At 39.6% G+C, this 144,179-nt stretch overlaps 1 protein-coding gene and 1 long non-coding RNA gene across 2 annotated transcripts; one reads left to right on the plus strand and one right to left on the minus strand.

Moving 5' to 3' along the window:
• The first annotated feature begins 15,172 nt into the window (after positions 1-15,172).
• On the plus strand, positions 15,173-71,483 carry LOC139361751 (uncharacterized). Its single transcript, XR_011619345.1, has 3 exons — positions 15,173-15,327; positions 44,324-44,416; positions 70,992-71,483. It is a non-coding gene; the product is annotated as an uncharacterized lncRNA (long non-coding RNA).
• Positions 71,484-73,567: 2,084 nt separating this feature from the next.
• Positions 73,568-74,265, minus strand: LOC139361752 (large ribosomal subunit protein eL19-like). Its single transcript, XM_071090498.1, has one exon. The coding sequence runs from the start codon at positions 74,242-74,244 to the stop codon at positions 73,981-73,983; it is 264 nt and encodes an 87-aa protein (XP_070946599.1). The 5' UTR covers positions 74,245-74,265; the 3' UTR covers positions 73,568-73,980.
• Positions 74,266-144,179: the final 69,914 nt, after the last annotated feature.

Here is a 144,179-nt window from a genome sequence, read left to right on the forward strand (position 1 = left end):
CTGGAGCAAGGCTGGATGAAATGGCCTCTTCTGGAATCTTCCAGATGCATGTCTGTCTTCCCAGCTGTTTCCTCACCTCATTTCCTCACTACGCTCCTGCTCCCTCTTTTCTCTCTCATCCCCAGCTTTGCCTTCACCTCTTTCCACAAGATTCCAGCATGTGGGGGCCTCAGTCCTTTCTCACAGTGTTTTCTCTCTAGCCTGGCCTGGGCCTCACCCTCAGATCCAGTCTCTGCCTCGAAATTTCTCCTGCCTCAGGCTCTGGGTCGCACCTTCTGGGCCAGAGGTCTGGGGAGCAGAGCGTGGGAGTGAAGAGGAACCTGCGAGCCAGAGGGAGGAAGGCAGCCCAGGAGGCCCGGTCTGCACTGCCAGGGCCTGGTAACCAGCGGAGTGTGGGAGAGATGTGTGCTCTACATCGCGGGTGGTGTCATGGAAACCTGCTGACACCGCAGTTCATACTTCTGTGCAGTGAGTTGGAGATGATGTTATTCACTAGAATGCCAGCGAGGCTGGGCCACACAGGCAGGCCTGGTCATGGCTGTTTGAATCATTAGGCCCCACAGACATGGGGGACATGAACTTTGTAACGGCCTACAAAATGTTTGTGGTCTGAAAAAATATATATAGATTACAGCAACAGAAAAGTAAATCATAAAATAAAGATAAATGCCTAATTAAATGTCTGCAAACCATAATACCGTATCATCCAGTCAGCCACAAGTCAACTCATGTAAATAATATTTAATGTGGAATGTGGGTGGATTTCCGTGTGAGTTAATATGCTTGCAATGATCTGAAACTGACACTGATGCACAGGGGCTGCTCCCTTGGAGGAAGCTGGTTGTGGGGACAGGATTACATATGTTAGAGGATTCGCATAGAGGGGAGGGCCATGGGTAGGCACCAGGGACCCTTAAAAAGGGCAGAGTGAGACAAAGGGGGCAGTATCCAAGATACCCACATGTTCCCCAAAGTGAACCCCTCCCCAAGGCCCTGCAAATCTTTTGTAAAATTCCAAACATTCCAGTTGGTTCAACTGAGTTTCTTGCAGAAGCCATCAAAGGGAGTAGGTGGGGGATTGAGGAGGGAGGTTTGCCTCTCTCAGTATCTCTACAATGGAAACTGCCTCCGTCTACTTCTGCCTGAATGTCCAGTACCTCGTAGTTCAAGCAGCCTCGCTCTCAGCGCGAGAACCTCCTAATGGGTGTTCTGCTTTCATTTCTGCTTCTGTTCAACCTTTTCTCCACAAAACAGAAACACTGACCTCTTAAAAATCAGCAGTCAGATACCTTAGGACTCCCACTTAGAAGAAGTCTCCACCTCCTTCTCCTGGTTACAAAGCCCTGTAGGATCTGGCCCCTTCCGGCTGCTCACCCCTCATAGCTACCCCTTCTCTCCTGAGTGCAGCTAATCTCAGCCACTCAGGCCTCCCTTGCCTTTGAAATGTGCCCAGCTCAGCCTGACCTCAAAGCTTTGGCCCTGGTGGTTCCCTTTGCCCGGAACCCCTCCTCCAGATCGACAGGCTGCCAAGCTGGCCATTCAGGCCTCAGCCAGCAGCCACTTCCAGGGAAGACTTCCCTAACCCCCAAGAGGAAATTCACTACGTCTCAGGACCTCACAGGATCCTGTTTCACTTTCCTCATCAAACTTTTCACTATCTGAAAATCTCTTTTCTTGCATTGAATTCCTTACTTTCGTTTGTTTACCTCTCACCCACTGGAATTTAAATTCTGCCAGAACAGGAACTTGCCTGTGTTTTGCACCATTGTGTTGTTATTACCTATAATAATACCTGAGATGTAGTAGGGGGTCAGTAAATACTTGTTGAAAGAATGAACTTAAAAAATGAATAAATGGGGCTGAACTGACATGGCCCACAGGAGTGTAGAAATCATGGAGATACTTTGAAGTCCTGAGGTTGGGGATAAACTAATTTTTACCTAATCTGCAAGTAGTCGGTCCAAGTAACATCTGGTTTACATGTGTGTTTAATTATACCCTATCTTATTTCAAAAGACTTTGTGGTCATTTTCAAAGATACATATACTGCAATAATTTATTTTTAAATAGTGAATATGGGGAGGAAATAAGCACTGAAAAAACAAGATGAAATGGGGACAAGATTAGTAATTAAACTAATATCACAAAGTTCTTTTCACCTTGCCAGAAGTGGATTACACATTGAACATTGAACTTCTTAATAACCAGTGATAGCTTATCTATACCAAAGTCCTTAAAAAAGAGAAGATAGAAAATGCAAAACTTTCCTCATAGAATTTTTACCTGTTGGCCATGAAACATAACAACTATGCATAACATGAGAAGTGTTCTCAATTAATGCTACTCATCTTAGGTGTAGCACTAAATTTGGTTTGCCATCAATTAATATTTATCGAACATGTGCACTCAAAGAGTTTACACATTCCAACAAACTTGTGTGTCTTCTTCACATCCTGCTCAAGTCAGCTGGCAGGATTCAGACCAATTCAAAACATTTCCAAGGAGCGCAACCCACAGGAAGTAGAGTTGGCAGCTTCCCTGAGTGACACGCGTCTGACTTAGCTTACTTCTAATCAGCAGAAAATTCTTACTTGAGTTTAACATACAGGCTCCTTAATATTACTGAGGCCCATTTTCTTCATGCTGCCTTCTCAGCCCTCTTCTCTAGAATAAAGCCCGTCCATTGGTTTAATTTTTTCCAAAATTTATGTTTCCCCAAACTTTGGTCATCTTTCTTTCTGTCTTTGGAGTTTTTCGTGTTCTCTCTTTCACACACACGCACACACACACACACACACACATTTTTGAAAGATAGTCTAATAGCACAGTGTTGAAAGCATGGGCCATGAAATATTGACCAAGTTGCTTCACATTTTTGTGCCTCAATTCTTTGTTGCAATTGGGGGTGATAATTTCGCCTACCCCCCAGGGTGGCTGTGAGGATTAAATGCATTTGTATATGTAAAGTGCTTAGAATATAGCTTGGTACGTGGCAAGCACTATGTGAGCATTAGTGATTATTATGATTACACGCCATTCCCCTTTAAAATGGCCCTCCCCGCTACTTTCCAGAAACTGTGCCCCTTGGCAGAAACTGTGTTTATTATTGCTGTCTCCAATCTCCACATCTCTGAACTTGCCTGGAATTTCCTTCCACCCTTCGTTGTTTGAAGAACTCCTACTCATCCTTCCCAACTAATCTTAGATGTCTCCCCCTGCAGAAAGCCTTTCTTAATTGACACTGCCTCCCCTGGGCTCTCCTAGCAGCCGGTGCATACTTCTCGATCATAGGACTCAGAATACTGTGAGGTGTTATCTATTTACTTGTCTGTCTCCACAAAGGACTGTTGGGACAAGAGCCAGAACATATCGGTTGCTATATAGTGTTGCTCAGTCCAATGCTGGTTGAACTAAAATGAGTACAGAACTGATTCCGTGGGGGAAAAAAAGCAACCAACAAAATGACAGCATCACATTCTCATATATTTCATACTTAAACAATCCAGTATCATGCTTGCTTTTCTGGTTGGGACTAAAAGAAACTACTTATTTTTATTCTTTGTCATTTAAATAAATTGAGATTTAACTCATCATTGCAGGAGATGAAGCCCTATTTCTCTTGCAAAATAAAAACCATTTCAGGAAAGTGGTATAAAGTGTTGGACAGAACCCTTTACTGGTCACTGGATTTGAGCCCCACTACTGCCCCTCCTAGTTGTGAGATTTGGTGCAAATTAGTGAATCTTCCTGGACTTCAGTGTCCTCATCTGTAATATGGGTGTTGTGGTACCTGCCTTGTCTCCCTCTCACATTTCTTGTGAAGATCAGATGTGTTGGTAGATGTGAACGTGCTTTTACAATAGTAGATCACACCTCTGGTGATGTGAAATAATATATTATTTGGAAAGAAATCTTGGAGTTAGACATCTATTCCAATAAGGGGTAGAGAACTATTCTAGCTGTAAGGTTAACTGTAGATATTAGTCCTTTTGAATCAAGATTCAACTGTAAAGAAATTTATATTCATTAGATGTTAAGAGATGTCCCAATATATTTCACATAAATGGCACTGTTTTGAGAGGCAGGGTGTTGCCGTGTCTCTGCAGGCTTGTTCTATGTTCCTAGGGAAGAGGGTAACTGTGTAACTTCATCAAGGGGATGTGGGGGCAGGGCTGGATAGTAGGGGCAAATGCCAGGGTGCACACTCCAAACACAGGGCCGTGCCAATTATGACTATTTTTACATGGCCACTGAACTCTGAAAACTTACCATATAACATTTTGTCAGCTAGAAGATGTCTACATGCTAGTCCTTTAATTTTTCTTTGCTGCTTTCTAATTTTACTGTGATGATAACAAAATGAAACCACAGCACTTCCATCAGAAATCAGAGCATGTCCGTGAATAACTAGCAGACTGCATACAGTTTTCCCAGTGAATTCTCAAAGCCAAACGTGGGTTGGCTTTTGTATATAAATTGCCAGTGCGCCTTTTCCATTCCGGTGGGAGCTCTCTGAAGGGAACGTTACAGCTGTGATGAATAACAGTCCCTCTAAAGAAGCTGGCATGAAGCACGCATTTCATCCCACTGAGTGGAGCACCGCGCCTGCCGCCAAATGTTGCTGGGTCTCCCACAATTAAATAAATATATACATATGTCGCTTGGCTTTGTTTCCAAGTCTTAGGCTCTATAGAAACTAAGCACTTTATTACTATTAATAATACTATGGTTATAATAGATGCAGAGCCAAGGAATGGTACTTTGTCCTTAGTGGTTTTGATGAAAGTTCCCATTGTTCATTACTTATTTCTTACAACAAACTTTAACCCTTTGTTTACCACTGTAATAAATGACAGTATTTTTCCAATATAAATTATCTCTATATAGGCAATATTTTGATCAATTAATCTATAAAAATGATAACATCTACCTCAGAGACCAGGATAATCATAGTTAACATTTATTATGTGTCAAGCATTTTTCTAATTATTGTTATACCCATTTTGCAGAGAGGAAAGTGAGGTTTAGGGAGATTAAATGACTTCTCTAACATGGCATAGCTGGAATTTGAACCCAGGCCGCTATGTTCTAATGCTTCTCCATGTAAGTAAAACCCCAAACCACGTACAATGAATTCTATTTGCCTTTTACTGCCAAATAGTGACAGAATCACACTATTCCTGTGTATAGAAAGGTTTTTTTTTTCTTTTTAGAGAGAACACTTGTTAGTGGCTCTAATAACGATTGTCAAGATACTTTGTTTTTGAAATGCCACTTTAAAAAACCCAAGATATTATTTAGAGAGAAACAAGAGACTATGGAGTAAATATCTAGTTTTCTGTTTCATTAAAAAATTGTAATATCTGTAAATCTTGAAGATAACATCACCTGCCTTTTGGACAATTCCTATCCATTTTAATTTGTCTTCTAACTCCACTCTGCCTACCCTCCCACTCACCTGAAGGCTGTTATGGAAACCTCCATTCAATGGCCTGGCTCCCTGCCACCTCACCCCCAGCTGCAGTGAGCCTATGGGATTGGATCCAAATTCCTCATGTCAAAGCCCTCATTAATGTCGTTTCATCTTACTTATCCATTCTTATTTCCTTCAATTTGTCCACATATACCCTAGCTTTCAATCTAGAGCAACTCCTTTCTGCCTTTCGGATATGTCCTTCTTACTCCTTCTGATTCCACACCTTTGATCATGCAGTCCCCACTCTGTGAAGTACTCAACCCCAACATATGAAGACCCTTCAAGACCCGTTTCTGCTTGAAGCCAACTATTTTAGTACACTCCCATCTTGCTTTCCCCTAACTTTCTTCCTATTTCAAATATAGCTATTAACAGTTAGTTGAGTTATCAATTATTCCTTAAGGAATTGCTAAACAGGTGACATTTGAGACCCCTAAATATATTGTCACCTCCTTAAGGACAGGGCCCACCTTATGCGTTCTCTTATATCCTCCAGAATCTCCAGCACAATGCGGAGGAAACATTAGGTACTCAATATATACTCACTGAGTAATGAAGATTGGAAACAGTCAAACTTGCATTTAAAAATCTTAGGTTTTTAATTTATAGCACATTTATTAATTTTATAATTTTACTTAAGTAATGCTCTAAAACAATCTGAATGTACAACAGTAAGTGTTATTTAAGGAATAATACATTCATATAATGGAAATAATATGTAGCTATTTAAAAAAGTGTTCTTTCAGAAATATAATGACGTCAAATGCTTTGCGATACAATGGTAAATTTTTAAAACGTTACAAAAGCATGTTCAGAATGTTCTCAATTTGGGAATGAAAACTCCGATATTAACAGAATATTTAAAAGTATTAGCCATAAAGGAAAAGACTAATAATTCACACTTTGAAAAAAGCGTATACCTTTAACAGAATATGGGGCAAGCCTGACAGAGGACCCATATCCAGAAGATATACAAGAATTCTTACAAATCAATAAGAAAAAGGAGACAGCAACATTTGAAAGATGGGCAAAAGGCTTGAACAGGCAAAAAGAAGATGTCCAAGTGGTCAATAAACAAATGAAAATGTGCCTAGCACCATTAGTTATCAGAAAAATGCAAATAAAAAACCATAATGAGATGCCAGTACACACCAACTGGATGGTGAGGATAAAAACAGAACAAAAAACAAAAAACTGACAATATCAAGTGTTGGCAAGGATAGGGAGCAACTTTCTGGGACTTCCTATCACCATTCTTTTATGAAGAATCCCTTGTTTCTTCCACTCAGTGACTTTGTATTTCTTAGTTTATTTTCTATTTTTGCTGGTATCTGTATTCTTTGATGTTTTCCTAAGAAAGGATGGATAAGAGTTAAATTTTTGAGTACTCTTAGAATTTTTATGGTATTTATCCATTATCTTCTATTTTGTTTTTCTGTTGCCCAGGCTGGGGTGCAGTGGCACGATCTCAGCTCACTGCAACATCCACCTCCCAGGTTCAAGTGATTCTCTTGCCTTAGACTCCTGAGTAGCTGGGACTACAGGTTTGTTGCACCTTGCCCAGCTAATTTTTATATTTTTAGTAGAGATGGGGTTTCACCATGTTGGCTAGGCTGGTCTTAAACCGACTTCAAGTGATCCACCCACCTCAGCCTCCCAAACTGCTGGGATTACAGGCGTGAGCCACCATTGTGCTGGGGCCCCCATTGTCTTCTACTATCTAGTGTTGCTGCTGAGAAAGCTGAAGTCTATTTTGAAATAATCACCAAAAGCTTTATGATCTTTTCTTGTCCCTGGTGTTCTAGAATTTTTAAATGATCAACCTTAGTTTGGGTCTTTTTTCTTTTTCTCACCATGATGGACTTTCCAGGATCCATCCCTTTCCATCCAAAACTCACATCCTTAAGTTCTGAAAAATATCTACAATTTCCTCCATCTCAGCCCCACACATCCCTCATTTTCCCTTTCTGGATTACAGGTGACTGTTGGACCTCCTGGGTTATTACTTTTCTTTCTCTCTTTTATTTCATTTCTTTGCTACTTTTTGTTCTACTTATAGTAGATTTTCTTGACTTTATCATTCTGCCTTGACTTTTTCATCTCATTTTTAGTGATAATAATCACTGAGCTTTTATTTTGGCTATCATAGTTTAAATTTCTATGAGCTTTTCCTTATTATTGGAAAGTATCTTTTTTCCTAGGCTTGACTTGGTTAGTGAATACAAACAACTTCTCTTTTCTCCCATAGGATATAAATTATAATTGTTTCTATACTTTCTTCTTCTCACTTCATTATGTCATTCATATACATTCCCATAGTCTGCATACTTGTTCCGGTGTCACTTTCTTGTATATTGGAGGATTTTTCTATTGTTGGTGATCCTTGGCCTCTGTTCATATTTTAGAGGGAGGAATTAAAATATGCAAAAATATATATACTGCACGTATCACCCAGTGGGCCTCTCTGTTGAATTATCAAGAAGAAAAAAATGGCAAATTTTATTTTTTAAAATGTCATGCAATGATTTTCAAGTAAAAAAGTAACCTGTTCAATACCAAAGATTCATGAATAATAAAAATTTTGGTCATGAAAAGAATGAGTGGGTAGATACAGAAGTAAATTATTGAATTCTAGAATCTAGTTTAACTGTACACCATAGAGAAAAAGTTGAAGTGGTAGATCCTCAGTAAAGCAGCTCCATGGTTTATAAAAAAGTATAAAAGCTCTCTTCGTTCTAAGCAGGTAAACAGAGCTCTTTTTAAAGTGACTGTGGAGAAAATGAATCTGACAGAATATTTAAAACTCATTGGTGCCTCTTGGAAAACCTTGAAAAATATTATAATTTGAAGACAAATTTGTGGGTATAGTGTACACTTCCTCACAGTTTCCTTCTTTTCTTTGTTTTAACAATCTTATAAAAATTTGCATTTAAAAGCACCTTGGCTGCTGAAGAGTTCTGTGGGTTGTTGGGTTATTTTCCTTTCACCTCATGGTTTTACTTCACCTGGTAATTAAAACTGTAGAAAGCCAAAAAGAGGCAAATAAGAATAATATTCCTCAGGTTGCTTTTCCTGTCGTTAGCAGAAAGTCATCAAAGGATAATGTTTTTTAAAGTTTTTCAGAAGATATTGAATTCATTGAGATATTCAAGAGAAATGAAACTTGTAAACACCATCAAAGTCTCATGAATTCACTTTTACATATTTGCCATTAACTCATTTTGTCACAGCAGCCTCATTAATTCATCATCTTTGCTTTGTGCTCCTTTTCCTTTTCTCTTATAACTTATACATAAGCACAGCTTTAGTCATTGTTTGCTGGCTCTCCTGTCTGATACATTTGTGGGAAGGAAGTCACAAATAGTGACTGCTGGCTTCACACAGGTGCTTGCAGAAGGGATCATTGATTAATGAGAGTCTCATCTTGAAGGGGATTACTTGGCTGGGTTTTTTACCACTTGATTCTCTGCCCAATGAGGTAATGGCAGAAAATATTCACTTGCCTAACGATGATTTCTTGTGTATTATATCAGAAAGTAGCTGAGGATTGTAACTTAACTTGTAAGATATAATTTGAGATTTTTAAATGGAGAAAGTGCAGCCAGAAGACAAATTGACATGGCATAGGGAATTAAGTACAGCTGAGGACAAAGTCATCCTGGCTAATATGGTGCAGTGGTGCTTGCTCTTAGCTGCATATCACATTAGAATCATTTGGGGAGCTTCTAAACAAGCACCCATAGGTGGGTTCTATTCCAGACCAATGGAAACTGGATCCCTGGGAGGGGGCCTGAGAATTAGCATATTGCAAAGTTCCCCAGGTGATTCTGATGCACTATGAGGGTTAAGAATTGCTGATACAGGACAAGATACATTATGCAGGAATAGGAATAATTAAGCTCCCTCTGTCTCCCCAACTCTATATAAGACACATCATGGGAGAATGTGCAAAGACATAGAAGGAATGGCTCTTACAGGGTTTTGTAATCTATATCAGAGGCAAGATAAACACAGGAGAATAGCTGAGAACAGCATAAGGCAATATCGAATCATGTGGACATTATACCCACAGCGATTCTGGGGAGGAAAGACGATGGTAGGGGAGGATGGTTTAGAGGCTTCACAGGAAAAGTGTTGACTTAGGACTTTGTGGAGAGTAGGAAGGGGGCATTCACTGCAGGTGAGACAGAAAGCAAAGGAAAGAGTGTGCTGGGGGTGTAGGGAAGAGCTAGTGGACTGTCTTGGGGCTGTGGTTTAGGTTTGGTTTATTCTAGTCTCATTACCAGCCTCCACTGAGCACTTTACATCAATCTTTACAGGAACTCCTCTGTGATGTATCATTACAGATGAAGATACTGAGATACTGGGCCTTCAAGGCATAAGTAACTTGCTCAGGGTCTAGTTCCCCTTTCAGTCAGAAAATCCAGGTGGAGGTCGTCAGTCTCACCTGGTCCCAAGGGGGAAGGTCGGAAAACTCAAATTATCTGCAGCTGTGACATCAGTGGGATGGAGCGTTTGCAGGGGCAAAGTGGAGAAGCAGCAGCAAACTGACCTGTAATGTGAGAGAATCTGAAGCCCTCATCAGGATCCCAGATGAGGATCAAGAGACTCAGATAAGCTGGGGCCACCAGACTTGGGGCAGAGGTCAGGAGTTATTCAGACCCAACACTGGAGACAGAAGTCCTGCCTACCGTCAGGCTCTTCCATGCTCCTGGAAGCAGGCTTGCATGTGAAGCAGAAAGTTCTGACATGGTCTCCTGGATGTCACAAATATCTTATAACCTTAAAAATATAGCATTCTTTTCTTGTTGTTTTCTATTATTATGTAAAAATATCATATACTATTAAGCAATGTGCACCTCAGCCTGCCTCACACATTCCTGACCCTTTGAGCTATAAAGAGACATTTTTGGCACCTGGGGTAAACAGCAGGCGATGTTCTTCTCCAAATCAATTTTATAATTCATGATAGGGCTCACAGATGGGCATTATTAACAGTGCGCACCATCTGGCAGCTTCCCACTTTAAATCATTATTCTTGCTAAATAGATGTTAAGCTTTCAAAATCATTATTTACAATTTTTGTGTCATCTAAGTTTCATGCCTTAGGTACAAGCCTTTTCCAATGTTTGGCTCCTGTTCCCCTCCTACTCCAGCCAGAGATTGGGTACAGCTCAGGCATGGGGTAAGGGCGGATGTTGCACAGATACCGGTATGAAAACAACTAAGAGTTTAATGGTTTACTTCTCAGGGTCATGAAATGACATTAAAGTTTTAATATTTATGGCATTCAAGAGGCCATGCCCCAACAGTATAAACATTTTCTGTGATATTATGAGTCCCCTAAGGTACCCAGGAGAGACAGGAGTCTGGAAGAATCAAAACAAGCAAATGGTATAGATGTAATTTGAATTCAGTCTGTGTAATACTAAAACATTTCTTTCTACCATATTATGCCTTGGCTACCTAGACACTATGTGCCCTGCAAAGAGGCATCAGCTATGGTTCTTGTCTTCCAGGAGTTTTCAGTTTAGCTGTACTGACAGGCTGAAACATGAGAAGATAAAAAACAACTCATGATTGGCATCAGACTAAAGCCAAACAAGATGAAGGCACATTAAGTGCTGAAGAAAACCAATTCTCCAGTGATTCTCTTTGAAACTTACTGTTCTAGATTATTTGAGATCGAATTTGCATTTCCACTATTTAGTTTTTATTATTTATATTTTTCAAACAGATATTCCAAACACAGGGCAAAGTATTTATTGTGTTTTTTTAGAGACAGAGTCTTGCTCTGTTATGCAGGCTGGAGTGTAGTGGTATGATCATAGCTCATGCAGGTTCAAATTCCTGGCCTCAAACAATCCTCCTGCCTCAGCCTCTAGAGTAGCCAGGACTACAGGTGTGTGCTACCATCCCAGGTTTCTTTTTTTTTTTTCTTTTTTTTTTTTTAGTGATAGGGTCTTTTTATGTTGCCCAGGCTGGTCTTGACTCTTTGCCTCAAGCAATCCTCCCATCTCGGCCTCCCAAAGTGCTGGGGTTACAGATGTGAGCCACCACACCTGCTGTCAAAGTGTTTAAATGATACAAAAGGATAGACAGCAAATAGTAAGTTTCCCACATCTATCGGTCAGGATCCTAGCAGAAAACCAAATTTACCTCCAGAAGCTTCAAATTAAGAGCCTTTACTGAAGGGACTGCTTACAGAGGTGCAGGGTTAAGGGGGAAAAACAAGAGATGTGGAGGCCCCAGAGACTGGCAACAGCCTGAGGAAGGAAAGAGTGTTAGTGGAGCCCAGTGAGAGTCGGAGCCTTGGAGGACCTAGTCGTGGACAGACACAGCTATTGTGAGACATGGCACCAAAGCAGGGAGGGAGCATGGAAGGAATCGCTTGTCTTTCTCACTCTCAGATATTTTGCTGGTGCATCCCATTGGTCAAACCCAAGAGGAAGTCAACCCCGAGGAAAAAGGGTGATGGAGGCTTTGGAGGACACTCTGAACAGGGCAGAGAGGAGGGCAGGAATGTGATCTGGGGTGGTGTGGGGTTGGGGCAGGACCCACAGAACAACCAACATAGCACTCCCCTATCCCTCAGTCCCCTGAGGCAGCAATTACAGTAGACCCTTGAATAACATGGTTTGAACTGTGTGAATCTACTTATATGTAGATGTTTTTTCACCCAAACTGAGCACATCAAAAATACAGCATTTGTGGGATTAGAAATGTGAGTGTATACAAGGCTGACTTTTGGTATAGTAGGGTTCTGCAGGGCCAACTGCGAGACTTGAAGAGTGTGAGGATTTGAGTATACATGTGGGGTCCTTGAAACAATCCCTTACATATACTAAGAGAGAACTATATTCACATTTTCTTTGTAACCATCCAGAAATAGTCAATGCATGTACAAGCTACAATGTCTATGCCAACCCATTTTCTCTACAAAATAGTAGGAAATTCTTCCCCGACTACCCGCCCCACCCTGCCCACTCTTGCTCTTTATTGCTCAACAGTCATATTTCTTGGATTTGGGCCCATTCTAGCATCCACAGAACTACCTTGTTGGATACCGGGGGTTCTGAAAGCATGGTCCCTGGATGGACAGCATCAGCATAAAGTGGGATCTTGTTAGAAAGGCAAAGAATTAGAAACTCGGTGGATGAGGCTCAGCAATTCATGCTTTAACAAGCTCTCTGGGTCCTTCTGATGCACATCCAGATCCAGAGTTCTAAACTTTGTGAATGAGGCTGGGGTCCCGCCTGATCGAGGCTGCTGGCCATTCACGTGTTGATGTACCCAAGCAATCAGTGGACAGAGGTCCACATTATCAGGCCATGTCTTTCCACTGAAGCTACTGGGTAGTAAAAACAAAAAGCATTAAGTATTGATTCCGTATCTGATATCAGTTCTCAGTGCAAACCTGGAAACAGCATGGAAAGGAAAGACTCACTCCCTTCCTCCTGGTACACATCATTTTCTCGCTGGTTTTTCATCTTGTTAGTTCTTTAGATGCAGACACTATGTTTTAATAGGTTTGGTTTGTGTGTGATGCAATACAAGCTAAATATAATCATGAAGATGCACAATCACCCCATGCTTAGGGTTGGCATCTGCTTGGAACCCACAACTATGAGACTCGCTACCCGCCCTGGTTCCTAAGGTCACTGACTCCCTCAGGAGGGCCCTGCCAGGCACTGCTCAGCCATTGTTTACTGTGGCTCAAATACCTGTAGCATATACAGCAATGGCCTACACAGAAATGGACATCTTGTCCTCACAAAGATTACAAAACAGCCTGAAGCTTGGCAGGTACCTGCTGTTTCTGTGATCCTAGGACCGTCCATGTGCCTTGGTTTCCCCATCTGTAAAATGGCAGTGACAGAAAAGGCAGGGCTTGCTCAACTCTGGGGACATATTCAGGTAGAATGATGCAATGTGACTAGCGCCCCCTGAAGGCTGAGGGTTGAATGAAAGATGAAACATGAAACCTTTTGCCTGGTGCCTGTTCTGTACCGGCCTGAACCTCCCAGCTGTGTGACAGTCAGCTGCTCAGGAAAGTGCAGGGTGAGTCAGTCGGAAGTTGAGTCCAGGCTCCTTTCTTTCTTACCACTTTGTGACTTAGGCAAGCTCATTCACCTAGAGGCATCATTTTGATGTATTGTCTGGAGCAGTTCCTGGTACATTATTGGCACGTAATAAGTATTTGTTGAAAGAATGAATGTACACTTACGGATCTCAGTTTCTTACTTTACATAATGGGGACAATGATGTACCTCATGGGAATGAATTAGGATTAGTTGAGAAAACAGTTTAAAGAGACCTGATACACATATGCAGAAAATTGAAATTGTTTCCCTTCCTTACGCCATATACAAAAATTAACTCAAGATGGATTAAAGACTTAAATTTAAAACCCCAAATCAAAAAATCAAAGTGACATGTTGCTACTGATAAAAGCCGGCTTGGATGACAGGGCTTAAGCATGTGAACACATGGGTCCTAACACTCTACTCAATTTAAGACCCTGCACAGATTCTCTGGACGTGCTGGACCACTGCAGGCCTTCCCTGCAAGGGCCATTTCCATAAGCTTATGTGTGAAGTTGCAGAGTCGGCCTCCCTCTGTAGCTGGGAGGACCAGACAGAACTGAGTATTCTCAGTCTCTTCTCCCAAATGCAGCATTCCGTTAAGTTGGCTCCCCCAGGGATGAGAGTGTGAAGGGACATAAAGATGCTCCTGGAAGAAAACGCTAAGGGAACCCTCCCTGAATGGAGTGGTTAATCAAACCCTTCGATGGAAAACTAAGGGGACATGGAAAGGATATGTCCCCTCTGCTAACATTTTTTATCTTGGACCTGTGTGCTTTATGCTTTTCTGTAACTGTTGGAATGCTTTATCAAGTGCCAGTGAAAGAGAATTTTATTTCCTTCTTTTTATTTGTTTTGATTGATCTTAGGTATGAAAAATTTTATTGGGAAAGACTGTATATATATTTGGCTACTATAGTGGGCATATTAATTGCCTATTGTGCCATAACCAATAATCCTATACTGCAGTAACTTAAAACAGTAATAAATATTATTTCACATAGTTTCTGCAAGTCAAGAATTCAGGCCAGGCACGGTGGCTCATGCCTGTAATCCCAGCACTTTGGGAGGCTGAGGCGGGTGGATCACAAGGTCAGGAGATCAAGGCCATCTTGGCCAACATGGTGAAACCCCGTCTCTACTAAAAATACAAAAATTAGCTGGGCATGGTGGTGGACATCTGTAGTCCGAGCTACTCAGGGGGCTGAGGCAGGATAATAGCTTGAACTTAGGAGGCGGAGCTTGCAGTGAGCCAAGATCGTGCCACTGCACTCCAACCTGGGGGACAGAGCGAGACTCCGTCTCAGAAAAAAAAAGAAAAATTCAAGAGTGGTTTAGCTGGGTGGTTCTGCTGAAGTCACACAAGTGGTGGAGCTGGAATTTGATCTCAGATCCGTTAAATAAAGTTGAATTTCTCAAACAGTTCAAATCAGGGCTTCCCAATGAATGCATTTTCAAATCACCTGAAGAATCTAATTCAAATGCATATTCTGTTTCAGTAGGGTTTGGGCCAGGCGAGGTTCTACATAGCTAACAATCCCCCAAATTATGCTATGCTGCTGACAAGGGACCTCACAAGGAGGTAGTACAAGCCACTGCTAGTGGCTATGCAAAGGAGTGAAACTTTCTAAGTGCAGTACCTGGCACAACGAATTGTCAAGCAAATGGTAAATCTTCTCTGCAAAGGGGAGCTGAGACTCAGTACCCACAATCCACTCTGGAGTCTCCTTATAATCCTGAAGAGGGAAGCCCAGAGGAAATTATCTGGTGAGCTTATCTCATCCTTCTAAAAACAACGATGAGGATTGTTTTGAGGAGAGCTGCAGTGGGAGGTTGAGAGTCAAAGCCACACTATTTCTGGAGGCTTCCTCCTTTTTTCCTGGGATCAGACTCTACTTTTGTGCTATCATCCACCTTTGGGGAGGTCCATGAAGGTCGTCTGCTTTTGGGGGTGCATTTGGGACCAGGCAGGAGGCTGCACTTCCCAACTTAACCAAACACAGCTTCTCAACGGGGGCTTCCAAGTTGGGGCAAGGGCTATGCATGAGGCAGTCTGTGTGTGGGTGTTGGGGAGCTGAAGGGACATCCCTAGCTGGGCCAGGGAGCTCTGGTCTCTCCTTGTTTGTCTCCTACAACTGTGGCAACAACACAAAGCCTCTCAGTATGTGCATATTGCTTTGTAGTATCTCTTAGAGAGACAAGATAATGAGTAGTTTTCTTAGCTCATCCATGAAGTTAACATATAATACATTAATTGCATTTAGGAGCATTTATTCAAGTAAGTGTAACTAGTAATTTCAAAAAAATGCCCAATAATACTGATGTTACAGCACACTTGGCATGCTTTGCTCCAGAAATGCCAAGCGTTTCCTCTGTTTGGCACTGGGGAGAATCCTGGCACTTTGCTTCAGAAACAAATCTCCTTAATTCCTGTGGACTCTGTATCAAGCTTGCATTGCTCTTTGGTTTTTCCAAGGCTAGGACCTGAGCTATTTGCTTTCTTTCATCTTCAGATTACTTCAGCCACCCATCAATGTGATTTCTGAAAGCACTGTGTGAAAATTTGAGAATTACGTTGTGTAAACCACTCTCTATTTCATGGTAGACCTCTCTTCCCTCCACCCTCACAAAGCCCAGAGCCAGGGACAAAAAGGAATGGGAAAGCGGATTTGCCTTCCCCAGGACTTCCCAGCCAGGGCACAGAAGGACAACAATGCTGCCTCCCAGCATCTCCTAATGTCTCTAGAAATGAAAATGCTCTATCCGCCTCGCACTGCAAGGAAGAGGTGTGAGGCTCTCAATCCACACAGCTGGATATCAAAATCTTAAATGTTTTAAGAAAACAAGATGAATAAGGTTAGAGAAGTGAGTCAGAAATGCCAAGTAGCAGATGTGAAAATGTGAGTAAATCACAGCCTCAGTGAACTGAAGGCTTTACAGCAGAAGGCTCCAAGACTTTTTGATTGTCACATGTATGTTTATCCATGTATCTCTGTGCTTTGGCTTGAAAGTTTACATCCCCTCCAAAATTAATGTTGAAATTTAATCCCCAAAGCAACAGTATTAAGAGGTAGGGCCTTTAGGAGGTGATTAGTCTATGAGGGTTCCTCCCTCACCAATGGCATTAGAACTTTATAAAAGTGTTAGAGGAAACTAACTAGGTTGTTTGTGCTCTTGCGCCCTTCCACTATGTGAGGACACAGTGTTTGTCTTCTCTGGAAAAGACAGCACTGAAGGCACCATCTTGGAAGTAAAGACTGGGCCCTCACCAGACACTGAACCTGCGGGCATTTGGGTTTTGAACTTCCCAGCCTCCGTAACTGTAAGTTACATTTACTCTGTTAAAAATTACCCAGTCTGTGGAATTTTGTTATAGTAGCAGGACTGAACTAAGATACCCTCATATATTAATATATACATCTTAAATCATACCTGTAATGGGGAATATAAAGAATAGCAGTTTAAGTCACCCTCAGTGGAAGTTCTACTCTTTTTTCTCTACACCCTAATGCCTTCTCTCATATTGTCTCTGCAGTGCCTTCATCCCACCGTGGAGACTCCTGTTGTATTAATAATTAGGGATGGGTAGACAGGGCTGAAACTGAGGCTGGGTTGCTACTTTCTCACCCGTATAACCTCACGGAAATGACCTTTCTGAGACTTCTATTGAAGAGTCTGTAAAAGCAGATAATGATAGTACTACTTCCAGGGTTGTGGTGAGAATTCAGTGAGATATTGCATGGAAAGCATTTAGCACAATCCTGGTCCATGATAAATGTTTGATATTTGTTAGTAATAATTATTCAATAACTTGAGGCTCCCAGTATAGAAAAATTATCAAAACTTCAGAAATAAGGCAAGACGATGAATGACTGTGTGCCTTTCAATGTCATAGTGGAGAGCTGTCCAATAGGTCTACCCCAGGTCCTGTGACACTGTAGGGTAGGAACTTTGTCTGGCACAATTGGCTATTGATTTGCATCCAGTTCCCCTAAAGTTAGATATTAACTAACTAAGTTGCATATGATTTGGTCTACTAGAGGATGTGAATCATTTTTGTTGAGTAGAACAGATACCCGTAGAGGCTACAGTTGTATTGCTTTTGTTTTTGCTTTGTTTCATATCTACCTTTGGAACTTGGTGGTTTCAACATCTTATCTCTTTCTAAGTATGTATTCATCTTGTATATCTTCTTTTGAATCAGCTTTATCATCCTACTTGTTCCCTCATTAATTAGGTAAATAATCTCTGACTTACATACATTATATACTGAATAAAAGAACTATATTTGTGTTATCATAGTTATATGATCTCCTTTATTTCAACTTCCCCATCAAGCTCTTGGCTACCAGGTGCCTCATCCTATCCTGAAATACCCCCAAGGAAGATAATTTCCAAACTTATATCCATATCCTACCTTTCTTTTAAGGCAAGTTAGCATCTTATTTTAAGTGTTTAATTCAAGAAGTATTTACTGAAAAAAGAAATATTAACTCTGATTGTTTTCAAGTGGTAGGATTTGGGATGATTTTTTTCCCCCATTTTCTATTTTACTATTGTCCACATTCTCTATATTAATGATGTACAGTACTTATAGTGAAAAGAGAAAAAAATGTAACTTCTAAATAAGTGAGGACCTACTATATGCATGTCACCAGGTAGGACCCAGGAGGGAACACAATGGTGAATAATCCACTCTTCCTGCATTGACACTACAAAAGTGTAAGCTATAAAACAGGACAGACGGCTGGGCGCGGTGGCTCAAGCCTGTAATCCCAGCACTTTGGGAGGCCGAGACGGGTGGATCACGAGGTCAGGAGATCGAGACCATCCTGGCTAACACGGTGAAACCCGGTCTCTACTAAAAAATACAAAAAAACTAGCCGGGCGAGCTGGCGGGCGCCTGTAGTCCCAACTACTCGGGAGGCTGAGGCAGGAGAATGGCGTAAACCCGGGAGGCGGAGCTTGCAGTGAGCTGAGATCCGGTCACTGCACTCCAGCCTGGGCGACAGAGCTAGACTCCGTCTCAAAAAAAAAAAAAAAAAACAGGACAGAATATAAGTACAGATTGGAAAATAACATTGTATCTGTGGGGAAAAGGCTGAGGAGAGGATGGAAGGGAAGGAATTGTCTTGGAAGGGTAGCATTTGATAATCCCATTAATAGCTACTAGCTAGTATTTAATGTACATTTGTTACATGCCAAGCACCCTCCTAAGTCCTTCACATGCACCTCATTTAACTTTCTTCTTTTTTTGTTGTTGTGTTAAAAAGATGTTGTGTAAGATTTACTATTTTAAGCATTTTTAATTGCACGGCATAATAGTGTTAAGTATATTCACATTGTTGTGAAATAGATGTCCAGAACTTTTTCATCTTTCAAATTTGACACTTTATAACCATTAAATAACAACTCCCCTTTTCATCTCCCCCGAGCCCCTGGTAACTACCATTTTACTTTGTTTCTATGAATTTGGCTACTTTAGATACCAGAGATCAGTGGAGTCCTACTGTATTTTTGTGTGTGAGTGACTGGCTTATTTCGCTTAGTACAATGTCTTCAAGGTTCATCCATGTTGTAGCATGTAACAGGATTTCCTTTCTTTTTAAGGCAGAATAATATTCCATTGTTTGTATATACCACATTTTGTTTATCCATTTATTCATCAATGAATGGAATACATGGGTTACTTTCACTTTTTGGCCTATGTGAATAATGCTGCTATGAACATGGGTGTGTAAATACCTTTTCAAGACACTGCTCTCAATTATTTTGGGTATATATCTAGAAATGAAGTTGCTGGATCATACGGTAGTTCTATTTTTACATTGTTGACAACCTCCATACTGTTTTCCATAGTGATTGTACATTTCACATTCCCACCAACAGTGCCCAAGGGATCCAATTTCTCCACAGCCTCACCAACACTTGTTATTTTCTGGTTTTTGACAGCAGCCATGCAAATGAGTGTAAAGTGATATCTCACTGTGGTTTTGATTTGCATTTTTCTGGTAATTAGTGCTGCTGAGCGTCTTTTCATATATTAGCCATTTGAGTATCATATCATATTTAGAAAACCATCTATTCAGGTCTTTTGCCCATTTTCTAAGAGTTATTTGATTATTTTGTTGTTGAGTTATAGAAGTTCTTTATAAATTCTATATATGAATTCCTTATCAGAGATATGATTTTCTAATATTTTCTACCATTCTGTAGGTTGCCTTTTCACTATGTTGATTGTGTTTGATGCACAGAAATTTTTAAGTTTGATATAGTTCTGTTTGCCTAATTTTAGCTTTTGTTGCCTACACTTCTGTTGTATCCAAGAAATCATTTTTCATATCCAAGAAATCATTGTCAAGTTCAATGTCACAAATATTTTCCCCTATGTTTTCTTCTGGTAATTTTACAATTTTAGGTCTTACATTTATGTTTTTAATCCATTTTGAGTTAATTTTCTGTACGTGGTATAAGGACCCAACTTCATTCTTTTGCATGCAGATATCCAGTTTTCCCCACACCATTTGTTGAAGAGATTTTTTTTCTTCCCCATTGAGGGGTGTTGGCAACCTTGTTGAAAATTATTTGGCCATATATATGAGAGTTTGTTTCTGAGCTACTATTCCATTCTATTGGTCCATTTGTGTTATGCCAGTACCACATTATTTTGATTTCTGAAGCTTTGTAATGTTTTGAAATCAGGAAGTGGGAGTTCTCCATCTTTGTTCTTTTTCAAAATTGTTTTGGTTATTGAGGTTCCCTTGAGATTCCATATAAATTTTAGGGCAAATTTTTCTATTTCTGCAAAAAATGCCGTTGGGACTTTGATAGGGATTCTATTGAATCTGTAGATAACGTTCAGTAGTATGACATCTTAACAATATTAAGTCCTCCTTGGTCAGGCACAGTGGCTCACCCCTGTCATCCCAGCACTTTGGGAGGCCGAAGCAGGCAGATCATAAGGTCAAGAGATTGAGACCATCCTGGCCAACATGTTGAAACCCCATCTCTACTAAAAATACAAAAATTAGCTAGGCGTGGTGGTGTGCACCTGTAGTCCCAGCTACTCGGGAGGCTGAGGCAGGCAAATTACTTGAATCTGGGAGGCAGAGGTTGCAGTGAGCCAAGATCGCACCACTGCACTCCAGTCTGCCAATAGAGCGAGACTCCATCTAAAAAAATATATATATATATATTAAGTCCTCCAATCCATGAACATAAGATATCTTTTCATTTATTTGTATCTTCCTTAATTTATTTCAGCATTGTTTTATAGTTTTCAGTGCACAAGTCTTTCATCTCCTTGGTTACGTTTATTTCTAAGTATTTTATTCTTTTTAATGTTACTGGAAATGAAATGTTCTTAATTTTTTTGGCTTATTGTTAATGTTTAGAAATGCAGCTGATTTCTGTATGTTGATTTTGTATCCTGCAACTTTGCTGAATTAGTGTACTAGTTCCAATAAGGCTTTATTTATTTATTTATTTGGTGTATATGGTATCTTTAGGACATTGTACAGATAACATTATGTCATCTGCAAACAGAGATCATTTTACTTCTTCCTTTCTCATTTGGATGCCTTTTATTTCTTTTTCTTGCCTGATTGCTCAGGCTTTAATTCTCTTCATTTTATGGACTAGGAAATTGAAGCTTTGAGAAGTTAATTAGCTTGCCTGAGGTAATCAGTTAAGCAGCAAAGTTACAATAAAAACTCATGACTTTTGAACTCTACAGCTAGGAATTTAATCAATAGTGTTGAGTAGGGCTTTACCTGGTTGAGATGGGAAGGGTGGAAGCATTTTGGGCAGATGGATTCTGACTTGTTTAATATGATCCTCTATATCTTTTAGAGATTGCCACATTCCAATCAATAAACTCAAAGATGCTGAAGCAAAACTATGTTGAGTATAATTTTCTTTTTTCGTTTGTTTGTTTTGAGACAAGGTCTCACTCTGTAACCCAGGCTGGAGTGGCATGATCTAGGCTCACTGCAGTCTGGACCTCCCGGGCTCAAGCAATCTTTTCACCTCAGCCTCCTGAGTAGCTGGGACTACATCACCACACCCAGCTAATTTTTTTTTTCTTTTCTTTTTTTTTTTTTGGGGTATAGATGAGGTCTCACTACTTTGTCCAGGCTGGTCTTGAAGTCCCGGGCTCAAGCAATGCTCCTGTCTTGGCTTCTGAAAATGCTGGGATTACAAGTGTAAGCCACCATTCCCAATCTTTTTTGTTTGTTTGTTTGTTTTTTAATGTTTTGGAAGACAATTTTTGTTCTAGGGTCAGTTCAAACAGCAGACTTAAATGGAATAAATCTGTACTGGCAATGAACATACTGTAAAAGTTGCCTTTGTGAATATACACTTGATAGTCATTTGTATTCTTACAGTGTTTTTTTTTTCTTTACACATAGATTCAAACTTTTAGAGCTGGAAGAGACCTTAGAGAGGAAACAAAAGGGGAAAAAGGACAACTTAAGTACTCCATTCCTCCATTCCTTATTCCTTTCCTTCCTTCCTTTTGTAGAAGTAATACATGCTGCTTAACTGTTTATAAAGCAACATAATTTAAAGAAGGAATTGCCTCCTCTTTGATGTCGGTTTCATCTTCACCATTCATCTTCCCATGGGTAAAACCACATTTAAAATTTGATGGGTCTCCATCTAGACTTAATTTCTATGCTTAGACATATACCACACACACACGCACACATTTGTGATATTATTTTTGTCCTTTCTTTTTTTTTTTACAAAATAATAAAAAAAAATGGTATCATACTGTACCCAGGGGTCTGCAACTTGCCTTTAATCCACTCTGAAAAAGCACAAATTCTGTGTGCTTTGAGTGAGTTTCATTTATTGAAAAGATATCCCTAGACTCAACTAACATCTTCAGACACCATTTGCCCTGTAATGACTGAAACTCCATAGCAACATATAGTATCACTAGTTACCAAAAAACCAGTATTAACACCTCACTGCTGCAGACATTTAAAGCCTTCATTTCCCAAGGTTCCCATTTTTTGTGTTGTGTGTGCATACTTAACTCCAAATGGAATCAACAGGAAAGTTGTCTTGTTTTCATTGTGACTCAGGGCCGTCCCCTGGTATAGTTTTTGGTGGAGGACTTGGGCCAAGAAAAGAGTAAACCCTTAGTGAGAACCAAATTCATTCACGCTATAAAACAAAAGTGCCTACCATTTGCCCAGGTCTTATCTCCTGATCCTCTCTTTGAAGGGGCTGTTCTTTTCAAATCATTAATTTCTAAAATGATACTCTCCCTGTTACAGCACTCACCCTATCACCAATTTACATCATTGAAAAAATCCAGTCTTAAATATTTCACAATTACAATAATACCAGGCACATTGTTAAACATTTTTATGGATTATCTAATGCAGTCATCTGAACCATGTGTATAATATGTAATGTTACACAGCATTGTATATTCTCCTTATTTTACTGGTGAGGGAACTGAGACTTATGGAGCTTTTGTATCTAACCCACATCATAAAGCTTGTGAGGAAGCCAGAGTTTGAAGCCAAACAGCCTTGTTCTTATATTTTAAGTGACCCTAAAAATGAATTCCCAGGAGCTGTATTATCATGACGGGGATGTGGATGTTTAGGTGGCTGGGATTTCCTTCTATCTGGTTTCTTCAGAAAGGCATATTCTGTTGTTTGGAAGTCAATTGGTTTTGAAACAAGAACAAACCCCTTGATAGCCATATGGAGATTTGCTATTCTGCCTACACTTTAAATTAACCTTATTGATGGGTTTCCTGCCAAGCTTAGTTTCATTTATTATGTATGTTCCTTTTGGTAGGTGGAAGGAAAAAAATGTGAGAATTATCCTCTAAATAAGGCAATATATAAGCCAGGCTTGCAAATTTTCTAAAGTTTATTTTTATTTGCCAAGTTTTCTGTACTTTTCTGGGGGTAAATGTGTTTATTAAGTAAAAAGTATGGTGATATCTTGAAATAAGGATATTTTAGTAGTATACAACCGTGAGTGGATCTATTTTCTCTTTCATTCATCATTGTCAGCTGAGACCATTCCCAGCCAGCAGCTAGGGGTGAAATGGTACCAAGATGGGTGAGCTGGTTTATTGTTTCTTTCTGAGTTAAAGAAATTTCAGCCTGAAATCCTATTCCTTTTGGATTCTAAAATGTGGCAACATATGAATGTATTAGAATAGTTGGTCGTAAGACTTACCATAGGGCTGCAAGTCAGGACCGGCTTCCCTGTATGTGATGTGGAGAATGAACACTCTGGGGTATTCTCATCTTGGGATTAAAAACTATGAATCAGAGAAGGGGAAGTAAGATAAAATGTCTTCATTTAATCTTTTCTGACATTACCTAAGGTGGCCAGATGACAATGCCATTTGTATGGAATAGCCTTGGCATTTGATGATGGGGGAAGAAGTTTAGGTCAGTGGTACTCATAAATAGCTATTTTGTAATTGTCCTATCTAAATGAAGCTGGACTTGGGGGAAAGGTGAGAAGTTCCCAAAACAATTCACAGCCCCGTGGTTGCTGTAAATTACTTGGAGCTCTGGATCTTTCTGTCTGACTGGGAAAAATAATGACCCAACTCATCAGTTACATATGTGGGTTTGTTCAGAGAATTTCTGATGGAATCTGTGATTCTAAACCCTGTCAGGTCCTACGCTTCCTTTTATAACAAATATTTGAACATCCCTTTTAGTATACTGGAATGAAATTTATATATGACACATTTAAAAATAAATATAACATCCTGTTATAACAGGAGAACAAAATAGAAAGTCATTTTTAATAAGATATGTATCTCAATTTGCAAATGTCGAGACAAGACTACCATTAAAAGATAATTTTTTTAAAAAAGATAAAATCATGACTCTCACCCAGATATAAAAATGAGCATATGTTGTATATTTTAATTAACTCAAAATGAGGAACCAGGCAAATGTTATAACCTGTTTAAGAGACTAACCAAATAATGGACACATTATAGATCAGGAATATTGAAATGAATGTACAAATGAAGGCAAAACTAACTTCTTTAATAGTGGGGTAGAGAGGTCAATTGAACATTTACCAAATAGGTCAGAATTTGCATGTCTGCAGACAAAAATTATTTTGCATTGCTGTCAGTTATCTATATTTTACAAAGTTGTAGCATAGTCTCCATGGAAATTAGAACCAGATAACCTGGAGGGGTGTCCTGTAGATGGTGCACAGTTCTCCACCGCAGCACACTCTGTATTATCGCTAATGAAATAGTCAGACATTTGCAACCACAGGTAAAAACATGCTGAATGAGGCATCTGCACAGGCAGACTGACTCCACTGGCCGGATGGTCAGCCAGAATACCTTAAACAGTGATGGCTTCAGCTAGTTTCTGAACTGGGAACCAGCTCTTAGTAAATTTCTGAACAAAGAAAGTACACTCTTTCCTCACTTTATACCATGCCTGAACTCCTAGAAAATTCAGTGCTTTTTAAGACTGTTTGAAAACACTGTATGCATAATGGGGTTGGATTTTAGTTAAGACAATTGTAAGTATGTTTTTCAGATAATTATTAATATGATAATTATAAATATACAAATATCTGGCAGGATGTCCAAAATTTGTGGGGCATGCAGCAAATCCTTTATTGTGAGGATTTTTTCTGCACATTGCAGGGACTCTACCACCTTAGTCCTACCTACCAAATGCAAGTGGTGTCCTCCCAACCACTGTGACAACCAAAAAAAACTCTGACAAGTTAATACACTCCCTAAGGATGGATAGTGCCCACAAGGAGAAGCACTGTTACTGCCGAAATATGTTTGGGACCCATAGCTTTATTCCCACTTCCTGCAAAATCATCTGCTCAGCCTCGCAGCTGTGGAGAAAGGCAGAGGGCCTTCTTGACCAGGGCTGTGCCCCAAAAAATTATTGATTAAAAAAATTGACCCATCTTTTCTGAATTCCTCTCTTCCAAGTTTAACTCTTCAACAAGGTGAAAGACAAAGGAGGCCCCTCATTGAAAGTAACTCCCAGCCTACCCACCCCCAATCTATTTTACTGGAGTTTGCTTCTGCTTTTCTCAAGAGTTCTTGCCATTAAGACCTGTGGTATAGGGGCTGATGCAGACAGAAAGTGGCACAGTCAAATGACCAAAGGCGACAGGCTGTTCACAAACTAAATGAAGTGGTGGGACCATGTGTACCTGCCATGACTTGAGGGACAGCTGCCAATCAAACTCAACCTCATGTTGCCAGATCTTCTGATTTATTTCCAAGAGAAACCGAAAATCTGAAATATTTGTATGTAATTATTCAGGTCTTAGATGTTAGGTGTTATGTGCATGTATACATATGTGTGGGTATAGATGGATAGATACATACATCATGCATACATACTGTTCTTCATATGTAGACCCATGAATAAAAGAAACAATACCTTGGGTACAAACAAGGTCCCACTTTTGAATCAGAATGAAAACTATGAGGTAAGTATTATTAGCCCCATTGCAGAGATGAAGGAATAGGAGTGTAGAGAAATTAAGTAACTTTCCTAAAATCACACAGTCAGTATCAGGACTGGAATTTTAATCACGCCTGTTTTGCTTCCTGATACCAGATTGCTGCCCAGTCTATGAAGAGAACGCGCCATCTATTACGAGACTACAGGACATTGTTCACTTCATTTTTTAATGATTCAAAGACAAAAACTTCAAGCGATGAGCAATGTTTGCTGAAAGCAGCATTTATTTAAGTAAAACTAACTTTTCTTAGAGCTTCTTGATCTGGCCTGTCAGGAGCCTACAGGGCTTTTTGGAGAAGGAAGAGTGTATGGGTTTTGATAGTGTTTGCAGTGAGCTGGGTGAGTCATTTGCTGTGTTAGCCTGCCATCCATTAAAGCTGGTGATGAGAATGAATCCCTGGGGGTTGCTTGTGAAAAATGTTAAAAGCTTTAATTGAAAGGATCTCCAACAGAGGCCACAGTAACTTTCTCATTGTGAATTCCTGTGTTGCCCCCAAATGCCCTGGGGCCCCGCCAAATGGCAGGGCCAGGTCATTCTGATGCGCTTAAGCCATAAGCCTCTGGCAGGGCTTTGATGATGCTAGGCCTGGAGTCCTGTGCCACCCCCAACAGGGAGGGACACACTGTGAGAAATGTCATCTGTCAGGGTCTGCAAATTAAACCAGCCTTATGGAAAGTGGGGAAGTTTAATGTTTAAAACGTCCTGATTGAAATGCTCACATGATGAAAAAGATGGGCTTGGTCACCTGAAAGGGCATGTGTTGTACTAAGGCAGCAGGCACTGCACCTGAAGCTTCTCATTCGCTTCATGAGGTTCATAATGAACATTTACCACTTTCCTTTCCTTTGTTTGTGCATTTGTCTATCCATTTACCGCCCCAACTCAGTTCATGGTGTGACCCAGGCTGACATTCTATTCACATCAGCAGGCATTTCTCCTTCTAGAGGGGATGTGCTACTGGGAAGCTGTCACAGGCTTCCCCAGGCTACTTAAGGGGAGAGTAGAGAAAAAGCAGTTAAGAATTCCTGTGTTAGAGCTCTCATCTAGAAGCTTTTCAAACAAGCAAACATCCTACCGCTTTAAAAAATGTTTTTATTACACCCATAATACATGCTCAATAAAGACAAAGTAGGGAGAAGAAAGACAAAAACAAAACAAAAAGTCTTGATCCCACTTGAGAAATATGTGTGTGTTCAGGGTAAGCTGCAGGAGAAGGCAGCAGTGTCAGTGAAATGTCCTCTGAATCTAAAGAGATGTTAGGTGAGGACTGGCCCCTAAATTCACTACTGTCTTCATACAGAGTCTGGCAGAAGGTGATCATGCAGTTCCCTAATCTCTCTGTGGATAAAATTTCTTTTGTTGATAGATAAGACTAGGAGAACAATTATTACTGGTATTTGGAATAATATAGTAAAAAGTTTAACAATTACCTACCAATATATACTTTAAGCTTAAAATCCAAAGCAATTTAGGAACATTCTCTATGTATATTGCAAATCATATACCATTATGTGAGCGCTTAGGATGCTTAGGAGGGGAGGCAGAGAATACAAATGTGGAAATGAAATGCAGGGCAGCACAAATTGTGTAAATGAAATCTAGACTGTTTCTGGGAACATAATTTCATGAATAAAGATGATCTAGCATCTCTGAACTATGTATTTTAAGATTAATATTTCTCAATAGTACTTGTCAAAGTGAGTGGCAGTAGAATCCATAATAAGTACTTTATTGAATTATATTTAGTTTAAATATAAATGTAAAAAGGCACCATGAATTCTCATGTCAAATTATGTCACCCGAAAGTTAATTAGTTATACTATGGTACAAAAAAAGAATTATTTTTAATTTGGCAAAATATAGGTTTGTGTTTCTAACAATTCAATCAAAGACATTATTTTTTTAATTAATACAATTTAATTTTTAAAACAGTTTTAGGTTCATAGAAAAATTGAGCAGAAAGTACAGAATGTTGCCATATCCCCCTGTCCCACAACCTCCTCCACTATCAACATCCCCTACCATAGAGATAGATTCATTACAATCAATGAACCTACACTGATGTATCATTATCACCAAAAGCTCATAGTTTACATTAGGGTTCACTCTTGGTGTTATGTTTCTATGGGTTTTGTTAAATGTATGATGATATTTATCAGTGTCTACTGCTGTAGTATCATTCAGAATTGTTTCATTGCCATAAAAATCTGCCATGCTCTGCGTTGCCCTCCCTCCTCAACCCTGGCAACCACTGATCTTTTAACTGTCCCCATAGTTTTGCCTTTTCTGGAATGTCATATAGTTGGAATTATACAGTATGTAGCCTTTCAGATTGGTTTCTTTCACTTAGTACCATGCATTTAAGTTGCCTCAACGTTTTTCATGGCTTGATAACTCTATAATTTATTTAGATCTGAATAATATTTCTTGATGAGGATATACCACAGTTGATATCCATTCACCTACTAAAAAACATTTTGGTTATTTCCAACTTTTGGCAATTATGAACAAAGCTGCTATAAACATCCATGTGCTGGTTTTTGTGTGGAGTTGCCAATTCCGTTGAGTAAATACTGAGGAGTGTGATTTGGATCTTTGGGTAAGAATATGTTTAGTTTTATAAGAAACTGCCAAACTGTCTTCCAATATGGCTGTACCATTATGCATTCCTACCAGCAATAAATGAGAGTTCCTGTTGTTCCACATCCTCACCAGCATTTGGTGTCGTCAGTGTTTTGTTTTGTATTTTGGCCATTCTAATACTTGTTTTAATTTGTAACTCTCTTATGAAATATGATGAACATCTTTATGTATGTTCACTTTCCATATATATGGAACAGACTATTTACATATATGTCTATCTTCTCTGATTAGGGGTCTGTTCAGGTTTTTGTCCACTTTTTAATAAGGTTGTTTTTTTCTATTGTTGAGTTTTAAGAGTTCTTTGTATATTTAATATAACAGTCCTTTATTATATATTTCTTATTTTCTAATATATGTGTCCAATTCAATAAATTTTCCTTTAAGCACTGCTTTTGCTGCATCTTACACATTTTGATGTTTTATTTTAATTTTCATTTAGTTCAAAATGTTTTAAAATTTCTCTTAAGATTTCTTCTTTGACCCATGTATTATTTGGAAGTGCGTTGTTTAATCCCCAAGTATTTTGGATTTCAGTCATCTTTCTGTTATTGATTTTAGTTTAAATTCCCTTTGTGATCTGAGAGTAGAAGTTGTATGATTTCTCATCTTTTAAATTTGTTATGGTGTGTTTTATGTCCCATAGAAGTACCGTCATTCCCCTCATAATGACGTTTCGGTCAACAAGGGACCACATATATGACAGTGGTCCCATCAGATTATACTGGAGCTGAAAAATCCCTATCACTTAGTGATGTTGTAATATCATAGCACAACACATTGCTTTTCTATGTTTAGGTATGTTTAGACACACAAATGCTTATCATTGTCTGACAGTTGCCTACAGTGTTCTGTACAGTAACATGCTCTATGGATTTGCAGCCCAGGAGCAATAGGCTACACCATATAATGTAGGGGTATAGTAGGCTGTACCATCTATGTTTGCGTAAGTATACTCTATGATGTTTGCACAGTGATGAAATTGCCTAACGATATATTTCTCAGAACATAATCCCGTTGTTAAGTGACGCATGACTGTAGTCTGTAGATGTCCATTATATCCCATTGATTCATGGTGATGTTGAGTTCAACTATATCCTTACTAATTTTCTACCTGCTTGATTTGTCCACTTCTGATAGATGGGTGTTAAGGTTTCCAACTACAATAGCAGACTCATCTATTTCTCTTGCATTTCTATCAGTTTTTGCCTCAGGTATTTGACATTTGGTTGTTAGACACATACACATTAAAGATCATTATGTCTTTGTGAAGTATTGATCCTTTTATCATTGTGCAGTGCCCCTTTTTATCCCTAATACCTTTCCTTGCTCTGAAGTCTGCTCCTTCTGAAGTTAATACAGCCACTCCTCCTTCTTTTGATTAGTGTTAGCATGGTTTATCTTTCTCTATTTACTTCTAATCTACATGTATCTTTATATTTTAAGTGAGTTTCTTACAGGCGACATATAGTTGGGTCCTTTTTTCTATCCACTCTAAGGATCTTTGTCTTTCAGTTAGTGTAGGTAGACCATTGACATTTAAAGTGATTATATCTACCATATTTATTACAATTTTTTATTAATTTCTCTTGTTCTTTGTTGCTATTTTTATCTTCCTCTCTTTTCTACCTCTTACGGCTTTAATTGAGCGTTGTATATAATTCTATTTTTCCCCTTCTTAGCATATACATTATACTTTTATCAAATAACATTATACCAATTCATGGATAGTGTGAATAACTATTTTTGTTTTTGAGAAAGGGTCTCGTTCTGTCACCCAGGCTGGAGTTCAGTGGTGCAATCATGGCTCACTACAACTTCCACTAACCTCCCAGACTCAATCAATTCTCCTGCCTCAGCTTCCTAAGTACCTGGGACTACAGGCATGCATCATCATGCCTGGCTAATTTTTGAATTTTAATATTTTATAATAACAAAATACTTGTAATTCTTCCGTCCTGCCTCTTGTATCACTGCTGTCTTTTTTTTTTTTTTTTTTTTTTTGAGACGGAGTCTTGCTCTGTCGCCGGGGCTGCACAGTGCAGTGGCAGCAATCTCGGTTCACTGCAAGCTCCGCTTCCTGGGTTTACGCCATTCTCCTGCCTCAGGCTCCCGAGTAGCTGGGACTACACATGCCCGCTACCACGCCTGACTAATTTTTTGTATTTTTAGTAGACATGGGGTTTCACCACGTTAGCCAGGATGGTCTCGATCTCCTGACCTCATGATCTGCCCGCCTCGGCCTCCCAAAGTGCTGAGATTACAGGCGTGAGCCACTGCGCCCGGCCCACTGCTGTCATTTTACTTATATATTGGCATATAATTGAACACATTGTTGCTGTTATTATTTTGAACTAACTGTTAGATCAATTGTGAATAAGAAAAATAGGCTGGGCAAGTTGGCTTACACCTGTAATCCCAGCATTTGGGAAGCCGAGGCAGGCGGATCACCAGGTCAAAAGGTGGAGACCATCCTGGCCAACATTGTGAAACCCTGTCTCTACTAAAAATACAAAAAAAAAAAAAAAAAAAAAAAAATTAGCCAGGCGTGGTGGCGGGTGCCTGTAGTCCCGGCTACTCAGGAGGCTGAGGCAGGAGACTCGCTTGAACTCAGGAGGTGGAGATTGCAGTGAGCCGAGATCACACCACTGAACTCCAGCCTGGGGACAGAGTGAGACTCCGTCTCAAATTAAAAAAAAAAGGAAGAAGAAGAAAAAAAAAGAGTAAGAAAAATAAAATGTTTATTTTACTTTCACTTATTTCTTCTCTGAAGTTCTTCTTTTCTTCAGGTAGATCCCAGTTTCTGACTTACATTATTTTCCTTCTCTCTGAAGAACTTATTTTTAACATTTCTTGTAAGACATGTCTACTGATAACAGATTCCCTTAGTTTTTGTTTCTCTGAGAAAGCCTTTATTTCTCTTTCACTTTTAAAAGATAATTTTGCAGGGTAAAGAATTTTGGTTTGGCAGTTTTTTCTCTCAACACTCAACAATTTATTTTATTCTTGCTTGCCTAGTTTCTGAGGAAGTGTTGGATGTAATTCTTATTTTTGCTTCTCAGTAGGTAAGGTGCAGCTGATCCTTGAACAATATGTGTTTGAATTGCAGGGGTCCACTTATAGATAAATTTTTTTCACTAAATATATTGGACAATTTTTTGGAGGTTTGCAACAATTTGAAGAAACTTGCAGATGAATTCTGTAGCCTAGAAATATTTTTAAAATTAAGAAAAAGTTAGGCATGGTATGAATGCATAAAATATATGTAGATACTAGTATATTTTGTCATGTATTACTATAAAATATACATAAATATATTATAAAATATTAAAATTTATCAAAACTTACATAGACTGTACATGATGTCATTTTTAGTCAGGAGAAATGTAAGCAAACAAAAAGATGCAGTATTAAATTATAACTACATAAAATTAATTGTAGCACATACTATACTACTGTAATAATTTCATTGCCATTTCCTATTGCTGTCATGGTGAGCACAAGTGTTGCGTGTGTCCACTTAAAACATCATGTGATGCTAATCATCTCTACGTGAGCAGTTCACCTTTCCAGTAAATTGTGTATTACAGTAAAAAAGTGATCTTTTGTGGTTGTCACATATTTTTCATTTTGTTGAGTGCATACTGTAAATCTTGAATAATACCATGGGACTCGTATGAAGTGCCACTAGTGATACTGGAAGTGTCCCCAAGAAGCACAGAGAGGTCATGACATTACAAAAAAGTTGAATCACTTGGTATAAGATTGAGGTCTGCAGCTCTGTTTGCCCACTGCTTCAGACAGATAATTCATCTTATAAACAGATAACATAAACTTATGGTATTAATAAATACAGTATAATAATGTACTATAAATATATATTAAATGTGTTTTCTCTATCTTAATAAAATTTTATTGATAAAATTTTATTTTCTCTAGCTTATTTGTAAGAATACAGTATATAATATATACCATATACAAAATACATGTTAATCAACTGTTTATGTTATCAGTAAGGCTTCCAGTCAACAGTAGGCTATTTCAAATCCATGTTCATTAACCCAGAAATCGTACCAAAAACAATGTCATCAATATTATACCTGTTCCTATCATCTATAGGAGAAATAAACTCTCCTTTCTTTGAAAATAAAAATCTAATCTGCTGAAAATTAAATGATAGGTTTTGTGCTATAGTGGTAGTATCAAGGGGTGAAACATACATTGACAAGATGGGTTAATATACCTGTCCCCCCACATTGTAATTATTTGCTGATTGCTTGACTTTGCTGTGAGACTGTCAGCTCCTGAAGAACAGAGACAAGGCTTGTTTGAGAACTCTTTGGCACATAATAGGCATTTCAAAATATACGTGTTGAATGTACCATTGGTTCATCAGATGTGTTAAGTGTGAACCAACCTCACTTATTTAAGTTATTAAGCACCTACTTGGGATAAGGCTGCAGGTTGAATACTTTGGATTTATAAAGATGAGTAAAGTTTGTTCTCTGCCTTCAAAGGCAATCGTTATAGCAGGATGTCCTTGTCAAATTCCAATCCCCTTAACCACTCCCTTCCCTTCACAGGTGGGAAGTCCCCTAGAGGCTATCGCTTCTAGCATTTTTTGACCTGAAGGCATTCTTTAGCTTTAGAGCAGCTCAGTGCCTTATAGGCAGATTGTAAGTGCCAGAGATTTAGTCTCCAGAACAACTCACCACCGATGAAGGTGGCAAATTCCTTGCTCTTCAGTAGGACACTGAGCATGTTCCACTCAGACTCTCAGAGCATTCCCAATGGTGCTGAGCCCTCTTTGCTCAGAGCAGTAATCTGCACATTAAAGCACTCTTTTTTTGGCTTTTTCTCCATTCTTAGTCTCACTTCCTACTCCCTCACAGTGTTTCCTGGGATCTTCTCCTGAATAAATTCTCATACCCAAATCCTTTACTCAGGGTATGCTTTTAGGAGCATCATTAGAACTGAGCAGGATAAGACAGGCTATGAGAATGCAGGGGAGGAGGGATTAATTCTAGCTGGAGAAGACTTGGCATTATTTGAATTGGGTTTGGGTGGGAGCAGTAAGTGCAAAGGAGAGATGCTTCAGGCACAGAGGAGCTGAAGCACACAGAGTGCTCAAGGAAATGTAAGCAATTGGGTCTGGCAGGAGTGTGGGTAGAGGGGCATCTCAGACTCTCCTGGAAGGTACTCCAAAGCCCTGTGCATCCCAGCAAGGAGCCAGGTTTCTCCTGCTCCTTTCATCCTAAACTTCAGCTCAAGTTACTCACCCTACTCATATTGGCACTCTGAAACGTCCACATAGTCATCTTTTGGTAGGAAAATCTAAATACAGAAAAGGACACGGCTACTACACGTAATCTGTGAGAGCAGCCGTAAGTAGTCACTGATCAACCCACTATCTTTTTTAAGCATGGTTCTTTCTTTCTGTCTCTAGATTTTAATTCATATTTTCTGAGTTCCCATGACAAACTCCGCATTAATATTTTGCTATTTCTAAGAGCTTATAGTCTAAATGTAGTCTCCACAACTCAATCTAGACAAGAAACTTCCCTACCTTCTGTTAGAGACTAATCTTTAATTTTTTAAAAAAGGAATAGTGTGTCAGGGGATCAAAGAAAATGACCCAAGTTCGCTCTACATTGGAGTCCACTCCATTACCCACAAGCAAGTACAATGCATATGTACAGTCTTGCCCATTCTCTCTCCCCTTGTCCTGAAAATGATTTCCCTCTCATGAACTGTTCTGACAAGTCATTTCATCTCCAGTACTGACTCAGTTATACACTTTCACCATGATCAACAACTGCTAAATTGGTTGTAAACCCCAGAATGGAAGCTGAAAAACCAAAAACTAGAGGTGTGGAAGGAGGACAGGAGTCGAATAATTTGGTCATTTTCCCAGCAGAGGAAAGCTGGTTTAGGAAAGACAAAATGAGTACTTCTGGAATAGGTATACAATATTGGAAAATAACAGAGAAATTAAAGAAGTTATTAAAGCTCACAAGAGGATTTGGTGAGAGAACACTACTCATTTCAGCTCAGCATGAGCCAGTTTGCATTATTATGTTTTGCTCTATACTTAGTCGTGGAGAAAGCCACAAATTACAATGGTTAAATAAAGCTTTAGAAAATGGAAAATAGCAACATTGCAAGTACAGAACGCTACTGGGGTAGAGCACCCTCCGAACTGGGGTGGCTGTAGTGAACTTCTAAAATCCCTCCCTCGCTCTCCCACCCCCAGGAATTTCAGCCACGTCCTTTATAAATCCCCATTACTGTAATATTGTTTGTATAATAAATACAGCTTTGTTTAGTTTTTAAACTGGGAGTTTCTACCAAAGGCTGGGAGAGAAAGAAAGCTGCTGGGTTACCTGCAGGTTGAGTATTCTGAGAAGAGATTAATTTGAGTCATACCTGGATCCAGAAGGGAATGATGATGATAACATTTATTGAGCTCTTTGTATGTCTGAGACATGCTCTATAGATGTATTATGTGTTAACTAACCTAGCCTCATAACAACCTTATGAGATAGTACTGTTCCTATCCCATTTTATATATAAGGAGACTGGCGCACACAAAGGCTAAGTAATTGGCCCAAGGTCACATGGCTGGTGAGTGGCAGAACCAGGATTTAGTCTGGCTCCAGAGCCTGTCTTCTTAATGACCATGCTGTAATGCCTCAGAGATATAAATATTTGTGTCCTCCAAATTCACATGTTGAAGCTCTATCCTTCAATGTGATAGTATTTGAAGACGTAGCCTTTGGTAGATAGGTTTAGATGAGGCCACAAAGGCAGATTCCCCATGATAGGATTAGTGCCCTTAAAAAAAGGGGAAGAAACCAGAGCACACTCCCCACCCCCACCATGTGAGGACAACCATGCAAACAGGGAAGAGGGCCCTCACCAGGAACTGAATCTGTCTGCACCTTGATCTTAGACTTCCAGCCACCAGAACTGTGAGAAATAAATATCTGTTGTATCAACTACCCACTCTATGGTATTTTGTTGCTGTAGCCTGAGCAGATTGAGACAGACCACTAAGCTGTTATTATACAATTAAGCTTTTACCCAGGAATTCTAGGAAGAGGCGTTTTTAGCTCAGATACAGGAATTTATTTCAGGTGCTTCTCTGCTACTTTGCTTCCTGCAAGGATGGGGCTGAGTCACAGAGCCCACTTGGCCCAGTTGTGATGGAGAATAGATTCAAGACCAGGAGCCAGACTTCCATGGGAAGCTGAGTAAACTGAAGCTTAGTAACTTTGAGATCATCGGTGGGCCACCCTATTTGGGTAGCATGTGTTCCTAAGTGAAACAGCAGTTATGAGCTAGACTTGCAGCAATCTGAATCTGGACCAGAGTGTTGAATGAGGACGAGGGATGAGCCAGTGTTACTAAGAAGACCCCTCTCACCTCATTCCTAGAGAGATGGTACACATCAAGATCTATGTTACATATAAGGAGATTTTTTTTTAAGTGGCTCAGCATGTCCCTCTCAGATTTTCAGAGTCCCAGTCCCAACTGGGTTTAACTCCAACTCAGTTTTTTTTTTAGGTTGAGTACATATTTAGTGGCACAGATGCAGCACAATTTACTCAACTCTTTCTCATTGAAAGACATCCACTTTCTTACTAAATTTTTGCCCAAAGAACAATGCTATAATATCTCAATGCACATATGTTCTTAAGTATGGATAATTTTACTTCTAGGGCATAGATTCCAAGAAGTGGGGTTTTTAGGAGAAAGAATGTTTTTAATTTGTAAGGTATTTTCAGGTTTGCTTTCTAAATAGGTTCCAGCAAATCACTCTCCATGTCTACTGTAGGGGCATATTTGCCTTTCTTCTTGAAGCATCCTTTCTAAGTTTAGGGCATTCTTCTCAAGGAGATGCCAGAGACTCACTTTACCAACATCCCTTGCAGCTTGAGTGTGGACATGTGACCTAGGTCCTGCTATTCAGACAGCACAAAACTTCCCTCTAATGAGGCAAAGACACAGGCCTGCACAGAATCCAACCTGATGCGTGGACTGGAGATACGTCCAGCTTTCAGACACAGCAGTGGCAGTCATCCCTTGTTCTGGAAACTCTGCTGCTCTAAGACAGGGATATCTTGTCAACATTGTCAACACCTCAGCAGTAAGAATTGATTGAACTTCTTTCATATGCATTCGCTTCTATCTATCCCATTGCCTCTACCTGAGTTGTGGGCTACCATGACCTCTTGCTGAGATAGCAGTAACAAACTTCCAACTGGTCTCACAGGCTCTAGAATCCATTCTCCACCTTGAAGCCTAAATGGTTTTCTAAAACTCAAATCTGATCACGCCAGCTCCCTGCTTTTAAAATCTTTCCTTTTTTTTCCCTTTGCCTCCATCCTCCTTAGGCTGACCCACAAAACCCCCCAAGAGGTGACCTTTGCTTTCCTCCCCGGGCACATCTCTTTCCTCCCTTCACATTCTACTGTCTGGTCATACTGTGTATTTTTTCAGTTCCTGGATTGTTCTATGCTCTTTCTCACCTGTGCTTTTGTGAACACTGTCCTATCCTCTACTTTTTCTCCTTCTCCTTTGCTTGCCTAACTTCTTTTTCCTGATTGTCAGCTAAGAGGTTACTTCTCTGACTATACAATACTAAATTAGGTGTCTCTTTGCTAGGTTACCAGAGTGCTCCACAGTACCCCATAGTTCTACTTATCTGTTTTCCGCTAAGCTACTTGAAGGCAGAGATGATGCCTGTTTTCTTCCTTGTTGCACACTCCATTTCTAGAGTACTGCCTCATGCATAGAAGGTAATACATAAAAATTTGATGAATTAATAAGTAGATAATACAGATACTATTGTCACCAATTTACTCACAGGGAAATTGAGGTTTTGTTAGTCCTGGATCTGGAACTAGAACACAGAACTTCTGATTCCTGATATATTTTCAACTATTCCTCATTGCCACCTTCAAATACAATTCAACACTCTCATAGGCTCAATAAACACCATTATGATGCACAAACACACTGCAAGGCAGGTTTCTCAAGCTTGGCACTATTGACATTCTGGGATGAGTAATTCTTTGCTGTGTGGGGCTGCCAGTGTGTTGGAAGATATTTGACATCATTCCTGACCTCTATCCAGTAGATGCTAATAGTACCTTCCTCATTTCAGTTGTCTTCAGACATTGCAAAATGTCCCCTGGGGGGCAAAATAACCTCCCAATAAGAATGAGTACTCTAAGGGTACCAGGCACCATTTAATACATCTCTATAACTTTGCGTTGAGAATGTAAGTCTCAGCACACACATATTCCAGGTGGAAAGATGAAAGACAAGGACATATCTAAATAATGATCTTGAGTCTTATAAACACAGGTCTTAACCTCACTGAGCCTCAGTTTTCTCATTTGCAAAACAGAGATGATAACACCCAAAATTGTGCGGAGGATTAGAGAGAATGTATATTAAGTATTCACTAAGTTTGTTGATTGAAAAAAAGCCAAACTCTGTAAAATATTTAAAGAGATTTATTCTGAGCCAAATATGAGTGACCATGACCCAGGGCACATGTCTTGGGATGGTGCCCTGGGCCATGGTCACTCATATTCGGCTCAGAATAAATTTCTTTAAATATTTTACAGAGTTTGGCTCTTTTTTGGTCAATGTTAATAGGCAGATATAACAACAACAACAAAAAAATCTAAGGCTTCCAACAGACTGAATGGACCTCCTTCTTGGCCAAGGGAGTCCCAAAGAAACCTGAAAAGCTAGTTCAGGCTATGAGGGGAAGGGAGATATGTTATAACTCCCTCCCTTTGCCGGGAGTTTAGGCACAACTAACTGACATTAACATTAAAACAGAGATCATAAGACTGACAACACAGACTCTCTGTGGCAATACAAAACCAAATTCACACCTCCCTCAGGTACAGTATCACATGGTAGATAGCAGACTCTGAAGGAAATCAAAGTATTTTACCCCAAAATATATTTCATTCACATATTTTGAAATGGTCCTCAAAGCTGTTGCTTGAGAGAGAAATTTGCATTCTGTAGAGAACCTCCTTCCCTTTCTAGGTCTTTTCCTGATCCAGGAGAGATTTGCCTGAGAGTCTGATAACTTTTAGGGTTTGAAAAGAGGCTTTACCATCTACTGTCTCTGAAGCCTGCTATTCAGAGGCTTCATCTACATAGCAAGAACATTGGCTTCCACAACCACCTTTCCCCCTTATCTTAACTTAAACATTTCTTTCTGCTGACTTCAACCATTTAGGCAAAGCTGAACTCTTTCAACTAATTGCCAATCAGAAAATCCTTGAATCCACCAACGACCTGTTAGCACCACCTTCCTTCACCACCTTTGAGATGCCCCACTTTTCCAGGCTGAACCAGTGTATACCTTATATGTATTGATTTGTTGATTTATGTTTTCACCTGTAACTTCTGTCTCCCTAAAATGTATAAAACCAAGCTGTAACCCAACCACCTTGGAAACATGGTCTCAAGACCTCTTGGGACTATGCCCTGGGTTATGGTCACTCAGATTTGGCTCAGAATAAACCTTTTTAAATATTTTAGAGTTCGGCTTTTGTGTGTGTGTGTGTGTCAACAAGTTACATTATCTAAACAACTCAACTGCTTTCTTCCGGCCAATAACTAGTGGGTTAACTCACCAAAACATGCATAAAGAGAAACACAACTGAAGGGAGGGGCTGGATATTGGATATTCAGGGTGAAATGTATGGGTTATATGACAGCAGGCTTTGGCATTCTAGAAGGCAAAGAAAAAAAAAAGCCCCACATTCAGTAATAAAAACAAGTATTACTGTTTGAACTGACAAGCTTATGGGCATACGACCTCTTATTTATTTTCTCCTAATTTCATGGTTTTATAAAGAAAAGAAGAGGGCAAAGTCATGCTTAAGGATCAGTTGCTATTTTTTAAATAGGATTACACAGTCAAAGTTGGGGATGGGGGATGTTTCAAGATCTGTCAAAAATGGGAGCAGGTGAACTGGCAATTGCTCACTCTCCCTCTCCATTATGAATTTTAATGCAATTTTCATTTAGTAATTGACATACTGTATTTGTGCTCAAGATGACTTCAATTTTCTTTCTTTCTTTCTTTCTTTCTTTCTTTCTTTCTTTCTTTCTTTCTTTCTTTCTTTCTTTCTTTCTTTCTTTTTCTTTCTTTATTTTTTATTTTTTTGACGGAGTCTCACTGCGTCACCCAGGCTGGAGTGCAGTGGCATGATCTGGGCTCACTGCAACCTCTACCTCCCAGTTTCAAGCAATTCTCATGCCTCAGCCTCTTGAGCAGGTGGAATTACAGGCACATGCTACTACACCTGGCTAATTTTTGTATTTTTAGTAGAAAAGGGGTTTCACCATGTTGCCCAGGTTGGTCTCGAACTCCTGGCCTCAAGTGATCTGCCCACCTTGGCCTCCCAAAGTGCTAGGACTACAAGTGTGAACCACTGCACCTGGCCCAATTACTTCAACTTTCAATAGCAAGTCTAAAAAAATTTTTTCCTTCTAAGCATCTACCATCTTTGCTGACTCGCTACATTGACGTAACAATGATGCTCCAGAAAAATGCTTCGTAGGGAATTCCACACAGTATAGCTCGCTGGTTCAAAGGATTAAACTAGAAGGACAATGGCATCTCCTAGCTAGAAGGAGCAGAATTTACCAGTACTGAATCCTCTGGCTCCACAGAGCTGCTGCTGCTTCTCCCTTTCCTTCTTTTCCTCCCTCCTTTTCTCCTTTTCTCCTCTCTCCTTTTCCTGCCTGGGACTTTAGAACTGCTTTCTCTCCTTCAACCCTAGGGAGATACTCCAACATGCAATCTTTGCCACAGAGCTAGGTCCTCTTACTTAGGTCTAAAGATATCTACCCCCGAACCCTCAATTTGAAAATGTAGGGGACAAAATATTAACCAAATACTTAAAATGTCTACTATTAATAGTAGCCCGGACCTGAAAACATCCCAGTGTTCATCACGGTAGAGTGACTAAATTTTAATAAAGTCACATAGCAGAATATTGTATAGCAATGACAAGGACCAAACTGTGATTTCATGCAAAAATATGGATAAATCCATTGTTAACTAAAGAAGGAAGATGCAAGAGTACATCTGATATTCAACAATGAAGTTAAAAAGTAGCAAAACTAATCTCTGCCATTAGAAGTCAGCCTAGAGAAAGTCAGCATAGTGACAGCCTTTGTGTCAAGGGGTGGTGTGAGGAGGGTTTCTAGGTGCTGATTATGTTGTTTCTTGCTCGGGGTGCTGGTTACAAGAATGTATTTCACTTTGAGAAAATTCACCAAGCTCTTCACTTTTGATTTGTGCATTTTTTCATATGTAGGTGTATACTTCAATCAAAAGTTCATTTAAAAAAACAAAACAAAGCTAGGCACAGTGGCTCATGCCTGTAATCCCAGCACTTTGGGAGGCCAGTGTGGGTGAATCACCTGAGGTCAGGGGTTCAAGACCAGCCTGGCCAACATGGCAAAACCCCGTCTCTACTGAAAAACTACAAAAAATTAGCCAAGCATGGTGGTGGGCACCTATAATCCCAGTGACTTGGGAAGCTGAGGCAGGAGAATTGCTTGAACCCTGGAGGCGGAGGTAGCAGTGAGCCTAGGTCATGCCACTGCACTCCAGCCTGGGCAACAGAGATACACACACACACACACACACACACACACACACACACCCCAATGAACAACAACAACAACAACAAATCAAAACCAAAATTTTCCTAAACTCTTTCATTTCTTCGAAAATTCTCCTTTTTTCACTTTAGGCTTCTCTCTCACAGGAAGATATAGTCTCATAACAAAATTGCTATAAGCTTTAATAACACTTTTCAGGAACTGGAAGAAGAGCTAAAAGATTTGAGTTTTAAGTTTCATTTGATTTTCTATTAATTTCTGTGAACTACATATTAAACACAGAATGCTACTGCTTAACTGAGTGTTTATGTTCCTCCAAAATTCCTGTGTGGAAATCCTAACTCCCAAGGTGATGGTATTAGGAGGCGGGCCCTTTGGGAGGTGATTAGGTCACAAAGGTGGGGCCCTCATGGATGGGATTAGTGCCCTTATGAAAGAGTCTGTAGTGATCCTCACCCCTTCAGCCATGAGAGGTTACAAGGAGAAGATAGCTGTCTGTGAGGAAGCAGCTCTCACCAGACACTGAAACTGCCTGTGCCTTGGCTTTACACTCCCCAGTGTCCAGAGCTATGAGAAATAAATTTCTGTTGTTTATAAGATACCTGGTTTATGGTATGTTGTTTTAAAAGCCCGAATGAGCTAACATATTGTAGGAGACCACAGGAAGGAAGTCTGGTATGTCTACTCCAATTCCTTCCTCCTCCGTGTGTAGGGGAACTGAGGCCTAGAGAAATTAAGTGGCTTTTTCAGGGGCACATGTTCTTTTTTTAAAAAAATTATACTTTAAGTTCTAGGGAACATGTGCACGATGTGCAGGTTTGTTAGATAGGTATACATGTGCCATGCTGGTTAGCTGTATCCATTAACTCATCATTTACATTAGGTATTTATCCTAATGCTATCCCTCCCCCCTCACCCCACCCCATGGCAGGCCCCAGGGTGTGATGTTCCCCACCCTGTGTCCATGTGTTCTCATTGTGCAATTCCCACCTATGAGTGAGAACATGTGGTGTTTGGCTTTCTGTCCTTGTAATAGTTTGCTCAGAATGATGGTTTCCAGCTGCATCCATGTCCCTGCAAAGGACATGAACTCATCCTTTTTTATGGTTGCATAGTATTCCATGGTGTATATGTGCCACATTTTCTTAATCTAGTCTGTCACTGATGGACATTTGGGTTGATTCCAAGTATTTACTATTGTGAATAGTGCCACAATAAACACATACATGCATGTGTCTTTATAGTAGCATGATTTATAATCCTTTGGGTATATACCCAGCAATGGGATTGCTGGGTCAAATGGTATTTCTAGTTCTAGATCCTTGAGGAATCGCCACACTGTCTTCCACAATGGTTGAACTAGTTTACACTCCCACTAGCAGTGCAAAAGTGTTCCTATTTCTCCACATCCTCTCCAGCATCTGTTGTTTCCTGACTTTTTAATGATTGCCATTCTAACTGGTGTGAGATGGTATCTCATTGCGGTTTTGATTCACGTTTCTCTGATGATCCGTGATGATGAGCCTTTTCTCATGTGTCTGTTGGCTGCATAAATGTCTTCCTTTGAGAAGTGTCTGTTCATATCCTTTGCCCACTTTTTGATGGGTTTGTTTTTTTCTTGTAAATTTGTTTAAGTTCTTTGTACATTCTGGATATTAGCCCTTTGTCAGATGGGTAGATTGCAAATATTTTCTTCCATTCTGTAGGTTGACTGTTCCCTCTGATGGTCATTTCTTTTGCGGGGGGCACATGTTCTTTAGTAATAAAATTGCCGTTAAAGAAATACATCTCAAAATGAAAGTGGCAACGGCAGTTTGTGTCCCAAAAGGTCACATGATTTTTCCTATTTAAAAATAAAAATAATGCTGGGAGGGAGAAGGGACTGGGTCAATCATTATATAAATACAGAATTTTAGCTTATTTATTCAATTTATATAAAAGACAATGCTCTCATGTGGTTATTGTGACTTCTAAAGAAATTTTCCTTCTAATCGACACTTACAAGACAGTTTCTCCTTGGGACTTGGCCCCTAAATCTCGATGGTTTGAAACAGCAAAGGTGTACAATTGTGCCATTGTCCATCAACTGCCAGCAGGAGCTTTGCTCCACTGCTTTATGTCTTCTCTCTGGGACTCAGGCTGAAGAAACTGCTCTCTAGACCATGGCAGGTTGTCACAGCAGTGGGAAAAGAGAATATGGCCATGTACACACTGGCTTTTAAGCCTGTCTGGAAGTGACACACATCACTTCCATGTACCCCTCTCTGTCAGAGCAAGTCCTATGACCACTCCTAACCTCCTGTGGGCAGAGAGGTGCAATCCTACCATGTGTGTGGAGTATTTGGGAACAGCCCTAATGACAATCTCAAGAAGGAACTGAAACTGTCCCCCGTGGAGTCCCATATTTCCTCATGAGTTTTATCATTAGTCACTGTGAGCTACACTTTTAAAAGACATCATGGAACAAAGATTATCTCTGCAGAAAGTAAAGCAGAGACATAAAAGGCAGCATTGGCGGGTGTAAATAAAGCTCTTTCAACTATAATTGAAAGGATTTTTATGAAAGGCACAAAGTGGTTTCATCTGCCTTTCTGCAAATAGCATAGTGGGCTGAATGATCAATATTCCTTTAAAGTGCCCAGGAACTGTTTCAGTCTTGACCAAAGGCAACTAAATAAATGAATCATCCTTCTGGGCTTTTATATTGAACCCTTTAAATGAAGGCAGCTTACATGGCTGCAAACAATACATGTCCCGTGTGGTCACTGTAAGCATTAAATATCAATCAGAAGAGAGTGCTTTTAAGTAGGGAAGGAAAAAAATCCATTTGTTGGGGCTATAATCTCTAATGTTAAATTAAAAAAAAAAAAAGAGTTTGGCAGGTAATAATTTGTTTTGCATGACTTTCTCCCTTTGTTTTCTCTGCACGCAGGTCTAAGCATAAAATCATCAATACTGACAAATTAAAGGGAGAACATGTCAGGCCTCACTCTTTCTGTAATGGCGTTCAAGAGCATTGTTTTTGGTAAGTAGCAAAGAAAAAAAAAATCAAATTAAGACATACATTTAAATGGACACTTGTCAAAAAGCAAGCCTGGAATAAAAGTAGCACTCGCCTGAAACATGTACACAACTTGACTAGTTAGCAAGCACCAATGCTTGCTCTCACACTTGAAATGATGCCAGGCTCAGACACTTGTTTTACCATTTGAAATAAGGTTATATAATATACCCTTCTCCCTCTGTAGTATAAATATTGTTGATACCGTATAGTCATATTATTTGTTAGCTCAAAATCCAAGTGTTTGGGCATCTTGGCATAGGATCTTACAAGAACTTATTACAGTTGTGTTAAGAAATACTAATGACTTAAATTATGAATTATCTTTCTATTTACACTTTAAGCAAAATTTCTAGGCGAAGCTTTTTTTTCAGTATGGAATATAAAAGTAAAATTCAGAGATGATTCTGGAATATTAAAGTGTCAATGTTAATGGCTTGTAATAATGATATAAATTTTGAGGGTCATACCAAGGATATGGGCTCCTGCAATAAGGTCCAGATAGGACAAGCGGTCAGGAGCAGATGGTGGTTTAGTGACGGTAGGCAAAGGTTGTGCCAGGGGATGGCATGAGGAGTGGTGGTGGTCAGAAGGGCAAGGGGAGGAGAAAAAATGTGAGTCAAGGTCTTGGGGGCTGGAGCAGAGGTAGTCCAGATACATGAATTCACTCCAGGAGAAAAATTACTCTGACACCCTCTAAAGGACCTTTATCCTTCCAAACTAAGATTTACTTGCTTGTCATGATCCCCAGTAGGCCTTCTGTGTTAGAGTAACCATGTCTATTTATGGCACATTTAGTCCTCCTTGAACTGGATGTCAACCTCATTCCCCTAAGAGCTGTCTAGTTAGAGGCAAAGTCTTGTCTTCTGACCTGACTTGGGCCTCCAGTGGAGATCTCTATGCTTGCATTCATTACCTCAGTGTCTGGGCTTGGCACATATTGCTGCTTGATAAGCATTTGTTGAATTAAAAATGTGAGCAGGATGGGAAAATAGGGCAAATGATGGTCACACATTCTCTTCTATTCATCTACAACAAATTGTTCATTCTTCGTCCAGCACCAGAGCCATTTTAGGAACCTTCTTAGCAAATCAGGCACCTTTCAGAATTGCAGGAGTTTCATTCTATCCTTGCCGGGATTACTTCCATATTGTGAGACTTTCTTGGCATTTCACCCTTAACTCTTACAGAGAAACTCAAAGTACCTTTGTTAACATTCATTTATGCTACAAGGTAGTTGGATTAAAAATGTCAACACTCCTATGACACAAAAGGAAGACCAAAGCTACCAGTAAAATTTCACGTGGAGGAAATATGGAAGTAGATTAGCAACCCCATTAGTACTGTGGTATTGTCGCATTGATCATACTATTGAATAGTGAAGAGTGAGGTACCTTATTTTATAAATGCCATAAGCAGCATAAAATCACCCATGTACAAATATATGATCTTTCACATGCATTTGATGGTGATTATATGTTGAAACCATGATAACTCTAGATCTCAGTGACTATACTTATCTTCAAACACTTAGCTAAATCTGGAACAGATGAGCATCTGAAGTTTGAAGCTGTACACCCCTAGGTTAATATTTTTATATCAACAAGAATATAAGAAAATGTACATTAACTTTTAAAAATAGCTGTTAAATACCCTAAGCTTTAGTGCACACATTTTTTTCCAAAGCATGCATAAGACATATCATAATCTAACATTAACATCTTGCATTTTTAATTGTCCTTGTAAATTTATTATGTAAACACTACTTGGAAAACAGTATTTCCTAAATGTATTGTATTTACTAAAATAATGCCTTTGCCCCTTTGGTCTCTGAACAGCAGTGCACATCTTTAAATTCTTCTTAACTGGATTGGTAGTAGATACATAAGACAAGTTATAATTTTTGAGATTGTAACCAAAAGCAAACTCGGCTGATCACTGCTTGTAAAGCCAAATGAACAAAGACGAGATGCAGTGAAAGGAAAGTGACTTTATTCCAAAAGCTAGCTGTTGGGGAAATGGCCAGGCTCATTCCTTAAAATAAACATTTCAAACTTTAGACTGGGGAGAGGGGCTTAAAAGAAGAAGTTGGAGAGGGTGGCACGTGGGGGTGGTGCTGGGTGTGAGGCCTGTGTGCCTTGTTCTGGTGGCTGTCTTGAGTCATGGTCCACCTGGAGCATGTGCTGGTGTCATCTCAGCGGTGGCTGGGTTGTAGACTAATCACCTTGAGATCATCTCTGGAATTTCACAGCTAGCTCTCTGTGCCTGGTTTGTCACAAGATTACCCTTGAATCTTCATAACAAGCATGTAGTTAGATAAATGTGCATGGTGTAAGAGTGTATGTTGGGAGATGGAGAGATGTGAAGCAAAGTATACTTCAAGGCTATATTTTAAGACTAAGAAGAAAAAAAGAGTTTTTTGCAGTTTACTTCAAGGCTACATCTTGAGACTAGGGAGAAAAGAGAAAAAGGGGGAAAAAAGTTTGAAAAATGTGTTTTGAAGCTAAACTGCTCAATTACAAGATGGCCGCAGCAATGGGGCCAAACTAAATTCCTGTTCATTTGCATTTCACAATAATTTCTCAGAGGTCTCAACAGTGGTTCTCACTTTGGCTATATGTTAGAATAGCCTGTGAAGCTTTTAAAAAATGCTAACACACAGACCCCACGGGAAACCATCTATAGTCTTTGGAGGGTGGAACCCAGACATTTGCTTTGTTAAAACTTCCATGTGATTCTAATCCAGTCTAGGATGAGAATCCACCAGACTACAACCCACAGGAACTGAGTAGCAGATGATGTCTCTTAAACAACTAACCTTCTTTATTTAGGAGTTCAAAATATCTGTTAGCCAATGTTGAGTATAAGTGCAAGGCCTGGAGCTGCCACAGCCAATTGGAAGAGTTACTTCTAGCCCAAGAGTAAGGCCAATATTTCGGAGGCTCCAGAGCCAGATGAGATGACCAGCCTGAGCACCTCCTCCACCCTCTAGGCTATTTCATTTATTTAGGGCATTTTTAGCTGGGTTTTCTGTTGTTAGCAACCAATCACAAGGAGAAGAGCAAGCATTCAAAGACATACTAGCACCTAACAGAGACTTTCTCTTTGACATACTTAGGAGGACGGAAAGAGAACTGGAAAGGAAGTAATATCCTTATTGATTCAAGGTCATTTAATACCATGCCTTTCTATCAAATAAAATAGTTTTGTGGGCTTATATCTCCTACTTAGGAAATATTTGTCTTAGGCTGGGAGAGATGATGGTTTCACAGAAACAATGCAGCAGTAGGCTATGAGGGGCTTATGTTTGCTTCTTGGTGACTTTCCTTAACAAGAAACTCCAAAGGAATCTTTGAAAGTGAGGGCTGGGGATGGGGGGGAATAAATTATTCAAACAGTGTCTGTGCCTCTGGCATTAAGCATGAAGCTGTCTGAGCATATTCTGTATCCTTTGGAACTCAAGCTATGGCCAATGAACTAGCAGTGTCCATGGCATCACCTTAGAGCTTATTGAAATGTAGAGTCTCAGGCCCCTGACCCAGACCTACAGAATCAGAATCTGTTTATTAACAAGATGCCCCTTTAATTTGTATGCACATTAAATTTTGAGAAGGACTGTTCTAGGATGCATGTCACCAGCTGAATGCTGCTTAGACCATAAACAGCTGTTGTGTGCACAGCCTGGCCTCAGAGAGACCTGCTTCGACCCATGAATACCAGCTCTGTGTTCCTAGCCCAAGACTGTCTGCTTTGTTTCCCTTCAGTTTCCTCTACAACTGATAGGTCATCTACACAAAAGAACCAGTTTCCGAGAATTCCTTGGGGTTTACTTAATACTAGTATATCTCAGTCCATCGTGAACATCCTCATCTCGTAGTTATAGAAGTCACAGATACTGGGCCAGGTGAAAACCTTTGAGCTTCTTTACTTTGTTATTAAATTTTCTATATCCTATATTCTATATATAAAAATTCATTCATTAACTCAAACATGGATTAAACTCCTTTGTGTCCCATGTAAACCACATCTTTTCAGACATTTTATCAAAGTTATTATGATGATTAGCATTTCCCCGAGACCTTTTATAAGCAGTACTTTCTGGGCTGCCCTGAAGAAATGTTCCATCAGGAGCTCTCATGACTCTATGAAGCTTTAGAAATTCATTTTCTCTTAATATTACAGTTAATAGTCATGTAAATTACATACCACTAGCCAGCTAATGGCTAGGTGAATGCAAGCAAAATAAATAAATAAATAAATAAGTAAATAAATAAATAAATAAAGACAAAATCAGAGCTCCTTCCCACTAGCTGGGTTCTCTGTGCTTCACTTTGCACTTGTTCTTCAGGAACGATCTACATAGGACCTCAGGGACTTTGAATCTAATATCCTACATCTGTAGAATGGAGATGGCGGTTCCAAAGACTCTGAATATGAGGGAAAGTCCCCAGCACTTGCCCAGCATGCAGAGATGCTCGGTGAGGTGAGTGCCTGGCAGCGATGGAAGCAGGGATTTATGGCATATGAAGGGGAGATGAGGTCAAATCCACTTTCTCACCAAAGGGAAACATATCCTTGACTAATCGCAAAGGGAGAATTCGAGTGAAGTAATCAAGGTTTAAATGCGGATAGTTTCTGGGAAGGGGCATAGGGCCCATGGCTCTGGGGAAAAGGGCCTTTGTGTCACTTGGGCCCTTGGGATGGAGTTAGGAGTGCAAGAAGTTTATGGGGTGAGATAAGTGTCAGGGCAGGGTACCTGCAATAGATGAAAGGGGAGGGTTGAGCAGGGACTGTCTACAACTGCAATCCAGATCTGACTGTCTCTGCCCACTCCTGGGAACTCTGGAGCCAAGAAAGCCTCTTAGAGGAGTTCTTTGTTGGGCAGAAATAGCAATACCTGAGGATCCCTGCTCTGCTCAATTGTTGACTGGGCCCTGCCTGGGAAGAGTGTGGCCTCAGCTCAAAAGCTGAGGAAGAACCTGAAGAAACACATAGCTGGGGCCTGTCAGCTAATGACATTCTTGCATCGGAATGGCAAGTCACTTTCTTAAAGGGAGAGGCAAGCTATACACCTCCATGGCTGGCACAACCTGGGGAAATGAAAATCCTTCAGATAAATTTACAAGGATCCTACAGCAGAAGATACCATTCCCTGGCTTCCCAGGAGAAGCCTGGAAGGGAGCAAGCATTGTGGAAAATCCATGCACCTGAATGTCAGAGTAGTGATAGCTGTGGAGATACTGAAGCAGATGAACCGTGGCTAGCTTCACAGCATCCTATACTCCCTGGATGGGTCAAGGGAAATAGCTGAGAGCTTCTGTGCTCCCAGGAGGGGGACAGCAGTGCAGCTAAGGTCAGCAGGCTAGAGAAGTCTTGGGCAGGGCCAGGAGAAGGCAGACTGTGTAGACTGGATTGCCAATGACTGGCAGAAATGATGAAACAGGAATGGAGTGATGCCCAAGAACTGGTAGAACCAGGTACACACAGGGGAGGTTAGCAAGGCCAGTAGGTAACTTTGGACCAGATTTGCACCCATCTGAGGGCTTCACCTGGGAAAGCTGCAGAGAGGAGCAAGAATCCTAAATTGATGGAGTAATTACCAAGAACAAACAGAATTTTAAACCAGAGGGACTAATTTATCTCGAAGTGATGAGATTAAGTTTTCTGCTAATGAGGAGAAACAGGGAAGTAGGAGCTAGTTAAATTCAGTTACAGAAAGGAAAGAAATTTACAAACTGCATTTCCCAGTTATGTAGCCTATTAAATTTCATCTCTGTTACACAGAAAATGATATCTTTTGATATAATCATTTCATTTTTTGGAATCTAGTTTTATAAGTGGAAAAAAACTGTGTAAAAATATTTTTTATTTCCATATTATTTATAATTGTGAAATGAAATAAGTGCCCAGCAAGAGGGGAAGTGTTAGGTAAGTTACAGTACATCAACTTAATGACTTATTAGACTACTAACAATGATATTGTCATTAAAATGCAATAGTACATAAGCATTTTTAAAATTAAATTAGTCAGGGGAACAAGCAGAAAGAAATATTGTACACTGTTTCTCAAACCTTTTGACCACAACCAGGGTAAATGGTTGTTTTTGCATCTTGACCCAGGACACCCATACATATTTTATCACTGAAACAAAGGTTGCATGAGACAATGCTTGCCTATCCTGGGGACAGTACATTTTAGCATTTTATATGCTCTTCCAATTTGTCTTTTTCCATGCTAGTTAGACCCACCACATAGGTTTCATGACCACAGATGGGCCATGACCCCTCATGGATTGAGCATGATCCCAGTGACAGAAAAGAACAATGACAAAAGCGTAACATCTAGAAAACGTGCTTGGAGAGAATGTGCCAAAATATCAACAGGACTGGAACTCTAGGGGATTCATTCACATTTTTCCATTTGTCTCTCAGAAGCATGTATGACTTTGTATAATGGAAATACTATTACCATACTAATTTTAAATTGTTTCCAAGGCTTCTTTTTTCCAGCTAAGTAATCCCAGGTCCTTGTTGTCTGGTAAATTCACATCTACCCCCGATAAACCTCTGAGATTAGAGGCAGCAGCCAGAGCTGCAGGCAACCTGTGCTCCTGTACCACACAGTGCATCTTTAGCACCTCCTGACTCACTGTCCCCCACATGGCCACTGCTGAATTATGTGCATTTTAATGAGGAGATTGATGTCACTTTCCCTTCTTCCTCCCTCTCCAACACAGTTTTATTGAGTGCCTGTTATGTTCCAGACACCATTCTAAAAGCTAGGTGTAAAATGAGATTTTAAAAAATGTGTTTCAGTTTTTTTCTACAATGAGTATGTATTTCTTTCACAATTGGAAAATAAAAATACATGTTGTTTTAAAAGTCAATCTTAAGATGTGGCTCCTGCCTTCAAGATGCCCATAACCTAGGAAAGAGGAAGTCACCTAAACAAATATATCATTGTGAGACTTACTTTCAGTCCCTTACCCACCTCCTACTCAAGCCAGAAAGTGGCTCCTCAAAATGCCTTTTAATTGATAGGGGCCAAGACTTTGCTTTATTCTTTTGCAGGACACCATGAAAATCATCTAACACCTACTTCTGACCCAGCCCTTACTTCTCTATTTCAATCTGCTGTGTAGGAAGGGGGAAGGGGGAAAGAGAGGGGAGGGAAGGGGGAGAAGACAAAGAGGGACAAAGAGAGATGGAATGGCATCTAGTCCAGCACTAGATCTAGGACAGATAAGGTCTGTGCCTTGTCCATAGATCAAGCTTGTCCAACTTGTGGCCCACAGGCCACATGGGGCCCAGGATGGCTTTGAATGTGGCCCAACACAAATGTATCAACTTTCTTAAAACATTATGAGATCTTTTGAATGCAGCCCAACATAAATTTATAAATATTCTTAAAACATTATGAGGGTTTTTTGTGATTTTATTATTATTTTTTTAGCTCATTAGCTATTGTTAGAGTTAGTGTATTTTATGTGTGGTCCAAGACAATTCTACTTCTTTCAATGTGGCCCAGGGAAACCAAAAGATTGGACACCCCTGTCATATACATTTAACTGAGGTTAGTGTTGGGGGCATCCTTAGGTGTTCAGAGCACCTTTTAGCTCTACACCCTTCTGGGTTTGAGTGGTACAACACAAGACTGTTTGGTCCATCAGAGTTTATTTCCCTAATTTCCCAAATGTGTCATGGATGGCCTGGCCTGTGACCTCCAGGGAAGTGAGAAGCAGGCTCTATATTTGTCTGGCATCAATGCCTGCAGCCAGATCTTTCTGATTATTTTCAGGTTTTCTCACTTAGTGAATAATGTTCTGATGGTAGCTTCTTCAGTACATTAACTTCCAATTCTGGTATTTCCCCAAAGATGTTCAAACAAGTAGGCAGACAGCAAGCTGGGTAAATCACTAAAGAAAACTGCATAATACTCTTATGTCTGTGTGTCAGTGGCTACTGCTCCTGGTGAGTGATTGATTTATAACCATCGGGTTGAAGCAAGTGTCTATTTGCTTTCCAATCATGAGTGGCTTGTCAAATTTTAATATAATGCTAGGGGCTAATACAGTCAGTCAAGAGTATTTTAACTCAGCAATTCCTTGACCTCTTGAACTCATGTCACCTCTGCTATAATAAGAAAAATGTCCCCTCAGTATATTCTTTTAATAATCTCTTGAACACAGTTGTGTAGGATTCTGACACTCTTAGCCATACTGGACTTCCCAGCTTGTTTTCACTTCAGAATGTGTGTACATTACAGGACATATGGGTTTTTTGTTTTGTTTTGTTTTGTTTTGTGATATGGTTTGACTGTGTCCCCACCCAAATCTCATCTTGAATTGTACCTCCCATAATTCACATATGTCACAGGAGGGATGCTGTGGGAGGTAATTGAATCATGGTGGGGAGGAGGCTCCCAAGCTGTTCTCATGACAGTGAATAAGTGTCATGAGATCTGATGGTTTTATAGAGGGGACTTGCCCTATGCAAGTTCCCTCTTGCCTGTAGCCATGTAAGACGTGCCTTTCTCCTCCTTTGCCTTCTACCATGATTGTGAGGCCTCGTCAGCCATGTGGAACTGTGAGTCCATTAAGCCTCTTTTTCTTTATAAATTACCCAGTCTCAGGTATGTCTTTATTAGCAGTGTGAGAACTGACTAATACACAGAGTCCTGATCCATTGCCTGGGCTGAAGCACAGCGGTGCAATCACAGCTCACTGCAGCCTGAAACTCCTGGGCTCAAGCGTATCCTCCTACCTCAGCCTCCCGAGTAGTTGGGACTACAGGCACATGCCACCATGCCCAGCTAATTTGTTTAGACATGGGGGTTTTGCTTTGTTGCCCAGGCTGGCCTTGAACTCCTGGCTTCAAGCAATCCTCCCGCCGTTGTCTCCCAAAATGTTGGGATTACAGGAATGAGCCACCACACCTGGTCCATGTATTCTTCTGATACTTGCTTCTGATACTTACTGCACAGGTTAACCACAGGTGTCTCAGAGTGTTTAGGAGATATGTTCAGAATTCTGGGAAATGTGGTGCAAAACATTTCTCTCCTGTGCCTGTTTTGTTTGCACCTCATGATAAATGTTCCTTTGGCAGTTTTATAAACAGACTGCTAAAATGTCACCTTTCAGAAGTGTGACAAGCTTGCTGGAGAGGACTGCTGGGAGTCGGATGGGCCAGGCACAGTGAGTATCCGCGTGGCCTGAGCTGGTGATTTGACAACATGCAGGTCATTTGTTTGCAGAGTTGGCCCAGCTCGGAAAATTTTGAGTTACCATCCTTCGTGCAGACATAAAAATGACATGGCTGATCCTCTGAAAGCCAAACATGCTGTTTCTGTGTGAATTTTAATCTTCAAGAATGCCTCTTGGACCAATTTGTGAACAGCATGAAAGACAGTGCTTCACAGAATGTAGGAGGGTCTTAGACCTGGGAAGCCAGCTGGTCTGTAGTGGGAGCCTGCCCTCCTGCCTGCCTTCAATCAGGTCTCTCTTAGGAGAAACAAGCTCTAGCTCACTGAATAAAGCAAACACAGATAAAACTGGGTATTTACCAAAACAACCAGTCTACAGAGCAAGAATGAATTAGGCCATCTTGCTAATGCATTTGTAATCTCTAGAAACCTAATGTATTGTGAGGCAGAGGAATATGTTATTTGAATTCAAGTTCAATTAATGCAGAAATTAGTTGTAACTGGGTTCAGGCCTATCCATGCGACAGAGCACATAGAGTTCATTCTGTTTTACATCTCATCACACCATCAATGGAATTCCATGTAAATTCCAGAGATTCCCAAAAGGCTCATAAACACATCTTAGTTGCTACATGAGACATGTTGGACATCCGGAAAATAAAGTCTTAATTTGTAAAGTGAGGAAAAATACTAGATGCATTGGGAAAGGAAAATGCCCAAGACTTCATAGCTAATGGGAGTTGGTCTTTCAGGCAGAAAGCCTGTTTCCATTCACAGGCCCCAAAGGCCTCTGTCCAGCAGGCTACAGAACGTTCTCAGCTGAGCGGTGCAATTCCTGTTGCCAAACAAACTTGCTTTGCATTTGAATGGTTTGGGTAAACCAATTTGTGACCTTTTGAAGCTCACAGATTATAGTCACAACTTTTGCTTCCCTTTGAAAAGGAATGACTTAATATGGCTGAAACAATAGCCACTGACTATATTAAGCTGAAATGTAGCTGGTTCCAATTGGCATGTACTGGAAGAGTATAGCATATGCTGTATTTCAAAGACTTAGCACACACACAAAATGTCAGATAGCTCCAAGATTTTTTAGAATTGATTACATGTTGAAATGATAATGCTTTGAATATAGTGAATTAAGTATATTGTTAAAATTAATTTCACCTGTTAAAATTAATTTCATATTGTTAAAATTAATTTCTTTTTGCTCTTTTTAATGAGCCTTTTAGAAAATTTAAAGTTACACATGTGTCTTAATAATGGACAGTGCTGTGTTAGAGGTTTTATTTCAAGTTTAAGAGTCTCCAGCTTCCTTTCCTACATTCCTTCAAAAATTTTTTGGATGAATTCTAAAGTCCTTTTAGTGAGACACCAAGCTTTTTTTGTTGCCACAATTCGGGACAAACTTTAAAATTCCTGAGATTTTTTTAAATGGGCAATGACTACCCAGTAGCTTTGCACTAGAAGCCAGGCAAGAGATATTGGTCACAGGAAGAATCTCACGAAGATGTCTTAAGTATACACATTTGATATGGTTTGGCTCTGCGACCCCACCCAAACCTCATCGTGAACTGGAGTTCCCATAGTCCCCATAAGTCATGGGAAAGACCCAGTGGAAGGTAATTGAATCATGGGGGCGATTACCTCCATGCTGTTCTCATGATAGTGAGTGAGTTCTCACGAGATCTGATTGTTTTATAAGGGGCTTTTTCCCACCTTCACTCTGCACTTTTCCTTGCTGCTGCCATATGAAGAAAGACATGTTTGCTTCCCCTTCTGCCATGACTGACTGTAAGTTTCCTGAAGCCTCCCCAGTCCTGCAGAACTGTGAATCAATTAAAACCCTTTCCTCTATAAATTACCCAGTTTCACTTTTATCAGCAGTGTGAGAATGGACTAATACAACATTACATTTTCTTCACCAACTGCTTCCTATTTCTACCACCTCCCATCAGCCCAACAATGCACATAATGGAGGTTTGAGCCCCACTGAGCACTAATGTCTTATCTTATTGTCTAAGAGTCAGGTTACCTAAATTTTATATTCAAGCAAGGCTGGATTTCTATAGGACATAAAATACTATGGACAAAAGAAATGCAGGAATTAGTAAAGCCACCCTGAACCTGGAGGTCATGGGAAGGACAGGAACCCTGTCATACCAATATCCAGTCACTCACTGCCATTTCTCTCTAAGGAGATTGTGTTAGCTTCTAAGAAAGATCAGATGCCAAAATTTCTGCCCAAATGTCAGTCCTTTTTACATATCAGGTATACAGTCATTCTTTGGTATCTGCTGGGGAATGGTTCTAGGACCTCCTTCCCCCCACCCCATGACATCCCCTCCCTGTACCAAAATCTGTGGATACTCAAGTTCCTTATATAAAATGGTGTAGTATTTACATATAACCTATGCCTAGCTTCATGCATACTTTAAGTCATCTCTAGATTACTTATAATACCTAATATAATGCAAATATTGCATATAACAGTTGTTATACTATATGGGTTTTTTTATTTTTTTCTGTTGTATTATCTTAAATTTTTTTTCCAAATATTTTCAGTCTGTGGTTGGCCATATTGGCAACTGGTTGAATCTGTGGATGCAGAACCCGAAGATATATGAAGAGTTGACTCTAGTTACCATTAATATTATGTTTCTGTGGCACAGATTTTCTGCAACTTTAGTCATGTCATCCCTTACATGTAGCCAGCCACGCTGAAATGCAGACGACTGATCTTGGATTCTTTCTAGAGATCAAGTTTTTTCTCTCTTCTTTCACTATTGTTTGACTGATATATGTAATCAAAATATCATAAAAATTTTGAGTTGACATTTTAAAATAATAGCACCACCATCCTAAGTTGAATTTTAATTCTCTGTTTATTTTGCCAAGATGAGTTAGTAAGTTACTCAATTATAATCATATTATTTTTGCTCTTAATTAGGCCCCCTGCTTGCTTGCTTGCTTTTTGAGATTGGTTTTAATGGAAAGAAGAAAATTAGATTGGGGTAAGTCTGCACAAAAGAGGGGATAAAGACGGTGGGAGACAATGGAAGAACATGCTTTAGAAAAGATCCTAGCACTGTAGGAACACTTGGAGCAGATTCATTCTTTCAGTGGATCCACATATATTTTATGTGTGGTTGCTAGTTGCTAAAGATTTAATGATGAACAAGGCATACATAGCAGGAGAGTTGGTGAGCATGTCATCTACAGTTGTGGTCTCACATCTTCACTCATATTCTCTTCTCAGGCCACTCCTTTCAAGCTTCTCTGGATACCATTGCTCTGTAACGCTGCTTGGTCAAGGTCACCAATAATCTCTGTGTTGGCAGATGCAATGGCCACCTCTCTGTTTATATCCTATTTCACTCTTACAGTATATGGTTGAACTCCTTCAAACACTTTTCTTTCTAGGCCTCCAAGATACTGCACTCACCGGATTTTCTGCCTCTCTCACCAACAGTGCCTTCTCGGTCTCCTTTGCTGATATCTCCTTCTTTGCTTGATGTTTATATGCTGGGCCTGCACTTTCTTCCCGCCACTATCTGTACAGATTGTCTGGGTAATCACATTTGATCCTGTGACTCTATTTAAATAGAGTCTATGTCCTTTCTTTCCGGAACTCCAAATTCATTATATCCAACTTTCTATTCAGCATCTCCAATTAAAATATCTAAAAGGCATCTTAAAATCAACATGACCAAAAAAAATTTGGTGGTTCTTTCCAAACCTATTTTATTCTTAGCTTTCTTCATTTTGACGAATGCCAGATACATCTAACCCAGTTGCTGAAGTCAAAAATGGAGAAGTGAGGACTTCTTGTTTCAAGATTGCTGAGTAAAGCAAAGCCCTTTCTGCCTTTCTTCTTTCAAAAACTGCCCCCTAAATTACTAGAATAGAACAAAACAAAGGAATGCGGACCTCCATTTTAAATAAAACCAAAAGTCCTTGGTGACTTTGAACCATCAAGTATAAAGATAGAAAGCAAATGAAGAGGTGGGAAGAGGCTTAGCAGAGTGGATGCAAGTCAAACCTAAGCACCTGTAGAGAGACAGACCAAGGAAGAGCAAGCTGGGTGACCACATGGGACCCTGAAGAAGCTCCAGAATGGGAGGCATACATTATCACTAAGGGCAGAAGTAGAGCACAGGGTTATAAACATTGCAATTGAAGATCTGTATAAGCAGTAGTTGGACCTCCCCCTACTATCTCAACTAGACTATCCCTCTGGTAACCTCACAGTAGACAAAAGTTAGAGTCCCTGGAGAGATTGAGCTAGAAGGGTACTGTATTTAGGAACCAAGGCACAGAATTAGAAGAAAATTGAGTGAGTCTGCTAACTGAATAGTACAACCACAGAAACTCCCAATCACCAGCTGCAGGAAGTCAAAGGAAACTCGTAGACCATACCCAGGCAGGAGATCGGAGGATCCTTTCTGGAGAAACTGAACTGCCACAGAGAAATTACCCAGAAACTGACAAATGAAGGTCTCTGTGAGAAAGCAAGATGACCACGCAGTTGCCCTACACTAAAGCTCACACACCAACAAGTTCCACCCAAACACACATTATGGCTTAAGCTGAATTATGATATCCAAGGATGATCAGCCTTTAAGAAAAGCCTCTGGTATAGAAGAGAGAGATCAAAATTAAACAGAAAGCCAAAACTTAGAGGAAAAAGAGATGATGCAAAAAAGCCCCAAGACTTTAGATGCAGAAAGAGAGAATTTTAAAATAGTAAAGAGAAAATTATATTAATATATAAAATTCTAATAATAATAATATAGGAAGTATTTTCAGGACTGAAAGAGCTAAGTTTCCAGATTGAAAGGGTCTCAGAAATGCACAAAAAATATGTATCAAGGCACATCATCATAAAATTTAAGATCTCCAAAGCTAAATCAAGGAGTTCAAAATCTTTCAGAGAAAAAACATGTCACATAAGTGTTAGAGATCAGAATGGCAGTAAATTTCTCAACCTCAACATTTAAAATAAAATACAATTAAAACAATGAGTTCATGTGGAGAAAAGAGAACCCTTCTACACTGTTAATGTAAATTAGTACCGCCATTATGGAAAACTTTATGGAGGGTCCTCAAAAAACTAAATATACAATTACCGTACGATCCAGCAATTCCACTTAATGCATGAAATGATATTTACCCAAAATATTTGAAATCAGTTTGTCAAAGAGATGTCTGTATTCTCATGTTCATTACAGCACTATTCATAATAGCCAAGTTATGGAATCAATCTGTGTCCATCAACAGATAAATGAATAAAGAAAATATGGTTTATATATACAATGGAACATTATTGAGCCTTTAAAAAGAAGGGAATTCTCTCATTTGTGACAACATGGATGAACTGGACAACATTATCCTGAGTGAAATAAGCCAGGCACAGAAAGATCTCAGTTATATGTGGAATCTAAAACAGAAACAGTCAAACTCATAGAAGCAGAGGGTAGCATGATGGTTACAGAGGCTAGAGAGTGGGAGAAATAAAGGGATCATGGTCAAATGATACAAAATTTCAGACAGAAGGAATGAGGTTTTATTTTGTGACCTGTTGCACAACATGGTGAATATAGTTAATAGTGTATTGTACATTTCAAAATTGCTGAGAGTAAATTTCAAGTGTTCTCAACAGGTAAAATAATAAGTGAGGTAACGGATATGTTGATTAGCTAGACTTAATTGTTCCACATTGTATTCATAAATCATAATATTAGTTTGTAACCCATAATATATACAATTATAAATTGTCAATTTATAATAAAATAAAAATGTTGTATTTAGAAATGTTTTACAGAGCTAGTAGAGGTATGAGAAGACCTAGCTAGTGAGTCAAAAAAAGAGGCAATTAATAACTTCAGCTAAAATAAACATTTGAAAATTGTACATGTGAACTATAATCGAGATTACCTATATCTAGTATGTAGGGAAAAAAGAATGAGTCCAAGAAAGATAGTATCCCAGTTACAGAAATGTCTAAAATCATTATACCTGATTCCAAGATAGTAAAAGTAATATAAGGTTAGATCCCTCTACTGTGTTCTTTTCCACATTTACTTTCCTTCATGTTTATAAGTTTTAGGTATGAGTAACTAGGCATAATGTGGTATCACTTGCTAAGACAGACAGCATGAAAAAGAAGCAAATATAGAGGACTGGAAAGCACTGATTTGTGTCTTAATTTTGGATATGTTGCATTTGAGGTGGTTGTTAGACATTGGCCAGGCAGGGGTATATTGGCTGTATGGGTCTGGAGCTCAGAAGGAAGGACTAGACTGGGGACATCTAAATAGGAAGCCTTGTAAAGGCATCAGTGACAGCGATGAAGTTACCTAGAGAGGAAATGTAGTGTGAGAAGAGGGTCTGGAGACAATTCTTGAGGAATGATGAAACATTAGGGAGAGAGAAGGGGAAAGCATCTGGCAAAGGAGATTGGAAATGAGAGGACAGATATGTAGAAAGAAAAGTCAGAGTGTGTAGCTCATGGAAACCAGGAGAAGCCTTCCTGACCCATAAGCCACTTCCTAATATGAATTTAGATTCCTCTATTATCCTTCTTTTCATGTTGTACTTTCCCTCATGTACTAAGATGAAATGAATATTTACGTAGTTGATTGATTCATTTGTTCATTGAACAGTGCCAGAACTGTTCTAGGATGCAGATACAGCAGGTACAAGTCAGACAAGGCCTTTGTTTTCATGAAGTTTATCTTCTAGTTGGGGTTAACAGTTGGGGGTATTAAAGAAGGAAGTGGAGGAAGGACATGGTTAGTGTGTCAAATTCTTCTAATAAGTCAATGACAATGAGCACCGAAGAATGTCTACTAAATTAAACCACACTGATATTATTGGACACATTAGTGTGGTAGAGACAGAAATCAGATCAGAAAGTCCTAAGGAACAAATGATGAACCAGTTGAGAAAGGAAATATAGACAAATCTCATGGGGAGATTGAGCCAGATAGGTGAGAAGAGAATAGTGATGGAGGAGATACAGGGAAAAATCCAGTTTAAGATCAGAATTGTCAGAACGTGTTTAACAGATGATGAGAAGGACCCAGTTGCTAGAATGAGGTTGAAAAGGTAGGAGAAAATAAGGGCAGATAACAAGTAGCATAAGGTTTCTTAGAAGATGGTTGGAGAGAGGGACCAGAGCACAAATGGGGACCTTTGCCTTTAATGGCAGAAAGGACACTTTATCCATCATAGCAGGGTGGCAGGGATTTGCAGAGAATGATGAATTTTAAGTAACAATTACAGGAAGAGTGCTTTAAGATCTAAAACATATGCATTCTTTATTCCCTACCATTGACTGGGGGCATTCATTTATTAAGAGGAGCAATAGAGGAAGAAGGTGAGGGACAATAGATGAGAGGGGCTTGTGAGGTCAAAAAAGAGTTGAAACCAGAGCATCCAAGCAAAAACACTGAAAAGAGAGAAGGCTGAGGACCAAAGAAAGAATACTTGAATTCATGAATTTAAAGATCTGTGGGCAGGAATGGGTGAGATGGAGTATAAGGGAAGGTCATCGGGAACGAAGAAACTCAGAATGTTCATGACCAATGAATCAGATGGCCATCCAGTGTGATTCTGATGTTGCCTAGGAGGATGGCAGGAGATGGAGTAGAGAAAAAGGCGGGCCTGCAGTCCTCACAGCCTTTCCCCGATTGGCCTCTGTCAGGTCCTGGGGTCTGGGTCCAGCCCATGCTGAAGTCCGAGGGGAGTGGGTGGATGAGCAGAAAGAACACTCGGTGGGGGCATAGGCAGGTGAATGTGGTTTTATTCAGCAGTAGCTATCTCAGCAGCTTATTCACATTGTCCACCTTTATCTCAGCTGTTTGCTCTGACACTGTGGCTCCTACAGCCCCCGACGCCTGCAGCTGCATGGCCAGCTCTCCCTTGCCTTCAGGGTCAGCAGCTTCGCTGTCTCTTTTTGGGCACCAGTGCACTGAGCTATGTGGCTTCCTTCTGTCTGTCTGCAAGACAGACAACTTTGGCTCCCTCTCTCTTTCTCTGGGCACCAGCACACCCACCATGTTAAGCCGTGTTGAACCTAGCTGAGCCCCAAGAGTCCCTGTACAGCGTTAGCAGGGCAATTATACCTTTGTGACTTAGAGCAAAGTATGAGCTTACACAAATAGATTATATAACAAGCGGAGGTGTGTGCTTGCTTGCCAAACTCACTGAGTCATGCATGCCTGGATATTCGCCTTGGCCTATTCCTTGACCAAAGCACATCCATGTACCTTACAACCTCGCTCATGGGACCCACCAAGGGGACTAAAAGTGGGAGAGGATGGATTCATCAACAAAAATCTGGCCCTATAGTCAGAAGAAAGGGTATGCTGGGAGGCAAACCCCAAAAGTTGACCGTGGTCCCAGTAGGTGCACTATTTGGGACCAGCCTGCCTAAGATCAGCCCTGGAATTGGGGCCAGGGATTTCTGTTGTTCCCTTCCACCTTTAAGCTCCACACTTTATAGATAACATGGCACTTCACAGTTTACTTTAAAGCCAGAGGCCTGGGTGTTGTGTCAATAGTGGCATCTGTCGTCAGACAAAAACCACATGTCCCAAGCAGTGTTTGGGGCAGGTCAGGCTTATGTTCCCTTAAGCTGCAGGTGGAGGAACACTGCCCTTTTATTTAGAGAAGTACTTCTCAAAAGTGCTTTAGCATATGCCAGCATCACCTAGAGGGCTTGTTAAAATGCAGATTGCTAGGTCCCAGCCCCAGAATTTCTGATTCAGAGGGGCTGGTGTCCGGTCAGAGAATTTGCATTTCTAACAAGTTTCTAGGTGATGGCAATGCTGCTGGTCTGGGGACTGCACTTTGAGGACCACTGATTTAGGCCACTTGTTCTCAATTCTGGCAACACAATGGAATCATCTGGGGAGTTTTAAAACCCACTTGGTCTGGGGTAAAGCCTGAATATCAGGAATCTTCAAAGCTTTCCTGGTGATTGTAAAATACAATGAGAGTTGGGAGACTCTGATTTACAGTATGAGCCCTGCTTGAGAAAAGCACATGGGACAATTTATTTCTTTCTCCCTTCAAGCGGCAGTGGATATTTACTTAATCTGTTTGGACGTTCAGTTTCCAAGATATAGTTCATTATGTATGTTACATCTACTATATCTCTGATATATTCCCTTATTTGACTTTGTGGCCTTTTTCCCCAGATCATCATAGACTGTGCTTTCCAATCCAGAGGGAAATTGTGGCATTTGTTTATCTGAAATGACCCATTTAGATGGATTTGCAATTTAAAGGGAGATTTGGAAATGTGGCATATTTCATTTCATTAATGGAAGTGCCATGGCTCATTAAGCCCCACCAGTAAGTTTCTACTTGAAAAACTTTATAACTTCCTGGTCAGCCTTGGGGGCCTTTGCATACTCAAAAAACACATTTCAGTTTGTAGGAGTTAATAATTTGGAATTCACAGTACTTGATTCTAGGTTGTCTGTATTAACAAGCTGGTAGCAACCAGGACTAAAGGGCTAGACAGTGCCTTTTGCACTCAGGAAGTCATCGTTTATTTCTTATTTCTTGGTTGATTTATACTTAGCTAATTATTGCTCTACTCTTGGCCAGTTATAGTTTCTTCTCTAGGATCCATGATTCTGAAAGTTTGTAGTTGTGGCCAAGTTATAATGAATTCCTTTCGGCATTCCTATAACCAAATTACATTAATCAAGCTTAAAGAACCCTCCCCAGATTCTGCAACATTAATAAAACAAAACAACAATAACAACAAAACACATTGTGACATAATCAAACCTATTCGTGGTACTGTTAAAGGGTATGAATACTGGAGTCTGAATACCAGGACACAATTCCTATATAAAACACTTTACTTTTCAGGCAAATTACATAATTTCTCTGAGTTTTAATTTCTTCACCTGTAAACTGGGCATTTTAAATCACCTGGTTTTACTACCTCACAGGTCGTATCAAAAAACACGAAGTGTGTGTTTTCTTTCTGCAAACTGTTAAATAAAATACAAATGTTATTTCTACCATAGTGCTTGCAGAAAGTAAAATTCCAGAAAATAGACTTTTAGGGATAATTGAGGCTTCAGCACAAATATTTTTTATTTCAATTAGAATGGAAATAAACATACTTTTCTTCTGTGTTCAACAATCCTGGGACCAGACCAAATAACTTACCTACTTGCTCCAGGAAATTCTTCTTCCCAGAGACTGACTGAGAACCAATTAAACGACTGACTTACCAAGAGTAACAGCTTGTTCATCAATACTCACTTCTATACCCTCTCCTCACTGTGCCCAGCAACCCAAAGATATTGTATTATAAACTCTGCCCAATCCTAGTTTCCTGCCTTGCAAGACTTGCCATAAAAGTCATCCATCCCAGGTACTAAAATACTATAAATATCCTCTCCCGGCTTTCCCCTTTTGAGACACAACCAAGATTTTGCCAAGGTGGTGTTTTCTCTTTCCACAATAGGATGAAAAGCTTAGCCTTGCTTGATCAACAGGTTTTTCTGGTAGTTTTTTGGGAAATACACATAATCCCATGAAAAATCTTCCCTAAATGTAGTATTCCAACTTTCTTTCTTCCACAGCAGGATGGCCTAGTAGAACACACTATTCAGTGCCCTGTGTGATCATTTAAAATATGAATATTTTATCCAAATATGTAGTCCTCTAAAGTTCCAATACTCTCAATGTGAATGGTTGAGTCCTAGTTGAGAGTGGAATGAAGTAGTCCCCAAAGCTGCTGCCTCAGAATTTGGGGCCCAATAATAGGGCAATTCAACTTCCATGGGAGTTTCTGGTGCCTAGTCAAGAGCTGAGGTCTTCTGGATTAATGTTTGTTAATTACAGCATAGTTGAGGTTTTCAGACTTCAGTGTATGTAAAATCATTGGAGAAGTTTATTTGCAATGTAGATTTCAGAATCCCATTCCCAGAGAGTCTAATTCATAGACATAGAATATAGGGCCCCAGATCCATATCTTAAGTCTATAGTCTTTTACAGACCATATTTTGAGAAATATTGAATGATTATAGGGGAAATAAGACCCTTGTGGATGCAGGAAACTGGTTATGATGAAAATCTTTAGATAATATCTAGTAATGAGGCACAATTTCCTGAAATAATACTGTTTATTCTGGGCTTTAGTTTCCTCATTTGCAAAACAGAATTGCTAAGATTTATTAACCGCAGAGTCAAAGTATATTTAGGTTCATGAGCTGCCCGATTCTCCTTGCTTGATGCCCTGCAAATAAAAACGCTCCTTTCTCCTGCTGCAAACCTCAGTGTGGATGTTTGGTCTTACTGCTCCAGACAAGTGGACACCAGTTTGGTGCAGTGACACATGGGGCCAGGGAACAGGCTCCTGCTATGCCATTGCTCTGTCATCCTCAGCATGTGGCTTCCACGTTATAGTTTAAGACTCATGCAGCCACCACTTCTGCATTCCAGGCAGCAGGAAGAAGAAGGGAGAGCAGAAGACAGGAATCTTCTCCATAAGGCACTTCCCAGAAGTTGCACATGTCCCTTCTACTCACATCTCATTGGCAGAATTAAGTCACGTGATTATACCTGACTAAAACAGAGGCTGGGAAATGCAGTCCTTGTTCAGAGCAGCCAAGTGTCTGGCTAACATTCAGCAAAGGAAAGCGTATCTATTATTAAGGAGGGGGAGAGAACAAATTATTGGTTTCTGCTACATGGATGTTGTATAAAGGGCCTTAACTATCATGTTGGAATAGTTTGTATTTAATTCATAAAGGAATATGGAGACAATAAATTGTTTTGAGGCAAAAATGTGACATTATTTTAGGAATATAATCCATCTTCCAGTGATCTGTAGGAGGGACTGAAAAAAGGAAAACTTGAAGCAGGAAGGGCAAATCTGTGATAGCAACAGGTAAAGCAAGAGGTAATGTGGACGGAATTTAGCAGCAGCAGTAAGAATAGAAAGGAGACACTCAACTGAAAAAATGGAACCAAAAAATTTGGTAACTGAATTTACTGTGTGGATGAACAATGAAATGAGAATGTCAAGCTTCAATCATGACTGCCCAGAATGGAAGAGCACAAGCTCAAATGTCTACAGAGACCCTGTAGATAAGTAACTGGGCAAAAATGGGCTAGCATATCGCACAATAGGAAGGCAGGGGGCATTCCTGGGGCCTAGCAATAGAAAAGCTGCTCAGGGCTCTGGAGACACCACTGCTCGGACTTTGAATACCACTAGGATGTCTAGGGGCAGGGAGATAGGAGTCTCAAAAGAGACTCCTACAGCAGAGGAAATAAAACATTTATCAATATCTCCCATTGAAAAATCTCAACCTACCCTATTAAATGAGTATAAAATACTTAGGTAACCACTTCCACCCTAAGCCTCCAAGATGGATAAGGATTATAAAATAGCATTTCTACATGCTCTCTAACAATATCTAAGAGCTGACATTTATGTAATGTTTTGTTGTTTTTATTTTTTTAAATTCATTTATTTACTCATTCTCTTAAATGGGATTCCCATTTTACATGTGAGAAAACTGAGAAACAGTCATGTTAACTAACAGTCATATTGCTGGAAGAGGTAAAGCTGAGATCCTAATCTGGGCCTTTCTGCCTCATCATCCCAAGGTCTCCCACCTCAGTTACATGAATGAGCAGAAAGTGATCACTTCTGGATTGTGTGGATGTGCATGCATGCTGTCAATTTTGTTGATCGCAAAGAGCTAAGAATGCCCTGAGTAATCTGGAAAACACAACTGTTATCTCACTTCCAGAAAAACTGCTTCCGTGTGGATTGGTAGTCAGTGTTCCTGAAATATGAGAGTTTTCTCTTTACTTGGGACATTGAGACCTAGTGATGTTTCGGGCTTTCTGAAATTTCTTGAACGTATTCTCTTGGTTGGTGTGGCAACTGCTTCTGTTGCTGCTTCTGACGTACGCAGGCCTTTCATGTTGCTCACTGAACTTACTGAGACTTCTGGGTTGGCTCATGATCCAGATGCATTCCTTCAACTCTTCCCACCTGAACTCATAAACACACAAACGCTGCTTTGAGCCTCCTTCAGAGAATAAAACCTCTGTTAACCTGGAATAAAATATATCTAGTAAATAAATAATAATGTATTGCAGTTGTGGATGACATAAGGAATTTTGAAACAGCCCAAACATCTCATCACAAGGTTTTATGTGCCCTACTTTTGTATCATCATAAGCTTATAATGAAAGAGCTACTCAATGAAACATTATTTATTTATTTATTCATTAAAAAATGGTAAAGGAGCAGTCAAGAAATTGAATGTGGTTGTGGTTTTTATCATATTAGAAAAAAAAGAAAATGACTGGAAGGAAATATACCAACATGCTAACATTGGTTACATAGCCTGTAGCACATTTAAACAGAAAGAAGTCTTGTCAAAGGAACATTTTGTGAGAACTGCAAATCAATAGAACACCAGCATCTGAACTGTTAGATTTAGTTCAGCTATTGATCAATAATAATAACAAGAGGGGTTCTTTACTTAAGACTTCACGAAGTGAATAGAAATTTGAAGAGAATGACTAAACCCATGCTTTAAAGCAAGAATTATATGCAGTCTTACAAGAGAGTTGAAAGCATGATGAAGAATCAAGTCCTGGAGTCAGACTACTAATTGCATGGCTTTGGGAAAGTTACTTAACCCATTTGTGCTTCTATTTCCTTTTTTTTTTTTTTCCTTAAATGGTGTTGTTGAGGATGAAATAAAACTACCTGGCAAACAATAAGTACTCGATAAAAGTTACTAGAAGCATTCTGACATTGATTCTCTTTCTTTTCTTGCTAAGAAAATGTTGATAAGCATTAGTCATATGTAACAAAAGAATGACTGTGTCCAGTGTTTGGAAACATATTTGGTACCTCCGTCTGCTTGCTTAGGCAAAGCTCCCTGAGTGATGTAGCCCTCAGTTCTTGTCTTTGATCTGGGAGCTCTGTAGTCTCTCCTTTGGGTGGAAAATTAACCCCATATATGGGATCCAAAATGAAGTTAATTTCCACAAGTGGGAGGAAAAACAGACGCCATGACATTTCCTATGTAATGCCGTCATGTGTTCTCCTCCACTCTGCAGCACACCGGGGTGGCACAGCTCCAATACGCAGCCTGCGTTATGTTAAAGGCTTGACTAGAGGGTAGGATGGAAGGGCCACACATAAGCTGCAGGAGGGGGAAGGTATCAGGAGGAAAGGGACAGAATAGGACGATGGATTAACAGTCATGCTCTGCTCTAAATTCACTTTGTGATGTTGGGCAAGTGGACTCACTCTGATATGACCCTTGGTTCCTCCCTGGGCAAAATGAGGGGGCAGAACTGAGTAAATTCCTTCCAACACTAACATCTATGATTCTATATTCCCCTCCCAGTGACCACTTCCTCCGAAAGTACAGCTGACTCACATGACCCCAGGCAGCTTAAGATATGCTCCAAGCCCTTTCTCATCAGTAGAGCCTGACTAGTATCAGACTGAATTTAAGGCTGTTTAGCAACTGTCCTGCCTGCAGTTGGGGGTGGAGGAGGTGAGCTCCCCATCTGCGTAGGCTGGGGGCTCTGCATTTATCCACTGTGATCATTGCCATGGTCTATTGCTGCCTCGTCTTTAAAAACTGTTTACTCTGCCTTTCTCTCTCTCCCAGCATTCTTCTGAATTGGGCTGGATGATTTCTTCTTTTCCTTTTCAGAAGTTCAGTTTACCTTCAGCTTTAGCTTGGAGCATTGGTGATGAAAGAAAAGAGATCATATTTCCTCTAGTCAGAGCTGTATTTTCAGGGCACAGCTGCCTGGACCCACTAGAAATATAACAAGAGTACATATGAGGTCATGGGCAAATCCCATCCAGTTCCCTCCTGATAGGAGAAGAACCCAATGAGAGTTTAGTCTCTGGAAAGTCAAGCTTAGCCAGGCTTGTGGGCTGGATGCTGGGTGCTGGTGTCATAGTGGATCAGTTGAAGGGAGGGTGTTTTTCTAGATTCTGGATGGAGCTCCAATCTTTTCTCTAATTCTAAATTCTCATGACTGCTTAAGGGCTAGGAGAGGCCTTGATCTTTGATTCACGGAACGTTGAAACCAGAATGTCTCCAAGAGCTGTTGTGTTGTGACACTGAAGCACTGTTTATTGATTCCCTGAAAAGCCCTAACAAATATAACTAGTGCAGAATGCACTTTGGAAGGCCATCTAGTTGAATTAGGAATCTTGTAATTCCATGTTCATGTCACCTGTGCGTGTGACCAATATACACACATGTACAGATTTGCGCATGAAGCAGGTGACTGGGGAACGAATGACCTGTTTGCCAAAGCATTTGGAATATTCACTCCAAGACAGCAAAAAGCAATAAATTCAGGTCTTTGAGCTGGTAATAATATCTATATGTACACAGTATTCATTATGTTATTTAATGTTCACTATGATCTTATCAGATTGGGGCTGCTATTCTCCACACTTAATGCACGGGGAAAAAAGGCTTAGAAAATTTAAGTAAAATTTAACAAACTCACAAAGCTGCTCATTGTAAAAACAGAATTTAAACCAAAATAGTCCATCTGTGGAGCTGTGCATCTATCAAAAAAACTATACTGCTCCCCTTCATATGGTCTCTGTCCCAATGACATGGTGAATACTTTTCATTTTGCAATGAATTTCATTTAGTGTAGGTTAAGAACCAGGATTTTGGAGCTTTGCTACTGCCTAGGTTCAAATCCCAGTTCTGTCATCTGTTGTTAGAATCTTGGCCAAGTTGATTAATCTCTGTGCCTTACTTTCCTCATCTATAAAATGGGGATAATAATAGTGTCACTCTCATAAAGTTGTGAGGATTAAATGAGATAACATAAGCAAAGGTCTTAGAACATAGTAATGCTAGCCATTATTATCTTGTTAGCTATTATTAGTAGCAAACATTTGTTGATTACTTACTGTATTTCAGGTATAAGGTTCTTAGATGTAGGCAGAGGGGAGGGACAGGATATTATGGTTAATAAAAAAAAAAAAGAAGTTATAGAGAGGGAAAGATAGTTTTAAACCAATCGTGATGTAAAGTGTTATAATCCATAGTGGACACTAAGAAAGGATTGACAGGCAGAGATAAAGTTGCAAAGGGAGGTTTGGGACCAGACTTGAAAGGATACAGAAACTGCAAGTGCTAAAGGGTTGGGACTCTATCCTGTGTAGGCAATGTAGGCAACCAAGGAGCTGAGATGTTTTTAAAATAGTGGTTGGTGGCACAATCATTTAAGGGTTTTACTAACTGCTGTCTGAACTCTATTTAATCAAAGGTGAGTATTAAAAAAAGATCCAAGAGAAGGGGAATGGTCCTTACAAAAACATTTTTGCCAGATTTTTTAAAATTCTGTTTGCAAGCTGATCTGTAGATTTTATATAACATAAAAATATTCTCTGTACCAAAAAAGGACTTCAAATCATTTTATATCCTGATCCCATATGCATTGTGCAAATGACTCTCATTGACTTAATACATTTGGCACCCTCTAGCATGTATAAAACATGCTTTATAAATAGTAACATAGACCATGCTGCCAGGGCCTCCTCTTGACTCAGGCAAAGATGACAGTGTATTCTCTTAAGAATATGAGATAATGCATGAGGCAGTTCTTGCAATATGTATGCCAGAGAAGGTTTGAGTTGCGGCATAATCTCCAGGGAATGGTAATAATTCTAAAAGTCAAAGCTATGGTTGACTGGTTTTTACAGCAATAAACCCAACCTGTTCCACCAGTTCCAATCTGCATGGTTGGTTAAGTGACCAGCATGACCAGCCAGTCATTCTCTGCTATGTATGCCCAGCTCAAACACAGAGAGCCAAATGAAGTGGAAAAAAACCCATGTTAATAAAGGAAGAGCTGAGGATGTGCAAGGATTTAGCACAAAATATTCACCACAGTGTTAATTAAAATAGTAAGGATGCCCAACATTTGGTAAAGTGTTTGACTATTATAGTACACCTGTAAGACTCACTACTTCATAGTTATTGAAAAGGATGATCTATAAAAGAATATAATAACACAAGGGAGTTATACCACAGCAAATAATTTTAAAAAGAAAGCTTCTAATATTATATGCATAATAAAATCTTATTTTTGTAAAAGAAAAAAGATTCATGTTTTAATAGGTATTATCTTTAGAGGTTGAGATTGTTGGGGACTTTTGTTTTATTCTTTTGCTTATGTATACTATTTAACTTTTCTATAGTGAAGATCTATTAATTTTATATCAAAAGTTAAAAAGAAATTATCTTCCCCTCTCTTCCTGGGTGTTGCCTATAGAGGTGAAAGCCATCTCCTTCTTGACACCATGGCTACCATTAGACCCCTCGTGAAGCCCAAGATCATAAAAAATGGACCAAGAAGTTTATCCTTCACCAGTCAGACTGACATATCAAAATTAAAAGTACCCACATAGCAGGAACCCAGAGGTATTGAAAACAGGATGTGGAGAAAAATCAAAGGCAAGACCTTGACCCCCAACACTGGTTGTGGGAGCAAAAAGAAGCAAAGCATGTGCTCCCCAGTGGCTTCCAAAAATTCCTATTCCAAAATATCAAAAAGCTGGAAGTGCTGCTGATATGCGACAAATCTTACTGTGCTGAGATTGCTCAACACGTTTCTCCAAGAACAGTTAAAGCCACTGTGGAGAGAGTAGCCCGGCAGCCCACCAGATTCACTAGTCCCAGTGCCAGGCTGCACAGCAAGAAAAATTAATAGACAGCTCATGTACACATTTTATTTGCGTTAAATAAAGCTATAAATACTCTGTCATCTGGCATCCTCCCCGTTAAAAACATACAAAAAATACAAAAACCAAAACCAAGAAAATCTAAATAAAAGAATAAAATATTTGTGGGTGCTTTATACGTGTTACTCACTTAGTTCTCACACAAGTCCTATCAGATGGTGTGGTGAAAACCATCAGTGTTCTCCCAAATCCGTGTGTTTCATGGCATTTCCAGCCTCCTTTGCTGTCAGATTGGGTCATATAAAAGACTTCTGACAGATGAAATATAGACACGAGTTATGAACCCCTTCCAGCCTGGCCTTGCAATAGCCTACAGTGCTTTTTGCTCTCTCTCTCTTTCTCTTCTTCATCACACTAAAGGCAAATAACTCCAACTCGTGGCCCAATTAAAGGAGCTCAAATGTTCAAAGATAGCTGCCCAGGAAAGCTACCTATCTTCAGCCACTTTGTGCTCCTTCTCTCTTTCTGTCATGTGAGGATACAACAAAAAGTTGGCAGTCTGCACCCTGAAAGGGGGCCCGCACTTGGACCCGAGTACGCGGGCACTCATCTCACACTTACAGCCTCTGGAACTGTGAGAAATACATTTCTGTTGTTTGTAAGCTACCGCATGTAAGAATTTTTTACAGCCCCCCAAACTGTCTAAGGCAGTGCATTTACACGATTGATATTCACAGTCATTATTGATATAACTGCATCAACATCTAACGTATTTGTGATGTTTTCTATTTGTTGCCCTTGATTTTTGCTTTTATTTTTGTCTTTCACACTTTTGCTGCCTTTTGTGGTTTTAATGAGCACTTTATCTCTTTTATCAACATATCATTTGTAGTTTTTTTTTTTTTTTACCCTGGGCAACTGTGCTTTTAATAGTGCCTTTTATACATGGCCATTTAAATAAAGGTTCTTCACAAGTTAAATAATATAATTGCACATTATTTCTAAAAGCCTAGCTTTAAAAGTACTAGGGGATCGAAATGGATGGTGATTTTTTTTTTATTCTTATACTTTAAGTTCTAGGGAACATGTGCACAATGTGCAGGTTTGTTACATATGTATACATGTGCCATGTTGGTGTGCTGCACCCATTAACTCGTCATTTACATCAGGTATAACTCCCAATGCAATCCCTCCCCCCTCCCCCCTCCCCACAATAGGCCCCAGTGCATGATGTTCCCCTTCCTGTGTCCAAGTGATCTCATTGTTCAATTCCCACCTATGAGTGAGAACATGCGGTGTTTGGTTTTCTGTTCTTGCGATAGTTTGCTGAGAATGATGGTTTCCAGCTGCATCCATGTCCCTACAAAGGACACAAACTCATCCTTTTTAATGGCTGTATAGTATTCTGTGGTGTATATGTGCCACATTTTCTTAATCCAGTCTGTCACTGATGGACATTTGGGTTGATTCCAAGTCTTTGCTATTGTGAATAGTGCCGCTATAAACATACGTGTGCATGTGTCTTTATAGCAGCATGATTTATAATCCTTTGGGTATATACCCAGTAATGGGATGACTGGGTCAAATGGTATTTCTAGTTCTAGATCCTTGAGGAATCGCCACACTGTTTTCCACAATGGTTGAACTAGTTTACAATCCCACCAACAGTGTAAAAGTGTTCCTATTTCTCCACATCCTCTCCAGCACCTGTTGTTTCTGATTTATTAATGATTGCCATTCTAACTGGTGTGAGATGGTATCTCATTGTGGTTTTGATTTGCATTTCTCTGATGGTGAGTGACGATGAGCCTTTTTTCATGTGTCTGTTGGCTGTATGAATGTCTTCTTTTGAGAAGTGTCTGTTCATATCCTTTGCCCATTTTTTGATGGGGTTGTTTGTTTTTTTCTTGTAAATTTGTTTGAGTTCTTTGTAGGTTCTGGATATTAGCCCTTTGTCAGATGAGTAGATTGCAAAAATTTTCTCCCATTCTGTAGGTTGCCTGTTCACTCTGCTGGTAGTTTCTTTTGCTGTGCAGAAGCTCTCTAGTTTAATTAGATCCCATTTGTCAATTTTGGCTTTTGTTTCCGTTGCTTTTGGTGTTTTAGACATGAAGTCCTTGCCCATGCCTATGTCTTTTTTTTTTTCTTTTTTCTTTTTTTTTTTTTTTTTTTTGCAGATAAAGGCTTGTTTTATTTTAATGGCTGATCTATGTAGTCACGGAGGCCAGTATGTACAGACAAAGAGGGGAGCTTTTATTTCTTGGTCTCTTCCTCCTTGGACAAAGTCTTGATGATCTCCTCCTTCTTGGCCTGGAGGCGCTCTTCACAGCGCTTGCATGCTTCCTTGGTCTTAGACCTGCGGGCCTCAGCCTGGTCAGCCAGGAGCTTCTTGCGGGCCTTGTCTGCCTTCAGCTTGTGGATGTGTTCCATGAGAATACGCTTGTTTTTGAACACATTCCCCTTCACCTTCAGGTACAGGCTGTGATACATGTGGCGATCAATCTTCTTAGACTCACGGTATCTTCTAAGCAGCCGGCGCAGAATCCTCATTCTCCTCATCCACGTGACCTTCTCTGGCATTCAGGCATTGGCTGTACCCTTCCGCTTACCTATGCCCATGTGCCTGCCCTTCCGGCGGGCCAAGGTATTTTTCCGGCATTGCACCCGGGAATGGACGGTCACAGGCTTGCGGATGATCAGCCCATCTTTGATCAGCTTTCGGATCTGCTGACGGGAGTTGGCATTGGCGATTTCATTGGTCTCATTGGGGTCTAACCAGACCTTCTTCTTGCCACAGCGGAGGACACTAGAGGCGAGCCTCTTCTGAAGCCTGAGCATACTCATGGCTGCAGCCGCAGCAGCGAAAGGGGACATGCCTATGTCTTGAAAGGTATTACCTAGGTTTTCTTCTAGGGTTTTTATGGTTTTAGGTCTAACATTTAAGTCTCTAATCCATCTTGAATTAATTTTCATATAAGGAGTAAGGAAAAGATCCAGTTTCAGCCTTCTACTTACGGCTAGCCAATTTTCCCAGCACCATTTATTAAATAGGGAATCCTTTCCCCATTTCTTGTTTTTGTCAGGTTTGTCAAAGATCAGATGGCTGTAGATGTGTGGTATTATTTCTGAGGGCTCTGTTCTGTTCCATTGGTCTATATCTCTGTTTTGGTACCAGTATCATGCTGTTTTGGTTACTGTAGCCTTGTAGTGTAGTTTGGAGTCAGTTAGTGTGATGCTTCCAGCTTTGCTCTTTTGGCTTAGGATTGTCTTGGCAATGCAGGGTCTTTTTTGGTTCCATATGAACTTTAAAGCAATTTTTTCCAATTCTGTGAAGAAAGTCATTGGTAGCTTAATGGGGATGGCATTGAATCTATAAATTACCTTGGGCAGTATGGCCATTTTCACAATATTGATTCTTCCTATCCATGAGCATGGTATGTTCTTCCATTTGTTTGTGTCCTCTTTTATTCCACTGCACAGTGGTTTGTAGTTCTCCTTGAAAAGATCCTTTACGTCCCTTGTAAGTTGGATTCCTACGTACTTTATTCTCTTTGAAGCTAACGTGAATGGGAGTTCATTCATGATTTGGCTCTCTGTTTGTCTGTTACTGGTGTATAAGAATGCTTGTGATTTTTGCACATTGATTTTGTATCCTGAGACTTCACTGAAGTTGCTTATCAGCTTAAGGAGATTTTGGGCTGAGACAATGGGGTTTTCTAAATATACAATCATGTCATCTGCAAACAGGGACAAATAGTTCTTTTTTTTTTTTTTTTTACTTTTATTTATGGTTGCCCTAGAGTTTGCAGTAGACATTTATAACAAATCCAAGTGTACTTTTAAATTACACTATACTTCTGTAGTGCAAGTACCTTATAGTAACAAAATATTTGTAATTCCTCTCTCACATTCCTTTTATCATGTTGTTATTCATTTCACTTATACATAAACATGTATATATGAATACATTGTTTCTGTTATTATTTTGAACAAGCTGTTAGAACAATTAAGAATAAAAAATAAAGAGTTGAAGAAATATATAACACACTAACATTAATGAAAAGAAAACAAGAATAGCTATATATTATTTTCAGACAGAATGGACTACAGAGGAAGGAAAGTTATCAGGGATAAAGAGAGGAATTACATACTGATAAAAGGGTCGTCAATCCTCAGTGAGTATGTGCCTAACAGGAGGGAATTGAAATATGTGAGAAAAAGCTAATAGAACTGTGGAGGAGGATTATGGCAGGATGGCACTGTAGAAAGCACCAGGAACGTGTCTTCTCACCTAAACACCAAGGCACTGGCAGAATCTGGCTAATGTAATGGTTTTGGAACTCAGGAGTCTACTGAAGACTTAAAACTTTCAGGGGAAGGCTTGGATGGTAAATGCTGGTTAATTTCAGTCAATTTCTGCTCTTAGCAGAGGAGCAGTTACCCATCCCCCATGCCTCAGCTCTGGGACAAGCAGCTGTGCACATGTTCCTGGAACAGCCTGCAAACAGCTTGCAGAAGCCAGGTTGGGCTAAAAGGATTCTGTTCTCAAATATCGTGGATTGGTGCTCTTCTGATCTCAGAGATGCAGACAAAGAAGAAGCCATTGCTGTTGCATTTCCCAGCATTGTTGCAAGTCCCTTCCCCCTTGGCTGATGTGACTTCCACAGAATGTAGTATACCACATTAACAAAATGAAGAAAAAGTCACATGATCATTTCAACTGATGAAGGAAAAGCACTTGACAAAATTCAACACCCTTTCCGGATAAAAACATTCCACAATGTAGGAATAGGAGGAAAAATTATGAAACATATGTAAAATTCTCAACATATTAAAGTCATATGTGAAAAATTCACAATACACATCATACTCAATGATGAAAGACTTAAAGCTTCTCCTCTAAGATCAGGAACAAAAGAAGTATATCCACTTTTATCATTCTATTCAACAGCATACTGGAAGTTCAGCAAGAGCAATTAGGCAAGAAAAAGAAATAAAAGGCATCCAAACTGGAAAGGAAGAAGTAAAATTATCACTGACACATGTGATATAATCTTATATGTAGAAAGCCCTAAAGATTTCTTAAAAATGCTGTTAGAACTAATAACTGAGTTCAGCAAAGTAACAAACAAAACTCAATTGCATTTCTATACACTTATAATGAACAATCTGGAAAGGAAATGGACAGATCCAACAGGCAGAAAATCAGCAAGGACTAGTCCAACTCAACAACACTATCAATCAAATGGATATAAGGGCCTCTGTAGACTACATCATCCAACAACAACACAGTACACATACTTCTCAAGCTCACATGGAACATTTTCTAAGAGAGACCACATTTCGGGGCATAAAACATGATTTAACAAATATGAAAGAATATAAATTGTACAATGTCTTCTCATAACACAATAGAATTAAACTAGAAATCTGTAACAGAAACATAGGTAGAAAATACTGAAATACTTAGAGATTAAACAACATACTTCTAAATAACACATGGGTCAAAGAAGAAATCACAAGAGAAATTTTAAAATACTTTGAAGTAAATGAAAATGAAAACACAACTCATCAAGATTTGCGGGATGCAACAAAAGCAGTACTTAGAGGAAAATTTATAGCATTGAAGGCATATATTAGAAAAGAAGAAAGAACTAAAATAAATAATCTAAACTTCCACTTTAGGGAACTAGAAAAAGAAGAGCAATAGAAATCCAAAGTAAGCAGAAAAGAAATAATAAAAATTAGAGCAGAAATCAATTAAATGGAAAAGAAGAAATCAAGTGAGACAATTAACAAAACTGAAAGCTTGTTTTTTGAGAAGATGAACAAAATTGAGAAGTCTCTAGCCATATTAGCAAATAAAAAAAGAGAGATCATACAAATTACTAATACCAAAAATGAAAGAGGGAATATTATTATAGTTCCCATGGACATTAAAAGGACAATAAAGAAGTACTATGAGAACAACTCTATGCTTATAAATGTGATAACCTAGATTAAATGTACCAACTCAATGATAGACTCGAGTGGCCAAAACACACACACAAGAAGAAATAGACAATCTGAATAGGCATATATATGTGTGTGTGTGTGTGTGTGTGTATATAGATATTTATATGTATATATGTATATATACACATACAATATATGTGTGTCTATATGTATACATATATATTTAAAATTTGAATCAATAATTAATAACCTTCCAGGTCAGGTGCAGTGGCTCACACCTGTAATTCCGGTATTTTGGGAGGCCGAGGCAGGCAGATCACCTGAGGCCACGTGTTGCAGACCAACCTGGGCAATATGGTGAAAACCTGTCTATTCTAAAAATACAAAAATTAGCAGCGAGTGGTGGCACATGCCTGTAATTCCAGCTACTTGGGAGGCTGAGGCATGAGAATCGCTTGAATCCGGGATGCAGAGGTTGCAGTGAGCCAAGATGGCACCACTGTACTCCAGCCTGGGCAACAAAGACTCTGTCTCAAATAATAATAATGATTATTATTATTATTAACCTTCCAAAACAGAAAGAAACAGGTCCAGATGAGCTCACCAGTAAATTCTACCAAAAATTTAAGAATAAATTATACCAATTCTACAATATTTTGCAGAAAATAGAAGCAGAGGGACTACTTCCCACCTTATTCTATGAGGCCAGCATTATCCAATACCAAAACCAGATAAAGACATTGCAAAGAAACAAAACTGCAGACCAGTATTTCTCATGAACATAGATACAAAAATTCTCAATAATATATTAGCAAATAGAATCCAGTAGAAAGAATCATACACCACAACCAAGGAGTATTTATTCCAAGTGTGCAAGCCTGGTTCAACATTTGAAAATCAATTAATGTAATCCATCACATCAACAAACTAAAGAAGAAAAATCACACAAACATACCAATTGATGCAGGTAAAGCATTTGACAACATCCAGCACTCACTTATTTTTATAAGAGTTTTTACTCTCAGTAATCTAGAAATAGAAGAGAACTTCCTCAACTTAATATGGAATATCTACAAAATCCCACAGCAAACATCATATTTAATGCTGGGAAACAAAGATTCCTGCTAAGATCAGGAATAAGCTAAGAATACACCCTTTCACCTCTCCTTTTCAACATCATACTTGAGGTCCTAGCTAATACAATAAGACAAGAGAAGAAAATAAAAGGTATAAAGACAAGGAAGAAAGAAATAAAACTGTCTTTGTTTACAGATTATGTAATTTGCTATGTAGAAAATTTAGAGGATCAACAAAAAAATCTCCTGGAACTAAAAAATGAGTATAGCAGTTTTGCTTAATACAAGGTTAATAGACAAAAGTCAATAGTTTTTCTATATAATAACAATGAACAAGTGGAATTTGAAGCTAAAACACACTACCATTTATATTAGCACCCCCCAAAATGAAATACTTAGGTATAAATCTAATAAAATATGTGAAAAGTTTATATGAGAAAAACTGCAAAGCTTTGATGAAAGAAATCAAGGAGGAATTAAGTAAATGTAGAAATATTTCATGTTCATGGCTAGGAAAACTCAATATTGTAAAAATGTTGATGTCAGTTCTTTCCAACTTGATCCATAGATTCAGCACGATTGAAATAAAAATCCCAGCAAGTTATTTTGTGGATATTGACAAACTAATTCTAAAATTTACATTGAGAAGCAACAGATTCCAAATAGCCAATTCAATATTGAAGGAAAAAAACAAAGTCAGAGAAATGATACTGACTTTAATACTTATTGTAAAGCTACAGTGATCAAGACAACGTGGTATTAACAAAGAATAGACAACCAGATCAATGAAACAGAATGGAGAACACAAAGATAGATCCACATAAATGTAGTCAACTGATCTTTGAAAAAGGAGCGAAGACAATACAATGGAGAAAAGACAGTCTTTTCAACAAATGATGTTCAAATAATTGAACATCCACATGCAAAAAATCTAGACAAAGACCTTACACTTTTATAAAAATTAACAGAAAATGAATTATAGACCTAAATATAAAATGCAAAAATAAAAAACTCCTAGAAGGTAATGTAGGTGAAAATCTAGATGAATTGGATACGGTAATGACTTTGCAACACCAAAGGCAAAATTCATGAAATAAAGAATTAGGTAAGCTGGACATTGTTAACATTTGAAACTTCTGCTCTGTGAAAGACAATTGAAGAAAATGAGAAGATAAGCCTCAAACTAGGAGACTATACTTGCAAAAGACAGATAAAAGACTATCATCCAAAATGTAAAAGAACTCTTAAAACTCAACATCAGAACTCAAACAACCCAATTACAAAATGGGTCAAAGACCTTAACAGACATGTCACCAAAGAAGATATACAGATGCCAAATAAGCATATGGCAAAATGCTATACATCATATATCATTAGAAAAATACAAATTAAAACAATAATTAAATACCACTATGCACCTATTAGAATGGCCAAAGTCCAGACAATTGATAACACCAAATGCTGGCAAGGATGTGGAGCCACAGGAACTCTCATTCATTGCTCCTGGAAATGCAAAATGGCACAGCCACATTAGAAGACAGTTTAGCAGTTTCTTACAAAACTAAACATACTGTTACCATATGATCCAGCAATCATGCTGCTTGGTATCTACCCAAAGGAAATGAAAGTTTATATCCATTCAAGAACCTGTACATGGATATTTATAGCAGCTTTATACATAATTGCCAATGTGGAAGCAACAAAGATGTCCTTCAGTACGTGAAAGGATAAACTGTGGTACATCCAAATGATGGAATATTATTCAGTGCTAAAAGGATGTGAGCCATGAAAAAACATGAAGGAAACTTAAATGCACATTATTAAGTGAAAAGAAGTCAATCCAAAATGGTTATATACTGTATAATTCCAGCTATAAGACACTCTGGAAAAGGCAAAACTATGGAGACAGTAAAAAGATCAGTGGTTGCTAGTGGTTGGGGAGCAAGGAGAGATAAACATGTGGACCACAGAGGGTATTTAGGGCAGTGAAACTGCTCTGTATGATACTATAGTGGTAGGTATATGTCATTATACATTTGTCCAAACACATAGAATGTACTACAGCAAAAATTAATTGTATTGTAAACTATGGACTCTGGGAGCTAATGATGTGTTAATGTAGGTTTATCAATTGTAACAAAGGTACCATTCTAGTGAGATGGTGATAATTGGGAAGGCTATGCACGTTCAGGGCCAGGGTTGTTAGGAAACCTCTGTACCTTCTACTAAATTTTGCTTTGAACCTAAAGCTACTCTAAAAACAATTTATTAAAAAGAGATAAACCTTTACTATGTTAAGCCATCAAGACGTCAAGCTGTTTGTTTCAGCAGCATAGCCTATCCTTCCTTAATTGGTTTATATTATTGTTATCCCATTTTACAGGTGGTGTAACTAAGGTTCAGATTGTCTTAGTCTGTTTTGTATTGCTGTAATAGAATATCACAGACTGGGTAATTTATAAAGGAAATAACTTTATTTCTCACAATTTTGGAAGTGGAAAAGTCCACGATCACAGTACCGGCATCTGGTGAGGGCCTTCTTGCTGCATCACCCCATGGCAAAATGAAAGAGGGTGAGACAGGGCAAAAGAGAAAGAGAGAAAGCAAGAATTAACTCACTTTTATAACACTCACTCTCATGATAACAAACCCACTCCTTAGATAACGACATTAATCCATTCATGAGCACAGAGCCTTCATGACCTAATCACCTCTTAAAGGTCCCACTTCCCAACACTGTTGCATTGGAGGTTAAATTTCCAACACATGAACTTTAGGAGATAGATTCAAGCCATATCAGAGAAAAAGCAACTTTTCTAAAATTGCAGAACTTTATACAGGGTAAAATTGGAACTAATCCAATGCCTGTTACACTCTAAAGCCATAGACTCTACAACCACCTGTAGAGAGTTATACTTTATTTCCCAGGATGTGAATGCTTTCAAAATATGGTGATTTTTAGAGTGATTGTTAGCTATACCCATGGGCTGATGATGGTGTATATAAAAGCTTGAGGCACATAAAAATCATTTGAAGTGCTGATTTTTAAAATGCCAGTTTCAGGACCCCGTTCTCCTAGATTGTGATTCAGTAGTGCAGGGAAAGGAACATGAAATCTGTATTCAACAAATACTAAAGAACAAACTTGTGCCCACAGGTTTATGAGGCTGTTAGCCTCAGTGATAGACAAGCGCCATCTTTCTGGCTTTCTTGCCCATGACCTCATCTGATGTTTGGGGACATTCTCCCTTCTTTTGTATCTTACACCACCACACACCACAGAAGCTGAAAAATAACAATCACACATGTTCCCAGATCTCAGGTAAATGACATAGGCTTAGCCTCTCAGACACACCTGCCCCACACTTGGAACCAAAGTTAGTGAAGGAAAGCAGCAGACCTGAGAGAAGCCCTGTGATAATCTTGTGACTCAGTGGGCCAAGCGGCAGTACTGGCAGCATCCTTCCCAGAGAAGTCCTGGGGTGAGGTTTTAGGATCATTCTAGACATAGATCGCTCCAAACCCAGTTCTCCTGCTTTCTTGCCATTTCTGTGAGCTACTCAAAACCCTTTTGACAGTTCAGTTTAAATCCACCAAGTGGATGGTGTGCTGTTGCTTACTATTAAAAACTCTGACTATGAACTGAAATTGCAGCCATCAGTGTTTGGGTACTTCATTCACACCTTGAACACATATAACCCCCCCACCCCCAACTCTCTTTCCCAAGACTATAATGGTACTTCCTTCATCTTCTACCTTTTCCCTGGCCCTCTCAATTCTTCTGTAGACAAACCTCAGGAGACCCTCTCTGGCAAAGGCAGAATTCTCTTACGGGTGGCACTAAAATGGTTAATATTGAACGGGCAAAGGCAGAATCCACTTGAACGAGCTTGGAGAGGAAATCTGAGAATGTGCATATGTATATAAATTTTTTGTCACATATTCTAAAAGTGAATGAGGCCACCTCCCCCATTCTTCTGCTGCTTCACACTGCCTTATAGCTAGAAGTAGAATGGGTTTTGCACAGGGAAATCCAGAGTCTCCATATAGCCTTGTTGTGCTGCTTATGAGAGCAGGATGAGCAGACGATTGGAGTACCCACAGCCCAAACACTCACACTCTAGAAAAGCATAAGGTATAGAAACCCCAGGATACATTCCCGATTGCGGAAGAAATACTTTTCTTTGTTTTTCTTTGACAACTGAATTCATATTTTAGCTTTCATCCTGCCTGGTGGCAGAAACTTAATCTCAGCCAATTCAGGGTTCCCTTTTCTCCCTGAGTTTGTGGCTAGGTTCCAGGAGGCTTATGTCACAGCTTTGGGAAAGGACATCTGGCTCTTGGGAATCATCTGTGAGGCTGGCATCTGCTAAGATTCACAGCATTTTCTCTCCTGTTCAGTCCATAGGTGTGCTGTTATCCATTCCCACTTCTGACATCTGGGCCTCCCCGAGTGTGGCTCTTTTTTATTCTCTCAGCCAACTTTTTTGTCTACTTTTCCATGTATCTCCCGTCTCTACTTGTGAGCATGCGGGAATTCCATGAGGCTGCTTTAGGCCCCTCATCTGGGACACCCCATAGAACCATCTTTACTGGTCACCCCTGTGTCCTGCTAGTGCAGGATCAACCGGGGAATCTTACCACCCCCCAGATTCTGCTTGGAAAGCAAGAATAGATGCCCTCTGCACGTGGATTCCTCAAACCTAGTTGGGTTTCTGTCACTCCTCCTTCCACCCCCACAGAAGGCAGGGAAGGGGTGAGAGGGAGAGAGTGTGGGAGGTGGGAGAATGGCAGGGGGACCTCTTCAGGGGCCCAGCTTTTTATACTTCCCTCCGGTCCTCTTCTGCCATTAATCCAGGAATTATGTAGAGCTAGATTGGAGGGTGGGTAAAACTGGCTCTGAGCCATTATGTGTTCTTTGAAATCTTTTGTCCTATATCCTGTGCTCTTTCTGGACCCTGCTGTGGCTTAAGGCATTTAGACCTAAAACAGCTTCTCTCCCTCTCTGCTGTGTAGTTCCTACCCTGAGACAAAGTGCACCGAACTCCCCACAAGCTGGAGTGGGAGGAAGAGCTGCAGGAAAATCCTGGTTTGGGGTGGGCACCCAGCGGTTATCTTAAAACATTATTTCACAACAGGGATCTGATATGTAATGTACTGCTGAGGGTTTTTTTTTTTTTTTGGCTTTTTATAAATTTCCAAGAACATCATGCTCCTACCCAGTCTTCCCAGCTAACAGTGATTAAATTATAAGACAGGCATTCAGAAGGGTTAATGGAATTGATCCTTTTGATAATGTCTATTTACTAAAAGAACAGAGATTCTCTTATTTTTATGTACTCTATACATGTAACTTTTGTGTACATTTGAGATGAATTGTGATGAAATGAAGTACACCATTTTCCTCTTCTTGACTTTCACATAAATGACATCATAGAGTATGTACTCTATTGTGTCTGGGTTCTTTTGCTAAGTTTAATATTTGTGAGAGTCACATATGTCATTCCGTGTATTTTTCATTACTGTGTAGTATTTCATTGTATAAATAGGCCAGGATTTATTTACTTGTTCTTCTGTTGGTGGACATTTGAATTGTTCCCAATTTTTGGTTATTACGAAGAAAGCTGCTATGAACATTCTTGTACATGTCTTCTAGTAGACACAGGCTTCATTTCTCTTGGATATACACTTAAGAGTGGGATCACAGGGTCAAAAGATAGTTATGTATTAACATTGCTATATAATGCCAAACAACTTCCCAGGACTTGTAGGCATGTATACTGTCACCATCAATATGAGAGTTTCAGTTGCTTGATATCTTAATCAGTAGTTTGTATCATCAGTCTTTAAATTTAGCCATTCTGATGAGTATATAGTGTTATTTCATTGTGGTTTTAATTTCTATTTCCCTTATGAGTAATAATGTTAAGCACTTTCCCATAGCTTTATTAGACAGTTAGGTATTTGAATATCGTCCTTTGCCATGTGTCTCTTCATGTCTTTTGACCTGTCTTTTTTCTTCGTTTTTAGAGACAGGATCTGACTCTGTTGCCCAGGCTGGAGTGCAGTGGAACAGTCATAGCTCACTACAGCCTAAAACTCCTGGCTCGAGTGATCCTCTTGCTTCTGACTCCCGAGTAGCTAGAACTACAGGTGCTTGTGTGCCACCACACCAACTAATTTATTTGCTCATTTATTATTTAGGTGTTGGTCTTTTTTCTTATTGATTTATAGGAATTCTTCATACATTCTGGATGTAAGTCTTTTGTTGGATGCATGTATTCCAAATATTTTCTCTCAGGCTATGGTTTGCCTTTTCATTCCTTTAATGGTGTCTGACTTTTGATGAGTATAAGTTCTTAATTTTAGTGATGTCCAATTAATTAACATTTTACAGTTAGTGCTTTTTGGGTCCTATTTAATCTCTGCTAATCCAAGTTCATGAAGATATTATTCTATGTTTCTTCTAGAAGCTTTATTTTTTTCATCCTTCACATGTGATTTTTACTATCCATCTCAAAATAATATTTTGTGTCTGATGTAGAAGGCAAAGTTCTTTTTTCTATATGGATATATAATTGCTATAAAACCGTTACTGAAAAGATTCTACTTTTGCCTTTGTGTTGTTATTGCATATAAAGTAACTGTATGTATGTGGGTATATTTCTAGGCTTTCTAGTTTATTTTGTTGATGTATTTGCCTGTCTTCAGGCCAGTACCACTGTATGAATAGCAAATCTTGAAATTTGGTTGTGTAAATCCTTCAACTTCGTGTTTTTCTTCAGGGTTGTCTTGATTATTCTAGGCCATTTGCATTTCCATAAAAATATTATGAATTTCCACAAAAAACCTACTAGAATTGTGATTGAAATTTCATTGAATCTGTAGGTTAATCTGGGAAGAATTGACATCTTCACGCTATTGAATAATTCAATTTAGCAAGGTTACTCGATAAATCTATGTACATTCCACTATATTATCTGATTAAAAACAGTGTCACTTCTTCATTTCCAACCTTTATATGTATATTTTTCTTGTCTTAATGAACTAGCTAGTTCCTCCGACATAATGCTTAATACCAGTGGTGATAGTGGGCATTCTTGTCTTATTTCTAGCCTTGGGGGTAAGGAGATCAATATTTTACCGTTTATGTAATGTTAACCTTAAGAATTTTACAGGTACTCTTGATCAGATTAAGGAAGTTCCTGTCTTATCCTAGTTTACTAAGAGCTTTTATCATGTATAACTTGAATTTTGTCAAATGCTTTTTCTGCATTTATTGAAGTGATACTATGATTTTTCTCTTTTATTTTGTTAATTTGGTGAATTACTTTGATCAATTTTTGAATAATAAATAAGTTTTATAGTTTCTTAAAACTTCACTTGGTCAATGTATAATCTCCTTTCTTTATTAATAGATTCAATGTATTAATGTTATCTTATTTGGGATTGTAATGTCTTTACTTTTAAAACATAGTGGCCTATAATAGTCCTTTCTTAGAATGTACTTGGCAGTTTTTGATATTAGAATTATGCTGGCCTCATAAATGCCCCAAATTTGGAATTTTTTCCTCGTTCTTCTTGAAAAGTATATTAATTTTCCCTTAAGTATTCAGAAAAATTTATCAACAAAGCCATCCTAGCGTACAGTTTTGTTCTGTTTTCTGGGGTGGGGCAGGCTTTTAATTACCGATTCAGTTTTAAAAATCAATATAGGATTACTTATTTTTCCTATTTCCTCTTGCATCAGTTTAAATAATTTGCATTTCTTAAGGAATTTGTTCATTTCAACAATGTTGTAAAATTATTTGACATTTTGTTTTTAAAAATTAGGATCTGTAGTTATACCTCTTTTAAAGTGCCTGATATAGGTAATTTATGATTTTTTTTCTTAATTGTATAGTCAGAATTTATCAATTTTATTCATCTTTCCACTAAAACAATTTTTTGTGTTATTCCTATTTTGTTTCTGCCTCCATTTCTATTTCATCGATTTTTCTTTTTTTCTTTATTTCCAGTCTTTTTGTTTTTTGGTCTGTTTCATTTGTATTTCTTTTTCTTGTTTCTTGAGACGGAAACCCGGTCTGGGTTGTATACCATGATGGTACACAAAATAGTACAAGGACTTGATTTTATATTACCCTGAATCACATACTAAGAAACTTATTCTTTTAAATTATCTTTCAGTCCTTCTAATTAAATCAAGAAGAGTTTCCACTTGAATGTTTTAACAGTTCTCTAATTCTTGCCTATCTTGCTATTTTTCTTTTTTAAGCAGAGAGCAGGCCCAGGTTCAGAGCTTTTGTCAAGCGCCAGGATGGAGCTAAAAGTTAACAACATTGGTTTGCATGGCACTAATTTTCAAAGTTAGTTTCTGTTTATGGCAAATACTCCTGGTTTTCTACTCATGATACAAGATCTCTTTTTAAAATATATGTATCTAAGTAAAAGACAAGTCAGTTTAAAGAAAACTATTAATATGCTGAGGCAAGTACAGTGAAAGGATACTTGAATGACTACATTTGGAACATGCAATTCAGTACTATTGCAAGGTGTTTATTATTATCTTCCAAAAAGCTTCTGTTCCAGATTATAATATTCCAGTGCCTTCTCTGCCTTTGATACAGAAACCTTTGGCCCCTCAGGGAGACGAATCTTTATTTGGTTTTAAGCTCATATCTTTTTCCTTGGACATTTCTTCAGGTATAGAGCACACAACTGAAACCAGCAATGAGAGCTGTTTAAACTTTATTTTGTAGTATTTGTTTTATCTTAGGGCTTTTATTTTTTACTTTTATTTTATTTATTTATTTATTTATTTTGAGTTGGAATTTCACTCTTGTTGCCCAGGCTGGAGTACAATGGCGTGATCTTGGCTCACCGCAACCTCCACCTCCCAGGTTTAAGCAATTCTCCTGCCTCAACCTCCCGAGTAGCTGGGATTACAGGCAGATGCCACCACACCTGGCTAATTTTACATTTTTTGTAGAGACGGGGTTTCTCCATGTTGGTCAGGCTGGTTTCGAACTCCCGACCTCAGGTGATCCACCCGCCTCGGCCTCCCAAAGTGCTGGGATTACAGGCATGAGCCACTGCGCCCAGCCTATCTTAGGGCTTTTAATAACAACCCAGTCTTTCTCTTTCCTTTTTCTTTTTTTTTTGAAAAAAAAAAATACATTCTCCCTGTCTGTTCATGTCAATGGTGCTTAAACAAAAACAAAAGCAAAAACAATCCTCCTGTTTCCTTCCTTTGGGTTCTTACCTAAATACGAAACTGTACATTTTTTTTTTTTTTTGGGAAGATGGTGAGGAGAATTGGCAGTTAAGGTTTTTGTTAGACATAATAGACCCAAGTGGGATGCCCTCACCCATGCAAAAAGCCTTATTTGGTTTCCTTCTTTGAACATGTTGATGTTGAATAAATTATCTTAATAAGTATCACATAAGGCAAAAAAATGAAAAACAATTTTTTTAATCCTAAATAGATGGAGAGAAGTATGATAAAACAAATATTGTAAGATGTTAATTGTAGAATCTAGGTGGTAGATATAGGTGTGCTCACTGTCAATTTCTTTCAACTTCTATATCCGACTGAGCATTTTTTACAAGAGATTGGGGAAAAAATCTAACCCATTTTATGTTTTCCACAGGAAGCATGTAGAAAATAGGAGCTTTCAGATCTGCATGCAGTTACAGTGAAATGGTCTATCTGGGTCCCTAAACAGCATCCAGCACATCATGAAGGTTCATCAAATGCTGCTGTGTTGCATGTTTGTAAACTCACAGTCGTCTGACTCACCACCTGTGATTCTACCTGGGAGGCTGGCAAGGCAGATGTTACCACCACCATTGTTCTCTCTTTTCTTTTCTTTTAAGATTAAAACCATTTTATTTTGTCTCTAACACATTTCTCCCCAAGTTGATAGATGCAGTAGTAACCAAGAGTAAAATAGTCACGCATACAATTCATCTTCTCACAGAGAATCATGACTTTACAAACACAGACTTACAATCTATTGGTAAGGAAGAAGGCTGTTTTTAGAGAACAAGCTGCTTGTAAACCTGACTTTGTTATAAAGTACTATTCTTTTTATATAATGTCAAATTGGATGTGCTTAAATTTTATTAAACATTTTTATATCTGGGTTTTTTGTTTTGTTTTGTTTGAGACAGAGCCTTGCTCTATCACCCAGGCTGGAGTGCAATAACATGATCATGACTGACTGCCACCTAGAGAATTTCTGGGCTCAAGTGATTCTCCTGCCACAGCCTCCTAAATAACTAGGACTACGGGTGTACATCACCACACCCAGCTCATTTTGAAAAGATTTGTTTTTTAAAGACAGGGTCTTACTATGTTGCCCAGGCTGGTCTCAAATTCCTAGGCTCAAATGATCCTTCTCCTTCAGCTTCCCAAAGTCCTGGTATTACAGACATGAGCCTCTGAGCCTGGCTCATTGTTCTCTTCTTGTAACTAAAGAAACTAAGGCTCTGAACTAAGTAATGATGACCCTGGGGGAAGCACAAGGCCTCTGATTCCCTTTTTGCTAAGTGCTGCTCTGAGTTAACACAGTGAAAATATCTGATAAGGAATCTATTTAGCCAAGGTATTGGTGGTTCAAAAGTGTTAAATATGCTTCTCCCAAGGGTGTTTGTATTTTTTAAAAAGATCAGTAGAGGAATAACTAAGCCAGTGAAATAACTAAACCTTTAACTGTGTAACTTCAGTCATGGTCAATGGAGACTGTTGGGAAAGGGTGGGTAGAAGATGGGAAAGGAGAGGGCAATTGGCCAGTTGCCAATCACACCCTGTAAGGAATGAGCTTCTCCATTCACATGCAGAGCTAGCATTGTCAGAAAAATCCCCATCAGTTGAGGATATTTTTGTATTGTGGTAAATCCATTAAATTGCAAGCACAAATTATTAATTTTATTTACATTTTAAAATGTATATTTATGACAGAAAATCCACCTTTAAATTAATGGTATTGATATCCACTAGGTCTGATGCAGATTTCCAAATTTTATTTATCAGTAAATAATATAGCATCAGCTTTTTGAGAACGGATACAGAAGAGGAAATGCCCGTATTTATTAAATGAAAGAAAATTATTGTTCTTCTAAAAGCAAAGTTTGAGCAATGTTCTCGCTGGTGTGGTTTTGCAGATATTTATGGCCTCTAAGTGGGAACTGAGGTCTTATAAGCAAAACAGGAAAAGTAAATTGACCTGAGCTTCCATAACTTTTCTAACTCAGTCTTGTTGTCACAACACTACTGACAGTACGAAGAGTGCGCTCTGTTGCAACATCAGATGAAGTGTTCGTTTAATTAGAAATTAAAATTAGAGCATTAAAATTTTCAAATTTTTCTGAGGTTTCACAGCCTATTTTTAATAACCCAATATTCTAGCACACTCAAAAAAGCTGGGTGAGATTGCTTTAAATGTAGATACATCACCAAGACCTGAGAGAGCATATAATGAGGCGTAGGGTTTCCCAACAAGAAGGGGAAGCATGAACCCCCAGATAGGGCAGAGAACTACTGCTTGGATAGAAAGCAGTGGATGCAGGGCTTTCTTAAGATATACTCTGTACCCCTCTACCTCTACAAGACTTTTACCAGCTTTGAGATATAATTCACATATAAAATTCACCCACTTTAAGTGTACAATTCAGTGGTTTTTAATATTTATAGAGGTGTGCAACCATCACTACAATCTAATTTTAGAACATTCTCATCATCCTGAAAAAAAAATTTGTACATATTTGCAGTCACTCCCCATTCCACCTCCCTCGAGCCCCTGGCAACCATTAATTTCCTTTCTGTCTCTATAGATTTGCCTGTTCTGGGTATTTCACTTAAATTGAATCATATAACTCCTGGCTGTTTATGACTGGCTTCTTTCACTTAGCATAGTGTTTTCAGGATTCATCCAAGTTGTGGCATCTATCAGTAATTCATTCCTTTTTATTGTTGAAAAATATTCTCTGGTATGGATAACCCACAGTTTTATCCATTCATCAGTTTGTGGACATTTGGGCTATTCCCACTTTTGGGCTACTATGAATTAATGCGGCTATAAGCATTTGTGTACAGGTTTATTCAGAAACATATGCTTTCATTACTCCTAGGTATATACCTAGGAGTAGAACTGCTGGGTCAGATGATAGCTCTATGTTTAACATTCTGAGGAACTGGCAGGCTGTTTTCCAAAGTGGCTGCACTATTTTACATTATGATCATCTATGTATGGAAATCCAAGTAATGCTGACTTTAAGCCTCAAGATCTTCACTAGCAAGACTGGAAAAGATGGCTTGGACCCAGAAGATTGTGAGTCCAGAAATCCCCAATTGCCAACTGCTGCCATATAAGACCTGTAGATTCTCAATATTCAAAGTGTGGATCTTGAACTGATAGCATCTCTATCACCTGGAACTTTGTTAAAAATGCAGAATCTTAGGCCCCATCCAAGATCTACTGAATCGAAATAATTCTGATAAGAATTATAGTGATCTGTATGCAAATAGCTTGAGAATTACTGCCACAGAAGCTTAAAGTAGATTTTAAAACTTGCACGGCAGAAGGCCTCCCTGGGTACCTGTGCCAGATGGAGCTGATGAGTGCTGAAGATTGGCTCATAGAAAAACAGTCATGCAGGCAAATTTATCTCCAGTGTCTCCCAGCTAACCCCCTCAATTCTAATTCTTTCCTTTATATTTTGGATCCCCCTTTTGCCTTTTTCTTTTTTATAACCAGTACCTTTTTGTCTTACCCCTCTCCTATAGAACAACATGATGTGCAACACTTCACCACACCACAGGGAACAATAGCATCTGTGGTGTCCAAAATTTATATTTTTTGTGCAATTAAAAAATGAGAAGACCTAAGCCTTTTGGAGAAAACTGAATAGACTGGAATGCCTGGGGCTTTTTCCAGGTCCTGAAATGGGACCAAAGATTACCTTTATTATTTATATCCTATATCCTGCATAGTGCTGAAAATAATTGAAGAATTGAAACAACGATAGGAAATAATATGAAAAAGCCACCAGGGGTAGGTTTTGTGTACCAAATACGTCCCATATTGCTAGAAACAGGTTGCAAATTTGGCTATAGCAGCCAACAAGATCAGAAAAATACTACGAATTATGTATTCAGTGTCTGTAAGATAAAAACCAATCAGCTGCTCAAGAGTGTACAGCCATTCCTGGTGCTGAGGTTAAAGAGAATTTTTCTCTTCAGTCCTCAAATTTTCAGGTAGGAACAGACAGATCCAATCACCTGAACCCTCAGTGAGTTGACATCCTCTTAAGAAAACCAAGTACTCTAATGTGAGCATCTTGGGTCAGCACAAGGGTGAACCAAAAAGAGTATCTCAGGCAGTGCCTGGCATTAGGACCACCCTAACCCACATGTGGGTAACTGAGGCTCCATACAAATAAAAAGTGCTGTGTAAGTGACCACCAGGATATTGCTAGTCTAGTGAACTAATTTTTTTTCTGTCTTTTTTTTTTCTCAACTATTTTTCTCCTAAAAAATAAGAAAAAAAAAAAAAAGAAAGAAAAAATAAAACAAAAACCTTAAGATCCAGACAACTGGGTCAAAAGATGTGTTCTCTTTTACCTCATAGGGAAACCTGCTTTTGCTTTCTTAGTTTAAATCATCTGAGAACGTTGGGAGTGACAGGGACCTTGGAGATCATCTAGGTTATTCTCCACATGTCACCAAGCCAGAAAGCTCTGGAAATTGGCTGCCTCCATGGGACAGTCATCGCAGACTTTGCCAAGGCAAAAGTGCTGATGTCACTCATCATACTAGCAGTTGGCTGCCAAGTGATTAAGATAAAAGGGGCCAAGCTAGTGAAAGCTTGTGGAGATAAGGAAGGAGGGCACAATGTGACTTATGTGCAAGAAGAGTTTGTATAATGGAAAGAGTACCGGGCTTTTATAGACTATGTGACCTTGGGCATTAATCTCCTTGGATTTTCCTAACCTATAATAAATAATCAAAGCAGTTAACACTCACTGTGTTCTTAATACTTCACATGAACTGTTCATGTTGAAACTTCACAATAATCTGTCGGCTAGGGCCTACTATTTTCTCCATTTACAGATGAGAAAACTGAGGCACAACGAGATTAAGTTACTTGCCCAAGGCCACTCAATCAAATTCAGGCACTCTGACTTCAGAGTCTGAGCTTTGTCAACTGAGATGGTCAAAGAGATAAATGCTAAAGACCCTTTCCACCTCTGCTATTAATTTTTCCCTCCTGTTAAGTTGGGATAATAATAAAGTTGTTGCCAAGATTGTGAGATAATGCAGGTTAAGTCTTTAGCACAGTGCCTGAAGCATAAGTGCTCAATAAATGTCAGCTATTACTATTGTTCACACTTGCACTCTTGCCATTAACATTTTATGGAACAAATCACTTCTGTCATCTCAACAGCTGCCTGAGTGCACAGTTATTCCAACTGAACTGATTAATAAATTCAAACAATGAATCAATTTAATCATAAAATCAACCAAGCCTGAATTGATACTGGAGTGAATTGCCTAGTGAGTCTTAAGCGGCACTGTCTGATAGAACTTTCTGTGATAATGAAAATGCTCTATATGTGTGCTGTCTGATACAGTAGCTGCTAGCCGCGTGCGCTTCCTGAGAGGCGCATGAAATGTGACTTGAAATGTGACTAGTGTGCCTGAGGCACTGAAAATTTAACATATTTAATTTTACTTAGTTTACATTTTTATTTTAGTCACCTCATGTGGTTCCTGGCTGCCATTTGGTCAATTCAGGCAAAGCCTAGCTGGCAGCCAGGAACCCTTGGTGAGGGAATGCCAACGTGTCAGGCACAAGAAGGAGATCCAGGAACCCTCTGGCCACAACTGTTTTGTTAACAGATGTCTTAAAGAATCACGAATATTCTAATGCTGGGGTTCTCTCCCCGTGGTATGTGGGAATGTGTATTTTGGGGGAGCGGGCAGGAAAGAAGACAATTCCACTTTCCTCACCAGGATGCCCCCAGTTAATTCTCAATAGATTTTAATTTCTTATTGTTGTTAAGAATTGTTGTTGGTTTTCTCTTCTTGTGTTACTTTGCTGAGAATGATGGTTTCCAGTTTCATCCATGTCCCTGCAAAGGACATAAACTCATCCTTTTTTATGGCTGCATAATATTCCATGTATACCTATGTAACAAACCTGCACGTTGTGCACATGTACCCCAGAACTTAAAGTATGATAATTTAAAAAATCATTTTGGGGGGAAGATAGTTTATACCTATGCAATGTGACAGCACCATGACATCACATCTTTCAAATGCTCGATTTTAGTATGTGTAGAAACTAAAATGTGATTTTAAGTCACATTTTAGCTTGAATGTTTAGGAAAAATATTATCAATTGGATGATTACAGAATCTTGGATTTGGAATTTATTTCATAAATGTGTTCATTACAAATTGTCATCTTAAGGAGCCACCCATATATCCTCAGAACACAGGTATGACATTGTGCCTTGCCTTTTGGACTGACTGGCTTTGGATCAAGAGAGAAGGGGCAGTCAGAAAGGTGGTAGCAATGTTGATTCTAGCTCTCACTCTGCTCCTCCAAGGATCCTGTTTTTTGTTTTGTTTTGTTTTGTTTAAAAAAAAAAAAAAGAAAGAAAGAAAAAAAGAAAGAATTTCCTGATGATAGGAGGACATCAGTGAGCACCTTGGGGTCTAAGCATGTGACTACTGTCCTAGTACAAATTATTAGGCCCGGTATCATATTCTGGTTCTAAGTATTTTCAGCAATGAATGAAGACGCCCCCTCCTCTGCCAGCTGCCCCCACCACCACCAGCATTCGTTGGGTGAATAATTCAACAGCTGCCAAAATTTGCAGAAAACAAAATCGAAACCTAATGAGGCTTGCTTGTATTAAACCAATGTTTAAATGATAGTAATTAAGAGAGTTTTCATATAGAAAAGGCTTTGTTTAGATTGAAACGTTAAAAGCCACCACCAGAAACATGAGGGTCTCACGCATAAAGGATTCTCTTTTTGCTGCCTCAAGCTCACACCAGCCATTGTTGATCGGTGAATGCTAGCACAGTGCCCTGCCCTGTCGTTTGCTCTATGCCACCACTGCCCTGTGGAGTTCACCGCAAAGAGTGCCTTGCACCAGGGCTGTAGCCTCTCAGGCTGTCTGCAGACAGACACCAGGCCATCTGCCCTCTCGCCTTCCACCCAAACACAGCTGCTGGGCTCCATCCCAGCTTCAGCCATCTGGAGGAGGAACAAAAGCTCCCCTCTCCTCACCCTCCTCCTGGCTGCCGAGGGGTACTGGGGAATCTTGGCATATTCAACCTCAGCGAAGAAAGGAAAATGGAAGAAGCAGCAAGATCTAGCTACGAGTGGCAGGCAGTTCTTCCTCTCTGGTTGTCAGAGTCACTGATACCCTTCATTCATTCCCCAAACATGGGTTGAGCTGTTGCAAGTGTCAAGTCTTGGACCAGGCTCTGGGGACTCGAGAGTAAGACACAGCGCTTGGCCTCCAGGGGCTCACACTCTGGTGAGGGCAATGAACGTGTGCACAGCGAAGTCTACTGGAAAGGGATGCTCAACCCAGATGGAGGGAGTCAGTTGTCCCACAGGAGGTGACATCAGGCCTAACATCTGAAAACAAGTCTGCACTATGTGCCAGAAAATCAAATGGGGAAAGGCTGGCCCATGTGGCGAGGTGAGAAGTAGGAACAGGAGGTAATGAAGAGAGCCAGATTCTAGAGGGCATTGATGCCCAGCAGAAAACAAGGGGTAGGAAGTGCAAGGCTATGAGCGCAGGAGGCAGATCTGTGATTCCAGAACATTCTTCAGGTGGTACGGAAGAGAAGGGCTTTGAGGCAATAAGATAATTAATAGTGTCACAGTAATCCAGAGGGGAAACACTGGTAGCTGAAAAAAGCTATGGTAGAGAAAAAGAGATGAATTTGAAGGAGAAATCTTTACTAAAACTCTTAGCTGTAAACTCTCCAGGCCAGTTCCCAAATAATTTTGACATTCTCAGTAAGCCCTGCAAAGGACAAACTCAAAACTACTCTTCAGTATGTCTGGACCCTCTTCTCAAATAGGAAAGAGTTTGACTGCAGGGATAGCTGTTGTCTGAATGGCCCCAAGGGCCACTGGGCAGCTACAGATGGGGTAACGTGGCACTTAAGGCCGCTCTCAAAAAGGATATGTGCAAGAGGTAGCTGATGCTCTGAAATGGCCCAAATCCCAACTTAGAGCATTTGCCTATGATACTCATTCCACTTGGGTCCTCAAAGCCATCAGGAAAGACCTCCTTCCATTGTTCAGCTGATTGTGTTCAGCTCTTTGTTTTTGGCCTGACCAGGAGAAATACCAGTGCAGTGAAGAGCAGCCTCAAGGGACAAAAAGAATGTCAGCCATGACATCTTCCCTCCTCTCCTCTCCACGGGGGCAGATGCTGCCCACAGGCTCTGCATGCCAGAGGCCACTGGACTGCTAGTTTCTTTCTTCAATCAAAGGGAAAGAAGGCTGCTGTTGTTTGAATGTTTCTGTCTCCTCCAAAATTCATGTAGAAACTTAATCCCCCAAAGCCATAGTATTAAGAGGTGGAGCATTTAGGAAGAGATTAGGTCATGAGGACTCCTCAGTTGTTAATGGAATTAAGGTCTTTATGAAAGGAGGCTTCACACAGTGTTCAGTCCTTTTTGCCTTTCTATCCCTTCTGCCCTGTGAGGACACCGTGTTTATTCCCTGCAGAGGATGTGGCATTAAGACACCATCTTAGAAGCAGAGACCAGACTCTCTGCAGACATGGAACCTGCTGGCACTTGATTCTGGACTTCCAGCCTTCAAAACCATGGGAAATAAATATCTGCTGCTTATAAATTATCCAGTCTCGGGTATTTTGTTACAGCAGCAGGAACAAACTAAGGCAAACACAAAGGCCCCTTTTCTGTTCCAAAGCCCTTCATTCCTGGCCTTCTTACAGTGCCTGCAGCATGTAATTTCAAGAGCCCTCATGAAGAATCAGGAGCCAAAAACCAGGGATGGAAACTGGCTCCTCTTGCAAAGGCAAGGACCAAATGTTAGTGACAGTCTGATTTAAGATAGAAGAGGAAATGAAAGATGCCCCAGCTCCATCCCTTAGACCCATGTCATAGACTCTACACTGGCTATTGGAGATAGACTCTGGGGCCTCGCTTGAGATCTGAGTTTCTGATTATAAAAAAATGCTTTCAAAGCATTTTTTATTTTCCTCTTTACAGATTTGGCCATTTTTGAAAACATGAGATGTGAAGAACTATAGTAGGTTGTAGATCTGGCAGCTAGATTAAAACATTCTTTAAGTCACTGAAAACACAAACCATTTCATTTTTTATTTTTTAGTGATTAATCAGTTTCCATTCTGATGGATTACTTTTTAACTTTAGCCACATAAAATTTTAAAACTACAAATGCTAAAAATAACCATTGGTAGATTTTCTTTTCCTTTTCTTCAGCTTCTCAGGCCCTTGTATCATTGCTGCTTTCTTCTAGGGAAGGTTTTTGTGTTTGGTAGATTTTTCAAATAAATGTTTTTCTGTTGCTTTAATTCTTGTGTTTTAAAATAGTTTTGTTTTTGCTGTTACCCTAAATTAGGCATTATAAAAACAATAAAGATAAGCTTGTTAATTAAGCTGATTCATAATTCCTTACATAAGGAAAACACATTGGCAGTTTAGAAGACATGATAAATTAATACTATAACCTTCAAAATGATTGCTGAAGGGTCCAAGGATTACCACTTAGTGCATTCTTTGAGAAAAATGTATTCCTATATTTAAGAGAGTAAAAGAGAGTATTTTTTGAACGTTAAATCTGTTCCTAAAATTCATGCCGCTTTTTATCCTCAATACATCGGTTTCAAGGACAATAATCTTTGTAAAGTCCCTTCACTTTACTGGGCGTCAGTGTTCTCATCTGCGAGAGGAAGCAGGAGAAGTAAATGATGTATAGGATCTCAGGAGTTTTAATGTTCTGTAGTTTACTCGTACAAAATGCTGCTTCATTCTGTGTAATATAATCCACACTCTTTGCTCCTATTTCAGTTCTTACGTGCCAAATGCCTACACTCCTCAACATCCATTCAAGCCCCTTGCTGTGGGGCTCTCTGTTGCTGTGGTCCTTGGATCACATCCTTTCATTCAGAGAGCTCTCAGCATAGTTTGCTGTCTAAGAACTCACATACTTTGGGTGGACCAGCAGGACAAGTCACATGACTCCCCTTCACTTGTCTAGAAATTGCTCAGTCTAAAGATTTCTCAGCATTTCTTTCACTTCATTTATTCCAGATCCTTCAAATCCCACTTTGTTCTCATGTTCAGAATTTCAGCAGATGGTCTTCTCAAAGGAAAAATATGTTGTGGTGTTCAACTCCCCTCCCTTATCCCTCACTTACCTATCCTTGAAATATTTTCCACCTCCCACCCTCTTCTAAGATTTTATATATATTTTCCCTTTTGAAGTACATTGACCCAATTTCTTATTCTTTCCTGCTTGAAATATAAATTCATCATTTCCTGGATTAAGGACTTAAACCTAAGACCTGAAACTATAAAAATTCTAGAAGATAACATTGAAAAAACCTTTCTAGACATTGGCTTAAGCAAGGATTTTATGACCAAGAACCCAAAAGCAAATGCAGTAAGAACAAAGATAAATAGCTGGGACCTAATTAAAGAGCTTTTGCATGGCAAAAGGAACAGTCAACAGAGTAAACAGACAACCCACAGTGGGAGAAAATCTTCACAATCTATACATCTGACAAAGGACTAATATCCAGAATCTACAACAAACTCAAACAAATCAGTAAGAAAAAAAAAAAAATCCCTTAGCCCTTAGTGGGCTAAGGACATTAATAGACACTTCTCAAAAGAAGATACACAAATGGCCAACAAGCAAATGAAAAAATGCTCAACATCACAAATGATCAGGGAAATGCAAATCAAAACCACAATGCGATATTGCCTTACTGCTGCAAGAATGGCCATAATCAAAAAATCAAAAAATAGTAGATGTTGGCGTGGATGCGGTGAACAGGGAACACTTCTACACTCCTGGTGGGAATGTAAACTAGTACAGCCACTATGGAAAACAGTGTGGAGATTCCTTAAAGAACTAAAAGTAGAACTACCATTTGATCCCAAAATCCTGCTACTGGCTATCTACCTAGAGGAAAATAAGTCATTATTCGAAAAAGATACTCGGACACGCATGTTTATAACAGCACAATTCACAATTGCAAAATCATGGAACCAACCCAAATGCCCATCAATCAACAAGTGGATAAAGAAACTGTGAAATCAATGAGTGGATAAAGAATATATATATATACACATACATATGATGGAATACTATGTAGCCATTAAGAGGAATGAATTAACAGTATTTCCATTGACTTGGATGAGATTATAGACTATTATTCTAAGTGACGTAACTCAGGAATGGAAAACCAAAGATCGTATGTTCTCACTGATATGTGGGAGCTAAGCTATTAGGATACAAAGGCATAAGAATGATACAATGAATCTTGGGGACTTGAGGGGAAGAGTGGGAGGGAGGCGAGGGATAAAAGACTACAAATATGGTGCGGTGTATACTGCTCCGGTGATGGATGCACCAAAATCTCACAAACCACCACTAAAGAACTTATTCATGTAAACAAACACCACCTGTACCCCAGTAACTTATGGGGAAAAAAACCATACAGTTAGTGTCCCAGAAGTTGTAAATTATAATGTTGGATAGTAGAATAGGGCAAAATAAACAAACAAATTAATTCATCATTCCCAAGACAAACTCTGCAGGCAACACCATTCTGTACCTTGACAAATGCTGAGGTTTTAATACAATAGTCTTAATTTTCCATTAAAAGAAAAAAACAAAAAATGTTTTAGGAATTCCAAAATGTAGTTTTCTAGCAACAAAACATAGAAGCCCCAAATCAGGGTGTTTTCAAGGAAGAGGAGTTCTTTGAGATGATTCGATGAAGTATTTCCATCTTACAGATGAGAAAATAACAGTCCAGAACCGTGAGGCTCAAAGTCATGTCCCAAGTCATGGCAGAGTCAAAACCAGAAGCAGAGATGGCTGCCTGCCAGATCAGAGTCATCTCTACCTCAGTTTCTTCTACTGTCAAGTGAAGAGCTATAATGTACAAAATGTAAGGCAACTGTAAAGTGAAGTACCCAGCTCACAAGAATTTTGTGAAAAATAAATGAGCTAATATGTGTAAGTTCTTAGAACAGTGCTCAGCACAGAGTTAGTGTTCCATAAATGTTCATTCCTCTTAGCAAATGCATTGAAACTCTGTAGTATAGGAAAAGGATGTCCTATATTCTCATTGTGTGGATTTTGTCAAAACCATCGTATTTCTTTATTTTCTGACGTTCCTGTTAGAAATTTGGAGGATAGGATTTGATCCAAAATAACTGTGATATTGTTAAATAAATTCTCCAACATATAATATAATGATAATAACTTAGAAATAAAAATAAAAGTGTCCCAGTATTAAAATATGTTTGATAAGGCAGATGGCATTACCAAGGCCATAGGAAAATCTTTCATAATATGCTCTTTTTCTTCTCTGACATATTTATCAACTTTCAGTTTTATGATTTTACTCCAAAAATACATAGCAAATTTTTAAATATTTCCCTCTAGTTTCATTCCTCAGTATTTTTCTCTTTCTTCTTTTCCATCATTATTCTCACTTGAAAAACAGATTCAGGGCCTTCTAGAGATAGAATACAGCCACATATTTGAAAGTAGTAGTTTGTCTTTTCTATAACCCAGTAATGCTATTTGTTCATCAAATATGTAACTTTCTTTTTAGCTGCATGATTTGCTCCTTTATCCCTCTGATATTTTCATTCTTAAGAGGAGTAGACAGGGGATGGTGGTGAGAAATCTTCAAGGAAGAATGGCTTAAAATGAGAAGACTTCAAAATGTCTGTGTGTCAATATACTTTCGATGTAATGTTTACGGGAAATAAACAGCAAGAGCAGAGGTGAAAATAGCTAAGTAATCAGCAAAGTGGTTAAAAATGTGGTAAACATTTAGAATTCCCTTTCACACTTGTGAGAATATTTTTTAAATGTGTGGCTATTTTATATGTGCATAATTGATACAGATACCCTTAAGAACAATAGAATTCTGGATAACTTTGGGTCTTATTGAAGTAATGTGCTGTACATGTATGTTTATTTTCCAGTTGCTCATATAACCTGGGCATTTCTTCTGAACTTAGGAAAACGGAGAAAGCATTATGAATATTATTCCTCCTTTGCTAAGAGGGGGTGTTTGGAAGAGGGTAGGACAGTGTTTGAGAAAGGACGTTTAACGGCATAGACACACTGGATCAGGAGACTCCCTGCCAGTAAGGAAGAGCTGCGGGAGTTGGACGTCCACTGTGGCCAAAGCTTTGGGCCCTGACCTTTCACACCATGATCTTGTTTAGCCCTCACAGCAACCCTGCAAGGTAGTACCATGATTCGCATTTCCAGATGAGGATACTGAGGGTCAGAGAACTTAAGCAAACTATCTGAGATCATTCAGCTAGTCAATGATACTCAGTGAAATGGGAAAGGCATAAAGAAAAAGTAAGAAGTATTGCCCAGGGTTAGCTGGTGGGGTGTGGGGGCAATTGTCGTTGACTCATAGTCAAGCTTGTTTGGGGTGAGGCAAGGGGCAGCTAAGGAACCAGGAGAGAGGCTGGTGGCTAAGATGGCACAAAGGAGTGACGGCTTTCCTACTGCTGCCTTAGCTCATAGAGAGGACAGGCAATTTCAAAACCGTGAAGGAGGTAGAGGTGGGGAAAACATAAAGATATATAGCATTTTTTATGATGTCTGATGGAGTATTCTGGCTACAATGAGGGTGACCATCCACTGGTTTTCTGGGGTCACTGTCAGCAGATGAGCTAGAAGACTACAGGGATCCTTACAGTTCTCTTCTTGTGATCTCTGCTTTCTCAATGAGTCACTCATTCACTGCTAGGATGTGAGGTTGCTATTAATCTTGTACAAGCTGAGCTAAGCAACAGGAATCATTCGTTTAGACCAGATGACCACCATCTTGCTAGAGAGGCAAAAGCCTGGCAGTGAATGATGGAGAAAAATAAGAGATATAGTTCCACCCCCAAAATGGGAAGTTTCTTGGGAAATATGGAGACAGGGAATGCGTGCAGACACAAAGTCATACAAACACACGAACATGTATACACCCACAGACACACACACACACACACACACATACACACGTACTTCTAGCACGAACGTTTTAGCAGGAGCTAGGAGACACAATTTTTATTTTGGTTCTTATTCCAGGTTGGGTTCCTTAGGAAGCACTCTCTAAGATAAAGGTTGGTGTGCAAGTAGTTTATTGAGTAGTGCTCTTGCAATCAACACTGGGTGGGGGTTAGGGAGGAAAGCACAGGGAGAAGTCAAGCCATGAAGCAGGCCCACTGACTGCCTGATAGCCTCAGCCAACCCCACAGGGAGCTTGGGAGATAAAAAGGCCCATAAAGGTGTCCCTCATTCGGTCAAAATGTTGGGCCTTTATACTGTCACCTCAATCAGTTGTTGTGTATGGACTGCCCCAAGGAGCGCCTGATCCTGGGCGAGGCTACTCTCTGCAGCTGAGGCGAACCCTAAGGAGGCTGACAGTTGAACGTTGTCTGCCAACTGCCCTTGCAGTGGCAGAGCAACGATCTTCCTACTTTAAGAGAGATCTGAGGGGCCCATCACTGAGGCCACCATGTATCAAATCCTACCTAACAAGTATGTACTTGTCTCTCTGAGTTTCAACTTTATCCCCTACAAGAGGCCTGGTTGGATTGGATAATCGCTAGGATTTCATTTACCTCTAAAATTCTAAATTTTAGAAATCAAACTAAGTTTTAATAGTCTGACTTCTACTTTTTCTTTGCAAATGTAGAAAATAATCCCATATTTCATATATACATTATATATATAATTAAAATGGTATATACATGCATACATATAGCTGGAAAATCTTGTTCCTTTAGTCACACCAGGAGTTTGGCCAGAAAGCAAAAGCAAGAGGAAAAAAAAAATGGGAATGATTAGATAAGAATTCCATTCTTGGGGATCTCTAAAGAGCTACGAAGGTGGCCATACAATGTGTGTCTCTGGACTATAGAATATAAAAATAAGGTTGTTGTCTTAAGCCTTTAGATGTTCCACACTCTTCACCTAATAGTGATCATTCTCTCTCTCTCTCTCTCTCAAATTATGGTGATTAGGTCCAACTGTAGGAACATGAAGGGAGAAAAAAGTCCCCTTCTCATTTCTTCCTTTACCAGCCAGCCCACAGGATCTTCCACCTCCTCCCCAGCTAGATTTTTCCAGGCTCATGTGGGCATCTGCAGCGTGGAAACCAGATGGCAGTTTTCTTGAATCTGCTTGTTCTACTTTAAAAGCTTCTTTACAAAAAGCTCCCCAGAAGAGTATGTTGCAGGTGGGATCAGCATGAGAAAACAGCAGAATCAGGTCATCTGAGAATGTGGGATTCCCAAATACTAAGTAGATATGAAGGATAGCTTAGAGGCAAAGCTCAGTGTGGGGACTTGAAAGAGTCTCTCACTGGGCAAAACAAGCAATATGGTGAAAAGTATCCTGGAAATAGATCTCAGGTTTTTATTTGAGTTGTAGAAATGGTCACCTGTTTGCAGGTAAGAACTGATTGGCAGGGGAACATTTTGATGTCCAGTAGAGCTATTTACTGAAGACTTTGGGAACATATCTTTGTTTCATGGTGAGAATCTCGGGATAAACCGATTCAGTTACTGGTTTTTGGTTGCTAAGAGAAGTCTAGGGCAGGATGGATACTGGAGGGAAGAAGAGATATTATAGGATTCTGGGGTGAGGAACGATAAAGTGGTCCATTGGTTTTCAAATGCCAGTCTGCAGGCTGGAAACAAGCTGGCTGCTTCAGAAACTCTTGGGGTGGTAGTTAAAAATAAAGATTTCTAAAACCCAACCTCAGAAATCTTGATATAGCAATAAATTCTCCTACTTGATTCTGATACCCAGTTAGGTTTAGTAACTACAGGAGTAGTTTGAATGTAAAACTTAGAAAATTGGAATTCATCCATTATTCAAATATATGGTTATTAAGCATATTCTATGGAAAAGTGGCTCAGTTAAGTTCTGTGGGATTTATAAATATGTATAAGAAGACTGCCTCAAATCCCTTTGAACATGAACAGAGAACTAGATAGGTAGGCAGATAGGTGGCAGACAGAGATGTTCTCAAACACCAGTTTATAGCTCAGTGGAATGGAGAGAAAAGAATGCAACTACGACGCCTGAGGAAAATAAGCAGATGTCTTAAACCAAGTAAAGAAAGAAGAGACAGACAGCTTGGCAGATTTCCCAGCAATAATCCTCATTTCAGATGTCCAAAGGTTAGAGAAGACAAACATTAAATCAACCTTATAAGTTTGTAGAAAAAAATTCAATTAAAGCTTGTAGTAGTACTTAGCATAGTGTATGGTAATGTCAATAAATGATAGATATTGATCACTGTAGGAGATTTAAGAGGCTATGGCCAGTACCTTTTTCAAAAATATTTTTATCTTCCTCCCTATCACAGTGCCTATAATTCCATATCATGAATGAGTTTTGAAGTCTTTTCCAATTTCAAGTCTTTTATTAAAGAAACAATTTTGAAAGGCTCATACCTTAAGGTTTTAGTGGTTAATCTAGAAAAACAGGGGACAGTGGCCAGATGAGAGAACAGAAGTCAGAAAGGAGATGAGGTGGTGTCAGAGGCTAACTTTCTTATATCCGATGCCATTCTGTGAAGCCGCCCTCGTGAAAGTGGGGCAGCAGGCCACGGCTCTAGCATGGCCCATGTGACCATTCAGACCCCCGCCCTTCTACCTAGCGGCTTCTTCCTCGCAGTGGCTGGAAGATGGGAAAAGTGACTACGGAGAAGGTACATCTGCTTCTGTCCTTTTTTTTTTTTTGAGACCAAGTCTCCCTCTGTCGCCCAAGCTGGAGGGCAGTAGCGCGATCTCAGCTCACTGCAACCTCTGCCCCCTCGGTTCAAGCATTTCTTCCACCTCCTCGGTTCAAGCGTTTCTTCCACCTCCTGGATTCAAGCGTTTCTTCCACCTCCTCGGTTCAAGCGATTCTTCCGCCTCAGCCTCACGAGTAGCTGGGACTACAGGCATGCGCCACCACGCCTGGCTAATTTTTGTATTTTTTGTAGAGACGGGTTTTGACCGTGTTGGCCAGGCTGGTCTCAAACTCCTGGCCTCAGGTGATCCGCCCGCCTCGGCCTTCCAAAGTGCTGGGATTACAGGCGTGAGCCACTGCGTCCAGCCACATCTGCTTCATAACTATGTGGGTTTCTACAGAACTCTTCTGCTCACATTCCATTGGTAAGAATCAGTCACATCGCCCAACTAGCCGTAAGTGGGTGTATGGATAGGGGAGGCTGGGAAATGTAGCCCCTGACTGAGCGGGGGGAATCAGGATTCTCTGAGTCCTGAGGACTCCTGAGACTGCGACAGTGCATTCATGAAGAGGCGTCAGAAACAGAGAGACACAATCTTGGCCAATGAGAGAAAGACTAGAGTCCAGAAACAGGTCAATGTATAGACGTCCCCCCTACAAATAAATGAACTTTTTCAGGGAGAAGAAAGGTGTTAAGTGGGGTGCAAGTCTGGGAGAAAGGAAAGCATTTGGGGGGCTTATACGGGATGGAGAAAGGCCTCACGCTTACAACAATGAAAAATGATGCTAGAAAAGGTAAGAAGTCCGATGAGGTGAGACTAATCTCCAGATGAAAATTTGCCTTCAGGGGTGTGACAGACATAGCTATTTGACTGCCATGGTCTTCCTAGCCAGTCAGGGGCTACATTTCCCAACTTCATCAACCTTTACACATATATGGGCCAATTAATTGGTTCACCCAATGAAATGTAAGCAGAAGAGCTTTGTAAATGGCCAAGTGGGTAAGAAGCAGACGTATTTCCCACGGTCTCTTTCCCTAACTGCCCGCTACTGAGAGGATGAAGAGGAAGAGGAACCACAAGGTAGAAGGGGCCTGGGCCTCTGAATGTTCACATGGAAGGCCATACAATGTATCTTGGACTCTGATGTGAATAGAAAATAAACCTTATTAAATCTCTGAGATTCTAGGTGTATCTATTTCAGCAGCTAGTTTTACTTAACACATATAAAAGGCCAGAGGAGGCTTATGGGAAGCAAAGGAAATTCAAGAATCTACATGATGACTCTTTTCAACTCCTCCCACCTATGAATAAAGATCTTAGTCTGATAAATACAGACAGCCCACCTACGTCTTAGGCAATCGTCAAGGCAAGGTAAGGGCAAATTTCCCTGTCTCTCGCCACTTCTACACTTAGCCTTAGGCTCCAGACTTTTAGTGGTTTATTATCTACCTCAAGGTCTCCATCTGTCATCTTTTAAATCACTTTTATTCTAGCTAAAAATGTTGGAGGATAGGAAGGACACTGAGTATTTATTCTAATTATTTTGGGGGACAGAAAGGTAAAGTAACAGAATCAGATAAACTGGTGAACATCTTAGTTGTAAAGAAAAGGGGGCGCTATTATAAGAAAACACTGTTCTATCTCTGAACTTTAGGTTTTCTAAGGGAGGATGCTCTTTCGTTTGGCTAGTACATTGTTGGGTTTTAGATGGGCAAACCTCGGCTCAGAGAAGGATCTAGGAAGAGTTGAATTGAGTTATTCAGCATAAAAGCATGAAGAGAGTTGAAAAAAGGTAAAGACATGAAAAGAGAGAGGTGACAGCAAGATCCTCAGATGCCAGAGGGGTCCATGGGATGGGGCATTATGGATGGTCTCAGTGATGGGGAGGGAGACGAGACTGTTACATCCAGGAAACAGGAATGTTGAGCTTTAGACTATCTGGTCACCTCTATGTAGCTCTCCCTGTCTACCCAATTTTTTAGTGGAGGTTTTCACATCAAAGACACCTTCTATGGGAGGTTTATCAGAGGCACCTAAGGAAGGGCTACAGTTCCACAGACAAGTTGACAAACTGTGGAACGCAGACAGCATATACAGGCGGGAGAAGACCCATAAACAAAATGGATCCAGATGGAGCTTGGAATCACAGGACCATTCACTCCACAAACACTGAGCACCCAATATGTGCCTAGGACTATTCCAGGGCATGAGGACCATGCTTGGAACTAGATAGACAAAGTCCATGGGAACTCACAATCTAGTGGAGTGACAGACAATAACTGAACAGATAAATAGATGAGAAAAATAAAGCAGAGGATATGATGATGAATGGAGGCTCTACTTGAGAATGAATGGTTGCCTTGCAGAGGCAGCACTGAAGCGGAGACTATTCCCATCAGAAATTTACTATCAGCTTTGTGGGAGTGGAGGTGTAGGCTGGTCAGGAGCAGAGTGACCCCAGTACATGTGGATTACAGACCATTCATTTACTCATTCCTCCTGCTAATTCTCTTCCTTTTCCCTACGATGATGTAATGTTATTTTTTCAGTGAACAATAAAAAATGTATTGAGTTCTTCTTTGTATGCTAGGGGGAGATATTTGCTACTCAGAAGGTTATAATCAAGGTTGTCGCTGAAGTGGGAGTTCATGGATGCCACTTCCCTCCGGTCTCTAAGGAAAAGGCAGTGAACTGTAGGTTCGAAATTATTTGATCTCACGCTTGCCTAGAAGCAGAAGAATGAAGCTGACTAGAACACCCCTTAAGCCTCTTAGCTGTCCTGAGGGAAAGGAGCACGGCACCCTCCCCCACAGTAAAGACATCGCGAATTAATTCCTGGGTGGTGGACGGCGACGTCCTTGTCCTGTGGGAAGTGCAAGGGCACCCGCTCAGCGTTGTGAGAAACGGCAGGGCCCACGCTGCTGGCGAGAGTCAAGAAGGAACGAAAAGAAGGAGCTCCATCTAGCGTTGTTACGAAACAAGACCAGCGACATCCTGAACAGTTAGGTCCTCTCTGAAGGGCGAGTACCAAATGAAAAACGCACGTTATCTTCCGCCTACAAATGTTACCGAAAAAGTCAGAGCCGCTGGGCTATGGGAATTTAGCGCACAGTAGGAGCCTGGCAACATCTTTGGGAATGAATCCAGGAACGGAAAGAAGACTAAGTTATCTTAAGGTCTTGCTTATCAGTAACTACACATGAAATGTTTCCTCCTAGGACAGGAGCGCAGGCTTCTTTGTTGTTATACAATCAAGATCTGGGGACTTGACAATGCCCAGAGCGATCTGGGGAGACCCATAAATGGGATCCTGTACATTACGACTTTGGGGACATTTTGCATGTATTTGTAATTCATGGGTCTTAGGTTTCACATACATTCAACTTCAGTAAATAATGACTAAATGCTTTCCAAAGGGAAATATAACAGTTTACCCTCTCATCAAGACTAAGTGATGGTTCCCTTTGCTCCTTACCTTCTGCAAAAGTTGGTATTGTCAGCCAGTTTCATTTTTGTCATTCTGATGGGTGGGGTCAGGATTCTTCATGGTGTTTTCGTTGGCATTTTCTTAGTTACTAGTGAAGTCAAACACTTCCCATATATTTCTTGGCTACATAGATATCCTCTTTTGAGAATTACTTATTCAAGTCTGTTGGCCAATTTCCCAAGGTCTGCCTTTTTCTCAGTTATTTGTACTCATTCTTTATACATTCTGGTTAAGAGGCCTTTATTAGTTACGTATGTTGAGATATATTCCTTCAGTCAAGGCTTGTTTTTCATTTGCTTAATTGGTGTCTCTTTATGAACAGGGATTTTTAATTTTTATGAAACCCAATGTAGAACTCTTATGATTTTTGTTTTGTATCTTATTTAAAAACTATTTCCCTACCCTGAGGGAAGACATTGTCTTATATTACCTCTCAAAGCTTTATTGTTTTGCCTTTTGCATTTAGGCCTAGTGTCCTGGAATTGGCATTTTATTGGACAGAAGATTCTGGTCAAGTTTTATTTTTTCCATTTGGGTTTCCAATTGTCCCAGGTTTATTTGTTGGAAAGACACTCCTCTTCCCACTGTTCTACAGTACCACCCTTGTCATAAATCGTGTTCATTTGTGAGTGAGTTTGAGAATGATCTACTCTGTTCCATTGTTTTACCTTGCCTGAATATAAAGCTAAGTAATCTATAGATTCAATGCAGTCCCTATCCAGATTCCAATGTCATTTTTCACAGAAATAAAAAAAAATACTAAACTTCATATGGAACCACAAAAAACCTGAATAGGTTATGAGCAAAAAGAACAAAGCTGGAGGCAGCACACTCTCTGATTTCAAACCATACCAAAAAGCTATAGTAATTAAAACAGCATGGTACTGGCAAAAATCAAGACACTTAGACTAATGGAGTAGAATTGAGAGCCCAGAAATTATCTCACATATCTATGGTCAATTGATTTTTGGGAAAAGTGACAAGAATTTACAATGGAGAAAGGTTAATCTCTTCAATAAATGGTGTTTAGAAAACTGAATATGAAATTGGACCCTTATCTCACACCATATACAAAAAGTCACCCCAAATGGATTAAAGACTTAAAAGTAAGATGAGAAACTGTGAAACTCCTAGAAGAAAACATAGGGGAAAACCTACATGACATTAATCTGGCCACTGAGTTTTTAATGTAACTCCAAAAGCATAGGCAATAATAGCAAAAATAGACAAATGGGATTGCATCAAACTAAAAAGCTCTGCACAGCAAACAACCTACAGATTGAGAGAAAATACTTGCAAGTCATACATCTGATAAAAGGTGAATATCCAAAATATTTAAGAAACTTGAACAACTACACAGCAAGAAAAAAAAACAGTTACGAAATGGGGAAACAACTTATATAGATACCTCTCAAAAGAAAACATACAAAGGTCTAACAGATATATGAAAAAATGTTCAACATTACTAAATCATTAGGGAAATACAAATTAAAACCTCAGCTCTCACACCTGTCAGCATGGCTATTATAAAAAAGACAAAGAGTAAGTTTGCCAGGATGTGGAGAAAAGGGAACATTTGTACACTGTTAGTGGGAATGTAAATTAGCACAGCCATTATTGAAAACTGTATGGCGGTTTCTCAAAAAACTAAAAATGGAATTACTGTATGACCCAGCAATCTCACCTATAGGTATTTACCCAAAAGATTTGTCAAAGAGATGTCTAGACTCCCATTTATTGTAGCACTATTACTCACAATAGCCAAGTTATGGAGGCAACCTAAGTGTTCATCAACAGGTGAATGAATATAGAAAATGTAGTATATATAAATAATAGACTACTACTCAACCTTTAAGAAGAAGAAAATTGTGGAATCTAAACAATCAAATTCATAGAAGCAGAGAGTAGAATGGTGGCTGGGGGATGGGGCAAATGGGGAGATGATGATCAAATGAAACAAAATCTCAGTTCGATGGGAGGAATAAGGTTGTCAAAATATCTATTGCACAGCATGGTGAAGAGAATTAATAATAGTATATTGTACATTTTTAAATTGCTAAAAGTAAATTTCAAAAGTTCTCACCACAAAAAGTTTAAAGTATTTGAGGTGATGGATATGTTAATTAGCTTTATTTTTATTTTTCTCACATTGTATTTGTAAATCAAAACATCACTTGGTACCCCATAAATATATACAATTAGAAACTGTCAATTTGTAATAAAGTAAAAACATATCAAACTGTCCTAATTAGTAGAACCAATATGTTTTCATATCCTGGAGAGCAAGTCCTCTCATTTGTTTTTCAAGAGTATCTTGGCCATCCTCAAGCCTTTGTATTTTCATATAAAATTTAGAATCACAGGTTTGCATTCAATCTGTAGACTATAGGAGAAAACTTGCCATCTTTATAATATTAAGTATACAATATATGAACATGGCATGTCTTTCTGTTTACATAGGTTTTTAATTTTTCTCAATAATGCTTCAAGATTTTCACATAGAGGTCTTGGACATCTTTTATCAGAATTATTTCTAATTATTTCATATTTTATGCTTCTGTAAATATTTTTAATAGAATACTTTTAGAGCAATTTTACATTCATAGCAAAATTGAGTGGAAGGTACAGAGATGTCCTACATACCCCTACTCCCTGCCCCCAAACTTCCCAACTATCAACATCCCCCACCAGAATGCTATATTTTTTATAATGGATGAGCCTACATTGATATATCATTACAACCCAAAATCCATACATTAGGGTTCACTCTAGGTATTGTATATTTTAAGAGTTTTAACAATTGTATAATGACATGTATCCACAGTTATAGTATCATACAGAATATTTTCACTTACTTAGAAACCTCTGTGCTCTACCTATTCACCACTCCCTCCCCTATAATCCCTGGCAACCATTGATCTTTTTACTGTTGACATAATTTTGCTTTTTCCAGAATGTTCTACAGTTGGAATCATACAGATCAGCTTTTTTAACTTAACAATATGCATTTAAGAGTCCTTCATGTCTTTTTATGGTTTAATTCATTTCTTTTTAGCGCTGAATAATATTTCATCATCTGGATGTACCACAGTTTATCCATTAACTTAATAAAAGACATCTTGGTTGCTTCCAAATTTTAGCAATTATGAATAAAGCTGCTATAAACATTTGTGTGCAGGTTTTTGTGTAGACATAAGGTTTTAACTCCTTTGGGTAAATACCAAGGAATGCAATTGCTGGATCATATGGTAAGAGTATGTTTAGTTTTGTAAGAAACTGCCAAACTGTCTTCCAATGTGGCTATACCATTCTGAATTCCCACCAGCAATAAATGAAAATTTCTGTTGCTCCACATTCTCACCAGCATTTGGTGTTGTCAGTGTTTTGGATTTAGGCCATTCTAACTGCATGTGGTAGTATCTCATTATTTTAATTTGTATTCTCTGTGACTTATGATATTGAGTATCTTCTCATATGCTTGCTTGGCATCTGTATACCTTTGGTGAAATGTCTGTTCAAGTTTTTTGCCCATTTTTATTCAGGCTGTTTGTTTTCTTACTGTTGAATTTAAGAGTTATTCATGTATTTTGGATAACAACTTTTTCTCAGATTAGTCTTTAGCAAATGTTCTCTTCCTGTCTGTGGCTTGTCTTCTTGTCTTCTCATCTCTTGACAGTGTCTTTCTTTTGCAGAGCAGACATTTTTAATTTCAATGATATCAAGCTTATCAGTTATCTCTTTATGGATTGTGCCTTTGGTGTTATATGTAAAAACTCATTACTATGCCCAAGGTTATCTAGATATTTCCCTATGTTATCTTCTAAGAGGTTTATAGTTTTGCAGTTTACATTTAGGTCTATGATCCATTTTGAGTTAATTTTTATGAATGGTGAAAGATCTGTGTCTAGAATTTTTTTTTTTTTTTTTTGCCTGTGGATATGCAAATTGTTGCAGCCCCATTTGTTTAAAAGATTATATTTTAACCATTTTATTTTTTTTGCTTCATTATTAAAGATCAGTTGACTATTTTTAAGTGAGTCTCCTTCTGGGCTCTCTATTCTGTTACACTGATCTATTATTTCATTCTTTTACTTTTACTATACTGTCTTGATTACTGTAGCTTTATAGTAACTCAAATTGGGTAGTGTCAGTCTTCTGATTTTGTTTTTCTCCTTTACTATTGTGTTGGCTATTCTGGGTCTTTTAATATCCTTAAAATAATTTGCTAATATCCTTAAAGTAATTGCTGGGATTGTGATTAATTTGCATTGAATCAATAATTCAAGTTGGGAAGAACTGACATCTTGACAATATTGAGTCTTCCTATCCATGAACATAGAATATCTTTCCTTTTATATAGTTTTTAATTTCTTTCATCAGAGTTTTATAGTTTTCTTCATATAGATCTTGTAAATATTTTGTTAGATTTATACCTAAGTATTTCCTTTTAATAAAAGGTGCTAATGTAAATAATATTGTGTTCTGGTTTTCAAATTCCACTTGTTCATTGTTGGTATAGAGGAAAGTGATTAACTTTGGTGTATTACCTTTGTATTCTGAAACTTTGCTATAATCACTTAATAGTTTCCAGAGATTTTTATGGATTCTTTCAGATTTTCTACAGGCACAATCATGTGATCTGTAAACAGAATTTTATTTCTTCCTTTCCAATCTGTATACTTTTATTTATTTTCTTGTCTTATTGCCTTAGCTAGGATTTCTAGTATAATGTTGAGAAGCAATGGTAAGAGGAGACATTCTTGCTTGTTATTGATTATAGCAGGAAACTTCTATTTTCTCCTAAGTATAATGTTAGTTGTAGGTTTTTTGCAGATGTTCTTTATCAAATTGAGAAAGTGCCCCTCTATTTCTAGTTTGTTGAGAGTATCTACTCTAAATGGGCATTTAATTTTGTCAAATGCTTTCTTTGCATCTATTGGTATTACAATGTGATTCTCCTTCTTTAGCCTGTTCATGTGATACAGTATGTTAGTTGATTTTTGAATGTTGAACTAACCTTGTATACCTGGAATATTGTTGAATTTGTATTGATAATATTTTGATGAGGATTTTTGTGTCTGTGTTCATGAGAGATATTGATCTGTAGTTTTCATTTCTTGTAATGTCTTCGCCTGGTTTTGGTATTAGGATAATGCTGGCCCCATAGAATGAGTTAGGAGTATTTTCTCTGTTCTATCTTCTGGAAGAGATTGTAGAGAATTGTGATTTCTTTCTTTCTTAAATGCTTGGTAGAATTCACCAGTCAGCCCATGTGAACTTGGTCCTTTCTATTCTAGAAGGTTTTAATTATCTATTCAAGTTCTTTAATAGATATATGCTTATTCATATTGTCTATTTCTTTTTGTGCGAGTTTTGGCAGATTATGTCTTTCAAGGAATTGGTGTATTTTATATAGGTTATCAAATTTGCAGAATAGAAATCTTCATGGTATTCATTATCCTTTTGGTGTACAAGAGATCTGTAGTGCTGTTCCCTCTTTCATTTTTGATATTAGCAATTTTTTTTCTTTTTTTTCTTAGCCTGGCTAAAGGCTTATTGATTTTATTGTCCTTTCATATAGCAAGCCTTTGGTTTCATTGATTTCATCTTTTGACTTCCTGGTTTTAATCTAAATGATTTCAGATAGAACTTTTATTATTTATTTTCTTCTGCTTACTTTGGATTAATTATCTCTTCTTGTCCTAGTTTTCTAAGGTGGAAGCTTAGATTACTGATTTTAGAAATTTTTCTCTTCTAATACAATATACACATTAAATGCTATAAATTTCTCCCTAAGCACTTGTATTAAGCTGTGATCACATTGCTATAAATACCTAAGACTGAGTAATTTATAAAGAAAAGAGGTTTAATTGACTTGCAGTTCTGCAGACCATACAGGAAGCAGGATGCTGGCATCTGCTTGGCCTCTGGGGAGGCCTTGGAACACTTATAATCATGGTGGAAGATAAAGGGGAAGCAGCCATGTCACATAGCCAAAGCAGGAGGAAGAGAGAGAGCAGTGGGGGAGATGCTAAACACTTCAACCAGATATAATGAGAACTCTCCCACTATCTATTGCAAGGACAGTACCAAGAGGGATGATGCTAAACCATTTATGAGAAATCTTCCCCTATGATCCAATCACCTCCCACCAGACCCCACCTCCAACATTGGGGAAAACAGTTGAATGTGAGATTTGAGTGGAGACACAGATCCAAACCATATCAGCACTGCTTTTGTTGCATCTCACACGTTTTAAAGTTGTGTTTTCATTTTCATTTAGCTCAAAATATTTTAAAATTTCTTTTAAGATTTAATCTTTGATCCATGTGTTATTTGGAAGCATGTTGTTTAATCTCCAAATACCTTGGAGTCTAACATTCTGTTATTGATTTTTCATTTAATTCCATTGTGGTATGAGAGTAGACATCACATGATTTCTATTCTTTTGACTATATTAAAGAGTGTTTTATGACCCACAAATGTGGTCTATCTTGGTAAATATTCCATGTGAGATTAAGAAGCAAGTATAATCTGCTATTGTTTGATTAAGCAGTATATAGATGCCCATTTTATCCAGTTGATTGACAGTGTTGTTGAGTTCAACTATGTCCTCACTGATTTTCTGCCTGTTGGATCTGTTCATTTCTGATGGAGGAGTGTTAGAGTCTCTAACTATAATAGGAAATTCATCTATTTCCCCTTGCAGTTCTATTATTCTTTTACCTTGTGTATTTGACATTTTATTGTTAGGCATATACACATTAAGGATTTTTATGTATCCTCTTCGGAGACTTGACCCTTTCATCATTATGTAATACACCTTTTTATCCCTAATAACTTTCCTTGCTCTGAAGTCTGCTCTATCTTAAATTAATATAGCCACTTCCACTTTCTTTTAATTAGTGTTAGCATGATATATCTTTCTTCATCCATGTATTTCTAATATATTTGTGTTTCTATATTTAAAGTAGATTTATTATAGACAACATATAGTTGGGTCTTGTTTTTGGATCCACTCTGAAAATTTCTTTTAATTGGTGCACTTAGACCATTGACATTCAAAGCAGTTGCTAATATCATTAAGTTAATATCTATCATATTTGTTACTGCTTTCTATTTGTGGCCCTTATTATTTGTTCTTGTTTTTTTCTTCTGCTCTTTGCATCCATTTTATGGTTTTAATTAATACATATATTATATATAATATTTACATTTAGTATTTATATAAGTATTATGTTATAAAGATATGAATGTTTTAAATAATATATATTATGTTATTCTTTTTTCTTTCTTAGCAAATCAAATGTACCTCTTTTAAAAACTTTTTTAGTGATTACAATATACATTTACAACTAATTAAAGTCTACTTTCTAATAACACTGTATCACTTCACAGTTAATGCAAGTAAATTATAATAACAATATATTCATAATTCCTTCTTCCTGTTCTTTGCATCATTTCTGTCATTCATTTCACTTGTATATAAGCATACACACACACACACAGAATACATTGTTGCTGTTATTATTTTGAACAAGAATATTATTTTGATCAATTTAACATTTTACAAATAAAGGTTTATATTTTACCTTCATTCATTCCTTCTCTGATGCTCTTCCTTCCTTTATGTAGATCCATGTTCCTGACCTATATCATTTTTTTTCTCTCTGAAGAACTTTCTTTAACATTCATAGGTCTACTAACAACAAATTCCCTCAATTTTAGTTTGTCTGAGAAAGTTTCTATTTTTCCTTCACTTTTGAAGAATAACTTCACAAGGTACAGAATTATAGGTTGACATGTTTTTCCCCTCAGCACTTTAAATATTCCACTTCACTCCCTTCTTGCTTGCATGGTTTCTGAGTAGAAGTCAAATGTAATTCTTATTGTTGCTCCTCTATAAGTAAGGCATTTTTTTCTTCTTGCTTCTTTCAAGATTTCTTCTTAATCTTTGATTTTCTGCAGTTTGAATATGATATGCCCAGGTATAGGGTTTTTTGTTTGCTTGTTTGTTTGTTGTTTTGTTTTGAATGGAAGAAGGGGATTGGTATTTATCTTGCTTGGTTGTTTCTGAGCTTCTTGGATCTGTGATTTTATGTCTAACACTAATTTGAAAAAATCCTCAGTCAATATTGTTTCAAATATTGGTTTTTTTCTTTCTCTATTTCCTCTCTTTCTGGTATTCTTGTTATTCATAAGATACATGTTTTGTTGTTTTTTCCACAATTCTTGGATACTCTGGGTTTTTGTTTTTGTTTTTGTTTTGACTTTTTCTTTCTCTTTGCTTTTTGTTTGGAAGTTTCTATTGAGATATTCTTAAGCTCAGAGATTCTTTCCTCAGCTGTCTTCAGTCTATTAATAAGCCCGTCAAAGATATTCTTGTGTGTGTGTGTGAGACAGGGTCTCTCTCTGTCACCCAGGCTGGAGTGCAGTGGTGTAATAATAGCTCACTGCAGCCTCAACCTCCCCAAGCTCAGGTGATCCTGCCACCTCAGCCTCCCGAGCAGCCTGGGCCACAGGCGTGTACCACCACACCTGACTAATTTTTGTATATTTTTGTAGAGAATTAGATTTCATCATGTTGCCCAGGCTGGTCTCAAATTCCTGGGCTCAAGCAATCTACCCACTTCAACCTCCAAAAGTGCTGGGATTATAGGCATGAGCCACCACACCCAGCCCCATGAAAGATATTCTTTATTTTTGTTAGTGTTTTATTCTCCAGCATTTTTTTATTCTTAGAAATTTCATCTCTCTGTTTACATTATTCATCTTTTTGTGCGTGTTGTCTACTTCCCTGTTAGAGCCTCTAGCATATTAATCACAGTTGTTTTAAATTCCTGGTCTGATAATTCCAACACCATCTGAGTCTGTTTTTTATCCTTGCCCTGTCTCTTCACACTGTGGGTGCTCCCCTGCCCCCCAGTATGCCTTGTAATTTTTTTCTTGATGAATAGATATCATATCCTAGGTAAAAGGAACCTGGGGTTGGTTTCCATGGAAGTTTCTGCTTGTGGGTTTTTGCTCTGGTAAATTGTAATTTTCTGTATTTACCTAATTGTCTCTACAACTTTGAGGTCAGTGGCTTGCCCTGTGACCTCACTTCTCCAACAGATATAAAAAGAGTTACTGACTTTTCAGTTTGTTCAATTTTTTAGCTGTTGTTAGGACAAGTGACTATTCCCAAGCTACTAGGTGCCAATCTGGAAATTGGAAGTACAATTATTGTAAAAGGCAATTTAATAATTTTTTTCACTCAAAAATGTATTCATTTATAGTTCTTGTAATTGACAGACATACATGGTTTTATCTCCGTTACTGCTTGTACCATTTTTCCCTCATATAATCCTTCTTTTTACTTCACTCAGATTGATTGTGTATTCTCAGTAATTTACCTGTTTTTTGCCATTCTTTTGATTTTGTTGTTGTTGTTGTTGTTGTTTGGGCTAGGTGCCTGTATATGTATTCCTGTGTATTTACTCTGCTTGGAATTCATTTGGATCCTTGATTCTGTAAATTAATATCTTTCATTAGTCTTGGATAATGCTCATTCATTATCTTTCCAAATATTACTTTACCTATTTTCTCTTTTTCTCTTTCTAGCTCTAATTTATGTAAATGTGTGAAGCCATTCTTGCATTGCTATAAAGAAATACCTGAGGTTGGGTAACTTATAAAGAAAAGAGGGTTAATTGGCTCATAGTTCTGCAGGCTATACCAGCATGGCTCCAATATCTGCCTCTGGTGAAGGCCTCAGGAATCTTACAATTATGGCAGAAAGTGAAGGGGAGCAAGCATGTCACATGGTGAGAGCAGGAGCAAGAGAGAGGAGAAAGGTGCCATACACTCTCAAACAATCAGCTCTCCTGTGAACTCAGAGTGAGAACTCACTTATCACCAAGGGGATGGTGCTAAATCATTCACGAAGGAACCTCCCCCATAATCCAATCACCTCCCACCAGGTCCCGTCTCCAACATCGGGGATGACATTTGAACATGAGATTTGGAGAAAACAAACATCCAACAATGTCAGTAAATTAGATCTTCTCTCTGTCTTATGTTTCTTATATTCATTTCTCTTTGCTCCATCCTTTTGTATCTCTGTACTTCATTTTGTATATTCTTACCTGTTTCCAGTACACTAATTTTTCTTCAGTTGTGAATAATTGGCTTGATTTTATTTATTTTATCATATTTTATTTTTATGTTTTGCAGTCTCTTATTATTATTATATATAATATATATTATTATTTTATTTTTTATTTTTATTTTTATATTTTATTTTTATTTTTTGCAGGGTCTCCCTATGTTTCCCAGGCTGGTCTCAAACTCCTGGCCTTAAGGGATCTTCCTACCTTGGCCTCCAAAAGTGCTGGGAATAAAGGCATGAGTCACTGTACCCAGCCCATTTTTGTATTTTTATAGCTTTAAAATTTCTATTTTTTTGTTTAGCTGGCTATACATTTTTTAATTTTGCAATTCTCTAACCATATTTTCATTTTATCTTTCATCTTCTTGAACATAGGAAGCATATTTATTTATTTATTTATTTATTTATTTATTTATTTATTTTTGAGACGGAGTCTCGCTGTGTCTCCCAGGCTGGAGTGCTGTGGCGTGATCTCGGCTCACTGCAAGCTCCGCCTCCCGGGTTCACGCCATTCTCCCGCCTCAGCCTCCCAAGTAGCTGAGACTACAGGCGCCCGCCACCACGCCCGGCTAGTTTTTTGTATTTTTAGTAGAGACAGGGTTTCACCGTGTTAGCCAGGATAGTCTCTATCTCCTGACCTCGTGATCCACCCGCCTCGGCCTCCCAAAGTGCTGGGATTACAGGCTTGAGCCACCGCGCCCGGCCTATTTTCTTTATTTTTTTTTTGAAACTGGGTCTCACTCTGTTGCCCAGGCTGGAGTGCAGTGGTGTGATCACAGCTCACTGCAGCCTTGACCTCCCAGGCTCAAGCAATCCTCTCACCTCAGGCTCCCTAGTAGCTGAGACTACAGGTGCATACTAACACAATGGGCTAATTTTTATTTATTTATTTATTTATTTATTTATTTATTTATTTATTTATTTTGAGATGGAGTCTGTCTGGCTCTGTCTCCCAGGCTGAAGTGCAGTGGTACAATCTCGGCTCACTGCAAGCTCCGCCTCCTGGGTTCACGCCATTCTACTGCCTCAGCCTCCCAAGTAGCTGGGACTACAGGCACCCGCCACCACACCAGGCTAATTTTTGGTATTTTTTAGTAGAGACGAGGTTTCACCGTGTTAGCCAGAATGGTCTCGATCTCCTGACCCCGTGATCCGCCCGTCTCAGCCTCCCAAAGTGCTGGGATTACAGGCGTGAGCCACCGTGTCTGGCCTTTTTTTTTTTTTTTTTTTTTTGTGACAGGATTTCATTATGTCACCCAGGTTGATCTTGATGTCAAACTCCTATGTCAAGTGATCCTCCCACCTAGACCTCACAAAGTGCTGGGATACAGATGTTAGCCACCATATGCCATCAGTATATTTAATGTCAGTATCTGATAACTCCAATATCTGGAGCTTCCACAAGTCTCTTTCCATTGCCGTTAATTTTACTGATTATTGTTTATGTTGTTCTACCTTCTTGTATGCCCACTTTTCTTTCTTTGTGTGCCAGACATTGCATTTGGAAAATTATTTATTAAAATTATTTGAGACCAAAGTGATATTATATTTTTTTCAGAGAGCATTTTGGCTTGCTCTGCCAAGCATCTGAGATCCTAGCAACACTGAACTATTTGTGTGAAGCCTGCAAGAGGTCTATGAGTGATACTTTATTTCAGGCTCACTCTTAGTTCCAAGGTATAGTCTTTTTGGTCCCAAATCAAAATGTGAATATTCACACAGGCCCTGTCTTGACAAACCGTTTACTCCAACTTTTAGCCCCTTGCTCCTCAAAGTTAACAAAAGTACTGCTCCACCTCTAGGCCTACATCTTTTAAATCAATAAAAATCCCAAGGCAAACACTTCTCCTTTCTGAATTTTCATTTTCTTTCCATTGTTGAGCTAATAGGCTCTCTGATGTAATAAGGATAAATGCCCTAAAACAAATAATATACTTTGGGTATAGCATATTAAATAAAAACATGATTAATTTTTCCTCACCACTAATACAAAGTTTGATGCACTTGGAAATTACCACACTCCAATATAGTGGGATTCCAAGAAGACCATTTCTGGTCTAATGAGACTGACCCTTATCTGGACGGGTTTTAAGGTCTCAGGGTCTACCAGTAGATCTGAATACACTCCCTTCCATGATCTACCCAGTATCACCCAATTTATATAATAGAACAAAAGTATTCAGGGTATTTTTCTCTTACATAGAAAGCATTTAGTTGGAGGTGTGCCTAAAGAAAACCTAGTTATACAATATGGTCTGCTCTCGCTTGAATGGTCTCATCTTTCCCGCCTACTGATTAACTCGCAGCTGACGTAATGTTTATTTGAATGAGCAAAATACAGCTTACTATCAACAATTTTATTTGATACAGGAACCATTAATCTTTTATTAGATGTAGATGTAGATTTCCATGTGTTCTTTTGGTATTTATAACTAATGCATATGGGAGAACAAAAACAACAAATCAGGCAAGGGAGAGTTGGCTTTAAGTATATATATTTTGGGTGTTATGCATATAAAGGAAAATCAGAATCTGAAGACCCCAAACTCATTATGCTAAAGAGAAAGTTAAGCCTGGAGACTGAGTCATGTAACATTGCCATCTTTTTCTGAATGCATAGCTGTTATTTTACAACCTTGTGTCAAAGCATTATACATTAGCCAGACCCCCACAGAAAGGCAAAATGCCGTAGGCCTAGACTGCCCTTACAAATTGTTATCTGCTGGCTTCAAAACCTTTCAAGATGTAATCCTACCATAAAACAAGGACATGTCAGTTGTATGGATCTGCAATCTAAATCTAGCTCCTAAAATTAAAGTCTATTAGATTTCACACTGATAATGCTTATCTTCTCAGGTACAAAACAAAGACAAGATGAATCATTCTTCTATCTCCCCACCTCTTCCTACATGCCTTTTCCCCTTTAAGAAAATGTGTAAACACTAAGCCTCCTGAAAACCTCTTCAGAGAAACAAAAGCCACAGAGGTCTTCTGTGTCTTGTGTTTCTCCCAGGCACACCCTTAAGCTCTGGCTCAATAAATCTCAATTGACTAAGACTCGTTTCAGTCACTCATTTTGGTTAGTACGCATAAGGTTTAGGAAATACAAATGCTCCTCAGTTTACGACTGGGTTACATCCAGATAAATCCATCATAAGTCAAGGAGCATACTGAATGTGAATCATTTTTGGACTATCATAAAGTCAGAAAGTCGTCAGTTGAAACATCATTCGCTATAAAAGAGTAAATTTGTATTATGTGCACTGATGAAAATGTAGGATTCTGTATCTACTTGCTAATAACACTTTTTAAGGGAAAGCTGCATGCCAGGTAGCCCCATGGATTATGTTCCTATTTAGTGTACTCTCTGGATTTAAATTCATATTGATAAGAATGAATATGAAAGAGAAAGCATATACAATTTAAATTTTTAAAGCTCTGTGTTTTGAAATATACAAAACAACTCCTGGAACTAGCAAGTGAGTTGGACAAGTCACAGGATACAAGATCAAAATGCAAGAGTCATTTGTATTTCTGTATGCTTTAATGAATACCTAGAAATCAAAATTTAAAATACAATACCATTTATAATCACTGAAAAAATACTTAGATATAAATCTAATAAAATATGTACTAGACTTGCATGCTAAAAATGCAAAATGCTAGTGAAAGCAATTAAAAATTTAAGAATGGAAGGATGTACTATGTTCATGGATTGAAAGATCAACAAAGTAAAAATGTCAATTCTTTCTAAATTGAACTATAGTTTTTAAAAAACTACATTTTGGACTACCTATTCTTCACAACTTGATATCAGAGACCCTGAATTGAAATGAAGTATCTACACAGCTGTCTGGCAAAGGAGGGAGGAAAATCAAGAATTTGGCCTAGCACAAGAAGTATTGTGTGCAACCATTCCCGACAGTGGTATTTTCTTCAAGGTATTTGGCGGGGGTTGTCAGTCAGACAAACTTAAAGAGGAGGTGTCTGCAAGTAAAGAGCAGGAGGGGTGGCCCTAGGGCAATAAGAAAGTTTGAGGATAACAAAGAAGAGATTTGGAAGTGAAGAATATACTCAAAAGGCAAAGTAGGGAGAAAGTGGGGAGCGGGGTACTATACATCAAAAAATTAAAGGATCCAAAAAGGCAGTACTCAATAAAATTATAGGGCATTTTAACTTCTTACCCACCAGACAGACATAGCTAGTCTCTGCTGTGGTTTTCATAAATCTCTGAATAGCATTTGTTGAGGTGAAAAATAGCTCCATTGAATCCAGAAATATTTGATAATGGGTATTTATTTACCACATAAATCTTAACAGAAAAAATATCCTGTTTCAACCATGTAATTGCTGCCTAATTGTCTTGTCTTTTGTTACCAAGAAAACAGAATACAAATTGTTTGTTTTTAAATTTCTATGGTGTTCTAACAATATTTGCATTACCCACAAAGAAATATTTGGATAAAGACAAAAGTGGAAAAATCTTGGGTTTTGGCAACAGACAGGACTGTATTAGAATTACAGCCTCATCACTCACCAAAGTAAAGACTACCTCCCTGAACCTCAGTCTCTTCAGATGGAGACAGTAAGACCTTCCAGTACTACTGTGGGGATTAAAAACTATATATGGAGAAGCTTTTAGCACAGTGTTGGATATACTGTTTGCATGTAGTCATTGATAAATATTATTACATCATTATTATTTGGTGAATCTTCCATGTAATATAACACTATTTATTATAAAATGTCATTTTGTGTACTTTGGATCTTTCTGGGGACAATCAATCCAGAGGATACTAGTTACTGCTATATCAAAAAAACCCTGTATGAAGCAGGCTTACTTTTATAGGGCTGTCTCCTGGAATGCATCCCAAGGAGAGAGTTATAAGGAGGTCTTGTAGTATTTATTTTGCAAAACAAATTACAAATCATACGTAGTAATAAACTGTATTAAGATAAAATAGAAAAAGTGTACTACAGATGCTTTTCTCTTTTAGATGCCCAAATATTGTTTATCCATAATATAATTATAAAATAATTAATACATTTGCCCAGAATACTGCAGGAAGTCACAGCAAAAGTCATACATAGTTTCACTCCTCAGAAACCCAGATTTTTTTCCCCTCTCAAATCCCCAAAACTTACCAAAGTGCTCTGAATCACTGAGATGTTTAATGAATTCACATTCCCAAATTTTTGTGGGATTGAATTGTATTGTTTTACTACAAATCTTTGAGGTGACAAGAAATGAATAAATTCCTCAAAAGAAGTAATCATGGAGGTCCTTCCACCACTAAGTTCAATATTACACTTCTAGGCATTCATCTGTTGATTATGTAGGGTCCCCTTTTTTAACTGAACCCCAAGTTACTCTCTTTGAAACTCTCCCTCACTCACTTTGTTATTAATACGCCTCAGATTCCCATGTGGTTCAGGAACCCAATGAACCCTGGAACGTTTGGCCATACTGAGTCTGCTTGTCATGTTCTAATATGAATGGAAACGTTTTATATTATAATCTTAAAAAGAGAACAGCAGGGAAAGTTTAGAAAGAAGAAGTTCTCAGGGAAAGTCAGGGAAATCAAATTAGCTGGGAAGATTTAATTTTCACAAAAATATTGCCTTTACCCAGAGTTCTTCTGAGGTCTGCTCCATAAATGAACTATGTCTGTGGAAGAAAAGTGCAGTGGAATCTGACTACAGAAAAAGCCTGTTATTTTTAAGAGTTAAGAAAAGAAATCATAACTCCAGCTCTTTTCATAATCATAAATAGTGATTGCCCAGACCTATAAAACTTTACAACGGAAGAGACCTCAGAGATGATAAGACCCAGTCCCTTCATTTTACTGATAATGAAACTGAAGCCTGAAGGTATTAGTGGATTTTCTCATGGTCATACAGATCCAAGCTGAAGATGAAAACCCAGGACTCCTCATGGGAGGCTCGTGTGGGCCAGGCTCTTTATACCATCCTAGCCACCACCTTAGGTCACCATATATTTTCAAATATTTCTTTTCATAGTAATCTCCTCTTGTGTGTCCGGTAACAATTTTATCAGGACTCTGGACATATTACCCCAAAATATGACCAGAGGAGACCAGAATATGCCACCCAAAAATATACTTTTAAGACCTATTTTGAGCTAGTTATCCTGAGAGACACCAGACACGGGAATAGCTCTGAAAAGCTGCCCTTTTATAATAGAAATGTTTATCAATAAAGGAAACCTACATTAGTAAAAGTATCTGCATCAGGAAGAAGGCTGCTTTTAAAGACAACCTTTTTACCTGAGAAACGTCTTGTCTGTGTAACAAGACAATCTTTATTTACCATACATTTCCTCCACTCACCGTCCTCCACGACCCCAATAACTTGTCTCCATCACCCCAGATGTCCCCAGTCTTTATTCCTTTCCATAGCTCAGGATGCTATGCAAGCTTCAATCACCTGGCCGTTCTTTGAGTCTCATATTGTGGGGGACTCTTGTGCTTATACACGTAATTAAATATGTTTTTTTTCTCCTGTTAATATGTCTTACGTTAATGCATAGCCTGGTCAAAGAATCTGAAAAGGTGAAGGGAGGCCATTTTTCCCTCTGCTACGACCTCAAACTTAACACAAGAGGACCTTCCTGGTTACATTTGTCATTTCCATTCCCAGTGCCTAGACTAGTGCCTGGCACTACGTAGACCATCTGTTTACCTGAAAGAATCATAGAGACTTGAATACAAGGTCTACTCTCAGAGGGAGAGCTGTCTATTATAGGCCTGTAGATCAAACATTGTCAAAGTAACTTTGTAACCCATTGTCCCTGTGGTGGATTAACGACGGCCACAAATTCTTTGACAATACTCCCATCAAGAGTAGATCTAAGTTTCCTTGCCCTAGAACCTAGATAGGCCCTGTAACTGCTTTGGCCAATAAAATACAGCAGAAGTAATGCAGTACCTATTTCCAGACCCAGGTTTGAGAAACTGGAAATTTCTATCCCTTTGGAACTCTTTCTCTCTGGGTACCCTGAGCTACCAGGTAACATCTGACCAGCCTAAGACCATCGTGCCAGAGAAGCCACGTGTAAGTGCTCCAGTTGACAGACTCCACTGAGCCATGTTTCATAGGCTTCCCTGCCAAGGCACCAGACATGTGAGTAAAGCTGTCTCGGACCTTCCAGACCAGCCCATTCACCAGCTGAATACCACCCAGTGATCTCAGTCAATGACAGAGGGAGCAGAAAACTTGCCCACGAACACTGCCTGAATTCCTGAGCCACCAAACCAAGAGATATGGTGAAATGATTGCTGCCTGCGGCTGTAAGTTTTGGAGTAATTTGTTATGTAGTTAACAGATAACCAGAATAGGCCCCAACAACAACAAAACAAAAACAAACAAACAAAAGTCTATGCCCTTATGGAAGGTCTCAATTAATAATGTGTTTGGCTGCAAATAACAGAAAACCCTGTTTAATGGCTTAACCAGATAACAGACCTCCAGAGCTGGGCAGCCTAGAATTCGTACAGCTTCCCCACACTACCCCCGGAGACTCGATCTCCTTCTGTCTTCCTGCCTACATCCTCAGGGGATGACTACCCTGCCTGTAGCCAGGCAGTAGTGTTGAAGACAGTGAAAAGAGGGAAGGGCAAGGCAGTGCTTCTTTTGAAAAGCTTTTCAAGAGGTTTCAGTCAACCCTGACTTTCCCTTACATTTCACTGGCAAGATTTGGGTCACAAGGGCCACCTCTAGCTGCAAAGGAGTCTGAGAAGACAGGTACTTTTAGCACAGCACATCGTCATCTGCATGGTAACTGGGATTCTGTTAAAAAGGAAGAATGGCTGTTACCTAAGCAATTAGTGTCTGCTGCAGGAATTCTTCCTGTCCTGGGACCTCAAGCTGAGCAGTGGCTGTTTGCTGCTTAGCTCCTGCTTGCTGAGTTCCTACAGAGAAATGGTTCAGAGCATAAATCTCGCTGGAAGGGTAAGAAAGGGGGCTTATCTTGAAGTTGAATTTTCATGGAAAATGTGTTTTTTTGCTTAATTGTATGTTCACTGGGGATGGCTTAGGGAAGCCTATAGAAGTTCTTTTAGAGGGGAGCACCTCCTCTTCCCCCACCAAGTACCCCTTGGAACTGACATTGTCTTCTTGGGCGGGGAAGCACCAACAGTCATAGTTACTCTAAGGAATAATTTGAAATTTGCTCTTCACAAATATAAAAGGCCTTAATAACTAGGTCAAAGCATAACAATCATTGCTGTATATCTTTGCATGACAAATGAACAAAGATGCAAAAATTTCAATAGCACCCATATATACAAAAACTCATTACAAAAATGGATGCTTGTCAAGTTTGGAACAAGAATAAAAAAAAAAAAAAAAAAAAAACCTCATCTGAAATCCAAATACCTCACAAGCACTTGAACGTGTAACATGGCCTAAATGTTAATGAAGCAATTCGGCTCACTCAGCAGGATGAACACAAAAGAAACCCTTTTCAAGACACAGCTGTCAACAATTACACTTGGTGGGGTGAAGCTGGCTGATATTCAGCATCTTAAAACTCATGGAAATGTGGAGCCTATTTGACCAAAAACCATTCCAGACTCCAGGCAAGACAGTAAACCCCTGTTTATTTGGCAGTCCAGAGAAAGGAGAATGAGATATTCTGGTTAGCTGGGCATTCCCACCCAGCTCAGAAATAGATAACAAGGGTTTTTTTTTGTTGTTTTTTGTTTTTGTTTTTGTTTTCAAGATTCAAAGTGATACAGAAAGCACGTAAGGATGATATGGCAGTTAACCTACCCTTTCATTGATGCGGAGGTTTGGATGGCATGTGGAGGGTCTGGCAGGGCCTCAAGGATTTCCTAATTGTCAGGGAGAACTTTTTTTTAAATTTTAACTTCCTGGTTATCTATGTTTTTGTAAAGAGAAGTTCATTTCACTCTATTATGACTGTTAAAAGAAGAGAGCCTCCATTCTGGCTGAGGAGTGCTCCTTCGAGAATTACTCCTCTTACCCCAGTGCATGCCCACACGAAACTAGCAGACAGATTTGTACATAGTGGCTCTTTGACCACAGAGAGTCAGACCAGCATTAAGTCCTCACCAAAGCGAGGTAATCAGATTCTCCTTATTGGAAGGTTGGGGGGTCAGAATTCAGAGAAGCCCTATATGTACCAGTTTCGTTGAGCAGAGAATATGTGAATTTAGTATGCAAAGTGACCATTTTTTACCTTGTGCAAAGAGAAGGAAAGAGTCAGATGGAGAAAAAGAAAAGTAGGAGGTGAGTGTGCTGAGTGAAGAACAGAAGAGAAACCACACAACCCGAGAAGGAGACTTCCCAGAGTGGCCACCTGGGTTTCCAATAGCCTCTAGTTCCTAGTTCTTGCTTCCCATGACGCATGACCTATACTTCTTGTCCTGTTTCCCTGGGGCTCCCATGTATCCTTCCTGTTTGACATACACTGGTTTGAATGATTTGGCAACTGCTATCAGTTGTTTCTCCAATCTTTATTCTCCCCTTCTTCCTACTGGTTGAAACCCAGTTTTATTCAGAGCAGGTAAAAAGACCACAAAATTGGAAGTCACTGGAATTTCCAAGAAGTTTCTTAAAGAGGGTAGACTAAGTTAGAAGGCATGCTGTTTTGCCCTTTCTCTTTCCTTCTCATTATGTGGAGAGCAGGCATGATTGCTGGAGTTCCAGCATCCACTTGTGATCATATGGCAACCATGAGGAGTGAAGCCAGTGCTAAGGATGATGGAGCAGAAGAACAAAAGGAGCTAGGCCCCTGGCAACAAGGTAAAGCTTTCTTGTGAACCCAAGACTGTCACCTTCTACCTGTTATGTTAAGTGCAGAAAAACAGACTTCTAATTTGCTAGGGTCACTAGGGTTTTGATTAGTAGCAGCCAGATGCAATTCTAAATGACACCAATGGCTGTTAGTTCCTTGCAGCCAATCCTGAACACAGTTTCACATATCTTATTACAAATTCTACCAAATATTCCCATGGATGTTGTGAGCTGCATCGTGTGCTATCCATATGAAACACTCTTCAAAGAACCAAAGGGAGATAACGCAATTTCTGTACCATCTGCATCTTCTTAGTTCAGTGCTGGTGGATGTGACCCAGGAGGCTTGTGTTGGGTTAGTCCTCCTCCTCCTCATCCTCCTCGTCCTTCTCATCCTCCTCCTCCTCCCCTCTCTTCCTCATCTTCCTCCTTCTCCCATTTTCTTTCTCTTTACAAGGAGGGAGGGCAGATCCACATGACCAGTGGTATGCCAGGCCTAGTTTAACTTCTTGAGTTATCGCCAACATCTAGAGAAACAACACTTTTCATCCTGAGGCTACTGAGCATAGTGTATTTATACAGGAAGTACAGATTACAAACTAATTTTGCTCTAATTCCCCACTTCACATTGAAAGACCCACCTTAAACTGACTTCAAAATCTCAATAAATGTCCCAACTGCCTTTCCTACTCTGAGACTCCATCAGGCTCTGTCAAGGTAGCATTCTTTTTTGTTTTTCTTTTTGTTTATTTGTTTTGAGACGGAGTCTCACTCTGTTGCCCAGGCTGGAGTGCAGTGGCTCAATCTCGGTTCACTGCAACCTCTGCCTCCTGGGATCAAGTGATTCGCGTGCCTCAGCCTCCCAAGCACCTGGAATTACAGTTGCATGCCACCACAACTGGCTGATTTTTTAATTTTTAGTAGAGACAGGGTTACACCATATTGGCTAGGCTGATTTAAATCTCATGGTCTCAAGTGATCCACCCACCTCAGCCTCCCAGAGTGCTGGAATTACAAGCGTGAGCCACTGTGCCTGGCCAAGGTAGCATTCTCTTTTACCATAGTAAGCAACAAACTCAAGCTTTATCGACAAGTTGTTTTGGGGCTATTGTGTGAAGCAGCATTCAAAAAGATAAAGACTAAAAGGGAATAGGCAAAAATTAAATCCATTATTGAGTGACAACAATGTGACTTTTTTCTATAAAAGGCATTGACTTGGATACAACTGGGAAAAATAATGTTAGATAACTATATGAAATTGTTAATTTTCTTAAGTACAATTATGGCATTTGAATGAATGCCCTCATTCCTCTTAGGAGCAGTGTGCTTAAGCATTTAGGGGTGAAGTGTCATGTCTGCAACTTACTTTCAAATCAACAAGAAAATATATATATAAATATTTTCAAGAATGTAGAAAGAAAGAACTCGAATATGGCACATTTGCACACATATGGAGAGAAGGAGAGTGAACAAATTTGACATATATAGGGGGAAAGAGAGAGATAATGCAACTATAGCAATATGTGAACAATTATTGAAAACTAGGTGGAGGATATATGGGTTTTTACTGTTTCACCTTTTCCTTTTGTGTGAAAATATTGAGGGAATAAAACAGTTGAGGAAAAAAAAGGTTGAGAGGGAGAAAATAGCCTCATTCTCCAAATGGAGATCAAGTAATTTTGTTATTTATTTTAGAGACAAAAACGATTAACCTTTTCTCCAAATAGAGACTAAATAACTTTGTTATTTATTTCTCTAGCCTTTTCTCATGAGTGGAGACATTTCGAGTTAATCACCAAGGATACAAACTGTAATAATTTCAACTTTAACCAGAAGGATTTTTTTTTTAATGACCCTTCTCAGAACTGGTATGTAGTTACTCAAACTGTGTCCCGTTGACATAGGCAACTTTGTGAAGATCACCCCAGGAGCTGTCAAGAAGGATGACTAATGCATCCCAGTTTGCCCAGTGCTGGTCCCCTGTCCAGCATTGACAGTCCTGCCTCTACGGTTGGTCTCTGCATATGCACTGCAGAGGGCCCTGGCTGTGTTTTACAATGTTGAACAATGGTGCAAAATTTAGCCCCAAAAGTGACATCAATAGCAGGGACATTCCTCAGGAACCATGACTTAGCCTTTATTGGACACAAACTGAAGAAGCCTCCTCAAAACCTCCAATATATGGAGAACAAAAGGCCAACACCGGTAGCCCCACCGGTGAAACTTCTTGTTGATACTGCTGCCTTTCAGTATCTTTCAAAGAGGAATGAGTTCTCCTCTTAGTACTTATAAACAATTCCATCTTCCCTCATCCTTACCTGCCTCCAGCCCTGGGAATAATATAGGAGACCTGGAGAAGTTAAGCCATTTGCCCAAGGTCCCAGAGCTTTTAAGGGCAGGGGCAGGATTTGATACCAGGTTTGTCTGAGTTCCTACTTCTAATCACTTCATTCCCTTCCAGCTCATTCATAAGCAATGAGTTCACCTTGCTAGTTTTACCCTCCCAAGGAGAGTCTGAATTTTTACAGGAATTTATAAAGACAGGTCCTTTTTTGGGACCCCAAAAAAGGAATGTGGCATTTCCAGCAGTACAGAGCCATGGGAATCTCCATGTCACTGTCAGATGGGCATCCCGCCCATGGCACAGTTCCTGTGACAGAATGGTTGACAGCCGCACTTTACTGTGAGATGATGGGTTTAGAAGCTGGCTGTGCCTCCAAAAGCAGTGATCTTGGACAAGACATTGAAACCTCCCCAAGCCATAGTTTCCCCATCTGTAAAAGGGGGATAATAATAGTACCTATATCATAAGGTTGTTGTGAATTTAAACCAAATAGAGTCTACTTAGCATGGAGCCTGGACCACTGTAAGGGGATCTGTAGAAGAACACTCTTTCTAAGATGTCTGCAATACTGAGTGCACACTATGGGTTCCATTTTCTTCATAAGATAAACTAACATGTTTAATTTTCTTTATAAGTTAAACTAATGCATTTAATGTACATGCACCTTATTGGAGCCAAGTCCCACATGGTTTAAACTGAGAGTAGGGTAATATTTTTAACATTCCAATATTTTTAAATGAGAGTTTTAAAATTCAGTCTTTGAGTCTTTTGAAAGAACCTAAGCATGATCAAATATAATTCTGAATAATCTTTCTAGTATCCTGTTGTCTCTCCTCTCTGTTTTAATGAACCTCGGAGTCCCCCAGCCTTTCAGTAGCTCACCCCAAACCCTGCTCTCATCCCCAACCCAGGAGCTCTGAGTCATTCTCTCCCAGCTGCTGACCATGCAGATGTTGACAATCCCTGTTCTCCTCCCTTTCCCAGCCTCCTCCCCATTCCCTTCCTGCTCCTCCTCCTCCAGTTTCTTCAGCTCCACCCTCCATTGTCCATCCTCTGATTTTACAGGGTAAGAATCTAAGAGTTATATATATTTCTGAGAAACATACTGAAGTATGTGGATCTGTTTTCAAATACTTTGGAGAATAAAAGGGATAAATGAAATATATGTGGCAAAATCTTGACAGTTGTTAAATCTGGATAGTGAGAAGTTGTGTGATTTTTCTTTTTAACTATTCTCTATGCTTTCGTGGAAGTCAGAAAATTTTCACAATAAAAAAAATAAGTCTTAGAATCAGTGTGGCAGAAAGACTCTCCACAAAGTGGGAGGTGAGAAAGGGGAGACGCAGGAGAGAAGCAAGCAGTTGGCTGGTTCAGTAGATGCTTAAGAAGCAGGGGAAGGAAGGACATTTGCCACCATTTCAACATGAATATATTTTGCCTGAAAGGATCTGGAAAACCTCCCAAACTATAACCTGTGGTTCCACCTGCTGAGTGAGTTTGGGGAAAAGGGAGAAGCTCTGACTTTTTACTTAGTACACTAATATAATAGTATTTATTTAAAAAAAAAAAAAAAGCAACTAAAAGCTTTTGCACTGTATCATGAAGTCTGTCTCCTGTAACTTCTACACACTTGGTCTAGTCCACCATCAGTCAAGAACTCTTCAAATAATTGAAGATTATTATGGAATCCTGTGTTGAATGAGGAGCATTTAATGGACACATGAGGTCCAAGGACCTTGCTTTTAAGTTCTACTTAATAACATACGCTTTGCATGTTGTACAGGTTCAATAAATGCTTTAATGTAATCATTGCCCTTTTCAGGGGATATTTTTCTAACTTGGTTGTTACCTTTTAAAAATGTGATTCTAAAAATTGAATAGAACAGTTTATATCAATGGTTTTTAACTTGGCGTGGCAGGGGGCAGGGGCGGGGATTTTGCCTCCCAGAGAACATTAGGTGATGTCTGGAGACATTCTTGATGGTCATGACCTGAATGGTGGGGAGGGTAAAGTCTCCTAGTGGACAGAGGCCAGGGATCCTAGAAGGTGCAGGACAGTCCCCACAATGAAGAATTATCTGCGAAGTGTCATTAGTACCAAGGGTGAGGAACTGTGCTCTATGTTCCTCTCTGTCCACAGTCCAGTAAAACCATTGTATTTTAAGATCAGGACACTTTCTAAAATGCAATCCATTTTGCTGCCCATTTTCTTGACTCTATCACATTCTTGCTTCATATCACACTTGATGCTGAACACAAACTTCCCCGACGAGGAATGACCCTGGTCCCCTCCACCACCCTACACATATAACATGGATTCTTTGAACCAAAATGAAAGCTTCGTTTCTTTCCTTAAATACCACCTTCCACCTGGGATATAAGTTTTTCCTTCATGCTTTCAAGCCATAATTAATCAGATAAGCAGTCTAATGGTACCGTGTTAAAACTGACAGAAAAGTATTGACTAGAAAAGGGCCAAGGTTAGGGGTTTTGTGGCATATCAAAAATGACCCTCAGCAGATGGACAGACATGAGTCACTCCATTGCATGCACTATGTCCAACCAGAATTGACAGGAAAACTGCCATTCAAGTGAGGGACCATCTCACTGGCAATGGTATCTGCTGTAGACAGAATTGTGTTCCTCCAAAATTTCATATGTTGAAGCCCTAACCCCCAGTGTCATGGTATTTGGAGATGGGACATTTGGGAGATAATTAGGTTTAGAAAGGGGCGTGAGAGATTAGTGCCCTTATAAGAAACTAACGGGCAGCAAAATGAATTGCATTTTAGAGAGTGTCCTGATCTTAGTGCCCACTAAGAGGCCAAAGAACTTGCTTCCTCTCTCTTGCTGCTGTGTGAGGATACAGGAAGGAGGTGATCATCTGCAAGTCAGGAAGGGAGCCCTCAACAAGAACTAAATCTGCTGGTACTTTGATCTTGGACTTCCCAGTCTCCAGAACTGCGAGAAATAAATGTCTGTTGTTTAAGCCACCCTGTCTATGGTATTTTTTTAATAGTAGCTAAGCTGATTAAGACAGTAGTCTTTGGCACTCTGGAAACATTTTCCTGTTTCTGCCATTTGTAGATCTAATAACCCTATCAAAATGTGCAACCTAAGATTTCTTCACAGGGCACTTCTCACTCATTTAAATTTCAGGAAATGTCCTCTCCATGGCTACCTTGTCTGTTTGTAGTATCTCATTGAATCCATGCTACTGTTGATCTAAGACACACCATTATTTTGTATGCTATGAAAGAAAAAGAGATGCTTCCCAATGTCTTAATATTAAGAGATGTACAAAAAAATCTCAATTTTAAAGTTGTTGAAATTTTTTATGTGCATTTTGGAATAGAGGAACATAATGGCCCTGAGTACAAGTTGTGGTTCTAGGAGGGAGATAGAACCAAATATTTTTAGATCATTGTATTTGTCGTAAGCCTGAAACTCCTAGTCCTACTCTAGTTCACGTTTAGAGTTACCCTTTTCTCGGTGGTGTGAATGGGGGCAGAGAGATCACTCTGATATTCCCATCTGCTGGGGAAAGGATTGCTGCTGGGCCATGAAAGTAGTGCCCAGTGAAGTTTCAACATGCTACTCATCTTGCTTTCTGGACAGACAGATGCTATGAGAGTTGTCTGTGTCTGATTAATGAATTTAATGAAATAGGGCCCTTCTCATTCCCGGCTTAAAGCAGAAGGGTTCTCTTGTAAGTAGCTACAAAAGAAAGAGTATGGAAATAGGGAGCAGAGGTGATTCATGATGAATGGGAACCAGCACAGAGCTCTTATATATTGTAAACCTCCCAGAACAATCCACACCAGAAACTGAGCTCAGAAGCTGCATTATCCCCCAGATTCTCTCAGGCAGGAACTAACACTCAGATCCAGAATTCAAATTAACAGGAGCTCGGCCGGGCGCGGTGGCTCAAGCCTGTAATCCCAGCACTTTGGGAGGCCTAGACGGGTGGATCACAAGGTCGGGAGATTGAGACCATCATGGCTAACACGGTGAAACCCCGTCTCTACTAAGAAATACAAAAAAAAAAAAAAAAAACTAGCCGGGTGAGGTGGCGGGCACCTGTAGTCCCAGCTACTCGGGAGGCTGAGGCAGGAGAATGACGTGAACCCGGGTGGTGGAGCTTGCAGTGAGCCGAGATCCGGCCACTGCACTCCAGCCTGGGCAACAGAGCGAGACTCTGTCTCAAAAAAAAAAAAAAAAAAAAAAATTAACAGGAGCTCAGAGGTTCTCTGTCCTGGATGGAAGCACATCTTGAGAATGAATTAATTCTGCTGCTACTGGGGAAGCAATGAGCCTTCCTGCTCAGTTTTCTTCTGACACGTAGTTAAAAACCAATTCATGATTCTGAGGCCTTATGTGGTGAGGAAGCCTCTGCATTGGCTGGTGAGCTGTTCTATTCTCAGCTTCCCCGCAGGGGCTGTAGGAAGCTGGGATTCCCAGGAGGAAAACCCTCCTGCGGCTTTGCTGCAATTGGAGCCTCAGGAAGCAGGTTAATTTTTGAGCATTCTCCTAGAGTCTCTCACAAAAGAATTTAGTTGGTGCTGTTTTGAGAGGCCCAGGCAGGACCCAAGGATCTTTCTTCCCTGCTGCTCAGGCCCCCTCAGGCTGCATGGGCAAGGTCCTCCCACCTGCAGCAAGTGGGAACAGTCTCACTTCTGAGCCCTCATTTTGGGTGGCAGCGGCCTCTTGCTTTCTGAGAAGCACACTGCACCTCACCATTTCATCCCCAGGGCAGCAGAAGAAATCAGCATCATGAAAGCCTCATGTCTTCTAAACCCCCAACTTCACCTTGACACTAACAACACTGGCAGCTGCAAAAATCCGTGGTCAGGAGCTTCCTCCTGCTTCCAGGGCTCTGGTGTGCACATGCAATCTCACAGCTTTGCCCCCACACACATCTCTGCTGGGAAGCTGCCCATGGCACAAGGCAAGGGGACCCTCTGCGGTGGATTGTTCCTTTGTCATCACCACTTAGCGGTTTTTGTATCTTTAATTTCATTATAATCTTGTCATCTTACCAAACAAGCCAAAACCTGCAATAGAAGCATTTTAAATGTTTAACAACGTCTCCCTTCTCAATGTAACAACCTCCAAAGATAAATCTAGGAGACCATTCAAGGTAGGCAGGCAGGGAGGAGGGCACCACAGTCATAATAGCACTTGAATGTCACACTGCAGTTGACCAGCAGCATCGTTTGCTGGGGGTCATTTTGGAAATTTGGAGGAGAACTTTGAATTTTATCATGACAGGAAAGGGGGTTCCTGGCCTTTAGTGGATGGGCTCCTGTTCCAAACAAAAATTTTCCTGCATTGTGGATGACGTGTGAATGTAACAATAGATGTTCACGTGAATGACAGGCCTTTATATGTACACAAAACCCAGCTTGAGCACAAAATAGTTTTCTCAAGTTTTTAACTGACATTTTTGGAAATATAGCTAACATGTAAATGCACAGAAGGTTGTACTTTGTTTTGTACAGAATTTTACTCGGGGGTGTGCACTATTTTGGAAAACTCACACAGTGAGTTTGAGATCCTGAGTCAGTTGGTTTGTGTGCCTGTGACCTTCCCTGTTGTTCAATGTGCAACCACAAACATCTGAGTCCTTCATGTCTTCTAGTGTGACTGTGCCTCACACTTACATGTTGAAATATGTATTTATATATATAAATATATATGTATTTCAGAATACATATATATTCGACTTCCCTTTTACTTCTTATAATATAGTTAAGACACTATACTGGTGTTTTAAAAGTATGTGTAGAAGTAGATTGAAGCAGAAATGCTACCTTGTAAGTAGCTATAAAAGAACAAGTCTGGAAATAAGGGAGTAGAGGTGATTTATGATGAATGGGAACCAGCACAGAGTTCAAATATATTGCAAACCTTCCAGACCAATTCACACCAGGAACTGAATTACCGCTTAAGCAAACTCAATCTTGAATTTTATCTTGAGATAGAAAAGAGGGTATCCATTTTCTATTGTATAGAACAAATCACTGCAAATTTAGTGGTTTAAAAACCACACAAATTCATTATCTCCAGTTCCTGGGGTCCAGCATCCAGCACAGCTTTAGCTGGGTCCTCTGCTCAGGACTCCCAAGGCTAAATTAGTTAAGGTGTTCACTGGCTGTGTCCTTATCTGGAGATTAACCAGGAAAAGATCTTCTTCCAAGTTCACTCAGGTTATTGGCAACGTTTAGTTCCCTATGGTTGTAGGACTGAGGGTCCCGATTCCTTCCTGGCTGTCACCAGGGTCTGCTCTCAGCATCTGGGAGATGCCTGCCTGCACGTCCTTCCAGGGGGCTCCTTCTGTAGACACTCCCACAACATGGCAGTTTGTTTTGTCCCGGCCAGAGGAAAGCATCTAATACTTCACTTTCTTACAAAGGTCAGGCCCACTCAGAATCATGTCCTTTTTCACTCACAGTCAGTTGATCAGTAACTAATCATGGGAGTGGCACTGTGCCTCTCATATTCATGTTCCTGCCTATGCTCAAGGGGAGGGGATTAGGGGATTATATGGGGCGAGTACCTGGGGTGGGGTCAGAATCTTAAGGGCCGTCTTAGGATCCTGCTCACCATAAGCTGCGAACAAACATCTATTATCAACAAGGTCGCTGAATCTCACAGGACTGAGGAGCAATGCATGCCACCAAAGGAGTTTTTCACATACATTTATCTTACTTAAGCCACAAAGCCACCTCTTAAGATAGGTAATTAATTTTTTTTAATTTATTTATTATTATTATTATACTTTAAGTTCTAGGGTACATGTGCATAACGTGCAGGTTTGTTACATATGTATACTTGTGCCATGTTGCTGTGCTGCACCCATCAACTCGTCAGCACCCATCAACTCGTCATTTACATCAGGTATAACTCCCAATGCCATCCCTCCCCCCTCCCGCCTCCCCATGATAGGCCCCGGTGTGTGATGTTCCCCTTCCCGAGTCCAAGTGATCTCATTGTTCAGTTCCCACCTATGAGTGAGAACATGCGGTGTTTGGTTGTCTGTTCTTGTGATAGTTTGCTGAGAATGATGGTTTCCAGCTGCATCCATGTCTCTACAAAGGACACAAACTCATCCTTTTTTATGACTGCATAGTATTCCATGGTGTGTATGTGCCACATTTTCTTAATCCAGTCTGTCACTGATGGACATTTGGGTTGATTCCAAGTCTTTGCTATTGTGAATAGTGCCGCAATAAACAGACGTGTGCATGTGTCTTTATAGCAGCATGATTTATAATCCTTTGGGTATATACCCAGTAATGGGATGGTTGGGTCATATGGTACATCTAGTTCTAGATCCTTGAGGAATCGCCATACTGTTTTCCATAATGGTTGAACTAGTTTACAATCCCACCAACAGTGTAAAAGTGTTCCTATTTCTCCACATCCTCTCCAGCACCTGTTATTTCCTGATTTATTAATGATCGCCATTCTAACTGGTGTGAGATGGTATCTCATTGTGGTTTTGATTTGCATTTCTCTGATGGCTAGTGATGATGAGCATTTTTTCATGTGTGGTAATTAATTTTTTATCTACCTTCCACCTAGCCTGTGTGGATTACCGCTTAGGCAAACTTAAAAAATGCTTAGGGCACCAGCACAGCAGGCGCACCAAAAAAGAAAAAGAGAAAATCTGTTTCAATAAACTCATCTGGAATTTGCAAAATCTAAAGATTTCAGGGGAATAAAGCTATTATAATGCTAGAGTATGTGGATACTTTTGGTTTTAATATTTTAGCATTTTTAATTTTTAATTTAAACAAATCTCCTCATTGCTTATTAATTCACCCCACCCTTCCATTTTACAGCTATTCATTTAGCAATTACTATGTGCCTGGCATTATTTTAAGAATTTTACACAAAATAATCCAATTCTAACAAAAACCCAATGGGGTAAGTTGTATTGTTCCCACCTTGCAGGTGAGGAAGACAAAGAGTGGGCTCAGTAACTCGCCCGAGTCACACAGACAGAGTCAAAGAAGGAAGTGGACCCAGACAGTCCAGAGCCCATGCTCATACACACTTCACTTCACTATCCTGAATGAAAAAGCCAAGACTCCAGGAGGGCTGCAGCTTTGTCCAAGGTGTCATGACTCGCCCACAGCCACCCTCTTGGCAAATGACCCACTAAACTCCACCTGCGGCTCCTCCACCTCCAGAGCCTGTGCCTGTATATCTTCCTTTCGGAGCTTTCTTTCTTTTTATTCTTTTGGTTTCAATTAAAAAAATTATAGTCAAATATACATATCGTGAATTTTTGCCATTTTAACCATTTTAAGTGTCTGTTCAGTGGTGTTAATTATATTCACAGTGTTGCGCAATCATTACCACTATCCATTTCCAAAAAAATGTTTTATCAACACAAGCAGAAATGCTGTACCCATTAAGCAGTAATTATCCATTCCCACCTTCTTCAACCCCTGGTAACCACTAATCTACTTTCTGTCTCTATGAATTTGCCTGTTCTAGGTACTTCATATAAGTGGAATCATATAATATTTGTCCTTTTGTGACTGACTTATTTCACTTAGTATAATGTCTTCAAAGTTTACTCATATTGTAGCATCTATCAGAACTTTATTTGTTTTATGGCTGAATAATATTCCATTGTATGGTATATCACATTTTGTTTATCCATTTATCTGTCGATGGACACAGGTTCTTTCCTTCCATTTTTTGACTATTGCAAATAATGCTGCAATGAACATTGGCACACAAGTATCTGTTTGAGTCTGCCTTTCGTTCTTTCTTGCTTGCTTGCTTGCTTGCTTTGTTGCAAGACAGGGACTTGCTCTGTCACTGGGGCTGGAGTGCAGTGGCCCTATCATATCTCACTGCAGCCTCAACCTCCTGGACTCTTAAGCAATCCTCCCACCTCAGTCTTCTGAGTAGCTAGGACTTCAGGTGCACAACACCACGCTGTGCTAATTTTTTGTTTTTTAGTTTTTTTGTAGAGATGAGGTCTTGCTATGCTGCCCAAGCTGGTCTCAAATTCCTGGGCTCAAGAAATGCTCCTGCCTCGGCCTTCCAAAGTGTTGGAATTACAAGCATGAGCCACTGTGCCCTGCCCATTTGGGTTTCTGTTTTCAGTTCTTTGGGGTATATACCTAGATGTGGAATTGCTGGGTTATATACAAATTCTTTTTCTTTTTTTTTTTCAGACAGAGACTCACTCTGTGGCCCAGGCTGGAGTACAGTGGCATGATCCCAACTCACTGCAACCTCTGCTTCCCAGGTTCAAGCCGTTCTCGTGCCTCAGCTTCCCAAGTAGCCGGGATCACAGGCATGCACCACCATGCCTGGCTAATTTTTTTTTGTATATTTAGTAGAGATTGGATTTCACCATGTTGGCCAGCGTGGTCTCAAACTCCTGGCTTCCCACAGTGGCTGTACCACTTTACATTCCCACCAGCAATTATGAGTTCTGATTTCTCCACATCCTTGACAACATGTTATTTTTTGACTTATTGATAACAGTCATCTTAATGGATATGAAACACCATCTCATTGCAGTTTCCATTTACATTTTCTTCCTCTTTTTACTTTTTTATTTTTATTTATTTATTTATTTATTTTTGAGATGGAGTCTCCCTCTGTCGTTCAGGCTGGAGTTCAAGGGCTGGATCTTGGCTTACCACAACCTCCACCTCCCAAGTCCAAGCAATTCTTCTGCCTCAGCCTCCCAAATAGATGGGATTACAGGCATGTGCCACCACACCTGGCTAATTTTTTTTGTATTTTTAGTAGAGACAGGGTTTCAGCACCTTGGCCAGGCTGGTCTCGAACTCCTGACCTCAAGTGATCTGCCTGCCTTGGCCTCCTAAAATGCTGGGATTACAGGCGTGAGCCACTGCACCTGGCCTACATTTTCTTAATGACTAATGATGTTGAGCATCTTTTCATGTGCTTTTTTTTTTTTTTTTTTTTTTTTTTTTTGAGACGGAGTCTCGCTCTGTCGCCTAGGCTGGAGTGCAGTGGCGCGATCTCGGCTCACTGCAAGCTCCGCCTCCCGGGTTCACGTCATTCTCCTGCCTCAGCCTCCTGAGTAGCTGGGACTACAGGCGCCCACAACCGCGCCCGGCTAATTTTTTGTATTTTTAGTAGAGACGGGGTTTCACCGTGGTCTCGATCTCCTGACCTTGTGATCCGCCCGCCTCGGCCTCCCAAAGTGCTGGGATTACAGGCGTGAGCCACCGCGCCCGGCCTCTTTTCATGTGCTTAATCACCATTTGTGTATCTTCTATGGAGAAATGTCTATTTAAGTCCTTTTCTCGTTTTTTGATTGGGTTGTTTATCTTTTTGCTGTTGAATTGCAGGAGTTCCATATCCTGGGGGTTTCTTCACTGGTAATTTCCAATCCCCAACCACACAACTGTCAGAAAGTCTTAAAGATCCAGGTAGAGACAAACAGTCCTTTTGTAGGAGCCAGGAGGCTGGATGCAGAAGATGGTGATAGATGAGGAGGGAACGGAAAGGCATCTAACACTCACCTACCCCTGCCCTAAATCTAGGTACCCTCTTCCATTAAAGAAAAACCCACATTCTTCTTGTGGATGCTCATTACTCTTATCCACAGAAGATCTGTTAACCTACCCACCACAGGCATGGAGGCCACTCACCTTCATCCCCAACCACAGCTGCAGCACTGTGGCAGGAATTCAAGGAAGGAGGAGCATGTGGTGTGGGAGAAGGAAGGAAAGAGGACCTGCACTAGGAGAGGATGTTTCCCCTCAGACAAGCTCCATGGGTGAGGAGGCAAAGCCTGCAAGGAGGAGACAGCTTATAGGAGAAATGACAGTGATGTGGGGAGTGGGAGATAGGAGGAGGGAGGAGGGAGGGTTGGGTGAGAAAAAAATCAGGAAAGGATGAGACGGGGAATATCAGAAAGGGGCAGGCAGCTGTAGGCAGATCACTGGGTGCCCCCATACTAAGGAGAGAGCTGCAGACCTCTGTTTCAATGAGTCACAATCTCACTTTGCCCCAGGCCGTCTCACACTCCCCTCCTCTCTGGCTTGTGGTCAGCAATAAGCATTCTTCCTTCATTGTCCATTCATCAGGCTACAGATGGGAGGCTAAGAGGAGAACACAAACTCTTATTTGTACCACAGAAAAAGGGGGAGCCAGGAGGCCTGACCCTAATTCTCAGCAGTTAGGGACACACCGGAACAGCAGTGACAGAGAGAGGGCAAGTTTAGCAAGATCCATGCAACACCTGCCTTGTGGAGGGGAAGCAGGGCTGACAGTGGCGTGGTGTTGAGCTAAGTTTAGCTGCGTGTGTGATCTCTGCCAACACTCAGGGATGTGGGAGGGGTTGGGGCAGGCCTCAACAAGCCTTTCCAGGGACCTCTTACTTCCTTAAAGCCTACCAACACTCACGGAGGGACTCCAACATCAACACAGTGACTGGCTTTTGAGCAGTCTTTTCCAAACAGCTGTTGTGCAATTTACCATGTGGCATTATAGACCAGGCTACCCCGCTGAGCCTGAAAATGAAATCTTGGTCCAGATCCTCCCGCCTGCAGCACCCTGTGGTGAAAGGGGTGTCTCTGCCATCACAAAGAATGAAAATGGGCTACAGCCAGGCAGTGTGAGGGAGCTGGGGACAGCAGACTGGCTCCCGACCATCCTGGTCACCTAACAGCCTTTTCTCTGACAGCAGTAAAACAGGAGCCTTTAAAGAAATGAACCAGTGTTGATGAGAAAAAGCTTAGGTTTCTATAATGAAATCAGATGTCCTTTTAGTAAAAGAGCTTCGACATGCAGATTAAGTTAAAGGAAACAAGCATAACCCTTATATCGATGTTCCCATTTATGCAGCCCCATGGGGATGATGCTGTGGTAATGTGACTAATTTTGTAGCTGCCTTGACAGGTGTGTAGAATAATAATAATGAGAATGATTCCTGTACTGTCTCGGTTCACTATACAAGTCATTACCCTGTGAGGAACAGGTCCGCCACTCAGAAGACAGTGGGATGCCCTAAACTGGAGACTCTCAGGATGGAGAAACGGGGTTTGGCTGCTGAAGAGAGGGTGGTGGTCAGACTGGTGGGGAAGCACATGCCCATCAGGGAGGCAGTGTTGGGAGGAGGTCCAGCAAGAGGCCACAGGAGGGAGGCCACAGACAGAGGTACAGTGTTTCTGCCCTGGCAATCCTGTGGGTCACCCAGGCACTAGCTGTCCTCTGGGAGGATTACAGCGGCCACAGGGTTCCAGGCAAGAGGCCAGAAGGAAAGAACCTCTGTGCATACAGATGGTGCCTGTTTCCTGCTGACTTCCCAGTGCCCAGCATGGAATCTAGCATAGTAGGCCTCAATGTAGACATGTTTAATGGAGGAGTGACTGAGCAAATATGAAGGTGATGCTAGCAAGAATCAAGCAATGCTCCTCTCTAGAGGGATGGGGAAACCAGCTCAGGATCCAGATACAGCCTCAGAGAAAGGGAACAAGTGCAGGTGTTTGGGGAGGTGGGGAAGTGGCTTATGTGATGGCCAGCAGTGACCCTCGCCTTCTGGCATTCATGCCCTTGGGAAATCTCCTCCCCTTGAATATGGTCTGAACTTAGTGGCCTGTTTGTAAGAAACAGACTATGAGAGAAGTAATGAGATACCACGCAAAAGATTAGGTTACACATGTAGTGGCTTTCACCTTGGGGACTTTTCCTTCTCTCTTACTTGCTCACTCTGAGCGAAGCCAGCTGCCATGTGACAAGCTGCCCTATGGAGACTCCTGTGGGAGGAGACTAACGGAAGGCTCCAGCCAAAGCCAGCCAGGGCCTGAGGTCCCCAGTCCAACAGCCCACAAGGAACTAAATCCTGTCAACAGCCACGTGAGTGAGCCTATAAGACAGTCCTTCCTCAATCAAGTCTTCAGGTGAGACAGCAACCCCACTGACCACAGCTTGACTGCAATCTCTTGAGAGGTCTTAACCTGGAGACACCCAGCTGGGCCACACTTGATTCCTGACCCATAGAAACTATGAGATAGTAAACATCTGTTAATTTTGAGATGCTAAATTCTGTGGTAATATTTACATAGTAGGGCTTTATAAACAAATGAGAGGTATGAGGCTACAGTCAATTGAACATGGAAGCAGCCCACTCACAAAACTAAGTTCATGCTGACTCACCATGGCACTAAGCCAGTGCTTCTGAAATTCTGCAGAATTCTCCACCTGCAAATATAGAGGAACACGTAAGGATGGAAAGATGCAGGTTATTCCAACATGAGAACTTTAAAATCCACATGAGTGTCATTCCTTTCAAAGTGGTCATCTTGACTGAGAGTACATTTATTCTAGTAACACTATTGTTCCAACCACACCTGGAACGACTCTTAGATATTCTGGTCTGAGTAGCAAACAGGTCATTGGTAACAATTCAGTAGTAACAGAAACTGTAAAACAGGAACACTAAGACATCAACTTTCCTTCTTTCTTTCTTTTTTTTGAGATGGAGTCTCGCTCTGTTGCCCAGGCTGGAGTGCAGTGGCATGGTCTCTGCTCACTGCAGTCTCCACCTCCTGGGTTCAAGTGATTCTCCTGCCTCAGCCTCCCGAGTAGCTGGGATTACAGGCACACACCACTACACCCAGCTGATTTTTGTATTTTTAGTAGAGACAGGGTTTCACCATGTTGGCCAGGCTGCTCTCAAACTCCTGACCTCAGGTGATCCCCCTGCCTCAGCCTCCCGAAGTGCTGGGATTCCAGGCATGAGCCACCGCGCCTGGCCTAAGACATCTACTTTCTGTAGCTGTGGCTAATCCCAGTGAGCTCCGAGAGAGTGTGGCCCAAGGTACAAAGTCAGCAGAGGGCGTACGATACCTATGGAGCTGTGGCTTGAGATTACCTTCTGCTATACTCCCTGAGGAGCTAGTTGAGTGTGTGTGAGTGGAGAAACCCCTTGGGCCCAAA

Source organism: Macaca nemestrina, chromosome 2 (genome assembly GCF_043159975.1).
Source record: "Macaca nemestrina isolate mMacNem1 chromosome 2, mMacNem.hap1, whole genome shotgun sequence".
In the NCBI taxonomy this organism is placed as follows: Eukaryota; Metazoa; Chordata; class Mammalia; order Primates; family Cercopithecidae; genus Macaca; species Macaca nemestrina.

Excerpts from the sequence above, each read along its gene's own strand:
- LOC139361752 (XM_071090498.1), bottom strand. The coding sequence starts at position 74,244 with ATGAGTATGCTCAGGCTTCAGAAGAGGCTCGCCTCTAGTGTCCTCCGC.